A 144179-nucleotide genomic window follows, 5' to 3' on the forward strand; every position below is an offset into this window, starting at 1 on the left:
ACAGGCTACAGGGAACTATTAGTGAAAAACTCACAGGAAGCCAGAGTGCCTTTAAACTTCCTTCTACTTAGCACCGTCCTTTTATAAAAATGTCAATTTTTAAAAAAGATGTTTTAAACCAATATGGTTATTGTGTACGCTCCAATGGTGCTCCTGGAGTTTTTAAATTACATGTTCAAGTGTCCACTCATGGTTACATGGATAGCAATGTGTGTCATGACATCAAAAGTCTGAAGCATAGTAGGCAATTTTTCTACTATTGGGAGATCTGAAAACCACCAACAAGAAATGCATATGTATGTAGATTGAGGTGAAATTGCAGTTTATCTTAAACTGCTTAAACATGGAAGGTCGACAAGAACTTCCTCAGCATGAAAAGCTTCAATTTCCAATACTATTCGATTAATAAACTTCCTGGAGGCCATATGATGAAAATTATGAAAAACCCTGTAGATATCATAAACATAAAGTCAAATTCAAAGATGAATGACATTCCCCCATATTCATCCATTTTTTTTTTTCTGAAAACTGAAAACCTTGGATAGGTACATCTAAGAAGACTACCTTCTCGGAAGTTCCTGTGGTTTTGTGATAACCTGTTTAAATCAAGTTCAGCTCCAGGTATGGCACTGTGACATCATCTTAGCAATCCACAGGCTTGCACAGAAAAGATGCAGAAGGACTGTGTATGATAACCAGGTGCAGAAAAAGAATGCCTCTCTGATGGCTAGAAAATCTCATTAGACAAGGGCATCCGTCTTTACTTCTTCATGATAACAGCCACAAGCTGTAAAGACAGAGTTTCACTTAATAAAAGAAAGGGAGGGAAAATGCAAGAATGTTTTTAATATTTGGCTTATTAATTCATGAATCAAAGAAGAAGAAACTATAATTATCTCTGGTTCTGTCGGAACTGAGAGATTTCTTCCACACAATCTTTTGTATGGCAGGAACAAAGCTTTATTCCAAAGAAAATTCACTTTAAAATATCCCCAAAGAGATAAAATACCCGCAAGATTCTGCAGCTCTTTAATGCTTGCCATAGGCCAAATCGTGCAATTAGAATCAGTCACTTTAAGTGCTGAAGTCGTATAAGGCTAATAGATCACTTTATAATATGAGCAGTTTTTAAAAGTCGTATTTAATTTTCCATTATTACTGTACTGAATGCTAGTTGTGTCCATACAGTCAGTTAGAGATTCTCAAGTCCAGAGAGGACAGGGACAGACAGACTGCCATTGCCAGGGCATTGCTCTATCCTGGCTTTAATTCTGAGATCTGAATTAGAACTCTAAAACAGACCATATTTCAACTTTCTTCCTAACTGTGTTTATTTTTATTTCCAAACCAAATGATAAGGGCTCCTTTGGTTTTGTAATTATTTTATTTCAAAAAGTACAGATTGAGACAAAAATCCCCTATGATGTGTGTGTGTGTGTGCACGTGTGTGTGTGTACACGTGTGTGTGGTTTTCTTTAAGAAAATGAAATGAACCATAAAATAAGCCCTTAACAGTAACCTAAGAAATAAAACAAAATCATTTACAACACATGGGATTGTTGCAGGATATGTCAAGATTAGATGGTTTAAGGGAGCTCTCCTGAATGTGGAAGCAATTATCATGAAATTCATGACTCATTAGCAAACATTCCATATTGTGTTTCTCATTTCTGGGTCAATGTTATAAGGAAATATAGACTTAAGATTTAGCTGTTTCACTGACTTCAGCACTAGATTACAGATAGTTGGACCATACGATAGTATAAAGCAAAGGCTCCATGGTTTTGAAGTTCTTCATTTCTCAGTTGTAGGCAATTTGGGCCTTAAGTTAAGTATGAACAAAATAACCTCGAAAGCATATAGGTAAGAATGAAGTTGGTGATAGAAGCGCTGCCTGTAAATGTAAAGTTAAGAATTGCACACTGCACATACGTACTGGTGGATGTCAGCGGGGATTTCACAGACACACTGCTTGGTATGCAAAATGGCTGGTGAACTCAAGTACCCAATACTGTATGTAATGGGAACCAGATGTCTAACAGAGAGAGAAAAATATTTTATAGCAATAAATGTGACATTGACTCTTAAAGGGTTTGCTGCTTTTAAACAGCTTCCCAGTCTTCCTTTTCCTCATGTATTTTAAAGTAGATCATGGAAAGAAATTATTTTCACACTTTTAAAGGAAAAGTGTTTAACTTGCCACGAACTTCTAAAATGCATACATAAGGAGAAATGATCTGAAAAAGATAATTTTGGAATTTACGAAAGCCCTGTGCTCAGCAATCCAAAAAAAAAAAAATTATTAAGGCAAATAAAGCATAATTCCTCCTGCCCTTTAGCAACTTAAAATATACAAGATGTGATAAGATGCATACAGCTGTTACGGGGATGTGGCCAAAGCAGGTCCTGGGAAAGAGACACAGAGTGTTCCGAGAATTCAAAGGAGGGAGAGAAAACTCCTATGGCTGGCGGGTTCCATGAAGGAGGATCCCGCTGACTCATCCTCCTCTGGGCCTCCCGTAGCCTCCTCTGCACGCACCAGTGTTGCCCTGGTGAAGGCCTCCTGCTCTCTTGCTGGCCACTGCAGTGGTCTCCCAGCAGCTCTGCTCTCTCAGCCTCCCTCCACCCACTCCCAATACAACCCTGATTTTGCTGCTGGGGTAGTTGTTCTGAAGCACTTGTGTTATCAAGGAAGCTGGTTAAGTTGCAAGCTCTCTAGTTAGGCCTGGGTCCACATCTTGCCTTGCCATTTACTGGTTGTGACCTGGGGAATTCACTTAACCAACCTCCTTCTACCTGCATTTTTTCATCCGTAGGGTGAGGATAATCAAAGTCCAAGTCTCGTGGGCTTGGTGTCAGGATTTAATGAGGTCTGCACAGAATGTGCTTTGCTAGATGCCACCATGAAGTCAGGGCACTGTTGGTTGAGACTCTTTTAGCTAGCTGTTCTCCTATCAGTCATCAGATCCAGTTTTTAAAGGACAGAATCTAATGTCCTTCTTTTGGGGTGCCAGGCTGCTCAGGAGCTGGTGCTTGCCTGCTTCTCCAGTTCTTTCTCTCCATCCCTTCCCTCAAATACCCAACTCTCCTACCATCCTTGTCTGCTTGTCATCATCCAAGGAGGCCTTCTGGGCTCCAGCCCCTGTACCCTTGCACGTGCTATTCTGCCTGCCATGGATGCTTCACCTTCCACCTATCTACATGGCAAATCCTTGCTGACCCTGCAGGTCTCCTCTCTAGCAGATCTCTCTGTGTCTTCCCTGATAAGTGATAAGTGAAGGAGGACAAGGTAATGCAGTAGGGAGTGGTGGGGACTGTGGCAAAAAGGAGAACCCATGCCCTGGCTAAAGGGTCAGCCACTCCTCACTGTGGCCATGACAAAATGAGCATACAGTATTGCCAAAACTTCCATTTCTTCAAGGTAAGAAAAAAATCTGCATTTTTACCTGAAACCTCCAGTTGTTAATTGTTGACACCTAAAAAGATTTTTAATGCTATAACTTTGAGCCAAACAAAACCCTCTGGGGACCAAATGGCTAACTGTGTGCAGACCTTGGCTCTTGGGTCACCTGACTCAGAGATTTCCTTGCAGGTGCACCCCTCCATTCTTGGTCCAATAATTGTTAGCACACCTACTTCTCCAATAAGGATAAGGAGAATGTTGGGTTTTCTTTGTCTTCCCAGTGCCCAGCACAGTGGGTGGCTCAAAAAAAGCATCTCAGTGAATTTTACATTGATATTTCCTGAGCCTGAAAGCCAGGGTAGGGTCTGCAGGTGGGAGATCATTCCAGGCAGGTCAAAGAATCAAGGTGTCCCTATTCCAAATGCCCCTCCCTCTAAAGAGGAAAGATTTCATAGATATCATAAGCCTTGGTCAATACCTGACTTCTTTAGAAGTGTCTGGAACTCTTCCTACAAAGCTCCAAAGCCCACTCCACGGTTAGCAACACTGGAATCAGTCCTGAAAATATAAACCTAGTTTGTAAACATAGTCTATATATAAACTTAATCTGCACCTGGCATGTGAGTGAATAACTCAATGAATGAGTTAAATCTTCCTGACAGAACCCCAACTCAAGTGTCAAATATAACACTGTCTTAATTTTGTTGGAAGGTGACCAGAGAGCAAATGCTGGATCAGAAAGACATGTAGTCTCTGAAACTGTGAACAAGAAGAAGAAAATGGTAAAGGTTGGGATGTGGACAACATAGAAGATTCAGTGAAAGCAATGACAATAAATTTTTTTAATCTTTTTGAATGCCCACAGTCTTTGATCTGATGAGGCACTTATTTCAAGGAAAAATCATGCATAAATATTTGGCTATAAGTATGTTCATTGCAGCTTTGTTTATAATGTTGAAAAATATAGGGGCTATTACATGAGCAGTAATAGAGGACTTATGATGATGATTATTAATAACAATAGATGAAATCTACCGAACACTTACAAGGCAGACTGTGTACTGGGAATGTTGGATTCATTATATCACTTAACCATATTGTTCTATCCATCTTACAGATGAGGACTCTGAGACACAGAGTGCTTAAATAATCAGTCCAAATCACATAGCAAACAAGTGTCAGCATAGGCATTTGAACTCACTACTCATTTAATGCCAGACCTTCCACTTCTCTCATAAATATTTGACATCCACTGTGGTCATTGTGCAGTCACCAAAATTATAATCTGGGAGGATATAGGATGGTACAGAAAAAACTTATGAAGTGAAAAAAGCAGTTTCCAAAAAAAAAAGTGTCATCTTGCTCGGGCATCATTAGAGGAAAATATCAGAACCCTTCAGACACTGCTCCACCACTAAAGAATGGTTTGAACTGAGAAGAAATGTTATCCCACAAAAGTCACTGCAGGATTAGTGCCAGATACAAGGAGTATCTCTAGCATCCTGCCATCCATTCCTCTGCTTCTCACCCTGTGTCTCTTTTACCTGTCTCTTGCAAAACACCTTCTTCAGTAACCCCACTTCACTGTAACCCAGCTGAGGCCTGAGCTTCACCCTGGTCCACTTAGCTGGGGTCAGGGGCTAGAGTTCTGTAACAGCTGATTCTACAAAACAGCAAATGGCTTACAGGAAAGCACTGCCCATCTAAGTAGTAATTCTATTTTTTGTAACTAAAAACCATAAATATGGAGAAAAAAGATGGGAAAGACTCACAACAAGGTATTAGCAGTGTTTAAACGTACAACATTTGTCTTCTTATGTTTGTTTCTCTATGTGTTCTAAGTTTTCTACAGTGGATATAAATTATTTCTGTACTAAGGGGAGAAAAGAGGCCAAACCATATAGGTCTAAAGTGGGTGATATTTGGAGACTAGAAAGAGAAAAAAAGTGTCCTTAGTGATGCTAAGGTATGGGAAACTCTTACCAAAGAAAGGTTAGCAGCTGAACAGCAGACCCCACCTGAAAGTTGCCAGGTGTGGAGCAAGACCTCGCCTTGAGGCTGTCAAAGCTGTATTGATGGAGATGCTAGGCATTGAGTGCCCCGTGACACTGTGCTGGACGAATGGCTCCTAGGATAAGGCAAGTCAGAGCAGAGAAGAAAGGCATGAGCTACACGGAATATAAGATATGGTTATAGAAGGCAAGAGACAGTGACCATAAAAGAGGAAACCAAAATGAAAATACGTGTTTCAAGCACTCAAGTGAGGAATGGGACAAGGAAAAGCAGGGATATTGCCTTGGTCTGAAAAATGGCAGTGGAGTTGCAGATAGGTGACGAAGGGGAGTGGGAGGTAAGATTTTCCATGCACAGAAAGATAAAGTGATGCCAAGGGAGATGAAGGATTGGAGAGATTTTTTAGGTCCATAGAAGATATAGTACATAGAAGAGTAAAGGAGCTGAAAGAAGGATGGTGGTGGAACCAAGGTAGGGCAGAAGAAGAAAAGACAAGTAACAGGAAAATGAGATACTGAGGACAAACATTTGGGCTTGAATAAAGCTAGCAAGAACACCCAGTCCAGAGTTAGGGAATGTTACCCACTGCCATCTTATTTGCCTCTGATTCTCCCCAAATCATAAGCTGCCGTGGGCCTTCCTAACCACACACTGCCTGTGGCCTCTCTGGAGGCATGTGTTCATCTTATATATCACTTGGTACAAGTTCCCCTATCACCTTGCTTGACTGAAGAATAGATATTTCATTACTTTTCACTAATTACTTCATCAATTTTTTGTAACTCCAACTAGACAGGAAGTTCTTGGAGACAGGGAGGTTGGGAACAGCTGACATTGTGATTGGACATCAGCAGTTTTAAGATGTGTCCACAAGTTTTCTAACACTCCTCAAATCCAGAGGAGGAGGCTATGTGCTCTCCCCTTGTATCTGAGCTGACCTTAGTGACTGGTGGACCAATAATGTGTGTGCCTGGGCTAGGACAAAATGGATGCTTTAGCTTTTGCTTTGTTTTCTTGGGATGCTCATCTTTGGAACCCTGAGTGGCCAGGAAAGGAGTACAAGAAAGATGCTGTAAGGAAGCTCAGGCCACATGGAATGACCAGGTGTTCCAGCTCATAGCCCCAGCTGAGGATGCAGCAAGGAAGGACCAGCATCAAACATCACACGTGTGAGTGAGGAAGCCTCAGAGGTCACTCCAGCCTCTGCCACTATCAAACCTCGTTCTCATGAAAGGCTGCTTGAGAACCACCCAGCTGAGCCCAGCCAGCACTCAGAACCATGACGGATCATAATAAAATGTTGGTTGTGGTTTTATGTGAGTAAGTGTCAGGCTGAATCAGTCATACAGAAATAAATAACTGGAGCAGGCCTGGTTGGTTCTCAACAAACATCACATTTACTTCAACAGCAGATAAGGGAAGGCAACAATGTCTTTTGATCTTTTTCTCCCTTTTTGTCTTACTCTCCATCATTTTCTGTTCCTTAGTCAGGCTCTCCTTATATCCTCAATCTCTCTCTCTCTCTCTGCAAATCCAGAATTTTCCCTGTAGAAGAGAGAGAGAGAGCCAGGGCTCTCTTCATACCTATAAAAGGCCGCTTTTTTTTCTTCTCTCTCTTTTGGTGTAAAAGAGCTCAAATTCTTTATTAAAAACAAAACAAAACAAAACCTCTTCCCATTTTCCTGTTCTTTACTGACTTTATTCCTCCTTCCCCAATGACCTTTGAGTCTTGTGTGTTCTTTTTAGGTTGTAAAAATTAACAACAAGATACTCTACCAGTGATGATCTTGGCTATAACCTCACCCACATCTGGAAAGCACTGTTGTTTGGGCCACCTTCAGATCATCTTGCAGCTGCCCCACCCATCCGCTGCAGGAGTCCTGACTCACTTCCCCAGGCAGTACAGGGGGTCCGCAGGCAGCAGCTGCATCAGGAGCTTGAGTGGGAAGACAGCAAGCAGGGTGGTCAAAATGGCTGTGAGGATGCTGAGTGCAGCTTCAGAGGAGGTCTCATAGGAGGGATGCTCAGACCCTGTAACCTGGAGACCGGCCCGGCTCACCTTGCACGAAGAGGGAGTGAGGTCACTCAGCAGCTGATAAAGCATGGAGGCTGAGGGATAGGCAAAAACTAGACCAGAAAATCCCCCCACCCCCTATGTGGAAGGGCGTGCATTCCATCTGTGCTGCCCCTTGGGAGTAGCCTGCGCCCCTGCCTTGAGAGATCACCTGTGACAAGCCTAGGTGGGCGCACATGGACAGAGTGATGCCCCTGCACAAATTCATGGAATTCTGGAGGAGCACGGAGCTGTTCAGCAGAGGAATGAAGAAGCAACCCCCAGGAACGCCAAACACGCTGCTAAAAAGACCACGTGCAGGGTTGGCCCAGCACACTAGCAGCAGGCAAAGTAATATCATCTCAGGTCAAGGAGAAAACCCACAGCCCAAAATAGCCACCCTTCCCAGTTGCCGCTGGGTCTAAAATTATACCATTGAAGATTTATTCCTTTGCACACCTCACTTTCCCTGGGGGCCAGTCTGGGTGAGGGCAGGGACCCATGCACCCATATGTCTTCACATTAAGGTGTAAAACGCCTGACAGCTCCATGGAGTTACATGGAGGTGGGAAAGGAAGGGAGGTGTTGAAAGGAGAGGAACAAGGCAAAGGAAGTGTTGGTGAGGAATACCAAAAGGAAACTTCTCCTATTTCAGAGTTTTACCCAGAAGGAACCTGGCTGGCAGCTACATCATAAAACAAAGGCCTGAGCAATTTGCCAGTAAATCTGAACCATGCATGTAAACAATTCTAATCATTTATTCCTTGAAATGCCTTTATAATATATTATTATGCAGAGTTGCACATGCTTCTACTTCAAATTGCCTAAAGCAGGGGTGGGGGCGGGGTGGCGGAGGAGTAAATGAAAGAGCAATTAAAAAGTATAACAAGAGGGAACATGAGGAAATGGTATCTGCCTATCAGGCTAGAACACAAAAGGAAGCTACAGACAGGTAATCAGATCATCCTCAACCAAAGTCTCCACTTCTGGGGGAAGATGTCCTCAGAAATTCAGGCAAGGCCTCTGTTTCTATATAGAGAAGTTTGGTTAACCTTACCCTAGAAGAGTAAGCAGTAAACAAAATAAAAACAAATAATCACTATTGGAAATACACTTGCAGTCCACTGTTCCAACAACTACCACCTCCATCCTATTCTATCTTTAAAGTCCTTAAGAAATAGACCAAAATGTCAGAATGGTAACCCACCCCCCCTTTCTTAAGCCACCTCTTGAGCAGAAAGTTAAGTACATGGATGCCAGGGATGAGCTTTAGGCAGAGGCAAGGATACAAATAGGGAACAGAAGAAGGAAAAGAGTGAAAGGCAAGGAAAGAGAACAGAGTGCTAAGAAGGACAGGTTCCTGAAAGAATGAGCAACATGTTCACACTGTTTGGCTGTTTCTAAAGGGCTGCCACTTAACTTTACCTCCAGTCCTCCACATTCCATGAAGGAAGGAAGTTTTACTCCCATTTTTATGAATGAGAACACTTTGGATGAGAGAAATTCGCTGACTTGCCCAAGGTCATACAGCTGGGTATTTGGGGACTTGGGCAGGTCTTGAAAGCTGAGTCTAACTAAGTAAATCCCCTGTTCCTTCTACTCTAATAGTCTTTGGAGTTACCAAACCCAGGGATTCAAGAAATGTTTCTCCTGGGTCTGTGAGTAATGTACTGATGATTTCTGTAACTAAGATTTCCCTTCTTAACCTTTATTCATTCATTCACGCAGCAACGATTGAGTTTCAGCTAGCTCTGGGCATTGTTCTAGGAGCTGGAGTTCACCTTCATGGGTGAAGGGTTCTCCTTCCATCTATGTCACATAAACAACTCCTTGATTGTCAATCTCAACTGTCCCCTTTGCAGGGGGACAGTTGACCAGGCCACTCCAAATGGCCCCTGGCATCCTTTCCTAGTGACTCTTGTCTAATTTTCCCATAATACATAAGACACCTGAAACAATGTAAGTCCTATCTTTATCCACTATTTTACTGCTTGTCTTCTCTCTAGAAAACCAGGTCCTTCAGAGCAAGGACCTTCTCTTATTCAAAGCTGTCTCTCCAATGCTTTGAACAATTCCTGCCCATAATAGATGCTCAATAAATATGTCTCCAATAAATGACATTGAAAATCAAGGAGAGCTTTTTCCAGTGCCTACTATATGTCCAAAGCAGTATGAGACTGTTTGCATCAATCATCCCATTTTTTCAAGATTACACGTGCCAAAATAGAAACTATGTGAAGAAGATAGGGTTTTAATAATGGCAGAGAAAGTGCTTGGAAGAATTAAAGCTCAGTTTGAAATGCCTGTACCCTGTACCACTTAATGCAAGAACAAGGGCCATCTTGTGACATTAAAAGGTAACAAATTTAAAATGAATAAAAGGAAATACTTTTTAAAACATCATATAATCTACCTGTGGAATTCACTGCCGCAGGATATTATTGAGGCAAATAGTCTAGCAAGATTCAAGAAAGGATTAGACATTTATATGAATAGGAATAATATTGGCAGTTACACTAACTAGGTTAAAAAGTTACAAGGCATGTCCGTCCTGGGCTCCAGGGCATAACTGCTCACCAGCTGCAGTGAGGAAGGAATTTCCCCTTGTGATAGAACATTGCATAATTGGCCAGATGCACAATGGCTGGTATTTTTGCAGTCTTCTGTAACAGAGGTAGAGACCGCTGCCCAGGGGAAGTTTCTGGAGAAGTCGAACCAATGACCTCTTAACATGGTTATTTCTGTCTTCGTGTTGTATAATTCTAAATAGAAGGTAGAGAGGACACATAAATTTTGGGGGATTTGTACCTGAAAATTATTCAACTGCAGAAAGCAGAAAGGGTAAAAATAATTTTCTTCTTCCTGATGATGAAAATATTTCACAGAATAAAATCATACTCTAGCTGTAATCTTATTAGCAGCATAGCCAATAGTTCCAGGAGGCTACCTGTGCAATTCCAAACCTCAGCATGCTAGAGTCCTGGGAAAAGCTTATATAAGGGCATCATCCATCCATCTTTCATGTCCATCTAACACTATGCCTTCTGCATGTGCAGTTAACAAATATGTGTTTAATGAAAGTGCATTTTTGCAGGTGTGGTAAGCAAAGCTGTTCATAATGCAGTCCACTCACATTTTGAAGCTTTTCTCTTTGTTATAGAGTCAGGCACTTCCTTTGATTCTTAGTAATGCATATCCTCCTTTTTTTCTTCATCCTAACACGGAAAACCAAAAAGGCAGTTGTTAGCCGCACATCAGAATACAAGCATCCATAATAACATGTGAACATATTAAAGAAAACATCAAAACTAAATTATTCATTATACTAACTTACTTTACAAACCTTAGTTATCCAAGTGTAGATAAGACTCTAAGGAAACTGTATCAGTGTTTGAACGATTTAAGAAAGAATATCCCCCAAATTGTGGGACAAAGAACACTATGCAAGCCAAAACATAAAGGGGAATTTTAATTTAAATCCTCAAACCATCAGTGAACCCAAAAGATTTCAAAGTAGAATAAAAGTAGATAGATATGCAATAAAATGTTGTATAAATATTAATACGATGGGCTCTTGTTATCCACGGATTCCTCATCTGCATGTTCAACCAAGCAAAATTTGATCCACAGTTAGATGAATCTGTGGATGCGGAACCTGCCGCTAGGGAAGTCCAATTGTACTACATCATTTATACAAGGGACTTGAGCATCCGCGGATTTTGGTAACCTCGGAGGTCCAGGAACCAATCCCAGATGGATACTGAGAAACGACTGGAGAGAGAGAAACAGAGACAGACCATAGTTATCATTAGTATTTTCAAATATGTTCTCACACAAAATAAGTTAAGAACCACTGGTCTAGGACCCAGTCCACCAGAAAATTCTCAAGTCACGCTGGACAGAGTCTTTTCCATCTACATACAAGAATTGCTCTCATTAAGATTTGCTTCCTTAAGTTGGCAGAATAATATTACTTAGATTCTCTTAGTAAAAGATCAGACATGTTGAGGGGATATGGGGATATATGTATAGGAATAGCTGATTCACTTTGTTATACAGCAGAAACTAACACACCATTGTAAAGCAATCATACTCCAACAAAGATGTTAAAAAAAAAAAAAAATGTAAGATCTAATTCCCATCCAGAGGAAAGACCTTACACATTTAAGTGTTGTTTCAGATAGCTACCTGTCATTTTATTAACTGGTGGAAGATGAGTCTTTTCAAGTTTGGCTGTTTTCTCTTGGTTTAAGCTTTCCTGTTTACTTTTTCATGTGATTATCATAAGAATAGAGCTTGTCAGATTTTTGTTTATTGGTGTTGGGTTTCTTTTAGGTTGGGGTGCTTTTTTCTTTCTTTCTTTCTTTTGTGGTTGATGATTGTTTTTTACTCAAAATTAACCACATAGCATGAGGAATTACATGTTCTATAAGGTCTGTCATCAACCAGGATGGGGTTCAACTTTCACCCTAGCAGTGTTACTTTAGATAAACCAATTCCTGTGACCCTCTTTCCTCATCTGTAAAATGGAGATATAATAAATTTGGCTTAATCTGGGGAGCAGATTAAAGGAGACATGACTACAAAGCATTTGACACATTGCCTTTTATATATTAAGCAGACAATAAATTTTATCTATTATTATAATTCTGCATATCTTGCCTGTGTATTTGTAATCATTAAGAGTGCATATCCTATTTCAATATTATTACAGCAGCTGCATAACAATGAATATCAAGAAAATATTTTATACTTCCATTTCCTGTTCTAACTATTATAAGCAATAGTTTGATGAACATTTTCGAGCATAATCTTTTTGGTACTGAGAATGGATTCCTAGAAGTAAAAATTAATTGGTCCTGGGTTATAAAAAACCTCATGGCTCTTGATACACATGGTCAAATGATTTTCCAAAAGGGTTTTGCCAACGTACCCTCATCTCAGCTATATAGAGTATCAGTTTCACTGCTCTTTGGTGAATAATGGGAATTACTATTTACCAGTAATAAAAAGAAAAAAAATTAAAATAATGAAAAGACTCTGTACAAATAAGCCATTGTGTTTCCAGATCTAGGAAAAAAACATTCTCTGAATGATACAAATTTCCATTCCTTCAACATCAGCAAGTTTCCGTCCAAGTGTTTTCTCAAAGTGTTATATTCAACCTCTCAGGAACTTTTCATCCTACAGTCACACACCTTGTAGTTTTCTGGCTGAGTGAAGTCACAGAGGGGAAGGAGCAGTTTCCTGGTTTCCTGCCAGCTGTCCAGTTGTCCCATGAAGACCAGCGATTCACTGCCTGCCACTGACATGAAAACACTGCACGCAGGACCATTCCCAGAGGAAATGGGACCTAATGAGACTCATACCTAAATATTTTCTTGCAAAGTGTAATACTGTAGAATGACACAGCCCACATCTGACCACAAAACATGGAAGGTATAACCCAAGGAGGCATATGACCTGAGCCTTGAAAGGGATAATCTGAGGAGGAACAGTTGGTTTGTGCCGCTTTGCAAGAGACCTAAATAATAGCTGGTTTTGTGTCAAGAGAGAAAAAAAAAAAAGGAAAGAAAAGAAAAGAAAGAAAGAGAATACTTTGGCCTTTGGTAGTGAATTTACTACACGTGAGAGGTGAGGGATTGACAATGTTGACATGGAAATTTTCTAACTCGAGGTGACCAAGTAGAGGCTTTTTCTTCCCTTTCCACATCAATGTCCTGCTGACCCCCTCTTTCTCTTTAAACAAATCTTGAGGAGCCCCAGAATTTCATTTGAAATCTATGTGGGCATTGTTCTAATAAGAAAGCATCTGACCACCCTCCACACCAAACTCTCCGATGAGAAATCTCTTTTAAGATGCTGTCACTTAGAAGACTAGTTCAACGGCTTCTCCTGGCTCAGTTACAATGAAGTATTCACATAAAAGGCGCACATCACAGTTGGGCTCTTTCTACATTTATGGATGGTGTAGCGTTATTTATTAAATTCCAGAATCTGGTGTTGGTTAAATAGGCTAAAATGATTAGTGACTCCAAAGATGGAGACCATTGGCATGACATTTTATCCTGGCTCCATGGATGTCTGCACACCTGGGTATGAAGCACACCTAAAAGCAGGCAACAGGGTAGAAGGGATAAAGACTCAGCCTCCTATCGCTACTACCTGTGTGACCCTAATCAAGCAATGAACCTCTCTGGGCCTTTGCTGCTACTCTGTTAAATGGAGATAGTAACACCTGCCTTGCAGAGTTATGTGAGGAAAGCGCCAGCTCCCAGTACAGGGGAGATTTTTATGTCTACACACATGAGCGCACACACACGCATATGTGAATATGTGTGCGTGCACTTCAGTTTTTGAAAATCAATTACACCTCTCCCTTTTTATAGCTCACAAGGTGAGTTTTGAAAAGTCAATCAGGAAAGGAAGGAAAGAAACAGATTTTCCTTTCCAACAAGAAAAAGCAATTAAACGTCAAATATGAACTGTTCCTGGGAGTAAATTTTTTTAATGGGTTAAAGGCTTGGCCATTATAGACCTCCGATATGTAATTTCTAAGAAAGGACCAGGTAATATTTTTTTTTTAATTAAGTGGAAGATAAAACGCTAAAACCAGTGGATCCATTCAGAAACCACTTTTTTAGCCATTTTCCAGAGCTTCCCGATTGCATCATGCCTTTTAAGAGGCCCGATTTATTTAACAGCACTTTATTTTAAACCTTCATTTGTGAAAAGCATTGATTTATGATGGGCTGATTAAAGCAATGGTATCTTAAGCAATAATTATTTCAATTATTGGACTTTCACCAATGTGCATTATTCTGGCTTGCTCTCCATTCTTTCCCCATTTTGATTCACTATAAGACAATATGGTAGGTGACATAATTTTGAAAAATTCCTGTACAAATGTAACATGAGAAAGAAAGATATAGACAGATGGACCGCTGTACCCTTTTTGATGAAGTGAGGGTATTGTATTTTAATATGCTCTGACAAACTTGAACAAGTCCCTGATGGGCTCCTACCCAATATCATTTGGATTATTCAGAGCTCCAAGCCTGCTCTATTCTCCCTGGAGCACAGAGAAGTCATAGGAATGTACATACTAAAGATGACCCTTCGAAGCCTAGTACTTAGAATCTTGCCTTCTCTTTTCATGGACCTGGAGAAAACAGTTAAGCTCGCACTCAGATCTTTAACTCAATTCTAAATTAGCACTGATATAATGCAGACCAGATATTCTCTCCTGATCTGAGAGCCTGTCCTGTGGACCAGGCTGGTAAATAAAAAAGTGAAATTGGCCTGGAGTCATATACTAGGGAATAGTGGCAACTTGGAAGGAACCCTGTATAATGGGGGCAGCTGCTCCTGGGCCCCAGCTAATTGTCACCAGCTGTGGCCCAAACTGTCCCACATCTTTAGATTTTTCAAAAGAATCCAGAAATCCATATTGTTGTGTGAAGTTGAAGTTTCTCAGTTTCTAAAGGTTAGACAAGAACTGGCCAAATTTAGCCTGTAGGCCACCTCTGCTCTGCTTCCTAGTTGGTGCACAAGTGGTCAATCTATCTAGTTATTGGGGAGAAGATATGCCACACATTTTTTAAATTAACAAAGTATTTTTATTCCACGATTTCACAAACATTTAATGGAAATATATTATGTGCTAAGAACTACATGCTGGGCACTGGGAAAGCAAAAAGAAAGTAACACCTAGTAGCTGCCATCAAGGAACTGACAGTCTAGCTTTCATGTATATGAACTATGAAGGACTTGGGGTTTAAAATCTTAAGAGGAAAAGCAACCTAACATTGGGGCTCAATCTATCACATTCCTTTTTTGTACATAGCTCCTTTGTTATCCTTCAGGTAAGTTAGTTTGTCCCTATGTTCTGCTTTGAAGCTCTCTTTTAATTTCAGGACTACTCCCATGAATATTAAAGTCTACGTCATGCACATTCCCATTAAAACCCCCAACAGCAATTGGAAGGGAAAATTCCATTTGTACCTTGACAGTTTATCTCCATCAAATCAACTTTACAGATTTCTTAGTTTGGTGCTATTAACTAGACTCTTACATGATTTGAATCTAGCTATTCTATGCTGCTGTAGTTTTTATGAGAGCTGATCAGCAAATGCTTTATGTATTAATCCCTCTGGAAAATCACCTTAATAACTTTTTTAACTTTTTGGGGGGATTATAGAAGTCCCAAGACACAAACGAAAGCGTTTGGGTCCAGCCATTAGAATATTCAGTTTAGCACTTGAAAAATGATGCACCTAATTGTTTTACAGAAGAAAATCAGATCAAAGTTAAGATTTTTTCTTCTTAAACTCTGTAATTATTTCTCAGACTCCTACTTGAAATGCCTTAAAGTACTTCCATTGAAATGTATATGTGCTTTTTCCTCTCTTTCTTTTAAATATGTCTTGACTTTGCTGGGTCGCTTTTCATTGCCCTCTTTGATGGCACGACCTGAAAGGAAAGTCCTCAAACATCACCATCACTTGCATGGTATAGAAACAGACAAAACAGGTGGGGCGCGGGGCTAAGAGGAAGGCATTGCACCAATTTAAAAACAGCATTTGATACAGTCTGCAGCTCAAAAACAGGCAATTACGGGTGGTCTCATTTCCTTCTTTGCGTAGAATTCCCAGTCAACCCTCCGCATACAGATCCCCTTCCCATTCTCTTTTTCCCAGACCATCCCCATAGCAAGCTCATGTACGGCTTCTCAGGGAGCATTGAATCATGGGTAACATGCTCTGACTGCTGTGGGTACTGGACGTTGGGGCACATCTGACCCTTCTCATTTGCTTAACACAGCAGGCAATTCTTACAAGGTCACTGACTTTCTTAGTTGAAGCTACTTTGCTGATTCATCGCCAAACCCATTATTTGACAGATGAAGGATAAGAGACTGAGAGAAAGGAGGTGACTTGCCTGGGGTCACACAGCTGGCCACAGTGACTTCCATCTAGTGCTCTCCCTGCTGCCACTCATGGCCATGGTACTGTACAAACCTCGTCTCAAACAGAATTTTACTTAGGCTTCACAATAAAAACTAATGTATGATAAAAGCACAGATGGGCTCCTGCTTTGCGCCAAGAGCCTGCCCATCGCCAGAGACTCAACAATGAATGGGAAGCAGCCTAATCCTGATTCAATCACCTGCTGATGATTCGTCCCCCCTGAATTGATGCACAGAGCGATCATTGACTGAACACTGCCTAGACTGTAAAAGGAGGAACCTTAGAACTTTCTTCCCAACTTTTGTTTTACAGAGGAGGAAACTTGAGGCCCCTAAAAACCTTAAGAGCTAATTCACACCAGAGGCAGGGCTAGAAGCCGTGATGCTGATCACTGAGCCATGTTCTCTTCACTTCCATGCATCCATCTAATTCCGAATGCAACCTAACTTGGGGGCCCAACCTATCACATGGATCACAGATATCTCCTTTGTTATCCTTCAGGTAAGTTAGTTTGTCAAGTGCTCTGCTTTGAAGCTCCTTTTTTTTTTTTTTAATTATTTATTTATTTATTTATGGCTGTGTCGGGTCTTCGTTGCTGTGCGAGGGCTTTCTCTAGTTGCGGCAAGCAGGGGCCACTCTTCATCGCGGTGCGCGGGCTTCTCACTATCGCGGCCTCTCTTGTTGCAGAGCACAGGCTCCAGATGCGCAGGCTCAGTAATTGTGGCTCACGGGCCTAGTTGCTCCGCGGCATGTGGGATCCTCCCAGACCAGGGCTCGAACCCCTGTCACCTGCATTGGCCGGCAGATTCTCAACCACTGCACCACCAGGGAAGCCCCGAAGCTCCTTTTTAATTTGAGAACTAGTCCCATGAATACTAAAGTTCATGTAAGGTACATTCCATCAAAATCCCCAACAATTGGACAATGGTTCCTGGGACCCAGAGTTTAGCATGCAGTGACTGGCACAGTGCACATGGGTCCCAAGGGGCAGAGATTGGGGACATCTCAGTAAAGAGGGGCAGATCATGAATAGAGCCTCCATTCCCAGCTAGGGGCTCTTGGGTTCTGCCAAGCTCTGGGCTTAAACGTGAAAACTGGACAGTACACAAAACAGCATGTACCCATAGCTCTGACATATTCAAGACAAACCCAGAGAAGTGGAGTGATAAGCCAATGTCCACTGAGACCCTGGGGTTAGTGTTTGTACCTTTACCAGACTAATGGGCTTTTTAGGCTTCCCATAGATATATTTAAAATAGTAGCTGCAGTTTATATATATTTTCAATGACCTTGTAAATCAACAGTATTCAGTAATCTTAGCTGAAACTATAAGTGGCTGCTGGACCCATTAAAGAAGAAGTAAGTTAGATCTTCTATTTTTTTAAATATGGTCTTCCAGGAAGCTGCCTCTGGACATAAGTACAGAAAATTAACACAGTAAGTAAAGCATTATAGAACAGCTATTAACAGATTACACTAATAAAAACCAAATGGGGGCCTTAATGCTGCCCCTCTGGGAGAGAAGGACAGATAAAATAAACAACAGGAAAAGAATATGGAGTAAAGGAAATTGATTTTAAACAATAATAATACAGAAACCTCCCACCACGTTAAAAAAAATAAAAAAATCAGATCTCTAGCTTCACTTTGGGAAAGATAGAAAGACATTTTCACTCTGCCTTGGTAAGACTTAAGTTTGATACTAATAAGCGTGTTCTCCAGGCTAACAAATTGGAAAAATGAAGACGTGCTGACAAGGAAGTTCTTAAATGCCAGGCACATGGCCACAGGGACTATTTACTGTAATATCAAAAAGAGGAGCCCTTCCGGTCCCCTTCAGCAGAAGAGGAAATCTAAACATTTGGAGCTCATGGTCCGTCACGGTAGGACGAAAAGTCGGTTCCAATGATACTTGGCATTCACAGCAAAGGCCACGCCACACAGAGGAGAAGAAAGAGGAATAAGAGTTTCTATCTCCTTGGGAGGTGGTCAGGGGGATGTGTAGTTTAAGAACTGCACACACACACACACCCCCGCCCCAGGTACAGCACTGCCAGTTGGCTAAATCCTAAAATCCTTGAGTGTGCTCGGGGTTAACTCTATGTAGAAATTTATAGTAGAGAAGGATCTCTTCTTTCCATTTTGTTACCTATAACATGGCCCATATCCCTACCTTCAAACCTAGCCGGAAGCTAACAGTTCGTCTTTGTAAGTGCCTGCAAGTTGCCAAGTGTCCTCCAATATGCCTTACACATGTTGTCTCTCATTCCTGTATTACGCTTGCAAGGCAGGTAATGATCCACAATCAGAGTTGAAGAAATGAAGGGTCAGGGTGATCCAGAGACTAGTTCCATTTCCCATCTTGTAGACACTCACCCTTCTTCCTTCCCATAGGTAACCCCGGCAGGATCCCTAACTGTCGCTGTTACTCTTTTCCTCACTCTGTCTTCACATATTGTTCTCACCAGCTGAACCCATGGGGCCACTCCTTTTTTGCGTGGCATTTGCAAAATCCCAGGTTATTTTTACTTTTCACTGGCAAAAAGTCAGCAAATTCAAATGAAATGATAATTTCTATGTGAGAAAAATAGTTTAGCATTTTCTTAAAATGCAAACTTAAAAAAAAAATCTTACACAAGACTCTAACTTTTAATTTGGCAGAAAATAGCCTGGTGGTTTCGTGGGATACACTAAGGAAAACAATAGTGGTTTAAATGTGTTGGTCTGAGAATTGAAGGTGAGCTTTACCACAGTGAAATGTGGGTGTTTAGACTAGAAAAGAAGCATCGGTAGGTAAGTGATGGGGTTGTCTGTATGGAGATAGACCACTCGTGTATTAAAAGAGGAAGACTTGTCCAATACTGGACAGAGAGGGGCTGGGAGGTATACAAGGGAACCAGTGAACAGAAGGTTCAGGAAGGGAGGTTGAAATTTGAAGCCTTGAACACATTCTAAAAGCTGCAGCCCTTCAAAAATGCATTGTATTCAGGCCACCACACGTGGTAGTAAAATATTGGAGTCATTCCAAATAAAGAATATTTTAAATAATGTGGAAGTTTACTCTTTGGTAATAAGACAGGGAAAAAATGAATAAATTATATAATTTGAAGGAAAGGGACAAAATTATCATTATCTGCAGATGATAAGATTTAATTAGATGGCTCAAAAGAATCCACTGGCAAACTCTTTGAATAAGAAACCAGTAAAGTGGGAAAATAGAAAATAAAAAAGCAAAAATACAAAATAAAAATCACTTTCCTCAGAAAACAGTTATAAGATTTAATAGAGAAACTGTATTCACAATAGCAATGAATACATTTGACACCATGCACATTGAAAAATACATGAAGAAACTACAACTTTAATAGGAGCTCATGTGAAAAAATAAATGAGAAGGCATGCTTTACTTCTAAATGAGAAAACTCAGTATTAAAGACCTCAAATCCTCACACATTAATGTATCAATTGTCTTCTCTTACATTTTGAACTTGATGAGTTCTTATGGGATAACAAATAAGGAGGCATAACCCAGAAAACTAATTGTAATGAGAAAAAAAAAAAACTTGCATTACTGGATATAATATAAGCATATTCTTAAATTGTGATAATAAAAATGTAGGGTTTTGGCAAAAAAAGTGATGAAGACAGAAAGATAATGAATAAAATTTTAAAATAGAGAAATAGGCCCAATAACATACAACATTTAGATCAGTGAGGAAATAGATTCTTACCACACAGACCAAAGACGTGACAGATTTAAATCTTTTTAAAAGAGCCACAAAAGCACTAGTAGAAAATATAGGTTAATATTTCTCTGACCCTGGGACGTGCCTTTCTGAACATAAAAGTAGAGGAAGAAAAGTAGAGGCCTTTCTGAACATAAAAGTAGAGGAAGAAAGACTAAATGAAAATAGGCATGTATTTAAATTCATAAACATATACATTAAAAATCCATTAACAATTAAAAATCAAGTGACAAAATGAAGAAATGCTTGCAATGGGCAATAGTGAAAGGGTTAACAAATTTAATATGCAAAGAACTTTTACAACTATATATGCAAAGAACTAACACAATTGAAAAACTGAATAGAACTTCTACAATTTTAAATAAATAGGAATTAAAATAACAGACAAATAACATACACACAAAACAAGACAGCCAAGAAACATGAAGAAGTTAGCATCACAAATAACCAAGGAAATACGAATCACAGTAGGTTATAAGTTTCTTATTTTAGTTTGGAAAGAATTAATGATGGTTTGTGAATTCTGTATTCTCATTCACTGCAGGTGGGAATATAAACTGGCATAAATACTTTGGAGGGCAACTCTGCAAATTTTAGCCCCAAAAAGCCTTTGACCCAGGAATTTCGCTCACAGTAATTTCCAGAGGGAACAGAGATCCACGCAAACATTTTAAAAAGGCAAAAAGTTACAAAGTTACACGAATATCTAACTAGAGGTCAAATGAATTATGCTACCTTCAAATAAGGAAATATGATGCCAACATAAAAATCATGTTTTATAATAGTTTTAACAACATGTGCAAATATATATAAGGATTTGTCAGATGGGAAAACCAGATTCCAACATAGTGGATGACAGCAGGGCGTCAGTCTTACTTTTCCAGCATACAAATATATGCATGTAAAAAAGGAGAGGAAAAAGATGAGAAAATGTATATCAACACGTTGACAATGATTATACACAAGCGGTGGGACTAGAGGCAATTTGTATTGACTTTTTTGTGCTTTTCCATAATTTCCAAATGTTCTGCGATGAACGTGTATTATTTCTGCAATCAAGAAAAACATTGTTTCATGTTTGTTTTAAATCCTAGCTGGCTGGAAGCGTGGAAGTGTGAGGTAGGCTGCCTGGAGAGGATGCTGCAGGAGTATAAAGGGAACTTCTCAACCCCGTGTGTCTATGTCTTTACCTTATCCTGGCTTTTTTTTTTTTTTTTTTTTTTGCTCTTTTTTGTCAGTTCTCGGAAAGTTTGCAGCTTCCAACACCATTTTACATGCTCCTGCTGTGAGTGACAGAGCAGTGTCCCAACAATACTTAATGTATTTTGGGTCAGGGGCCCGTGGGTCAGCAAGGTTATTAATAAACATCGCCTCTTGTTCTAATTTGGGTCCCTTCTCTCCTTCTTGTCTCTCCTCCTGCCCTGCTTTTCCTTTCACATCTCTTTCTGTCTGACCCTTTTCCCCTTCTCCCTGATCTCAAAGATTCGGCCTTCATTTTAGCTCGACTTCTGGCACTTTTACCGTAACACTTTTCTGATGTATTTGTTGGTCCTGTTAAGTGTTCATAGGGAATTTCATTTTTGAGGAAAGATTTTGTGTCCTAAATCGATTTGACATGGGCTGATATGATTCTCTGATCTGACATGCCTGGGAGATTGGGGAATAAGTCAAATCGAGGCAAATGTGGATGAGCAGGGGAAGGACCCTGTTTTTGAAAAAGAATTTTTGTTAAACAATATTCACCAACCACAGAATTAGCCCGATTTAAGAGGCCACTACTACGATCAGCTCTACACAAAAGGAAGAGAGCTGGAAGGCAGAAGGCAGCTTAATTTTATTATTATTTATTTTCTATTATCTTTGATGAGACAAAAAGAATTTAAAGAATTTATCATGTATATTTGGATGTATGTACACCCATTTTATCTTCCGTTTTAGAGCTTGATTTATGACCTCAGCTTATATTTAGAGTAAATCTTGTTGTATTTTTGCTGATTTTATTACACAAATAGAAGTGGCTGCAGGGTCATCACCACTACCAAATTTTTACACACCAGTTCTTCAAAGCCCCTGAATTTGGTACAAATTCAATTTTTGTTTTTACTTTCAACATTTTCTAACTGCAACTTCAAACCAGACAAGATTCCTTTGTCAACTGAAAAAAGTCAATTCCTACACACACACAAATTTGCAGGTACTCTTTCCAAATTTATTAAACTTCAGTTGTTATTTTCTTCTAATAAACGTAGCATCGCATCTCCCATCAGAGAGTTCAGAGTTAAATGTGCCAATGGGAGTTACTTAACAATGATAGAGCAACATTTTTATACCGGAAAACATATAAAAAGAAATGTATGATTCTTTACTGAATTACTCATACTTTTCAAATTTACCTATTGCACTTTTTCCTGTTCAAGAATGCCTTCTTTTTAAAATGTGACCTAGACTACCCTTTTTAGAATGAATGGAAGTCTTTTAGAATGATATAATTTTTTAACACATTATTAACATGATTAATTCTACTCTAAACTAGGGTCCTCATATTGAAAAAACTGAAGGAAAAAAAAATGAAGAAATGGCAAGGAAGCTAAATTTATCCAGAAGGAAGATAGTTTTCTATACCTAAACTTATTATCATGAAACATACTAGTTTTGTTGCATTACCAGAATTGCACCTGAGTTTGGTCTTTCACAAACTAAGACAATCTATGTGAACTTTGAATGAATTATGCATTCCGCTTCTTAATATGGTCACCCTTCACCACTGTACATTAACAGTCAGACAGGCAGGGATCCTGAACTCAGTTCAAATCACCATTGGAAGTGGCCATTAATCAGACTTGAATAAATGTCTAATTTGGTTCCTTGCTTACTCTTCAGTTTTTGATTTTCCTTTTGAATAGATTATTCTTATCTGTTCTTTAACAACTATCAAAGGATGAGACTAGCTTTAAATGTGCTCTGTTACATGTGTGGCCATTTGTCACACACGGGATAATATTTATTTTCTTTAAACGCAGTATTTTTCTTAATAGACCTAGGTTTGCATGAGCAGTAACTTATTAGACTGTCTTGGGGAAGAAGAGAGGAAAAAGAAGAAGGAGGAGGAAGATTTTCTTGAGTGCCTACTATGTACCGTACAGTATGACATGTGCATCCATCCATTCGATGGAGCTTTTATGTTGTGCTAAGTGTTTCACACATCTTTTCTGGTATTGTCTGCACAGCATGACAGTGAAGAAGAAATTGTTAACCTCAGTATACAGATGAGAAAATTGGGGCCTAGAGATGTTAAGCAACATGTCTAAGACACACAATTAGTGTGACATGAAGCACGGATTGGCACCCAGGCCCTGCTCGCCAAACTATGGCACTTTCAGTGATTATGAATAGACTTCATTGTCTGCAGTGGCAAGGGCTCAGAGTACAGATTAAACCCTGGAGTTTATTGTAGGCTGGGCTTGAGGTCAATGACACCTGATCACTTATAAGGTATGACTTGGGGTTGTCTGAAAAGCCAAGAAAGACCTCCCGAAGAATTACATTAGTTAACATGGCAAAAACATTATGAAAGGACCAAAAAGAAATTCTCATATTAGTATGAAATATATATATTATAACACCCATGACACTCTCTGACTCAGACTAGTGGCTTTCAAGAGGTGGGCATCTATGTGCCCTTGTTGTATGTATTTTAAATATTCTCTACTTAAAGAGGGTCACTGGTTCCAAGATGTTCCTCGAAATTTTGATATAAATGTTCTGAGGATCATCTCTGTATGGGAAATTTTTCCCTCACATAATCAGGTTGGATGCAAAGCACAGTTTTATGCCCTGTAACAGGCCATTTTTTTCTTCATGATCTCTCTGTTTCGGCTGCTTCCAAGTCCCAGGCTGGGATCCTCAGGCTGTGGGATGAGGGTGGTGTGGCAGGTGTCAGGCTACAGTTCTTCATGCTCTAGGGATAAGATTTCTTATGAAAACGGGCAGCTTTTTCGTTCTTCCTCAGCCTTTTTTTTTTTTTTAAAGGATTTTCTTATTTATTTATTTTTTTATTTATTTATTTATTTATTTATTTTTGGCTGTGTTGGGTCTTCGGTTCGTGCGAGGGCTTTCTCCAGTTGCGGCAAGCGGGGGCCACTCTTCATCGCGGTGCGGGGACCGCTCTTCATCGCGGTGCGCGGGCCTTTCTCTATCGCGGCCCCTCCCGTCGCGGGGCACAGGCTCCAGACGCGCAGGCTCAGCAATTGTGGCTCACGGGCCCAGCTGCTCCGTGGCATGTGGGATCTTCCCAGACCAGGGCTCGAACCCGTGTCCCCTGCATTAGCAGGCAGATTCTCAACCACTGCGCCACCAGGGAAGCCCCCTCAGCCTTTTTAACACACAGCCACATCTCTGTTTGCTGCGCCTGCTGTGGTTGTGTCTGTACTGAGCTAAATTTATGCTGCTGACAACTCGCATTGAAGTGCATCGGTAGCACAGAGTCAGTGGGAGTTGTGTGTATATAAGCGCGGGCAGCCCTTGGCCCGCTGAGTGTAATAGCATCTCTGCCTTGGGAGATTATGGGTATGATATGGGTGATGCGTAATGGATGGGGCCGTCTGTGTACAAATTTCCAATGACTTGCTACACCCCTTTAGGATGGTGGCTGTCAAAAGTGTTAGCACTTTACACACACAACAACCACGGATCCTATTACCGGTGGCCCCTGCGCTCACAGACTGGCTCCTCCTCCACCTTCCAGTAGGTAATTGCTGCAGGGGTACCTACTGAACATATACAAAGGAGAAAACACGGGTGGATTTTCTTCTTTGAGCTCCACTGTATTAATAGAGAAGGAGGAAAATACGGAACGTGTTTGAATTAGCCTGGACGGAAGTTCAAAGGGAATTCCATGTAAAAGATATCTCTGAAAGATTTAAATTAGCAACCCGAGGAGAACTTGATTTCACATACAGAAACTGAACCAAGGGGGGCATTATGTTGCTATGCACTTAAATCAAGACCTACCCTGATGTCAGCGCTTCATTTGGGGTGTTAATGGAAAGGTACAGAGATGTGGAAACTTCCACGCTGTGGATGATGTTTAAAACATTTAAATTGTTTATCATGTCTTTTTGAATGAGTCTGCCGATGGCTGGGGAATCTACAAAAGTTTAAACATGAAGATCTGACTAAGGAACACTAGCATTCTTGGGTTAAGAGACTTTTCATGCTAAAAATAGACAGCGTCACCTCTCAGATTGGGGCAGGCAAACTAAGCTGTATCCTTGCTCTTTTTCTGAGCTGAGACTAAACTTCATTGTGTGATTTTCTGGTCTTCCAAGCTAAACTGAGACATAACAGATTAGCATCAATAAAGACACTGGTGACCATGATGATCATTCCTAGAAAAATTAGGGGCAAAATAACCACCCCGATGATGGCCTGAGATTGAATGTGGACAACCTCTTTTTTTATAATAGTATTGAAAATCTGTTAGCATTGAAAATCATAGCATTGATTATATTATCTGTCTGCATCTAGTGTCTAGAACACTATGGAAACTCACTCATCCATATACTCAATTTACTAGCCCTAAATATATTCCAGGCACAGTGCTAGTCTCTGGAGACACAGATACAAATGAGAGACTGTCCTTGTCCTTAGGGACCCTGTCTTGATTTATTTTCATTGTATAATAAATAGTGTATGCTATGTACCTGTCACTAGTCTAAGTGCTTTACATATATTAACTCATTTGATCATCAAAACAACCATAGGTATAGTTATATTATTATCCCCCATTTTACAGATGAGGAAACTGAGGTACTAAATCAGCAGGCCCAAGGCCACACACCTGGTATGTCAGCAGACACAGGATTTAAATCCAGGCAAATCTAGTTCCCAGAGACCTTACTGTTAATGGCTGCTTAGGAGCTAATTAAAGAAATAAAGCTTTAACTATTTTCAGCATAACTACTAGTGACATCAAAGAGCCTAGAAACCCCAGAAACCCTGGCTTCTGCAATATTCAGATCAATGATTGGGCAAAACTGTAAGAGATTGAGAAAAAAAAAAAAAACTAACTAACAAACAAAAAACAAACAAAAAAAGAAAACTGTAAGAGACATGCTAATGCAATTTGTAAAGGAACAAAAGATGAGAGAGATAGACTCTAAAAGCCACCAAAAGCCAAAACAAAATGCAGTTTAATGGGGATAAACATGAGACATTCTTAAATGCAATAAATCCCCCATACAAGCCCTAGATGACTGAAGTCTGACTCCACAGTATGGGGGCTCCTTCCTGACCAGGGCTCTTATTAAAGTCACATGACATGATAGATAGCACTGGTCATGAGACTTCTGAATATTTTATTTTTTTCTGGATGCTTCTTAAGAGACTCTGGCAAACTAAGGCCAACTCAGGAAGACAAAACTTCTGAGTCAGTGTCATATGGGGCACTGGGGAATTTAGCCAATAAAACAAAAGCAGTGGCTTGAAGGGATGGGGGAGAATGAAAGTTACCTTCAAGGGTTTGAAAGTCTGCCATATGGTGTAGGGATGCAGTGGTTCAACTGTATTGCTTCTGAGGACAGACTCCAACTCTGTAGAAAGATGCTCCAGGGACACGGTTTTGGTTCCCATAGAAGGAACAAAACTTTCTAAAAACAAAGCTCCCAATAGTGGTAGCCTGGGGGAAAGGGAACCCTATCCCTCCCATCTGTCTTAGGTGGTTGGCCAGGGCTAACTGGCAACCTTCACCCAGACCTTCACATATTTACATTACCTGTCTTGAATGTACAACTCTTGAAAATGCTGAATCGGTGTCTGCCTGACCATCTGCCCATTTCCAGACCTCTGGCTTCAGTGGGAAGTTGGACCAGTGTCCTCCAAGCTTCCTTCCAAGGGAACCGTTCATGACTTCTTGATTCCATTATGGAGCCTTGAATTCCACAATGTTTTAGAAACCGGTTATCCCTGTTGTATAGATGAAGAAATATCAGAGGGCTTAGTAACCAGCAGAATTAGAGGCAGATAACATCTCCCCCTCACACATAGATTCCTGCTCACACTTGAATAACTACTTCTACACAACCAACCTTAGCATTGTTACAGAGCAACTTAGCCCTAACCTTATTCTAGAAAATTGGTCTGGTCCCCAGTGGCCACTGTATCATTTAGCTGAGAGCTTACTATCATTTCTAAGTTAATTTGTGAGTTAATTGTAAATGTCAGGAAGCTCTGACACTGCCAAAAATGGTAAATTATTGAGATAGACCAGGGTCAGAAGAATCCAAAATTGAATAAATTTGGTTGTTGATCAGTTTTTATCAAAAAAGTATATTGACATCCAAGGGGACTGGAATGCCCTCAAATATGAGTTGCCTCAGAAGACAGCCCCTCCATGAAGTGGACCCTGGATTACGGGGTAAAAAATGTTTTCCAAAACAAAACAAAATATTTTCCGATCCTAAGATTCCCATAATACTCCACAATCACAATGCCAATCACGTTTTCATCTAAATGACTATCTAACCTATAGAACTTTAAAAAGAACTCCGTCCCTGCCTCTGGATACATCCAGTTTAATGGTCTAAATGTGGTACTGAAAGTGGTTAAATTCTAAACCTCTGAACATGTGCATTACGGCTATTGGTAAAATAATGACTCGTCTTTTCCACACCACTGGGTTTGGCAGGTCTGTGCTTCAGGAATAGATATGCCTCCCATTCTTCTTGCCTTCTGACCTCTGTGGTTCCTTTCTCCCCCAGCAAGGTCAAGCCCTTAACATCAGGATTATGTTGAAAGAAAGACGAATATTTTCCCCAAACTTCTGGAATTATCAGCGTTACATAAAGTGGGGCTGGCCTCCTTAGTAAAGGGAGAAAACGAAATCTCATTCCCAAATGATTCTGACCCATATTGGCCTCCAAGTTTCGGCCAAATGATGCCTCTTTTTTGCCCACATGGCTGTATTTACCATAATCTGTGTCTCTCCATTCTCAGCAGTACAGTCCTCAGGGTAATGATGCCACTAACTCCCATTTGTTACTGATTAATCCACAGCATATTGGAAAACGGAGTTAAAGTGGAATGCAATGGTAATTAAGCAAAAGATGTCAGAGAGCCTTTACTTTTAACTTCTTTTGCAAAAATCATTTTTGAGGAGTGGCAAACTGAAAAACCACATCCTGACACAGCATCCACAGCCCCTTCCCTGAGAGAGAAAATGCACGCTTTCCTTGCAGAGGATCTGTGTTAAACATCTTACCTGGAAGACAACATTCAGTTCCCCATTCACTGACATTTTAAGGCAAGTAACAACAGGGTTTTTCTAGCTGCTTTTCTCTACCCTCAGACACACAGGTCAAAAGAGAAGGCAATGTTAGGCTGAAATTTCCGTAATTTACAATCTCCAGTTTGTGGGCCAGAGCCAAAGGGCTCTTGGCTACAAAGTGTAAACAGAGCATTGTTGCCTCTTAATCTGGGTAATTGGTCCCAAATGCTGTTGCCACTTTTCAGATCAGATGCTTTACATACTTTTTAAAGAACCTGGAACTTTTCTCCTTTGGCAGGGAAAAGTTTGGAGCCTTAACTCAGTCTTTTCATCAGCACTAAGACTCCTATAAACAGCCGTGTGATTTCATTTGGGGGCCTGTAAACACAGGAGACTGGGGGCCCCGCTTGGAGAGTTCCAGTTCATGTTTGAATGTTCATCCATCTATCATTTGCTCCCCCATCCAAGCCAACTTCAGAGTGTTTACTTAACATACACAGCTTCTGCAAGAGCTGAGCAGACAGGCCACCTCCTAGAGGGTGCCCCCAGTTATCAGAAGCCAGGTTATGTCCCATTCCAGCAGAACGTGTTCTTATCAGTACATGCCTCAAGGGTGATGCACCGCAGTGAATTTGGCCTAAAACCAGTTGTTCTGTGACATCATCTTCTGGGAGAAGTCCTGGGGATGCCGTGGGAGAGAAGACAGTGTGTGGTGTTCTGGGAGGAGACGAGGCTTGGGACGATGCAAGGGGTCCACAGGCTGCATGACCCTGGGCAGGTAACAACAACCTCCCTGAGCCTCGGTTTTCATATCTGCAAAATGGAGCTAATAATATAAACTTCACAAACTCATCATGAGAATTAAATGAGAAAGTGAATATAAAGGTTATGGGGACATTCCACATACTATTATGATGTAAAGCAATTTTAAAGCCATATGGCTTAAAAAATACTTTACATCATAATAGTATATATATTAATAATAGTATAGTATATATATATTACTATCATATAGTAATATATGTAATAGTATATGTATTATATTATATATATATATATATATATATGCCTATCTTTCTGCTTCAACCTACACAAGGCAGGGAACATATTTTTGTTTTCCTGTGAAATCTCTGACTTAGGCTTCAGTATTCCAAGAAAATATAGCTTTCATTACCGGTCTTGCAAGAAAATGACAAAATCTAACTGAGTTCCCTTAATTTGTTTTTCTCTTAGACCTTCCTCTTTACCTATTTCCAATCTCCCTGGTGACATTTGTAGGCCTTCATTTTTCTTCTAAATATTTCTAGAGTGCTATTGAGTTCTATATTAACTATTGCTTCTCCAAGTTTTCCTTATTTAGTTCTTTTGATCTTTCCTCCCAAGTCAATCTCTCACCCTGTCATTTTTGTACTTTTTTTCTTTGAATTCCAGTCCATTTATCTCTATCTCTTTGGCATTAAGGTAGTCTACATATGTAGCATTCCAAGTAGACACTCAGCAAAGACTTCAGGGAGATTTGGGACTTCGACTCCCTTCCTACTTCTGGGTTAAGAAGATTAGACAAGAATGAGCTTTCTCGACCTTGGTTTCTGCCATTACATTTACTTCTGTTCTTAGCAGTTAAAAATGGGAAAATACTTCTCCTATGTATAGTCTGTAGCAGTTTGTTTTCCAAACAACACTGCAATTATATTTTCTCTAGGGAGGCAGTATAGCATTGTGCTTAAGTACAGAGATTCCAGAACCAGACATCCTGGGGTTCAAATCCCTTTTAGGAGCAGTGTAACCTTGGGCAAGTTATGTAATTTCCCTGTGCCTAGTCTTTCTTATCTGCAAAATGGAGATAATTGTGTTTGTTTGGTACTGTTATGGTCAACTAAGTTGAGTTAATACATGCAAAGTACTTAAAATTGTGCCTGGTTACAGTAAGCACTCAAGAAATGTTGGTTACCGACATTTCATTTAGATTCTCCTTTTTTAAAAAATCGTATGCATATTTGACTGTCAGTTTCCCCTCTGGTCTCTCATATGTGGTCACATTTCCACATATATCATTGAAAATGGGCTTCATATACTGTTCTTCCCTACTTCAGAATGTTACAGGAAATACGAAGTAAAACAGGACAAAACAGCAATTCCCAAATCATCTAGCTCTCTTCCCCAGCCCATCATCTCTTCATCATTAGCTAAAGTGGGATGAAAGTTTTATTATGAACCCAAAACACAACTGTAGTTTACCCCAAAGTGAGTGAATCTGGGTTAGCTTTAGGAAAACCTGGTTTGAATTTTAGGTGAACCTCCTTTTTACTCTCAAATGCCAAAAGAGGATTTACAGTTTCAGGTGGATACCAAATGAAATTTGGTAAGTTCATCTGAGTTTTACTTGGGGTTTGTCATTTGAATGAACTCAAATTTCATGCAGCCTTAATCCTTATATTTATGGTTTTCCTGCCATTTTCACCTCAGTTGATAAAAAACATTTTTAAATAAAAATTGAGACATGCTGTTCAATATTTCAGCAAATTGCAATATTTTAGAGCATATACATTTCTTTGTCTCAATATATAACTATGAGGAAAATACAGTTTTGGTAATATATGCTTTAATGAGTCATGCTATTTTTGCAAATATTCTCCTTTACTTCATACTGTGTTTATTAGCCACAAAATTCCAAGTTGACCAGACAATAATTAACAAGATTATCTATTTCTGTCAACATTTAAAGATCTGCAGCTGCATCAATTTTTAATCCCTGGCTCAGGTAAACCATGATTTTAAAATCAAATTTGTATTATATAAGCTTTCTCCATTTTTACATTTCTTCCCCCCAGAAGTCAGAAGCCCAGACTTTAGCTAATTTCCTCAAATTATATGCTAGAGGTTTGAGGAGATTTAAGGATAGATCTTTTATGTCAAAATGATAGGTTCACAGTTTGTGACTGATGATCTTGGACATATAAATGATATATGCCCATTAAATAAAGAGGCCTTTGGGATGAGAAGATTAGGCAAAAGTGAGTTTAGGGAAATTTCCAAATCCTACATTTGCAGAGATATGGGCAACATGCTTACAGTTTCTGTTTTATTATAAGGCAAAATAATCTTAAATAACTTATATATTGAGACTAATATATCAATGAGATTAAAAAGATTATTTGCCTAGAAGTGCATTTTTCACTCCAATAGTTAAGTAGAAGCTTTGCAGTTACATTACTTTGAATACCTACTTTTTTAATGGAACTAAACAAAGTTACTCTGGGATTTAAAAAAAAAAAAAATTCTCTTAAGAAATGTGCATTAGATAAAATTTCTCCCAAATACTACTGATACTTTTTCATAAGTTAACCACACTTTATATTATTTAAAAAATTAAAACCTGAAAACACACACACAAAAAGTCACACTTTTTTTCTTCTAATCTGTAGTTCCCAAATGACTGGTAATAAAAATAAACTTTACAACATCTTTGAGAATACCAAAGAACCCCAGTCAAGATTATTTTGGCTAGAAAAGAAAGCAATTTTGATATTCAAAAATTTGGCCTTCGGACATATACACACTACCAAATGTAAAATAGATAGGTAGTGGGAAGCAGCCACATAGCACAGGGAGATCAGCTTGGTGCTTTGTGACCACCTAGAGGGGTGGGATAGGGAGGGTGGAGGGAGGGAGACACAAGAGGGAAGAGATATGGGGATGTATGTATATGTATAACTGATTCACTTTGTTATAACACAAAAGCTAACACACCATTGTAGAGCAATTATACTCCAATAAAGATGTTTAAAAAAAAAACAAAAAACAAATGTGGCCTTCCTTAGTCAATTCCCAAAAGGGAAAAAACCAGCTAATCTTAGAAAGGTGGTAAATTTAAGTGATTCTGTAATCCAAGTTAGTCCTCAATCATGTTTTGAAATATAATGAAACGGTAAGGACTGGGAAAAGACATAGAAAGTTCCAAAAGTAACTCCAAATAGAAACACCAAGCATTTCTTTAAGAGGCTTTCGGTTTCTAAATTAGAGGATGAATAGCGTCTAACTGGAAAATAGCAGCAAGTTTGTGCTAGCGTGCCCGCTTCATGGTATTCATGGCAACCAAAAGAAAAAGAAAAAAAGAAAAATACTCTTAACGTATTCTATTACCGGATCATTTAAATCAGCATGAAACATATTTTTGTCGGTCACGTATTCCAGGTATCACCCTAGACAGCAAGTCAGCTAAATATGGACACATCCATACACAGGTTCTAAGACTCATACAACAAACAACTGGGCATGCACGCACTCTGGCATACGCATGCGCACACACAAACATATACATCCGAAACCTGCCCAGGCTTCCCTCTGGGTCCTTGAAAACTCTGGCATATTGTAAACCCAGGAAAGAATTTTAATCTACATGGTTTGAAAATAGGAGCCTTTTAAATATGCTGCATACAATTTGTGATGGTCATCTCTAAAATGCTGCTCCATTATCCTTTTCCATTTGGAATGAATGAGGCTAATTAATTTCAGGCCATACTTGATGAGGTCAGCACCATACGAGGGGTGCGTGCTAGACATTGCTAATCTCTTTCAGCTGAGAGTGATGAATTAAAGATGAAGCATGCCTTTGCAGGCCTAATTTAGAATGTATATCAAAAAACCTACAGCCAATAATACTATACCCTACAACAAAGGAAAACTGGTTCACTCAAACTCCCTGAGTTGTGTTGATTTTAAAGACATTTTCAGTCCTCTTTGGATTCCATCTGTGGATGGGTGAACCATATCAAGAAAATCAAGCCATCTCTCACACATAGCCATGTGGACAAAAAGTGGGATTAAAGGAAAGAAAGAAAGAAAACAGAAACAAAATACAACAATCAGGGTTTGATCCCTTGTGTATTAAAATTCCACCTACACATTAGACTTTATTTTTTTTTCCAGAGCTACCAGACTGACAAAGATCCCAAATTAGCAATACCTGTATTCAAGCAATGACCACCCAGCTTTGCTGGGACATTTCAAAGCAACATGCTAAATGAGGCAGCCTGTTGTTTTTAAAGCAGGTATCTTAATGAAGCTTATTAGGTTTTTCCATGTCTCTATTTTGAAAGCCAATAGAGATTGACCAGGTAGATAATGTGATACCTTTTATAAAGCCAAGAAAGAAATTGTAATACAGATGCCTCCAGGCCAAAATGTTCTTATGAAGTTAATGCTAAGCCAACTTCCGAGTTGTGAAAATGGAGGTACTCGCTGATCTAAACTCTAAAGAGAAGAAGGAATTAGTCTAAATTTCTCAAAGGTAACTACTCCAAGTCCCTAAGGGTGGCAAGAAAGGTGGTTCAGCCCAGAGACTAGAGAATACACCTTGCAAAAAGTATTTCAACATATCTAGCAAGAGAAATCCTGACATTCTAATGAGTGGGCATTTCCAACTGGTGGCCACAATAACTCCTGCCTCTGTATCTCGGTAGCCTTCACTAGCAAAAAGCTGCTTCGAATTAGGTCCAATCTACATGCTGAATCAATCTTTCATCCCTTTGATTGCTTCTGAAAATATTTATATTTCTTAATAATGCACATTTTGTCTTGCAACTTCTGATTAAACCCAGACGGGGTTTCCCAAAGCAGCCAACGTATGTGGAAGGGTGATTTGGGACAGGAAAAGGGAGATAAAAAACACAGGTTTTTCCCATTGGGGAACCATTAGAGAATATAAATCTAGCAATTTTGGTTATGTAAGCATAAGAGGAGGGTTGTAATAAATACAGATTGGAATATTACAGTGACCTAATGGAGATTACAGAATATTTTTATTATTGTGTGATTCTTCATTGCAGCTTAAACTCTTCGGCTGGTTAGCTTAACAGATTTTATGAAAAATTATTGTGGGAGAGATTTAGGAAGATTTCATATTACAACCAATAATAACCCACACAAATTATCATATCAAAATAATTAGAGCAGCAAAATAGTTATAATAGGGACACGACGAGATCATCTAAACTTTTTTTTTTTTATGAATAAGGAGCATAGTTTGGAAGATATTGTGGGAGGGAGGGTGGATTCCTGGTTTTGGGGCCAAGAGAAAAGGGGTCTAATTTCAACCCTGTCACCAATCAGCTGGGAGAACTTACAGAAGTCACCCAACCTCTCCAGACCTCAGGTTTTTCTTCTTGCTTTTATCTGGGAAATAAGGGAGGTAAAGTTCTCCTTGTACGTTTTAAATTCTATGGTTTTGTAAAGAACTATCCTTGTCCTTAAGCATTCCGTGCTCTCTGAAAGCAGAGAGGAAGAAAAGAGACTTCATCCAATGCTGAGTGTCCCCAGTGCCAGTCTCTGAGAGATGGCAGTCACAACTTCTCAAAGTACCTCATTTGTCACTTGTCCCTGCTCGCCTCCTCAGACATGGCTGTCATTTTTCTGTTCCTTACTTCTTCTCTCTTAGAGACCATGACAGCTGGAAGTACCCAAAAGCAATGCCCATAGTTTCATTTGACCCAACCACCCCATTTTAGAGATGAAGAAAATAAAGGCCAAAGAAGTGGAGGTCACATACTTAGTAACTGGTAAAGCTAGAATTTAAATCCAGGTCTATTTCCAAACCAGGATCTATTCTGCTATGACACACTGCCTCAGAGTCTGAGGGATTTTTATATTCCACGGATAAGTGGGTTTCTTGCGACCACTCAATGCAGTTGAAGACTCCTTGCAATTGGAAACGGGAACATAGGATAGGGAAGTGGCTTTGAATGTAGACTTCCTGGATTTGAATAACATGTCACCAACTTACTAGCAATGTGAGTTTCAGGCAAGTCCCTAACCTCCATAAGCCTTGGTTTGCTTTTTATTTTTCTCTTGGATAATGGAAAATAACACCAATATCTACCTCAGAGTTGTATAAGAGATTAAATAAAATACATGTGTATGTTTACCATAGTTCTGGTATATAGTCAATGTTGGCTGATGTTAATATCACCATCCTTTTCTTCTTCATTTACATAGTGAAAAACCCTGAAAGGATCCTAGGAGACCTAGGTATGAATTCTGACTGTGCTCCTATTAGTTCCATGGCCTCAGATAAGTCTCTGAGCCTCAGTTTACTCATCAGCAAAATGGGAATTTAAAATATCAACATTGCAGGATTTTGGTAAAAACCAAATGAGTTATGCATGTGATAATAACTTTCGTAAATAGGTAGAGTCCTATAAAAATACAAGGGTTGATGGTTTTATTAAACATTATTATTCCTAGGTCAGAAAGCCTCTGGATGCTTAGAGCTGGTTAACAGATGACAAAAGAGATAATGCCACTGATTTGTTTCTCAAATAAATCACCTTAGAAATGAGATACATGCAACACCATGTAATCATAAAAGAATAAATGCATTTCCTCAGTTATCACTGTTATCCATTTAATCCTATTCTACTGTTCTCTACCTAAACTTGCAATTCTCTCATAATTTTATCTTACCAGGGAATTAGAAGATGATTAGGTTGCAGGGACAGGGTTTAGAACAGGAAAACAGCACTCTCTTCTTTGCCTTCCAAGTAATTAGAGAAAGAAATATCTCAAAGTAAAGAAAACACACTTTATGAAATATTCAATGACAGCTTCCAAGAAGCCTTCATACCTTGTTAAAATACTGTCAGACTTTGCCATTGACCAGCTGTCCATTGCACGTGAACTTAAAAATATATACATTATTAAGATACAATTTTGTTTAAGCTAAAGAAGCATCATGGGACGGGAATTGTTTTCTGAGTAGGATTAGTAAAGAGTTGGGGCCTAAAGGTGTACGTCTATTTTAAAAAGAAATTTTCTGATTGCAGATAACTTCTCAATTTGATTTAGTGTCGAACGATAGTGATGGGGTTGATAAGTGAGCATTCATCGGTAATTCATCTTGTGCTGGTAGAAATTTACAGCAAAGCAGTGCTTTCCCAACAGTGACAAGCCCTATTAATCTTCTTCAGACACATTTCAATAGGTGTTCCCATCTGTGGCCAGCATCTAAACATTCTGGCATCACTGGCGACTTGAAGACACCTTCATTTCAAGTTACACTCGTGAAAATGTGATACTAGATTGTACTCTATTTTTTAACCTAATTCTCTCTCCTCATTCAATTAGCCTTTCTTGCCTAGATTTTCTGCTCATGTGTAACATCATTTCCCAGGGAGAGCTCTCAAAGATTTGGTTTCTCAGAGATGCACAATCTCCCCCAAGGTTAACAACTAACAACTTTTTTACAAATTAAAATTGCATAGATTCCAGTTCTGGCAGTCACTGGCCTCAGATTGCATACATCCTTAGAAAGCAGAACCTGCTCAAATACAGCATTGAGAAGCCTAAGGAAAAGAGGAAGGCTAGAAAATCCATTGTGTTCATATTCAGAATGCAATTTATTATCCTGAACTATGATGCTTAATTTCAGTGCAGGGGAATGCTGGGAAAAGGAGAAGCAATTAGGAAAACTGAACAAAAAATGAAATAGCAGCCAAGTGTTCAAAACAGCCACATGTACTCAACATAGTCAGTCTATAGGATAAAACCCCTCTCCTGTTCCTTTGCATCTGCTGGAGGACCTCCAGTTAAGAAAGAAACACAATAATCACTTTAGGGATAGCTTATTTCACTTAAATTGCCTTTATCTACAAGCAACATGCTCTATCTGGCTGCAAGGTTCTAGGTGAAAAATCTGGAGAGGGTGTTTGATTTTGGATTGCACCTATGTGCTTTTTTGTGCCATTTCATCCTCATAATGGATTTGGTCTTGCAAGGAAAGTGGATTTGAACAGCATTTTTCTTGTGCACTTTAGAAATCATTCAAAAGAGAAAACTGGCTTACATATTCTTAGTTTGGAAAGGTTAGACCTACCTGCATAATGAATGGATATTTTTAACTTTATTGAACTTTTTTGTTTGCATGTGATCTGACATGTATGTGTGTTACTAGTATGGGTGTATGTATGTATGTATATATGCATATGTATGTGTGTGTGTGTGTGTGTATATATATATATATATATATATATATATATATATATATATGTAATAAAGATATTCATTCTCAGAAAGATCTCCCGCCCTCACACAAATTATTTTTCACAATAATCATGAGTTTGTTATAGATCTCAAAAACCTTATTGTAGGTGGCAAGTTTAAATGTGCCATGTTAATAACTTGTTACCCAAGACAAATTAAGTCCTTATATGTCAAAAGCACTTGGCACTGTATTATCTACAAGACAAGTATTTATTGAATAAATGTTGAGTCCAATTTCATTTTAATGTGACTGACTGTATGTTTCAGCCTCTTAGACAGAGATAAAAACACTCAGACCCATAACTGTGTTGCAACATTACACCTAACTTGTCTATTTCTATTATTGTCTCCTAACTTAGAATATGGAAAGAAGGCTTTTTTTTTTGTTTTTTTGGGTTGTTGTTCTGAAGAGCAAGGGGAGAGATAGAAAAACGGCTGGCATTCAGCCTAAAGAGAAATCATTGAAACAAATTAATCCTATGCCGTTTAAATTGACGTGGTAATCCATCATCAGAGAAGGCAAACTCTGAAAGCAATCTAGAATCTGCCCTGCTCTCTCACTAGCCCTGGAGGCACAAAGATGGATAGTAAAGGAAAGGGAGGGGATCATAAAAGTTAGGGATGCCTTAGAAAATAATAAAATTGGTTATATCAGCTCTCACTGTCCCACCTCTGAAAACCTTCTTTGGAAAGGAGAGGTTAACTTTCAACAGTTGTCTTCCAAACTTTACCTCGAAGTGGTAGGTCATCTGCAGTTGAGCTCAGAGAATCTGCCTCCTTCTTGAGGCTGCCAGCCTACGGACTAGAGTCTAACCACTGCAGGACCCACAGTTACACAGAAACTTCCCTAAAGTGGCAAGGGTGGGGGTTAGGATTGGGGTTTCTTTGGGGTTTTGTTGTTGTTTTGTTTTTTGGTGGCCAAGAGTGGGAGGGAATCTTTTCTTCTCTTTTCTCCTATAATTATCTTGTTTTGCACCCAATGAAAAAGCATGTTATTGTAATTTTTAAAGTAAAACTTCTGTAACATCCCTAAAAACGGAGGCAAGCCATCATGCCCTGTCACTTATCTGTGTTTTTTTATTCTGGAGGCTTATTTTTCAAATTTTCTTCACTTCAAAAAGCCTGTGATATGTTGTTAAAACTTGCTCAAAATTCAAAAATTATACAAAACTCAAGTGTCCCATCTTGGTAGATAGTTAAGATGAAAAAAGCCTTGTAAAGGGCTCCATTGTAAAAACAATGATTCTGTATTTCCAACACACTGAAGCCTAAGGTTTTTGTTTTTGCTTTTGTTTTCCTCTTTAGCTTGTATATGTAATGATGTTTTCTTTTTTGTTATTGGGTTTTTTTGGGGGGGGTAGTGCAGAACCTCACCTCTTTACTATTGTCTGGACATAGAAATTTGAACACAGAAGTGAATATTATTTTCCAATTTAATAATGCATTAAGCTATAAAGGCAAGACAATTTGAAAATATTTTTTAATCTCAAAATCTGCTAACAATAGACAGTGTGTGAAGACAAAAACCCAGATACCTTAATGCCAAAGGCAAGAAGGCAGAAGGACACGAATGTAAACCATACCCAATATCTGCCCTATTTAAATTTATCTAGGATAGAGTTTCTTCTAGTTTATTAAGAAAACTTTACATGTTCCTGAAACTTCAGAGTAAACATCACACCTTTTCTCTATAATTAGAATTTTATTCACTTTTTTTTAAAAAGGATGAATAATTCTTGCATATGGACTAACGCTTTTTTAAAGTATTTAAGCATAAAAGACAAATTAGAGGCATTTCCCTGCTAAACAAGAAGAGAACAAAAGACTCTTATATAAAATATTCATCCACAGCCATGCCAGTTGCAATTTTACAAGTTGTTCGGAAAGAATAGATTCAGGTGTTTGTAAGTGTGTTTGTTTTTAATGGAACCTGGGAAATTTAAATAGTAGCTCTTCAATAACTGAACATTCAATTGCACTTTCTGAGAAAGATCTGATGCCTTTGAATTTGTTTTCAATGTATAAACAATGTAGACTTCAACACAATAGTATATGATTTTAAAAGCTATTAAATTAATCAAAATCATATGAAAAAAGTCAATGTGTAACTAAGCATAATTCTTGAAGACTATAAAGAAAAACATTGTTTAATATTTTTTAAACCCCATCCCCCCTCGCTTAAATTTCACTTCTTTCTATTTGGATGGCAATATGGCAACAAAGTATATGCAAAATAAAAATTTCCACCATAACTTTTGGAGTCAGTAAATACATTATTAACATGCATTCTGCAAGAAATAGGGTTGCCTAAATTTTTAACTTCTCCCTGACATGTGATGTAATGTGGTCCTGTCAATAAATACCCAATGTGACATTTATCACTGAAGTCAATATTTTCTTCCTTTTACATTTTCACTTTTGCTTTAAACTATTTTAAGTGATATCATCTCAGTCAATTTACCTCAGTCAAGCACATTGTAATCCCTTTGATAAGGTTGATTAATTTATTATAAATTGTAATGTAGGGATAAGAAAGGTAACTTTCTGTGTCCTGTATTCAAAAAAAAAAAAAAATCAGTGTAAATTTTATTTAAACATTATACTTCGTAAAGCCTCAAGCTGATACTTCCTATGGTCAAAAAAACTGAATATTATGTTAGCCTCCTCTCACTTTTGCACAGAAGTCCTTTATTTTTAATGTGTCCGTTCAACATTTCAAGAAACCATCCATTTAAGAAGAGAAGTGCAGTTGATAGTTAATTAATTAATTATGTTTTCTAAATTCATACATTATGTTTTTCTATTATGGCAGTATATCTGTCTTTGTCCATTTACTTACTTCTCTAATTATATGCTTTATATTGAAACTGGGGTTTTTCAGCCTTCTAAAAACCAATAGAATGGAAATTAGCCCTTATTTTCTCCTTCTGAAATTCACCTTGAGTTTGTGGCTAAAGAAAATTAAACAAGATAAATCCCCTTTGTTTTCTGTTTGTATTTTCTTTAAGTACACTGATGCAGCTAATTAACAATATAAATTTATCTGGATATTTGCCTTACTAACACCTTCACATTTAAATGACTGGCACTTGAAACCATTTGATTAATGCCTTTTTTGACAAACCAAAAATGAACTGTCATTTTAAAGATTTCATTACCAGTGTCCTAAGAGAAAAAAATACAGAATCAGACAACCTTTCCTCACTCTGTCCACTTCTAAATAAGAACTGATGTCCACATGGCTTTAGGTGTCTTTAAAACTTTCTCAGCTGGAGTTGCCTTGCAATATAATATTAAAAGCATATACAGACCACATCAGACTTAGTTAAATGGGCAACAAATCCCTTATGCTAGCATCTATAGCTAGAGCCTATTCTCTTTTAATTCTTCAATTCGTTGAAAAGTAAAATAAACAGAGTAGCATATTGTTGAATTTTAAAATAAATATATTAGGCAAAAGATGTTCACCTCTTGTTTAAATGCCCTGCCAAAGCTACCAAACTGAAAACTGACATTTTTACCTTGAAGTACCTTTCCATGATTTTGCAAGGCACAACAGCTTTACCATTACTAAGTTGCTTCAGCTTGTATTTCAACAATAGAGATTCCAAGGAACTCATTCAAAACTCTTTTTTGCACTGTTTTCTGCCAGACCCCCAGCATGTACACATGAGTGACAGCCTCTATCTAGTGCTTGAGTATATAAACCTTTAATCTATCATGGAACTTCTACCACCATAAGAATATATACACACCCATGTGCATATACCTTCATGCACATAACTATTATATAACTACTCATTAAAAATGCCACCAGGTGTGAAACCAGCAGAATGGATTTTCCTAATCTCATCTAGATTTTATGGCTATAATTTGGCTACTGACAAGATTCTAAATTAGCTTTTACTTAAATGAAAGAAGGTAAAACATGTATTAGGATTTGGTTTTTTTTTTTAAACCTCTCCCACAATAATTAATTGTTGCATACATGTTAGAATTGTTTTTAAAGTGAACTGGGTGGTCAGTTAAATAGAAGAAAATATTTCACTACATTGTGTTTTCTTATTCCCTGAAGTCCATCTCCGTGGAGTGAGCTGCCTTGATGGATGAGACTCTTGTCTCTTAGAATGGAAACCCGCTTTCGTAGGAAGGGTGGGGGTGGGGGAGGACCAGTGAAAGACAGAGCTCTAAAATCCTTGCAACTAGAGTGAATTTACCTTCTCTCCCTCCCCCTTCTTCCCTTTCACCCTTCCTTCCTTTTTTGCTACAGCCCCTTTGGTACATTAGTGTAGTTAACCTTCGCTCTGGCCGAGACCAAGAAGGGTTAATGGAGACCCGGCTTCTGACAGCCTCCAGGTCAGCGATGCTCTCGAGCTTCCATCGCAGGAATTAGAGGATTACCGAGGAATGAATTCGAGGCACCAATCGCCTCACACCTGAACACATCACTCCAAGCCATTGGGATTCATATTAAAAAAAAAAAAAAAATTCTCCCTTCTGCAAAACGGTTAATTAGATCTGCAGTTATATTTCCTGGTGCACCGAGGAGCCAAGTAGGGCAGCCTGAACTGAATTCCTCAATCTGCCAAGGAAATCGAGCAATTTGGAGAGAAGGAAAATAAATAAATAAATAAATAAATAAATAATAAAGCCAGCAAGCTATCGGTTTCTTCAGGAAGGGCAGATTTTTAGGAAAAGGTTAAGAGAGAGAAAGGGAAGAAGAAACGAAAAAAAATCTTCCCTTTCCTCACCTTCCGTCTCCCCTTTTCCCCCCGAAATTAGTGCCTTCTTGATTATTTGCAGCTGTTTCGAACCTCAAGGTTTGTTCACAGCAGCGACTGATGCCTTCCGCTTCCAGAAGTGAAAAGCCATTTTCGCGCCAGGACTTTGCTGCTTGAGTTTGGGGAGAAGGTTTTCTTCTCCTTCCCAGCAAACTCCACCCAAAGCCTTGCTAACTTCAGCGAGCCCCGCAAACCTTTGCGCCCTGGCACTTTAGGCTTCTGCACCCAGCCTTGGGGCCACAGAACCATTTCTCTCGCTGGACTGTCGCTTGAGACCCCCCCGAAAGCTGATTTCCCGCCTTGGAGAGGACGGGGACATCCTGGGGGCGTCGTTGGTGTGTGTCACCCTGCCTCTGCCTTCCTGCTCCACCTCAGACTTCCTCCCACCTGCCTAGGAGCCCCGAACCTGGAATCCACTGGCCCTGCGGTCCGCAGCGGGTTCCGCCACCCGGCGGCTGCCCTTGACACTGGGTGGGTGGGATGGAGAGGAAGCCCGCTGGGCTGGGCCGCTGCGTCCTCTCTGGAACACTAGGGGAGACGAGGGGGCAGAGGTGCATCCGGGAGAAAGTTCGGGGATGCTGCGTGGCGCGGCGGGGGAAAATGCAACCCGTTTGGGCCACGTCGTTACTCCGGGAAGCTGCCTGGAGAGCCCGCGCTGTGCGGGAACCTGCCAGCATCTCCACGCCGGGCCTGCGATCCCCTTCCGTGGCCACCTGACCACTGGCACTCGCGATGTGGAGCCCCGTGGCACCCAAGCCCTCTGTCCCGCGGCGGCCCGCGCAGCTCTCACCCAGCGCCAGCCCAGCCGCGCCGGGACGCGGCGGACTCCCTGCCGCTGGCTGCGCCCTCGCGTCTCCCGTCGAGGAGGGAGGGACACAGGCCTGCCCCCGGGAGCTCCCTGGCGGTGGTCGGGCCGCCCCCCTCGAGGCTCGCTCCCCCCTCTCAGCCTCGCCAAATCCCTGAAAGCCCCGGCCCCCTTCGTCACCCCGGGGGCTTCTAATCACTCCGTATCGATTTCCCTAACTCTTTTCATCCAGTTGAAGACACATCTTAAAACACTCCAGCCCGGAGTGTGCTCTGGGCTTTATCCACACTAATAAAATGATTTACCCTTCTCTCTGCGCTCTCCTCACAGAGGAAAATCGTTCGAGCCCCGGCTATTTGTGTGTGATCAGTAAATATTTAGTGCGGTGACATCCTCAGCTAGGCTTCTGATCGATTCGGGGCCCACCGGGAGGTGCGCACGGTCAGGGCGGGGCCGCGCCGAGCCCGCCGAGGGGGATCCTCCCGCCCTCGCCGCTGGCCGCTGATTTACTGCCTCTGCAACCAGCAAAGGGGGGGCGAAAGCGCGCCGGGAAAATTGGCTTTTCAACCTTTTTACTTTTGACATTCAGCTGCCTCCCCAGGCTCTAATTCTCGCCTTACTCCCCCCTCCCCACCCCAACCAAGGGCGCCCAGTGCGCCCCGCGCGCCCTTCCTGCGGCAGCGCGCTGCGCTCGCGCCCTCGCGGCCCGGGGACCACCTATCACAAGCCTACGCCTCGACGCGGGGAGGCCCAGGCCGCTGCCCTGGGAGTCGTCGCCTTCGGGGTGAAATGCACTCTGCCCGCCCACACCTCAGAGGGTCGAGGGGTTGTGGAGAAGCCGAGAGCTGCGGTGGCCCGGACGGGGAGCCACTGTCCTCGCTACCCTTTCTCAGACCCTCAGTCTTTTCCCCATTTCTGTGGCTGGTCCTCGACGCCCCTTGGGCCGGATGGCGTCGGGCGGGAACTTTACTTTCCTCGCAGAGACGCTCCCGTTTCCTTAGAAGCGGAAAAAGCGCTTAGCTTGGAGGAGTTGGAAGGGGGCCCCCTACCCTGATCTTGGCTGCCAGAGGGTTGCGGCCGCGGCAGTGACAGTGTCCTCGCCCCCCCCTGGCCTCCCCGAGGCGCACACTCTTTCCTTACTTCAGGGCCGCGCCCTGAATCTAGACACCAGGCAATGGGCACGACCTGGAGTAAGGCATGGCACGCTCTCGCCCCCTCCTACGGACCCACCACCTCGGGCCGCTGCCTTGTCAGAGTAGGAGGATGTGAGAGATACTAACCCCCTGGGCTCCACCGCTCTCCAGTCGGGGGCGCGGGCCTGAAAAACTCCAACACTGTCGCCCACCTGTTAGCGGCCCTGATCCCCTCTCACCTGAGGCCGGGGCTTCTGCAATTCCCCCAGGGTCCAGGGAGGGAGGTGAGCCACCTCGCTGGTTCACGCACCCCTCCCCAGCGCTAGCACCCTCTCCTTTGTCGCACACGTGATTTTCTAAACCGCTTTATCTGCAGACTATATCTTTATACTAATGCATACTTAATTGGTCCGTCTTGACTGTCCATATAAAACAATTTAATTAGGGTGCTTTCTTGCTTTGGAAAGCAAAGAAAAAAATCTGCCCAGTGCTTATTGTATTTAGCACCAATACAGGCAGAAAATGTAGCACAAGTTTTTGGTTGAAAGAGCACCTCTGTGCCCATTGAAGGGCGTTGATCCGAAAAGACAGAAAGGACAAGTAAAATCGATTTGAAGCGACCCTCTCTGTCCCTTTCACACCATTCAGAAACTCCATTCCTTCTAAGACAAAGACCAGCGCCTTGGGAATTCTCAGGGAAAAAGAGGACTCCAGTCCCACAAGCCTAGGGCACTTTTTAAAAACCTTCAATATTGCACTTAAAACCCGCTCTCGGTTCTGTGCCCCCCGCGTGCGGGTTTCACTGGCACCCCCTCCGAAGCGTCAGGCGGCGTGACTGACAACCCCCCACTCCCCTGCGGGCTCGGCCTTCTGGCCAGGCCAGACCAGGCTTTTAGGGTTAGTGCAGCCCTCACCTTTGACCCCCAAGATCGAAGTGGCTGCCACACTGCAGAGTGCAAAGCTACAACTCAGACCAGAGTTAAAACAAAACAGCAAAATATTTCTCTACTCCCAAACCCAGGGAAACCAGTTCTGGTTCGGCCGCCTGAGCCACCTTACCCAGTAATACCTCACTCAACCTTTTTTTTTCTTCTTCTTTTGCAATGAACTGCCCTAGCCACCTCTAAAGGAGGGAACTTGGGTTGTCAGGGCTGCATCGCTGGGTTGCGGTGAGTTGTCCTCCATTAGGAACCCAAACGCCAGGTTATCCGACAGGCGCCCTGGCTGGGGAAGGCAGTCATCGATCAGACCTGGCAGGAAAGGGAGGAGGGAGAGGAGGAGAGAGGAGGACAAGGGGAGGGGAGGAAAGAGGCTGAGCTGTGATCACCTTCACCTGCCCTGAGCCCGGCCCCCCTGTTCAACTATCCCTCGACCTTCTGCTGGGGTTAAAGGGGGCGGGGGTGAAAGGGAGGGGGGCACCCCCAGTTACACAAGTGGCCTCCTTCTATAAGAGAATGAGTTCATCACCTCCCCAGAGAAGCCTCACCATCCATCCACTCGTATAACTAATGAGACAAACCACAAGGAAAAACTTCTGTAGCCCGTATTTATGGTATTAATGAATAGTTAAAAAAAGATTTACACTTCTTATGATCAATATTCTGAGTTATTTCCCTCAAAGTATATAATTATAGTGTCTTCAGAGTTTTCATCATTGTTTGAGGTGGCAAAACCATTTGTAATTTTCATTAGCCAGTAAACATGTAATTAACATTCAGCACTGTGTTTAACTTAATTCCTGTCTAAGATAAGGACAAGAAGCAGCCGAAGAGGGTTAGTTCCATTTGTCAAGTCTGACATACATCTTACCATAACAGTTTCCTAAAATAAAAGATCCGTGTTTCCCCATTATTCTTCTCTTAAAACAAAACAAAAAAATTCCATTAGTTAAAACTGTATTAAACTGCGAGGGGAAGCATAGTTTATTCTCAATTTTTGCTAGTTACTGTATTCCTGCTTCCTTTATTCATTTTGGGAGGTGGATGAAGGGAGGGGGTGAATTAAGCATACATTATCTGAAGACAGAAAGTGGGGAACCCCTCCCCCAAAAGAAATAGGTTTCCTCTTCAGGAAAGTTCTAGAAGGGGAACTGGGAAGAGGGGGACATGAATCTGCAGGGGAGAGGGAAAAATCACTTGGGGGGGGGTTGAGTTAAAAGTAGAAAATAAGGATTTCAACGGATTCCTAGGGAAAATGTTGCCCTCCTGTTTCAAGTTCTATCTTTGATCTAGGGTGAGGGGAGCCTGTCTGCCAGTCTGCGAGGCTGCTGCTTTTTTCCCCTCCTCTCCCACCTCTGTTTTTTTCCAACTTGCTTTAGGATTAGCCTCCATCCCTCTCGACCCCAAACAGTGGAATTTGGCTGTGCCTTGGGTCGTCTTTGCTCTGCAATATCGCCTATAGTTGTTGGCGGTTTTCTGCTGAGGCTGAGCCGTTAGCTCCAGCCTCCGACTAAACTCATTAAGTTGGGAGATTTTTTTCAATTGGACGGGTGTTTTTAAAGTCTCGTCTTTCCAGCCCCAAACAAGGTGTAACAACGCACTCTTCCTTCTAAGGAATGAGATGAGAGACAAGGATCACTCCAGACATCTCCTACCTACGGTTTGGGGTTTTTTTTCTTAAAGGCGAGGCTTGCATTCCTTAGCAGCTATGTACAAAGCTCCCTGAAACCTCGTCTCTCTAAAGTTACTGTGCAGGGCTTTCCAAGGCTGAGAGCGCCTAATACATGGGGAAGCACTTCCCTGAGGTGGAAGATCTCTCCCTTCACCTTTCCTCTTTTTCCCTGCAGGCTAGTGCCTACTTTTTATCAGTTTGCACAATCGCTTAGATAAACACCGAGGAGGAGATTCTCTTTAATTATCAAAGACACATCTTTTCAGGGGGCCAACAAAGCATTTATTTCACCCGCCAAACTAAAGGAGAGTTATTCCAGTTTAGAAGGAAGATGCAAGCGGTTTGGGACCTTGAACAAGGCAAATATGGTTTTGGTATGTTTACTTACAGTATTTTCTCTCTCTCTCTCTCTCTCTCTCTCTCTCCTTTCTCACTTTCCTCCTTGTGCTGTGTGGGGTTGGGGATGACTTGGGGTTTTCAAAAAATCGGATTGCTAACGTGTATGAAATGCCTAGGACTGTGGTTTAAGGTGTTCGGGGAAGGGGGGACAGTCAATTCAATGCCTTGCCATATTTTATTACATGTGTGCGGTAGGAGAGGTGGTGGGGGGCGGGGAGAAGGGGAAAATACAATTGCGAAGCTGCCAAAATATGATTAAACCGAAGCGTAAAGACTGCGGTGCCTCCCATCTCCTCAAACTCATTTCCTTCGCTAGAGCAAACTAAAAACCAGTCCTATAAACGTGTTTTTCCAAGCAATAGACGACTCGGTTTTCTAGCAAAGGAGCTGCTAGGCTCTCACTAAGCGTCAGAATTTACTGTTCGATCTGCCTCTGCGCTGTATTTTGCAACCTTGTGCAACTGACATCCAGCCAGGCAGGGAGGGAGGAAAGCTCTGCCCGGCGCCCTCGGCCGCGGCTCCGGGAGGAGAGCGCTCGGTTAAGCTAGGAGAATCGCAACGAGAAGGGTACTCACCATCGGGCGGGGTGGTGGAGCTGGCGTGCGGATTTCAGGCAAACATTTACCTTTTTGCTGTCTATTACAACCGTGTCGGGCTGACTTAAGCAATTCTGTTCTCTGTCCAGAACGTTCAAGGAACGGTTCCTCATTTTTAAAAAGCCAGCGAGAGAGACGACAGAGACAGAGAAAGAAAAAAGAGAGGAGGGGGTGAGGGGGACGCACATAAACCCAGTTCAGAAAAAAAAAAAAAAAAAAATCATCACCTCTCCGCCAGTGACTCAGGAAACGCAGAGGTGGCGAGATCGGAGTTCGGTCCAACCAAGCCAGAGCCAATTAATTTTAAACCCTGAAGAATTATTCAGATTAAAATGTACAGAAGTTTCATTCTGCTATGCCTACGTGAGCTCAAAGTCGTTTCCCTTTAAGAGCTCTTTTCTTTTAAAGTTGCGTTTTAGGCAGCGAGGACTCTTACACTAGGGGGCAGACAGATACTGTACTTGCTCCAATCTTAAGCAATTTTTTCCCTCCCAGCATATGCTCTGATTTAGCACTGTAAATTTTTCAGAGGACCCAACTCTGACAGCCCCTGGTGATTTTCAAAGTACCACAAGCCAGTGGTTAAAAATTGCATTGACTTGGAAGTTCAGAGAGACACAATGGAAGCCCCTTTCTCTATTCATGGAGCTCCAGTGTGGTGGAAGAGAAAAACACACACGGACTAGATTGAGGGGAAGGAGGAATTCAATGAATCCTGGTGGACAGAACTGGTTTCTACTGAGTTCAGAGTTAATCTCGACATTTGCTGGGGTCTGTATTCATATTATGATTTAATTTGTGGAGAATTACAGCCACTTTCTGGAAGAAAATCATATTCCTGGGTGGCTTTTTTTCCCCCTACAGTAAAACAAATGTTTTTTCAACTTTCTCCGGCCAAATTAAAGCTTGCCATTCTTCTCATTAAAATAAATTTACATCTGCAATAAAAGACTGGGCTGGATTGTCTAAAAAAAAAAAAAAAACAGCAACAACATATTGATATTTATCTTTTAGCCTTAGAGCTGTTTTAATCAAGGAATATAAGCATCTCAGAAGAAGACATTTTAAAATATTTTCTCCTTGTTTTTCTTCTCAGTCTGCAGTCTTCTCCCTTCTTCTATACAATAAATTAACTACAATTGAAATGGTCATTTTTTTTTGTTTTTGTTTTTTGGCTTTTTAATAGCACCCCCATAACTGAATGAGTCCTAAAATACAGAGTAAAACACCTCTGACTTATTGGCAGCCCTGTGGTTGTATGCCTAGCAGGATCCAGAGCTGTAGGAGATGGTTGGGAAACCCTTCATTTTAAATCTGAAGCCATCAGAGCGTACTTAAAATACCAAAAATCTCAAAGTGTCCTGGAGAAGCTCTTCTTCCTCAAAAATTTCCGACTGCATGTTTGTAAAAGGTGATCTTGCCATGGAAGTGTCTGCACCCAAGAGGCGAGTTTATGATTTCCTTATAATCAATTATTTTTATCTTCTATTAAATTGAGATGGGGATGCCCATTAGATTTTCTGTCTCAACCCCAGCCCTACCACATCTCTGCTGAGTTTGCCCCTAATCTACTGACATTTGTAGCATTAGGAAATTCCTCAAATCATAGAGGTTGAAAAGAAAAAGAGTAAAAAAAAAAAAAAAAAACACACAGCCTTCTCCGAAATGATTTCTTTTCCATCCTTCTTGTCCTCTTTAGGAGAAAGTTATATTGTGTCTCTAATCAACCTGAAATTTTCTGCCTGGCTTTGCTCTATGGCAATCTCATTACACGCCAGGTTTATGATAGCTCAGTGTCCACTATAGTTCTTTTTTTTTTTTTTTTAAACAACTTCCAAATAATCCCAGCACCTGCAGCTTTAGTGAAATATGTGATTTCAGCGGAGGAAGGGTGAGGGCTAAGGAGGTTTCAAGAATGAAGCATAAGGAGAATCTTTCCTTCCCTATAAACTATCGCCTATCTGCCTACATCTTCATTTAGTTCCTACCTCGTATTCTCCCCATGTGTGTAAAGGGTATTGAATGCAAAGTACAATCTACACATGTCAGTTATATGTATGGTTTATTTTTTTTAATCCTTCATCACTCCGATTTTTTAAACTATCAAGGATGCTTTCCTATGGTCATTAATTTACTCTTTATGTGTGTTCATGTTTCTGGAAGCTTAACATGTTTTGTGTAAAATATCTTAATTGTTCATAAACCTGGTTGGATTACCAGTCTACAGTTTTTTCTTGGTGCAAAGAGTGTATGATGGAGTCACAATTTTGTTCTATAAATTTTGAATAATCATAATCCACTAACTGGTCAAAATCCAACAGACAGGTTACTGATTTGGAATACAGTGTGTTCTGGGGGGCAATTCTAGATGTTTGATGTTTAAAACCAAAAGCCCTGGAATTCAGAGACATACTGGCTTGATGATTTTAGCACATTGAGCAGAATGGCACAGGAGATGAAGTTGTTCTCATTGCAGTGAATCTCTTGAGGAAGAATATGGCTTGTGCGTGATTCCTGTGAGTTGTACTTGTTATTATTCCCAATTTGGGGCAGAATCTCTGGGTGTGTTTTAATGACTGTATGAATGCTTAAAAGGAACTTGAGGAACAATGAAGTCGTACTCAACTGTTCTATTACCTAGAAGCATAGTCGCTGAAGCCTTTGTCTGTGTACATTGACAAATGCGCATCTGATATATGTACGCTTACATGTGTGTACAGAGGGTATGCACAGAGGACGCTGGGAGGCTGCCTCCGCTTGTCCATCAGCGGGCAGAAAGGTCTTTTCACCTCTCACCAAGACTGGGTGTGTGGCAGGACGTGGGATTGGGAGTTAGCTGAAACTAACGAGAGAGGATAAAGTTGAAGAAAATTGATTTTAATTGCATCATGACAATGAGATGAAGTCTATTTCTGCTTCTCAGCATCCGAGATGCTTTATTTGAGCAATTAAAATGTCAGGCCACATTCCTGTGAAATGTTAACCCTACAAGGAAAACACAGCCACTGAAAGGTTCCTTTTCTCTAAAAAAAACGAAAGAGAGAGAAAGAGAAAGAAAGAAAGAAAGAGAAAGAAAGGAAGGAAGAAAGAAAGGAAGGAAGAAAGAAAGGAAGGAAGAAGGGAAGGAAGGAAGGAAGAAAAAAATAGCTACCAAACCAAGCAAGTGATCAGAGTAGACTAAGGGAAGGGTCTACCATCACCCGGATTTGACCAAATGTTTCGTTTGGAAAATGCCTGCAAGCTCGGCTCGAGGCACCTTCCCATCCTCACCCACTACCCCTCTGCAAAGAAACCAGGGAACTTTTCTCTTTCTCTGGCACTGTGGGCATAAAGATGCGCTGGGAGTCCCGGGTGGTGCGCGAGCGACGGATTTGGTGGCATTGCCAAGTTGCGAGAGTCGAAGTCCTCGATGCCATCCAAAGCCTCTCGCGGAGCCTTTAAGAGGCGTTGTGTGTGCGCGCCGCGGTCCTCTCCCCTCTGGGGCGGAAACCTCGGGTGCGGGGTGCGGAGAGAGCCGTGGCCGCGCGCCCGGGTCCGGTGTGGGCCCATCCCCCGCTTGGCAGTGGCGGCGGCACAGTCGCCCCCTCCCCGCCCCCCTTCGCCCCCCGCGCCCGGGCCGCGACACCGCTCGCGCTAGGACCGGGCTGAGCCCGCGGCCGCCATGGCGGGGCCGCCGCGCTCCGGCCAATGACGGCGAGGGGGCGGTGCGCGCGCGCCTGGCCAGGCCAACCCCGGCTGCTGCCTTATAAGGCGCGCCGTCGCCATGGCAACGTGCGCTAAGTTGCAGCAGTCGTGTCAAAGTTCACTATATAGAGAGCTCAGTGAGCTGATCGCGGAGAAGCCACTTCTGCCAGCCCCGGCGCCTATAAATCGCATTCCCTCCCGCGCCCCCCTTTTTAGCATATTTGATCACTTTGATTCTCTGTTCTTTTCTCTCCGCGGTGTGTGTGTGCGTGCGCGCGTGTGTGTTTTCTTCTCCTCCTCCTCCTCTCCCCGAGTTGTCTTCTTTCTCCGGGTGCCGTGCTGCCTTTTTTCCCCTCTTTCATTCTTTCTCTCCGTCTTTTCCTCCCCCCTCTGCGCACGAAGGATGTGCTTCTAGGTGGTGATCTGCCCTCCTCTCTCTCTTTTATCATTTCTCCCCCGCCGCCGGCGAGTTGACTCTTTCCCTATGTGTGTGAGGCGGCGGCGGCGGCAGCAGCAGCAGCAGCGGCTCCGGCGGCGGCAGCAGCGGCTTCAGCGGCGGCGGCGGCGCTAGACGCGGCGGCTCCGGGCCTGACCCGGCGGCTTCGGCGGCGGCGGCGGCGGCTCCAGCGGCGGCGGCGGCCCAGGCGGCCCGCAGGGAGCGGCGAGCGGCCTCTATCCGGCGAAAGCGGGCGGCGGCGGCCGGAGCAAGCGAGGCGCGCGCCGGGCGCCTGTGGCAGGCGGCGGCGGCGGCCCAGCGCCAGGACGACGCCGCGCAGCGCCCGACGCGGACCACTTTCATGCTGATTCCCCCGGACCCGGGCAGCGCTCCGGCCACTCCGCGGGCCGCCGGCCTCCGCCCCGGCCTGCCTGGCTCTCTGGGCGCGCCTGAGACCGGCGCCTCTGCTCTCCTAGTCCTCCTGATTTCGATGGCTTTCCTGAATGGCTGACTGTGGGCTGCCCTGGACTTGGCCCCCGGACAGTCGCCTCTCCTCCTCCTCCTCCTCCTCCTCCTCCTCTTCCTCCTCCTCCTCCAACTCCTCGGCTGCACACCAGCTCTGAGAGCGAGAGAGTGAACGAGAGAGGGAGGGAGAGAGTGAGAGCGAGGGAGATCTTTGGAGAGATTTTTTTTTTTTTTTTTTTTTTTTGCCTCCTACTTCTGTCTTGAAGCCAGACAATCGACTTGCAGCTCTCCCTCCCCTCCCTCTCTCTCCACGTTCTGCGCCCACTTGCTCTCCCCCGGCCCCATCCCCTCCCCTCCCGGCGGAAAGCCCCCCGAAAGCAACAAAGCTGAGCCGAAAGAAACAAACAAAACAAACACACCGGGCCAGACAAGCAATCGACAAAACTTTGCAAAGCAGAAACAAAAAAGGAAAAACTAACCAACCTCAACCAACCAGACCCCGAGCCACCCGGGGCGCCCTCTCGCACCCTTGCACACACAAAAGGCGGCGCGCCGGAGCCCGAGACCCGGGAGCCGCCGCCGCCCGCAGCCAGGGGAGCAGGAAGTCCGGACGCGGCCCCCATAGATATGGCAATGGTAGTCAGCACGTGGCGCGACCCCCAGGACGAGGTGCCCGGCTCTCAGGGCAGCCAGGCCTCGCAAGCGCCGCCCGTGCCCGGCCCGCCGCCCGGCGCCCCGCACACGCCACAGACGCCCGGCCAAGGGGGCCCGGCCAGCACGCCGGCCCAGACGGCGGCCGGCGGCCAGGGCGGCCCTGGCGGTCCGGGCGGCGACAAGCAGCAGCAGCAGCAGCACATCGAGTGCGTGGTGTGCGGGGACAAGTCGAGCGGCAAGCACTACGGCCAGTTCACGTGCGAGGGCTGCAAGAGCTTCTTCAAGCGCAGCGTGCGGAGGAACCTGAGCTACACGTGCCGCGCCAACCGGAACTGTCCCATCGACCAGCACCACCGCAACCAGTGCCAGTACTGCCGCCTCAAAAAGTGCCTCAAAGTGGGCATGAGACGGGAAGGTATCGGCCTCTCATTTCTACCCCCCTCGCCTGGGGTCCCGGGGCCCTGGGTGCGTTTGGCTAGCCTGCTCTGGGTAAGGACACGGAAGCCCCAAGCTCTTCTCTTCGTATTGCAGCTGAAAGGGGTTTTATACTAGAAGCAAGTTCTGCATTGGAACCCAGATCCCCAAATCCGCATGCTTTGGCCGACTGATTTCCTCTACTACTCTCTCTTCGGGCTCTTTTCATTTTCTTTGCATTGACTGCCAGTTCATTCGAGTTCGCCTTTCTGCAAGTGATGGGGTGTTGTTTGTTGTTGTTGTTTTAAAGCCTGGTTTACTTCTCTCTCTTTCCTCTCAGTTTTTTTCTCTCTCCTTGTTTTTCCTGCATGCTCAACACATGTCCTTCCTCCCCACCCCTCTCCCCAACACCCACCCGCTCAAAAAAAAAAAACCAAAAAAAAAAAAAAAACCCCAACAACCTGAGATTGTACTTTTGTACAGGAGGTTCAAATTACAAATGGCAATTTTACGCACTTCGCCGTATTAACGCTGCCGCCCGGGCAGCACTCATGTGACCCTCCGTGGATTAACATTCGGCTGGAAAAAAAAAAAATCCTCTGTTTTCTTTTTTCCTTTCACTTTTGAAAGGAGGAGAGCGCGATAGGGAGTAGGGGAAGGGTGGGCGAGGGGCTCTGGGCGGCTGCTTTCGCTCTGCGCGAGTTGGGTCTTTGTGATATGAAATTCGCCGAGCGCCGCAAGCCGTGCTCGGCCAATGGCGCGCTCGGCGCCGGGCGCGGGCTCCGGGTTGGGGCGAGCGAACGCCGCGGTTTCTTTGTGTTTCTGCGAGAGCGACTCTCCCCGTCCGGCGTCAGATAACAGCTCGTGCCCGAGCCTGGCCGGCTTTCCCCGGCCCTCCCGGGCCCTCCCCGGGCTGCGCCGGCCGCCCGCTCCCCGTTTCTCCCCGGCTTCCTCTCGCCTCGGCCGGCCTGTCTCTCCGCCCTCTCCCTCCGTCTCTCTTCCTCCGAGCACACCGATTAGGCTGCCGCCAGACCTCGGCTCTCAGCTTGTCTCTCACCGGGGGTGGCCTGCGGGGCTGGGGTTGCGGGGTTGGGGGGAAAGCGGTTCCGGGGTGGCCACAGGCCGTCCGGGGTGAAGCCTGGTGTCTTTTGCAAAAGCGTCTCACCCTTCCCCCAGCCTCGCCCCTCCCGCTCCCTCTCCTCCAATCAATAAAAAATATCAGCCGTTTAGCAGTAAGGAAGAAAGATGCCCCCAGAATGCTTCATCTCTCCCATCGTGCCGGGGACCGCGAGGCAAAGCGGCCAATTCTGGGTCCTCGGCCGCCCAGCCCGGAGTGGGCCTCCGAGGCCAGTGTGCCGCCCTGGCCGCCAGAGCTTGCCTGGGTGGTGATTTGAGAGGAGTGCAGCCGGGCTCCCGGCGACTCCCAGGTCTGTGGCCCTAGCGCGCTGGTGAGAGGGGCAGGCCTGCCTGTTCCTGCGCCCCGCAGGGTCTGGGTCAGGTGGGGGTCGGGCTGGGGCAGACCCTGCCGGGGGAGCAGCGGAACGAAGCTGGTCATTAACTGCGGAGTGTCTCCTTTCCTCCCTGCAGCGGTGCAGAGGGGCAGGATGCCGCCCACCCAGCCGACCCACGGGCAGTTTGCGCTGACCAACGGGGACCCCCTCAACTGCCACTCGTACCTGTCCGGATATATTTCTCTGCTGCTGCGCGCCGAACCCTATCCCACGTCGCGCTTCGGCAGCCAGTGCATGCAGCCCAACAACATCATGGGCATCGAGAACATTTGCGAACTGGCCGCGCGGATGCTCTTCAGCGCCGTCGAGTGGGCCCGGAACATCCCCTTCTTCCCTGACCTGCAGATCACCGACCAGGTGGCCCTGCTTCGCCTCACCTGGAGCGAGCTGTTCGTGCTGAACGCGGCACAGTGCTCCATGCCCCTCCATGTCGCCCCGCTACTGGCCGCCGCCGGCCTACACGCCTCGCCCATGTCCGCCGACCGGGTGGTCGCCTTTATGGACCACATACGGATCTTCCAAGAGCAAGTGGAGAAGCTCAAAGCGCTGCACGTCGACTCCGCCGAGTACAGCTGCCTCAAGGCCATAGTCCTGTTCACCTCAGGTAGGAAGGATCCCTGCCCTCTCATGCCCAAGCGCTCCTAGCTCAGAGTTAGGGCCTAAACTCTTAGGAGCCCCCAGAACTAGCCCAGCCTCCCCCTTAAAAAGCCAAACTGTCTGTGGAACTTGGAATGGGAACTTTGCATAGCTGTTGGGGCCCCACCAGGCCTGTCCTGGGGAGAGGGGAGAGGATAGGAAGGCTGGGTTGCAAGAAGGATGCTTCAGACACAGACTCAAAATAGGCCATGGGGAAGCCTCTCAGGCCTGTTCCCCTCCCACCAGACTAGGATGCATGCTTCTGCTCCCTCCCTTAGCTCAGGCCCTCTGGGCCAGCTGAGCCTGTGGAATCTCCTCTACCCCATGGCTTTCTCTGTCACCCTGGCTGAGCCTCCAGAAGATGCCCCTAGGCACTGGAGCAGTCCTGGTATCATCCCTGCAGGGGAAAGTTTGCCTGCTAATTCAGTAGGAGTTGGAGCTCCAGGCACATCCAACCTGAGGGCAGCAATTTTCAAAATCATATTTTTATTAAAACAGTGCAGACTGCCAGGAGAGGGGAAAGAGCTGTCAGAAAGGGGCAAGAGGAAGAAAGGGGCCATCATAACTCTTCAGAATGCCTGTAGGGGGTTGAAGACTCTGGCCTCTCGCTTCCTCTGTCCAGGCAAACAGTTAAGGCAATTTTCAAACAACCCAAAGTGTATGCCAACTTGGGCTGGGTATGAGTATTGCTGGAGCTATAAAACCATCATTGACTGCATTATGAAATCTAATTAGTTTGCAGGTAGTTTAACCTGTGTGAGTAATAGACCTAATATTAATTAACTCTTGAGGCCGAACGATTGTTGGATGTGTCTGGCTTACCACTTTGGGCCACACCTGAGCCTTTTGGCTGCCTCCAGGCTGAGTTCAGCAGAGCCCAGGTGGGTGGAAATCACCCCTTCCACATTCCTGTTCTAAGTTGTCAGCTGATCCCTTTGTCACGGCTGAGAGGGGAAGGGGTTCCCAGTTCAGGATAACAAACATCTGGACCTGGGTAGGGCTTGGAACCTAGTCACCCACTGCAGGTTTTGCAGCTTGTAATCAGGACACGAGGAGAGCTGTGGAATTCCTGTGGCAGACAAAAAGATCCACAGTCTCTTCCTTACTGTTCCAAGGAATTCTGGGGGCCCAAGTCATTAGCTGAATCTATTGCAGGTTCTGAGTCCTTAACCCACTGTCTTTTACATATTGCTGCTCTTCACATAAAATCCACCGCCTCCACTGCCACCCCAAATTCTGCCTTTGAAAGTCCTTAGGTAGTCAATTAAAGGACAGTGTCTGGGCAAGGAAGAGCTGTATGCAGAGGCTTGGATCTGGATTATTTTTCTCGGGGGACCTGTCATAACTAGAACATTTGCCTGATGCAGAGGTACAGGCAGGATCTTCCCCTAGCCTATAGCCACCTTCACCCCTTCCCAAAACCCTAACCCAGCCCAAGTTCACAGACCATCTGGGTGGTGGTTCATTTCTTGATATGCTTGTTAGCTCTTAGACTTACCCTTGGTCTTCCAAGGAAAGAAATGCCTGATACTGTCTTAACAGTTTAATGTATTACTATTTGCAAAATGTAGAGGCCTGTGTGGAGAATGCAAATCACCTCACAAAGAGATAAAGGTTCCTGTTATCTGATTCTGAGACAGTCCGCTGTAAGAAGGAGTCCTATGCAAACAGATCTGTTAATTCCTGATCACAGACACCAATGCATTCTGTATACATGCAAAGTCCCAGATCCACACATGAGGAGATTGTATGTGTGTTCTGTTTCTTGGGGTGGACGTGGTGGCAGCTCTTTTTGAATATCTGCTTTAAGAACTCACAGTATGCATGTGTTAGCCCTCGTCTTGCCTGGGGAGCTCCCAAAGGTCAGGTCACAACCTGCACCGCCTTCACTGAGAAGCCTCTCATTTCAAAGGCACTTATTGTATTTTCACATATCCGAAAAAGAAAAGTGTTTTCCTGAAGATAACGGGGAGGGGTCTCTTCTTGGAGGGACCTGGGTTTAAAAAAAAAAATAAGTGGGGGGGTGGTGGTAGGAGAAAAAGGGAGAGAGAAGAAAAGGAGGGAAAAGAAACAGCTCAAATGAACAGAGAGATCACAGTTTGCATGGCTGCCCTTCAATAGGCTAAACTGACAAGATCAGTTTTAAAGGGCCACTTAAATCAGTTTCAAAGACTGGAGAAAAATGAGTCGCCCTCTTTGGGGAGAATCTGAGGCTGGGTCGTGGGCGCCATTACCCGGGGTTGGGCCAGGTTGTTGCCCCCCCCCACTATATAATTATAAACCAAACTATTATTTACAGAGGAGGAGGGGGAGGAGCACTGGCAGTTTTGGTTTCATCTGTTTGTCTGTCTGTTTACTGACCTGGGCCAGATTTACCCAATGCACTTTGCTTAGGCCTCCCAGTGACCAAGCCTGAGGACTCGGACAGGGAAAGCCTGCAACGCATTGAGCTGTGTTTTATTTTAAAGCAAATACCCCAGGACCATCTCTTGCGGTCCCCGCCTCCCCAACACCCCCCCCCCACCCCAGTTTTCAGTATGTAGGCATTTGCTCCAACTCCGGTTGGGGCAGTTTGACAGAGCACTGTACACACACCTCATGTGACCCATTTCAGACCTCTTAATCTGATGACTGAATTCTTCGTCTTCTTCTTTTTTTTTTTTTAAACTTTCTTCCAGATGCCTGTGGTCTCTCTGATGTAGCCCATGTGGAAAGCTTGCAGGAAAAGTCCCAGTGTGCTTTGGAAGAATACGTTAGGAGCCAGTACCCCAACCAACCAACGCGATTCGGAAAGCTTTTGCTTCGCCTCCCTTCCCTCCGCACGGTCTCCTCCTCAGTCATAGAGCAATTGTTTTTCGTCCGTTTGGTAGGTAAAACCCCCATCGAAACCCTCATCCGGGATATGTTACTGTCCGGCAGCAGTTTTAACTGGCCGTATATGGCAATTCAATAAATAAATAAATCAAGATAAGAAGGGGGAGTGAAACAGAGAGAAAGAAAAGGCAAAAGACTGGTTTGTTTGCTTAAATTCTTTCTATTAAGAAAGGATATAAAAGGATGTTACAAGTTTGCTAAAAGAAGAGAGGGGAAGAATTTAATGGACTGTGAATTTCCAAAAAAAAAAAGACTGTCAAATGAACTTTTACAGAATGCATTAAAAAAAAAACAAAAAAAACAAAAACTCCTGTGTCGGTCAGAACAACTTGCTACTTATCATTTTTGTATAAAAAGGAAATTAGTCTTTTTCTTTTTTTGGTAAATTTTGGAAAAATATTGCTAAAAGTGCATTTAAGGAGATTGGGAGAAAATTAGCAGAATGGAGAAAGTAAGTCTTTTTTTTTTCCAAATTATTAATTGTCCTGTGTCTATGTACCTCTAGCTGTTCTTTTTTGTACTTTTCTGGTTCCAAACCAGTTTATTCTGTGGTTCTATAATAAGTTTTGATATAATCTTGGCTTCTTAAAAACTGTGTATCCTTAAAATATATGTTCTGCAAGAATTAAAACTCAGTCCATGAAAATATCATAGGAAGACATAAAACTTTAAAAGGCAACTCAAAGATGATGGAAACGCACTTACAAGTGGTGACCAAAAATTTTAGGTGAAGTTGAGCACTCTAATTTGAGAACTGGAGGAACCACATACAACACTTAACTTCCCCTTCCCTGCCCCCCCCCAAAAAAGATACCATGATAAACCTAGCTTTTTAAAAATATTTTAAGAAAGAGAATGAACTGTGGAATTTATTGGCAGCCAAGGAATGTGTCCAAGACACATGCTGAGGTTTTGAATAAAAAGTGAACTTTTGTAATTTGAATTGGGTCCCGCTTAGTTCTTGAATTGTTATGAAAATCCTATATCTGTTTGTATATTTGCAAACCCTTTGTATTATAATTGTTGATATTTTCCCTTTTTAAAAAATACCATTGAAATCAGCATGACAAAATAACACTGTTGGCACTTATAGGTAACGTGATTGATTCAGTATCTTAGAGTTTACAGTTTGTGTTTTAAAAAAACTGAAGGTTTTTTTTTAAGTGCAACATTTCTGTATACTGTAAAAGTTATAATAACTGAACTGTTTGGTCGAGTCTTTGTGTGTTATATTCCAAGGAAAATTGAAAGTATTCAGAAATTAAAATATTATTTGATATCTGAAACCTGTTTGGCTGTCCCCACTCACTGTCTTTCCTTCGAGAAGCCCCTGTGAGCTCTCACTGAGCTGGGCCGGGGGCTCTATTTGTTTACTCCCCTCAGCCAGTTTGTTCAAAGGTAGACTAGTGTATTTGCCTGTTTAATTTGAGTGTGTGTGTGGGGGGAGCTGAAGTTAATGGTTTATCTATGGTTTAGGAAGTGCCATACTGATATAGTAAACCACCCCCATTCACCTAATCCTTCTTTTAATTAAAAATGGATTTTCCAAGAAAAAAAAAAAGGCCCTTATATTTGTCACACTTAAGTGCCTGCTTAGGGAAGGTATTGTGAAAAGTATTAGAAATCTTGAGATCAGTATCTATTTTATGATCAGGAAAAAATACTGTTTTGTACATTTCTGACAGTTATGCAGAAGACCGTTCAAGCAAGCTATCACAGCCTTGTAAATAGAAGGCAGTTGTTTGCCATGAGTTTTTCCTTAAGTAGGTGTGATTTTTTAAAATATTCTGTGGTTCTCATCTAGTGTGGTTGTTGAGAGGATTTCAAATTCAGTGATATAGCTTAGAGCGGCTGAAGGGTTTATTTTTAATGTATATATGATAACTTGCAGTTGGCCTTCCTCCCCCCTCCCCCCGTACGTTCATTCTGTGAGAGCATGACCACAGGTCAAGGGAATCTTTTCCATTGGAGTTCTGTACATAAAAACACATCGACATTTTGACATTTCAGATTGTGTAGATGCAGTCTGTACTGCTCTTGGGATCCTTTGTCCTTAAAAGCCAAATTAAGAAAAGGAAGAGAAAGAAAGAAAAAGAGAAAGAAAGAAGGAAACTTTACAGGGTGTGTGGATTTGGAAGTATCTTGTTTTGGAGTCTTTTCCTCTTTCTCTTTTCCTGGTTCGGAGGAAGCTCGGTGTGTGGGAGCTTTTGCAATTTTTGTTCCTATTGAGGCTTTGCAGCAGCCCCACCACTATCCCGTGCCGTGGTTTGATTTTAAAAGGGGGTGGTGGGTAAGGGGATGTGAAAAAAAAGGGATCATTTTGTAAAGTGTATTAAACTTTGATACTCAGTTCCAGTCAATACATGTAGACCAGAAAAATCTGTCTGATTTGTGCATTTGAGCGGAGTTCTCCATCTGACCCTCAGCTTCTTTCTGTAGATATATACATACATAAATATAACTATGTTCTTATGGCAGAACATCGCTGACCTCTAGATCGAGGTTTTGTAGGTTGTTTTTTATCTCTTGCAAGTGCTATCCATGTGAGTGTGTGAAGTTTCTCTAATAAGTAAAACACAGGCCCTTTTCCTTGTTTGTTTTGTGTTAGTTTATTGTAAACAGCCATTTGTTGTAAATTATTATTGGCATTAAATTATAATTTATGATTTTCAAAGCAAAAGACAGTCCCTGTTTTATTATGCTTTAAGCATGTGTTCTAGACGTTGGAAATCTCTCTCTCACTCTCTCTAAGTTTCAGCAGTGAGCTTGGGGTCTGCGAAGCAGAAAAACAGGACCAAAATTTTTTCAAACGGTTAAAACAAAACCCCTTGTATATGTTTAGAGTGGCCGGAGGAGGATCTGTTTAGAGTCTTGAGTTTGGTTTAAGTTTATTGCATTTAAAGAAAGTTTTTCTTTTCACGCTGAGTTAGAACAAAAGATCTTTGCTGCGACTGAATTGGACAAAAGACGAGGGCTGGGACCCAGCGAGTGCGTTCTGTGTGAAATTGACGAGATCTTTAAAAAAGCTGCTAAACATGGCGACTCTTTCCCTTTAAGTGTCTCTTTTTCCTTGCTTTTTTTTTTTTTTTTTTTTCTCCATCTGATCTGAGCTCGCTTTATTTCTTTTCCCAACCCCGCTCCCCCTCCTCCTGTTGGTGCTCGGGGGAGTGAGAGAACCCAGTTAGAGGCAAGATGCAACAATAGTCTGAGGAGGGAGAGAGAGGGAGAGAGGGAGAGAGGGAGAGAGAGAGAGAGAGAGGGAGAGGGTCGGTCGCTGCTTCTCGACACTTTGAAACAAACCTGGGGGAAGCCTAAGCTGGGGTGGGGGGTACGGGACGGTGAATTCTAGCCTGTTCGCTCGGCTCGCGGTCGCCCTGCCTCGGCCTTTTACCAAGAGTTCTCTCTGGGCCGCCAGGGGCTGGGGCTCAAAGTTAGCGGGCGACGTCCGGGGCTGGTTCCGCGGAGACCGCTGGGTTAGCATCCGGCAGGCTGCGGGGACGGGAGCCTGGAGTTGGCAGCAGCTGCGGAGAAGTGCCTGCCCCCCCCAGCCCCCGCCCCCCACTTACGTGCGGCGGAATTCCGCCCGCGCCCCCGGAAAGTCCGGGGTGCCGGGCGCGCGGAGCTGCACTCCTGGGATGTGCATTAAGCGGCGACGGGCGGGGGGCGGGTGCGGGGGGCGGTCAGGGGGAGCTCGAGCGTGTGAAACTCTGCCTCGAAGCTCGCTTTTGACTTGGTCCTATGAGCTGAGCCAACATGGCGTCTCCCATTGCACCGCGAGCGCCGGGCTGCCAGGCACGGCAGGGCCGGGTAATAGAAAACACATTGGTTACCAAAAAGAAAAAAAAGGGGGGGGGCGGCTAAAGGCCATTCCATCTGCAGGCAGAAAACCCTCTTTTAAACTCTCTGGCGAGTGAGTGCGGTCCTCGATTATTCTGTAATTAAAGCAGCAGAATTACTGGGGAACATATTGGTGACACAGTGTCCCCTTCTCTGTTCGCCCCCTCCCCCTTATAATCCGGAGAGTTTATTTCAGGCCTCCCCTCCCAACAAGGACCAAATGAGAAAAAGTCTGTATCCTCAACCGTGATCTTAAATGTTTGAATGGTATAGGGGGAGGGGGAGAGGCCAGTATTAACAGACCTCGGTCAGTTCTCGCGCTCATTAATGCAGGGGCTGCGCCGGGGGGTTGTGCCGGGGCCTCCTCCGAGCTGGGGGGTGGGGACCGGGCTGCGATCCCCGCCGGACGTGGGCACAACTTGCTGCTTGCATGGCAAACTTAGAGGAAAGCTGGCTTTCTGGGCGGAGGGCTTACTGGGGGTGCGCAGGGGCCGAGGGCTGGTTCCGGGCGGGCGGTCGCAGGCGCTAGAAATGTGTGAGCCGGCGTGGACGGCGCCCCTGAGAGGAGCACTTCACAGCGGGGTATCCCCTTTATCTAATAGGTTTGAGAGGAGGCGAGGTCGGCCGTGGGACAGACCTGGCCGCCCAGAGAGGGTCTTCTGAGAGCCTCTGGAGAGCCAGTGGCTTGGCCCGGGCTGAGCCTTCAGCCGACGGGGGAATCGCCCCTTACGTCCAACTGCAACTCCAGCCCAGGCCTGGAGACCCTTACCCTCAGCCGCCTGGGAGGGGAGTGAGGTACTCTGAATTCTGGGCCGCGTCAAGATTTATTGAAGTTAGGTTTAAAAAACGTGCTTCAGATGATTTTTCCCATTTTCTCAGATTTCAAAGGCTCCCTGCAGTGCGGCTGCCTAATTAATGGTGAAATTCAACTAAATCTAATTATGCAGTAATTTTAAAGCAGTTAGTGCTGGGCGTTGGTTTGTAATAGGACCCCAGTTTTTTAAAGTTTGCTTACTCTGTTGGTTTAGGGGAAAGCTATCTTTTGTAAGGCAAAGAAAGACGTGGAAATAGTTTTACTGCGTGAACTGGAGGGCTGAGAACGGCCCCCACCCCCTCCATTTCCATCCCCACTTCTATCTCCCTTCCCTTCTCTCTCTCTCTTTTTTTTCCCCCTCTCTCAAACTCACGCTCAAAAACTGAGCGAGGTGCTAACCCAGACAGGGGACCCGGTTTCATAGCCAAAGGGGAAAGAGAATTTTTCATAAGGAGACACAAAGGGACTTGGTATCTGCCCTCTTGGACGCATCTGTAAATGCCCGAAAACAGGGAAGGGACTCTCATCTCTTCTAATAGAGAACAGATTTCCTCTCCTTAACATCCATTGTCATTAAGGCGAAAAAGCTGACTCTTGGAGTTATAAATCTTATCGTCCTTCTGATAACACACTTGTAATAAGTTAGCGTCTTATTCAAAGTGAATTGTAAAACTGCCTCATTTAATATAGCATCTGTGTCATTAAAACTTTTCATCCCCCCACCCCCTTGCGTCTTGCAGGCTTGGCATTCGAGCAAGCGCCTAGGTGCCTAGTGGGCCTCTGGGGTAGGACCAAGGGAGAGAGAGGTGTAAGAGATGGGCTACCCGGATTTAACCTGTGGATCTTAGTCTGGGGTGAGAGACCCCTGAGGCAGAGAGGGCCTGGCGAGGGGGGTGGGTGCTGTGTCCCCCTTTCCCATCCCCCGGAGCAGCCCCTTCTAAATGACGTTCCTTGAAAGAAACATGCTTGTGATTAGCTAAGCAAACACATCTGCTTTCGGAGTTGGGCCTTCGTTAATTAGCTGAACAAAGGGCCGTTTTGCTTTTTACCTTTTGCTGGGGGAGAGGGTGTTATTTCAGGAGTGTCGCGGGCCCTCCTCTTTTCAATTGCAGCCACGACGTTAATTTTATTGGGATTACTGATGGGAAATGAGGTGGCGCAGGCTTCCGAGAGGAAAAGCTTGATCATTACCCCCTTTGGAACTATATTTTTCCACCCAACCTCCTGCTCGCGAGGAGGGGGTGGGGGGGCGAACTACGCAGCAAGTTCGGAGCAATTGGAATCAGGCTCGCCGTCCGCTGATATCGGGTGACAGAGCGTGTGTTGAAGCTGAACTCTATAATTTGCGCCTCTGTTTCTTTATTAGGCCTGGACAACGAACTAATGAGCTTTGGCCCAGCACAGTGTCACTTGTATTTATTTTCTTATGGCAACTTTGAGATAGCGGAAGTGTTCCTTACCAGGAGCCAGAGAGGGGCCGGAGTCCTGACTCAGGCTGTCCCCGGCCGGGGTTGGTGACTGCGTCCCCGGGGAGCGAGGGCGCGGCGAGGACCTGCGACGAACTGACGGAGCCCGGGGACTGGGCCTTTAGGTGAGGCCCTGGGGCGCTCAGGAAGGGGTTAGGCCCTTTGTAGGCCCAGGCATTCCCACAGGCCCAGCTCCCTGAGGTTGAGGTCGTCGAGGGGCGCGGGGCTAGCCTAGGGCAGGTCCCCAGGCAGGATGATCGTCGGAGGTGCAAAGGTGGCTTGCTCCCTCCTGGCGCCGGGCGGAGGAGGGATCCACAAGCAGAGCGTGTCGGGCCAAAGAACCCTTGGAACGAGCGGGACTATCCCACCCCGAGGCCAAAGCGTCTGTCTGCTTTGTGTTGAGGGAGGCCTGGCTCAGCTCTCTGGTTAACTGGTTTGGGGGTGGGTGGGGGAGAGGATGCTTTAAAGGAGCTCGCGGGGTCCTGAAGTGCGGGGGCTTCCCTTCCCTCTCTCCCTAGTTTGCTCCAAAGAGTCTCAGTTGGAGAGGGCTGAAATAAAGTCAAAGAGGAGTTGGGGGGTGGGGACCGAAAAGGGTCAGCGGAGGCAGCACGAATATCCCTTGTGCTGTGGCAGAGAATACGAGCCCCCCACGCGGAAGTGGGGGTGGGGTGCAGGGAAAGGGGAAGCCCAGTGAACTGCGAGGCGAGCCAGGACTTCTCCTCTCCGCAGCAGTCGGAGACTTCCCGCGGCTCCCGCCTTGCTCCCCGCCAGGCAGCCCTGGCTAATAACGCCCAGGCTCTGTGCCCCCGCCCGCCCCATCTCTCCTAGCTCCATCCCTCTGCCTTACTAGCCCCCTCCCCACCTCTTCCTTCCTTCCTGCAAATGGGTGTTAACGTAGGTCTTTATGTTCTGTCTATAACTAGGATGTAATCACGCGCCCCATGCCTCTCTCTAAAAGCATTTAATAAATGTCTATTAAAGCGCTACAAATGTAAGATGAATTTAGTGGCGCGGCTGCCTCCCTGAATCCGAACGGTAATGATGGATTTATCAACGGGGATTCGCCTTCAGCACAGCAAGGGAGGTTTACTCAGCAAATATGTCGTTGAGCACCCACCCAAATACAATCATTTGACCCCCTGCGGGCGTTAGCCACCTCACCCCTTCCGCCACCCGCCTGGTGGGCCAGGGTTGCCCGGGGCCAGCGACGGCCCGAGGACCAGAGGGGCACCGCCCCTCTCCTGGCCTCTCGCCCCCTCCTCTGCCTCCTCTCGGCCTGCGGGTCTCCTCTTCTGGCGAGTGGGGGACCTGGCTTGCAGGTTTGGACGTGGGGAGTGGGTGATAGCAATATTAGAGCACACGACGAAGCGTGGGCTGTCTTGGTGTTGCCGACTCACATCAGTGGGCGCCTTCGCGCTCCTCTTGGTTTTTAAGGGGTAGCAATTGTTCCTGAGAGTGGGCTCTTGAGCACTCAGGCTTTGACCAAATCTTAGGTCGCGGGATCCTCGCTGGGCCCCCAGCCCATCCCTGGGCAGCATTCTAGGTGAGACGGCTCGAGGACAGAGGCCTCGGCCCCCAGGCCCTCCGAGGGCCCCAAGTGTGTCCAGAGTGGGTGCCTCTAGTGCCCACATTCTCCAGGCTCCCCGGACCCGGCCAAACCAAACCAGAGGCTGCTATTTGCCAAGGTTAGGGTGTAGCCCCCAAGGCAGAGGGCAAAACTTCCAAGTCTCTTCCCCTAAACAGATCTGGCCTCTCTCCCACCTGCCCTGGCAGGGCCCACCGGCCATTTTAAAGTTTCAGTGGCTGTGGATTTTATAGAATTTGGTGCGGACTGTGATTATTAACGCGCACAAACCCCAGTGACCACCACCTCTTTCTTTTTGTCTTTTATCTTTCTTTGCGAGGGGGAGGAAAGTGCTGGCCTGTTCCATCAAGCCCAGTTCGCATTTGCTTTGGCCTCTGATTTCTTTCTTCTTTGGAAATTTCATTGAGATGTCTCTGTACTTCGCTTGTCAGTTATCTTTGTTCCTTTTAAATAAAGGGCTTTTAAATGGACTTATTGCTCCCAGCGTGGGTTCCTCTCTCTAAATGTTAGAAAATTGTGCCATCTACCCGCTATGCTGAGTACTGTCACACTCGGAGACCTCGGGGACCTCCGGGCCGGCTTCAATGCAGTGGTGTCAGGGGCCGCGGGCGGCAGGAGGAGGGGGTGGCTCACGTGGATTTTTTACAGATCTCCGCCTGCAGTCGGCCCGCGTGGCCACGGCAGGGCACGGCCAGCAACGCGCGCAGCCGCCGGCTTGATGGCGGCCGCGAACTTGGCGGCTGCGGCTGATCCCGGACCACATCACAGGCGTGGCTGGGACTCTTCCCTTCTCAGAGATGCCCCGGGCCGGGAAGGGGAGCGCCGGGGCTGCTTTTAGACCCGAACAGCCGCTGAGGGTCGGGGATAACGGTGGACAATGCGGGGGTGAGGCTACCAGGGAGGGGCCGGGGGGGGGACTTGGCCACGTCGCTTTGGAGCGCTCCTACCCGCCTCCAGCCCCGCTGTCTCCCTCGGGGAAGCCGGGCCGAGGCCTGCGGAGAGTCACAGCCGCCAACTGGCTTCCCAGCCTGGGTGAGCGAGAGGAGAGCTCGGGCCAGGCAGTTCGGTTGCAACTTTCAGCTCCGTCTTCTGGAAGGCCACAACTTGCTTTGCTTTAGGGGAGTGTAGTTTAGTTGGACCAAGTTTGAACAAATCAGAGGTCTGACGTGGGGTCTCCTCACCCCAACCCCTTCTCTGCAAAACATCCTACCTGCAACCGCAGGTTCTGTTTGAATGAGTTAGAATGGATTAACAGTTTAGATTTTATTATGTGGCTACCCCTCTCAGATGCCTTTTTTTTTTTTCAAACCCATTAAAAGTATTAGCTAAGATCTCCAAGTGTCATTTGGGTATTTATGCTTGTGTGTGTGTGTGTGTGTGTGTGTCAGGGGCGGGGGGGAAATCTCCGATACGGTTTATGACTTTTATTACATGTTTCACACTGTTCGAGAAATGGAGTTTTAAACAACATACAATTAAATCTATATTGCTCTTTGGAGAAGGGCCAAGGAACTCTACAGTCAATTAGTTTAGATCTTTTGATACTTGTTGCTAAAATCAAAGTGTGAAACTACAACCCCAACGTAGAGCTGCTTCCCCATTTTTCCTAAGGTCGTGGAGCTACCACATAAGAAATGGCAGTGGCTTTTTTCCACACCGGGTTGTTTTTCCTGATAATTCTGCACAGATTAGTCTTTTAAAAAATCATACTATTTTCTGTTTTTCCCCCATTTCTCTCTCTTACTGCAATTTCTCATCTCCTGCCTTTATCAGCCCGATTTAGTTTTTAAAAATACATTTACTTTTAATTTGTATTATTTGAAAATGAATTTTCCATTCACCCTCTCTCTCATCCCTCCTCTCCTTGCCTGACAGTAAGAAGGGAAGCCAGGTTGTTTAATAACCACAGTAATACAGTGGTTTCCAGACAAAGGCAAAATTAAATTCTTTATAACCACAACAGGACGAGAATCGGGGATTCATTCTCCATCCCCCCCCCCTTTCTCTCATCTCTGTCTCTTTCAATAAGCAGTTTAGGAAATAATCTGCATTGAACAGAAACTGCTTCCTCCTTGAAAATGTCACCGTTCCCACCTCCCTGACTCTCTCTGGGCCAATCCCCTTGACTGCCTAGTGGCAGTCTGCCTGTCCTTGGCCTGAGCAGGGGCTGGCAGGGGGGCGCCTATGGAGACACAGAGCATCACGAGAAAGCGGTGGGGTCCAGCTCGCCTGTACTGGGCCGCTGAGGCAGGGTTGCTAGCAAGTTCCAAAGAGGGGCTTGCTAATTTATTGCATAATTCATACTTCCCCTCAGCATCTTCTCCCTATAGACACCCAGGTTTTCAAAATGAGGGGGAGGGGTCTGAGGTCTCATATCTGTCTCCCCACTTCCTTCTCCATTTTCCAGGCTGGGTTGCCCTTTCACCAGCTTCATCACTGATTTTAATACCCTGTGGCTTTGGGACTGAGCAGGCCAGTCATTGAACTGTCATCTCCACCACGTTAGAACATCCAGAACCTCTTCTCTTCTCCAAAAGAAAGGTTCTGAACCGAGTGAAGTGATTGGGCGGAATGTCATTAGCCTCTCTCCAGAAGCCTTCCTTTTCCTCCCAGGGGATGAGGACTCCCGGGTGGGAAGGAACTTTGCCTCCACCAGTGCTGTGGCCTTGCAGGTTCTGGTCCTCGAGTTTCCACCCCGTCTTGTGCCCATCCATCCCTATGCTGTGGCCCTAATTGTAAGGAAGTTCTGGGAAACATTTTCTCTGCTAATTTTATATTTCCCCTTTCCCCCTTGCAACATTAAACATAATTTTGCGCTGTCACTGTCACTAAGATTGCGGTTTGTTGATGTCTCTACTTGGAAACACGACCCCTTCGCCTCCAACAGGGAGTCCTCCCTGTGCAGCTTCTGGGAGGCCCCTTCTCCATCCGGGACTTCAGGGTTTCTGGAAAACCCTGAGAGAGACAGAGAGAGAGAGAACTGCAACAAAGGCCAGAAGGGTCCCTACCAGAACCCCACAATCATTTCAAATCCCCTTTCCCTATGACAGCAGGGGCCAATGTGTTTTTGATGTGCGTTTGGTTGTTGGCTTGTTTGTTTAATAAAATCCCTGTGTGTGTGTGTGTGTGTGTTTTAATGTCTCAGTGTCTGTGATGTGTAACCATAGCCACTCCACTTTAAAAATTTCCCTTCAAATTTCTTTTCTGCTTGTTTGTTTTTGTGACTGTCCTCTTCAATCCCTCTCTGTTCTTTATTCCCCCCCCCCCTATATATTTTCTTTGCCTAAGCAATAATCCCCTGGCCCAGTGACCACGTTCCTGGAGATAAAATCCATTTATCCCTTGTGTTGCCTCACCAACGCCCAGTTATCCGGGGCATTTGGTGACAGACTGGAGCAAGAGAGATGAAAATATTTTTTATTTTGCAGGCCCTGATCCTGTCTTTAACGTGCCAGCCTGGAGGGGCTTGGGAGTTAAGCAAATGCGCCCAGGGTCTATGGGTTTGCTTTGTGTGCCTGGTTGTGCTTCTGGTTGCTTCTCATCTGTTTTCCTTTTCTTTGGAAGAGCTGCTAGCTACTCTGTACTCTCCACAGCAGTGTTTCGGAGCCTGTGTGCACCAAGGCTGGTGAGTTTCAGGGCGATTATCTCATTTCGCTGGTGCAGAGTGAAGCGGCTTGCAGCCCCTGGGTCAGGCATTCAGCGGAGGGCCCATGTCACAGACCCAACCCGAAGGTTAATTTTCCCTCATTAGCATGTCCATAGTTTGCTTCTAGCCCAGGATCTCAGGTCCTCGCTGTGTCACCTCCCTGCTCCCCTCTCAAAGTCTCTGGTATATTCTCTCTCTCTCCTGGACCCTTCTTCACAACCTTACATTCTGCCAGGTTCCTACTGGGTTCATAGACTCTAATCACTGAAAACCCGTTTCATCCATTTTCAAACAGTTTGTCTATTTTTATTCTAGAGCCACTTTCCTCCATCCACCTCTCTCTCTCTCCTCCATGCACTTCATTTACAAAGTATTCTGCTTTATTTGAATTAGTTCACTTCTCCTCTTTTACTTTCTCTCCCCCCCTCCCCTTATCCTTTCATTCACTGCTAGTAAAAGCAAAAGATACAAAATGGCAAAGTTCAGCTGCATGTGCGTGGTGGGAGCCAACCATCCCAGCCACCTAGAGTGAAGCTGGAGGTTTGTAATGACAGAAGAAACAACAAAGAAAAGAGAATTGCATTTGCAGCTTAAGTGGGCGAGTGTGTTTGTGTGTCTATATCTGTGTGTGTTTTTAAGATTTTTTAAAACTGCTTTTGTGCTGACTTGACAGAGGCGTTTGCCGAAGCTAGTCACAGTATAGGAACTTTGAGTTAACCTCTTATATCAAATGAATCTTTTCATTTAGAGACCAATAAATCTCAATCTCTAGCTACCTTGTGTAGACCCAGCCTGAGCTCAAGGAGACAAGACTGGGGCTTATAATAAAGACCAGATAAAGTTTGCCAAAGTTATTTTTTCCCCTCCATCCTTTTTTAACTAATCTAAAAAATTCCCCCATCTAACAAATAAAAGTTCGAGGAAGTAGCAGCTTTTCCTCAGTGAACAGAAGGCTGGGGATTTCTTTACCTTTTCACAGCAAGCCTGTTGACTGAAGTGGTTTTCCAAGCTCAGACGCTGAAATGATTTATAGTTTTTCAACGTCATTATTTTGGTGTGCTGTTTAGGTGGGGCTGAGACAATCTAATAATCAATGTAAGTCTGGGGGGAGGGGATTGTCTGTGACCAAGAGGAGAGTTAACACCAGAAACATGAAAGCCAGTCCGGTCTCCAGGGATGGAATTTGGGAAAGAGCCTGCACACTCTGCTCCTGGGCTATAAAGAAATACATTGTTAACAACAACAAAACAGACAATGCCCTGAGCTCTGCCTTGATTCAGAGCTGAGCTACTTTCAAGATTTTTTAGCAGCACTGTTCATTTTGATGGGGTTTCTGGGCCATTTGAAATTCAACCTTTAGCCAGCCTGCTCATGGGGTATGGTTACAGAATTCATTTTCTGATTTACTACCCCTCCTCCTATATTTTCTTTATTTCCTGATGGCCTCCCATGAGGCTAATTTTTTTTCCTTTCTTTTATATTTTCCAGTTTTGTTCTCCCCACAAACGACTCAGTGTTTTTCCTGTTTCTACTGATCACTCATTTGCTTCCTTTCTTTCCTTCCTCAAGAGACAGAGGAAAATAAAAAGCATGGGAGGGGGATTTCCAAATCGTTCCTCTCTAAGTGTTATTAATTACTGTTACAAGGCAGGCGATTCTTAACTAATAACAAAGTTGTAAATTACCCCTGACTTTCAAATATTTCTCATTTGTTAGCTCTGATTGATTTGATTAATATTCTGTTCTTTGAAATAATTTTAGCCGCACTTACAATCAGCTCTACTCATGAAGCACTGAGCAGACCATCACCCCTGCACAGGACCCTGTCCCTCTGGTTTTACTTTTCAAGTGAAGTGTTGGTTTTCATCCTGAGGTCCATGATTCTGACTGCAAAGCAGTGCTGGAAAGGCTCACGGGTAGTTAAATTGCAGAAATTGAGTGGATGGGGTACCTGCATATGTTCAGTGATTTATATGTAATTTTGAAAACATTGTTGAGGAAATTAATTGTACTGAAAGAGCCAAAAAACTTCATTTCCTAGGTCTCCTAAACATTTTTTTCCCTCCAGATTCAAGGCTGAAGGAATGGGTTTTTAAAGGATTCCTAAACCCGGGACATTCACCCAAGCCAAGACCTATTTCTCCTTATTCTCCTCCATACCATTTCTAAGAAAGAGCTGGTCTACTCCTAGCTCACCTAATCAGAGATGGGAATTACTGATGGGGCAAAAAGGTGTATGTTGGGAGTGGGGGGCAGAAAAGGTCAAAAGGGCTCCCGAGACAGGAGCACCCTGAAAGCCCCACCTTTTGGGAAGGGGGTTTATATATTCCAAAGGTCTTTTCCCCTTCCACCATCATATACAGAACGCAATTTTTGAAGCTATCAATACCTGCTGTCTCCAATACCTCTGGAGTTTTAATCTTAATTATATTATTAAGTAAAGTACTGTTCTGTCAAGGAATTGAACATGATTTATGACGTCTGCCTATTAAAGGATCGATTATGAATATCGCTACTATCATCTGTCAATATTCTTTGGCCGGGGGTATTTCTCGCTCCACGGTTATTTGTAATACCGAAATGATAGACTGCAGGATAAGGCTATTTCTTCTTCGCAGGACTAGCTTTCCAGGTGCGGCGGGGAGTCAGCGTGGGGAGACAGGAAACTCCGCGCGGCCCACCACTTCTCTCACCCAGGGAGAGTTTTAAGATTTTTTTTTTTTTTCTTAATGTGAAAACCAGTGAATTCTCCTTTGGGCGCGTAGTAGAAGAAGGAAAGCCAGAGTTGTTTTTAGGGAAAGAAATAACCTCTGCAGGTCGATATCAGGAGCGAGCATTTCCGAGCTGCCAGGTGATTTGCAATGAGACCAGAAGCAAAAAAACAGCGACGAGGGAGCCCCTTTATAGGAGGATGGCTGGATGGGGGCTGGCGGGGTGGGCTAGGGCAGATACCCGGGTCGTGCCTATGCCCTTGGACTCGGAGGTGTTCAATTCCTGGGATCAATCAAGGCCCTCTACTACGAGCCACCCCTACCACGACACTTCCCACCTGCTCCCGGATGCTCTGCATAGGTGGAGGCGGGTGCGAAACGCGCAGCGGCTGAGCCCGGAGGAGCCTGAGCGCGGAGGCCTTTTGTCTCCAGACACAGAGCAGCGCCTGCTTTTTTCCACCCTCGCGGGGCACGGCACAGGGTCATCGGCGAGTCTCAGCCCCTGTTTTAGGGGGATGGGAGGGAGAGGCCATGCATGGCGCCAAAGTCCGGTTCCCGGAGAGGCCTCGGAGCGGAGGCTGGAGCACCCCTGCGGGGTGGGGCGTGGAGAGCAGCCCGAGCGCGGCCAGGGGGCGGCACGGCCTGCGCCCCGCTCCTGCCCTGGAGCCCGCACCGGGCCGCGAGGACTGCGGAGGCCCCGGAGCCGGTGCAGTGTCCCCGGCCCCGCGAGGGAGGCGCACCTCGCCTGGAGCAGCGCCGCCGCGCCCTGGGCCTGGGAGGGCGGAGGAGGCGCGGAACACGGGGCCTCGGGCTTGGCTGTGGGCCTGGTCTCGGCGCGCCCAGCACTCGCCCTGACCCTCGCCTGGCCTTCGCCGTCCTCACGGCCCAGTCGACTTGCCTCCAGAGTTCCAGCGGGAAGAAATGAGCACATCACTGAAACTTGGTCTTCCTTTTCCCCGGCCAGGGATTTGGGGCCCACACCGTGCGTGGCCACGCGGGGCAGGCCGGATGTGGGAAAAGGACCACAGACAGGGAGGAAGGATGCCATGACCCGGCTCCTGGCTGCCCGCAGCGCCCCCTCCTCACCGGGCAGAAAACGCATTGCGGGGCAGAAACTTCTATCCTCAGCCATGGGATCCCACCTACCTGGCTACCTGCCTGCTCCCTCCCGGCTTCCCTGCTCTGAGGCCTACCCTTGGCCACCATGGTGTATCCTCGGCCAAGGGTAGGCCTCCCTGGGGGGATGGACACGATGTCTGGTACATAGTAAGCACTCAATAAATGTTAGCTGTGGTTCTTATTATTATGAGGCACGTCCGGTTTCCTCCGTGAGCATCTCCTCTCTCCTACACGTTGATCCGGGATCAACCACAGCATAGCTGCGGTCCCCAAGCCCCCAACTCGTGCCTAGGTGTCCACCAGCTGCTTCTGCCCCCTCTAAGCCCCAAAGGCACAGCCCTCCACCCCCAACATACTGGGAGAAAACCCGAGGCCCCTGCCCTTCCTCCTCCAGCGTGTTTGTTCAGGCCTGGACCACCGTGAACGGAAGACACTGAGGCCTGAAGCAAGTGTTAGCAGGTTTCTAATACGCCCTGCCCCGGTCAGCACCAAGGGAAGGGAATTTCTGTTAAATAAGAACTTCCTGGGAAAGGGGGTGGTGGTTTGTTTTTTAAAGCAAACAAGAAAAAAGAAAAGACCCTTCAGTGTGGGGTTTGCGAGGAGCAGGGGCAGGCCGAGACAGGGGGAGCAATAGTAGCTGGGTCAGAAGCATCGGAATAACACCTTTTTCTTCCAGAAACAAGTTCTTGGGTAAGCCTTTAATCGGCCTAGGCCGAGGGGAATAAGTTGTCAGAGACAGGCCACTAAATATACATACGACGCCTTGAGGCCGGATTTTATCTTACGACCTCAAATAAATATCACCCCGCCTTCCAGATTCTTCTTATTATCAGTAATACTCCTAATATCGTTGTTATTGTTTTGCAAACGACGTTTCGGTCGCGGACAGCCCCTGGAGCCTCAGCAGGAGCCACGCCCAGGACGGCGATCACCTGCAGCGCTGGGGCTGGGACTTTGCCCCCATCATCGTCCCTTCCCTCCTCCCCACTCCCCTTAGGCTGATAGATATTCTTGGATGTGGACCCCTTTTAAAAGGACAAATGTCTTGTCAATACAGACCATCCATCCCCTCTTGCTTTCTAATCGTGTTTCGGAGCGAGGAGGGACCCAAGCGCAGGCCCAGCGGCGCGTGTTACGCGGCCTGCGTTGTACTGTAATCACCAAAACCTTGGCCTAATTTACAGCTAATAGATCTCGAGCGAGGGAGTCGGGAAGAAATCAGTGGCCCAAGGAGCTGATTTAAGCTTTGGAAGGATCAGAAATTAAGGGACTGGAAGGAGGATGTGATTCATATTATTCTCTCCCCCCTCCCCCTCCCACACGGGACCAGGCGTCTCCCGGCTCGGCTTTTGGGGATGCAGCCCTTAGCTCTCCGCGGCCTGTGTCCCTGTCGCTCGCTTCCCTCGGTCGGGACCGCTGTGCGTCTGGGGCACCCTTCGGTGCGCTCAGACCCCGCGCCCTCCGCCTGGCTTCTCCCAGCCCCCGAGAGGAGGCGCTGGCGCCCGGGTCGGCCTCTGATCCCTCCCAGCCGGCGTCCCGGAGCCCCCATTCACAAAGCCCCGCTTGGAGGAGGCGACACACACAAGCACACAGCGAAGAGGGGAGCTTGATCTTGTCTCATTGGTGTCTCGGGCCTGAAAGGAAAATCGTTTGGGTAAACAGCCAAGCTTCCAGGCTTAACGCCCGGCTCCCGCCCCCGCCCCCGCCCCCCTCCGCCTCCCCCACTCCCCTTCCACCCCACCCGCCACCCACACTCCGCTCCACAGCCGGGCCCCGAGCGAGCTACGCGCGGCGGGCCGGGAGCCCAGGGCTCCCGGGTTCAAAGGGCCCCGGCCCTGAGGGGATGCCCTTCTCGCTGTGTCCCGGGGGGCAGAAGCGGACTGCAGGGCGGTGTGACCGGCCCCGGGCCACGGTAGGAACCGCGAAACCTCCCGCTTCCCTAAATAGAGCTGGTCCCGCGGGAGGGCGCCGGGGAGTTCGGAGCCCAGAGGGACCTTTTCGCCAAGACCGAGCGGAGGCCGAGCCCCGGGCCCAGGCTGGGCCTGGGCTGCCCCGGCGCGTACCCTGAGCCCCAGCAGGCGTTCCCAGGCAGGTGTGCAAGTGTGTGCACGACCGCGGGCGGGGGCGGTGACCCTCTGCAGGCCGCGTGGCGCTCCGCACACCCCGGGGTGATTACCGGGTCCCCACCTCCCTCAAAGCGGGGCGGCTCCTGGAAATGCCTTTAATCTGATATTAAGCGTTTTCCGAAGTTAGATTCTTTCCAAAAGGAGAGTTCTTCACTTAACTGACTGTAAACATAATTAATAGTTATTAACATGCAAAAAAAAAAAAAAAAAGGCAACCTCTGTGGTGTTTAAAAGGATATTGCTCTCTCTCTAGCTCATACTCTCAAGCGTGGAAAGAACCTTGAAATCTGAAAATATTCTGATTAGATTATTAGACTTGATTATACGGTGACCCCCCCCTTCTTCTAATGAAATTCCTCTCTCTTCTCCTTTCCTCTCTCTCTCTCTTGTTCTCTCTCTCTCTCTCCTTCTCCCAGTCTCAATCTCGCTCTAATCCAGGAGTCATTAGCAACACCCTCTGGCTACATGTTTTGCATCAGTGAAACATTGTGACATAGTTGTAATACAAACTCTGTCGCCTTGCACTGCATCTTGTGGTAGGAAGTGTAATAGCAATAAAAATCATTTTTCATCTCCAGGCATTATTCGGTGGAGAAAACAAACCCCAGAAAATCTTAATGTGAGAAGCGGAGGGGGTGGAGGAGAGAGAAATGAAGGGAGGGAAGAGAAGGAGAGAGGGAGAAAGAGAGAGAGAGAAGAAAAACCTTTCCAATTTAGACTGCTCAAAACTAGAGGCACATCGATTCAAGCATATTATTTTCTCTGCTTTCCTCTTCTCTGGTTTTGTCCCTGGTCCCCATGGCTGTCCCTCAGTGGACCCCTGGACCCTCTCAGGAATTGCCTCTTAGTTCCCAGGATGTCTCAGCAACTCCCTTCTCCCCCAGCATAGCATCCCTTTGGGCGAGAAAGCCCCAGGACTCCCAGGGGCTGGGCCACTCCTTCTCAACTGTCTGGGGTGAGGAATCCTTATTCAAATCCTGCTAAGAAATTGGGGCCTCTTTCCTGTACGGTATCTCAGGAATGTTTCCTAGCCTGATGGAGAAGGGACAAACCACCCAGCAAGCCAACCTGGCTATTTTCCTGGTGCAGCCCTATAATTTCTGAGCAAGGGCTCTCTGAGAGCCTCCTAATCTTCAGTGAGGAGTACTCCCTCCTTTGCCTGCTGGCCCTTTGGGAACTCACCCTGCCAACTCAGGGAGGGCAGAGTTTCAGAGAAAGGGTCTCTATGTTGGGTTTGCTCAGGCAGGGAAATGCAGGGGCTTACACACCACCACGTGCACACTCTCCCCCCACCCCATAGTTCCCAGTTCAGCCATCATTCCATGTGGGATCCACCGAGTTTCTTTAAACAAAAACAAACTTGCAGTCAAAACTAAATTAGAAAAAGTTTCTGTACCTGCCTGAAAACAAAGAAAACACACAAATCTTATCAACATAAGGTATACACTCTATTTTTAACAGGAGAAATTTTTTTTGTGTGTGAAAATATTTTACTTATAACCCTATCTCTGGGGCAGTGCACTTTGAAAACAAATTGAACAAATTCACATATGAGTTAAATTTTCTGTATATTTTTAGTCTTGTGGGCTTAAGAGTAGGGCAAAACTCTTAAGTTACCAACTGGATAAAATAGGGTCAAACTTGCACCTTAGAGAGAAATGCTGTGTGATTTGTAACTCTTGCCGTTCCTGTTTTCACTGGCCCACAGGTGTACAAGTTAGGGGCTGCATTTTGTGGTTATTTTGTCAGCAGAGCCAAGGGCTGCAGGGAACAAGTCCCAGTAGGCTGGCGACTGGCATGGCGCAGCCCCTCTGATGTCCGTCTGATCAGAATGAGTGGATTTCGGTGGAACTCGTAATTGGGAAGGGATGACTTCATAAGCACCCGCCTCATGGGAGATATCTGCATTGGCCACAGCTGAGTGGCCCGAAACACACGGCGGCCCGAACCCGTGGCAACCCGTGGCCTCCGAGAGGACATCGCTCATTTATTTTATCTTTTCTATGAAAGCAGTATCACAATTTAGACTTGGAGATATTGTACCTATATATTTGTTCCTCTTTCTCCTGTTATTTGCCCTTTATCCCAGTGCAGACATCACGGGATATGTCGGTCACAGATCACGGGTTTTAATTGGTGGGAAGAAGGCCTGCGCGTTTCGGCTTCTCTTAAGGTTTAGATGAAGGAAAAACTCTGGTGACGGTCAAGTTAGGCAGGAGGCTGGGCGGCATGGCCGCGTAATTCCAGTTTCCGCAGCGAGGTGGCGCTCCAGGGTACGGCAGCGCGCCGGGCTGTCCGGCGCCGAGCGCCGCGGCCGCGTTCCCGCAGTGAGGCGGCGGCCACCAAGCATCGTTCACGCCGGCTTCCTTTCGCCTCGGCGTCAAAAGTCGGGGAGCCCTCAGACCCGCTAGGCCGACCAGTTCTCGTGGTGGGCGAAGGCCCGAGGCCACGACGGGGAAGCTGGCGGCGGCAGGGAACGCGGCGGGACCCAGGCCGGGGCACATTTCAGGCACCTTGGCTCCGGGGAATCTGTGAAGTCCGTATTCGCGATGGGACCCGGGCGGGGCCGGTGCGAGGGTGCGGGGCCCGCAAGGCCCGGGGACCACACGCGGGGTCAGCCTCGGTCCAGTCGTGGAAGGCCGAACCCAAACACACCGAGGGAGTCGCCCAGCTCCTTCTCCCCGGGCTCGGGAGACTTCGCTTCTTTTTTCTTTTTCTCCTTTTTTTAGGATAAAATAAAGGAAAGAAAATCTAATGCATTCGTTATTGGTTTGTCCCCAAACTAGGTAGTTTCCAGTTTGATAGGTTTTTCTTTTTCCTTTCCTTTCCTTCTCGTTCTTTACATTTTTCCCTTTCGTCCCCGCCCCCCCCCCCCCCCCCCCCGTTTTTCTTTCTTTTCTTTCTTTCTTCAACCTACTTCTGAGAGCTGGTTCCTTGTGGGTGGGTGGGTGAGAGAGAGGAAGAGAGAGAGAGAGAGAGATTAACACCAGCCCTGGAAGACCCAGCATTGGGCAAATAGCGAAATTGAAGAAGAAACTATTTCCATTTATTGAACTACTTCCATACATGCTATTTCGTTTTCACAATTGCCTTCCGTGGGTATCTCACAAGCTCTAAGTCAAAGACGACCGGGAGGAAATGCCTTTCACCCTGCCACTCTCAACTTGCGGTTGTTAGGCCCATCAGGACCAGTTTGGAAACAATGCTAGAAATAATAATACTAATAAATAGTAACGATGAACAGCATTTCCATCCTGCATGAACTTCCTCCTACGTAGCTCTGCGCCCGGATCTCTGGGACCCGGGCGACACGCGCAGCCGTTTAGGCTGGGCCCTCTTTTCAACAGTTCGATCCACTGGAGCGCCCTGCCCCGAGAGCTGCCCCCTTACGCAGAGGCTTTGGGTGCCCGGCCTGGGCCCTGGCCGCCACCGGGAAGCTTTCCTGAGGCTGCACCCGGTCGCTGACTTGTCACCAGCTGCACTTCTTCTTTTAGTCCATACTTTTGGCCACCTCACCTTCCTTGAAGTTTTCTGGTATAAACGCAGGAAATTTCAGCATTAGGAGTCTGCAGAAACTCAGAGGGTCAGGTCATGAGGAATGTTAACGTGGCGACCAAGGATTACAAACATGATCTAAAAGTCTCTTCCAATTCATTTCTTCAAGTATTTATTTGAGTTAAGCGATGAAAAGTGACAGTTGTGAAATAGACAGCTTTTAAAAGTAATGAAGTCAGATGAGGCTTTAACCTGTCGATTGCTATAAATCAACTTTGAAAAAGACGAATGAAGACTATTACTTGGGCGCCTAACCGCCAGCATTTGCTGTGCGGGCTGCAGACCCTGAAGTCTGCTTGCGATTGCCCTGGGAGCGGCGGCCCCGCAAGGCTCTGAGATTGGAGCTTGGTCCTTGGGTGACTGAGCAGTCCTGGGACTTGTGCTGCCTGAAGGTGACATTTTGGCAGGGGTGGGTCTCCATTTCCGCTTGGACTTGGGCAGATTTGGGCCACTGCAGTGTGTCTTGGGCAGGCGACCCTAGCCCTCAGAACAGCTGGAAATTCAGAGGGGCCGCCACCCACGGTAAATGCCATGATATATGCCTCACCCAGCTGAGGGTGCCAACTTCCTCCAGCCGAGCGGAGAAAGACCGGGGCCTGCCTGACCCCCGACCCCCGGCCTGCCTTAACTAACCCTTTGAAAATGGCGGCAGAGGCAGGGAGGAAGGTGGGGAAGAAGAGCAGGAAACTAAATTTCCCAGGGGCCCAGGGATCCTGGGGGTGGGGTGGGGAGGGGAGGGGAGGGAGGTGCTTCGGGTTCTCAGGGACATCAAATGGCCTTATCTACAAGGGAACCCGGAAAAGAAAGGGACCGGGACAGGCATCCGGAGGTCTTGTGATGGGGAGAACGGTCTTAGTTCTCCACCTGCCCCAGGCAAGGGGTTCAGATATGGCTTCTAAGGAAGGTGAACTGGTGGGGTGTTTTAAAATAAACTTGACACATTTTCTTGGAGATCTTAAGTTCCCCACAACTGCAACTTTAGTCAAAGCCAGGCTTGGGGGGACAGTCCCCTTCCCAGTGACTTCACCCCCAGGTCCCTATCCCACCCCAAGTCTGAAGGAGCATGCCCGGAGCTTCTTGCCCTCTGGGTCGGCTAGGGTCTCTTTCCTCCAACACTTCTCCCAGGTGAGAAGGGCACAGAGGATTCCCCCCTTTTCCTTTGCCCCTCTCCGACGTTGTTTCTTGGAGAAGTCGGCATTCGATATCCTCCCGGGAGAGGCGCCGCTCTGCTGGAGCACCAGCAACAGGTCCTATGCACTTTATCCCCTGAGCCCTCCACCCCTTTCCCTCTCCATCCTCACTTCTTGGGTCAACTGAGAAGAGAGGGAGTAACTCTCTTTTCCTCTGTCCTGGGACCACCGAGCGCAACCCAGGGAAAGTGAGGAGACAGCGCCCGAGTTTGGGGGCAAGTGCCAGGTCGGTTGGCTCTTAGAGACGTTCTGTTGCCCCTGCCTTAGCCCTGCTCGAAATTCTGACTCTAGGCTGGAGGCTGTGACTCAGAGGACTCTGAGGATGAGACCCAGGAGAAAGTGATGGGGAGAGAGAGTGAAGAGGACCACACCCTCCCCGGGAACAGTCACTAGCGACGTGGGGTCAAGTTGGGCTGGTGGCTCCACTCGGCCCACCGTGGCCTGCGACGCCACCTCGCGGCCTGGGGGCCTGCTGCCGACCTCGTGCAGCGTCCTCTCCCCCTTCAGGTCGATTTCCCTTCTCTACAGACCGCGACGCGGGGAAGGAGGCGCCCCACCCGGGCGCACAGGGCTCCCGCACTTCCCGCTCCCAGCCCGCCCTCCGGGTCAGCCGGGCTGGAACCCGGCGGCTGGGACTCCGCCGTCGGCTGCGCGGCCACCACCCCCCACCCGCCCCGCTGGCGCCAGGGTTCCCAGTGTCCCAGGCTGGGGCATGAGGGGCGCAGGGCGCGTCCGGACCCGCCGGGGTGGAGGGTGGAGAGCGGGGACGGCAACTTCCAGTTTCCGGCCGGGCGGAGGGAAACTCGTCGGAGGGGGCAGGTGGAGACTCCTCCTCCACTCCGCCCCGAGGCAGCCGGACGCGGCGAGCAGCGCGTCTCCGCCCGCCCGAGCGTTTCCATAAATCAGGCTGCTGGCAGGCTGCTAATTAGCTCAGGCCGAAAAGAATAGGAAGAGGGAGAGTCCAGTAGCGCTCGGTGGGGTGGGGTGGGAGCTCAGTAGGTGGGAGATCAGAATTTCCCGGGGACCAACAGGAGAGTCCTTGGGGCACGCCAGCAGCCCCCGCGGAGGCCACGGCAGGTCACTCTCTCCGCCCCGCCCCCCCCAGCCAAGGCCTCCAAGCTGGGCCTCCAGATCACCAGCCCCCAGCACTGAGCGCACCCTGATGTTCGACCCGGCCCGCCCACCCACGCCGATTCCCCCTCTCCCACTCGCTGAGCCAGCCCCGCGTTAATTAACTCTCCCCTCACCCCCTGCAATATCACAGGACTTTCACAACTCATCCCCGAATGTTTCCTCCTTAAGCCTGAAGCCTCCGGCTTGGAACGGCCGCCAGGAAAGAGGGAGCTGGGTCTGGAAGGAGGGTCAGTCACCTCAAGGCTTTTGGAATAACGGGGTTCTCCCAGGAATGGAGGATGGTGTGGGATAGGACGTTGTAAAGCTGTTCCTCCTCCCCCAATGAAAAGGCAAGACGGGTCATTCAAGATTAGAAATAACAGTAAAGTTGGATTATTGATTTCCATGTAAATCCAGAGCAGAGGACGCGGCGAGTGAGAGCAATTACTGTTTATTTTCTCTCTTTTCCTCCCCTACCCTTCTCCCAGTCCGCCTGGCTCCGGTCCCCCCCTCTCCCCCCAGTCCTCTCCGCCCTCCGCCGGGAAGGGACTCTGCGATGACATCACCGCGGAGACCCGTGGCCTCCCCTCCCCCGGCCCCGGGACCCCAGAGCGGAGATTGACAGGTGTCGCTCGCAAGGACAATGCCTTCCAGGTGTCACCATCACAGTCTCAGCCCTCTCAACCTGCCCTCTCTGCCCCCTTCACTTCCAACTCTCCTGCCCCTCTATTTCTCCTCAGAGGGAAGCCCTCTCATCCCCCTCCCCTAGCTCCTCGCATCTGGGTAACGGGGCCCGGGTCTGGAGATGCGGGCGGGGGTGGCGGGGTCTCTGCCTGCTGCCTGCCGCGGGGCGGTTGGGAGATGCCAAGACCGTCAGTAAGGGGCCAGGCGGCGATAGCCCGAGTGGGCAAAGAGGGAACGTGCGTGTATTTTAAAGGAACCAGAGCAGTCTCTGGACTTCCCTGCCTTCGCTCTCCATCCTCTCCCCCACCCCGACACACACACACATAATATAACAGACGCGAAGATAATCCTGCCATCTGGCAAATCCCAAATTTGGCGACCAAGCTCCGAAAGCCACGGCGAAGTGTCATCCCGGGAGTAGGTGCCTAGTCCTGCCCGGCTCTCCGGAGCTGGCATGAGGGCGCTGAGGTCTGCGCCTGCACCTGCCCGTACCTCAGCTGGATCCCCCATCCCTGCCCTGACCCCACAGGTTTTGTGAAGTTTTCCTTCCACAGTGGACAGAGGCTCTGGGGGTCGGGAATGGGGACGCAGGAATTTGGGGGTCCCCGCCCCAGTTCCCACCAATACTGCTTCAATGAGCTAAAACCCAAATTCGGCTTCATTATGTAACACCAAATGTAATTTATAGCTGGGCGGCCAGTCGGCGGCGATTTAGATCATTTGGTGATAAGGATCACACTTATTAGATTTCTTCAAAGTCGATGGAGGTTTTCTATCTTTTTTTTTTTTTTTTTAAAGGAGGGCATTTGTGCTAAATTGCCCAGTGCTGGTGTGATAACTGTCAAAAGTTTGACATCAAAAGAGCTAATATTATTCAGTTACTAGAGAAGCTGTCAGTCTAAATAAGAATATCTTAATTACTGCATGACAAAGGTAGGAAAGGGTCGGTTCTGAAAAGGGGAGAGGCATTCAGCCACTCCTTTTTATGTGCTATCTATATTAGACCGATGCGCCGCTCTTAATCAGGCCTAGTCCGATTTCCTCTCCTCTCCCCGTCGGTCCTCTGAACTTTATAACTATATGTAAACACGTTGTCAGTGGGGACATAATCTCAGGTTCTTATTAGAAGAAATTTCCATCCTTTCCCGTTCTAGATTAGCAGTGGAGTCCCTCCATCAATGAAGGGACTAAGGTTTCGTGGACAATAATGTGGCAATTGTTGATGGTTTGTGACCCATAAAATGTGGAGGTGACTGTTCTGGCTTTGGTATGTAATTATGCAAAACACTTTCCATAAAGACTTGCCATTCGATCTAATGGCAGTCCCTGCGGTCTATTTCAAAAAGGGAGGGTCTATGTACAGAGAGAGAAAAGTAACATTTGTTTTAACACAGGTTTTATGGGGGGGATGGATAAAAACAAACACATCGCAACGCCGCCCAAAGTATTTTTTCGAGTCAAATTAAAATAATTACGAGGGGGTTTAATAAGTTAATCATAGCAACACGGCCCATCCAAACACAGAGGGAGGGTCGTTCAGGCTTCAGCCCACCACCTCCCCGACCTGGGACTGGGCTTGTGGGTGGCGATTCACCTCCCGCTCATGCAGGGTGGTGTGCGTCTCTGTCCCAGCTCAGTCCACCTGGGCGACTGGCTGGGATCTAAAGCTCAGTCTGGGGCTGAGACTGGGGGAGGGGTGGGCAAAGTCCCCACCCCCAAATCTTTTCCGCGGAATTATTTGACAGAGGGCATTTTAATAAAGCACTCCTCTCCCAAGAAGCCCTCCCCCACATTCCCTTTGCCTCTAGCGCCCTCAAGTCCCCAGGATTTAGGGGCCCACGGAAAGGCTGGTGGGAGGGGATGCCGGGGCAGGCAGGGGTGCCCGGCTGATTTGGGTAAGATGTCTAAACGCGGTGTCCAAGCTCAGAGACGTCAGCTCGGGGGCCGACTTCCAGCAGCTAAAGCGGCACCTTTCCAAGCCACCTGAGGGTTTTTTTTTTTTTTTAAATAATAGAAGGAATTAAAAAGGGCTTGAAGGAGGAGAGGTGGAATGAGATGGGAGGGTAGTCACCGGTCCCGACCCAGCCCTGGCCGCCGGCTAAAAAGCAAGCGTTTCTCTGTAACTCCACGGGCCCCCACCCTGCCTGGAGAGGAACCCCCGCGCTCGGATCGGCTCTGCGTCCAGCTCGGCGGCCTTGCTGCCCGCCGCGCAGTGACGTTGCAGTGTGAGCCCTGCAGAGGCAGGCAACAGGGGATTTTTTCAAGGGGGAAATGATGATTAAAAGAGAGAATCATCTAAATATCAAAGTGACATATGGGGAGACCTGGAAAAAATATTTAAGCTATTGAAAAGCAAATAAAGAAGCAGGCACTTAGGCTGGGAAATTAAATATTATGTTTAAGATGGTGCTTTTGTGCGGGCTTGAAGATTTCCGATTCATGTACACATAATAAACACTCAGGTTTGTCATCTGGAGGTGCAAATCTGAAAGATATTCCAACAAATGAAGTGCTGGCAGAGAGAGGAATAAAGAGATCGGCGCCTGTCAGGGGTCAGGCAGCCTGAGATTGCTTCTAGAGATCTTTTGAAAATTTCACACGATTGAAGGCTTAGGGGCTTCACTGTGCTTGCATTTCAAACTCAGATCAGTGGGATCACAATCAAAAATAGAGGTCTGGAAAATTTTGATGCAAAGATGGCCACGGGCTGCAGCGTTTCGCTCACTAGCTCACTCTCTCTCTCCTTTTTTTTTTTTTTTTTTTCTTTCCAAGACAGACACCCTGACATGGCTGTGATCCTTTGGATGACAGAGTTGTCAGAAAAGAAAGAGAAAATTGCATCTTGTCTCGTAACTTCCCTTCAGTCAAAGGAATTTAGGATCTTATTTCCAATAAAAGAGAAAAATGATTATTTTCTGGCAAGCGTAGGACTCTAGCTCAGAAGAGTTTTGGATTTCATGATTAGTGATTTACTCCTAGACGTTTAGGTCTGGGGTCTCCTCTTCATTTATCCAGAGTATTAAGATGATTTCTCATTCAGCTTGTGTTCCTACGTTACATTAAAATTTCTTACCACTGTCAATCTTCGGCAAGTTCGGGTGGATAAACAAAAGTATATACTTACACATACATATGTATATGCACACACAACTTTAATCGTTAAACCTGGAGATTGGCCTGGCTACTTCATATTTTGTGGGATTTCGTGCTCACTCATATTTCGTCCACCCCTCAAGATGTCAGCACTTTCTGGTTCAAACAGGACACAGGAAAATCAATTGTCTCTGTAATTGATCCATGGCGGGCAGGGGGAGAAAAATAAAAGAACTGGGGAGGGTGGGTTCTATGAGAACAGTTCTAAGGAACTCTGAAATGGGACCAGGCTGAGTAGATGCAAAGAAGCTGGTTTGACAGGGCTGTAGAAGACTTTGCGAACAAGCATAAATAATGCCAATTATGCTAAAATTGGAGTCATCTAAAATCAATTTCTATTAGTTTGGCAGACTTTAGGAAGAGAAGAAAAAAACAAGGACTAATTAATCATCAACTTGCCAATTTTAATTTTTACCTAGCTATGTTAGACAAACGACAATGTACTTTTGGGAAATAATCTAAATTATAGTTGGGTTTCATTAAGTCTGAGACCAGGATGAGCAGAAATTAGATTCCTGAGAACTTCTCTGAAGTGCTTGTATTAAGAGCAGTGATCTCACAGTGGAGGAAGAGACCGGAATAAAGAATGTCTCCTCATCCCTGAATTATGGAGTCAAACCACTTAAGAATGTGTGTTCTTTAACAGGTGGGCAGACAGGGAAAACTGTAAGAGTTGCTCTAACTGGTTTTACAAGTTCAAATCCTTGATTCCTCTAGTTTCTGTCAATTGGAGCAGCCGCTGCCAGCGCCTTGGAGTTGGGGAGCGGCGGCAGGACCCGGGTGGCCGCTGGGCCGGTGGGACAGGCCTCAGCTGCGGAAGCTTTCTCTCCTATGCCAGGCCGAGGGGGAGAACTTGGCTTCTGGCGCCCTGGATTTAGTGATTACAGAAGGAAGGTGGGGAAAAGTAGACTGCCCCTCAAATCTCACATTTAGAGCCTTCACAGACACCCAAGTTGCCAGGGCAGAACGTCCCGCCCTGGAGGTTTAAGGAGGGAGCGGCCGCATGTCTACAGGGCGGCCGCTACCCTCAGATCAGCTTCTCCAATATATATATTTTCCAGACCCACAGTAAAGGAATAGACAGCAGGTCCTAAGCATAACTTTTAAAAACTTGAGCAGAGATGCAAACGAAGGGGAGCCTTCTCTTTGCAAGAGGGCCACCCACTGGGCTCTCAATCTCGCTCTTTCTCTGTCTTCTACGAAGGACCAAGGCCCCCAGCTGGGCTTTAAAAGCGGGGTTTTGCGCAGTGAATACAGTGGGGCCTGTCCTGGCTTCCAGGAAAATCGCTTAGAGTGAAAAAGGGCCGGCGGGATAACGGGCAGAAAGCAGGGGAGGCAGGAGGGGATCCTTGGCCGAATGGAAACTGTGCCGCCTCCGAGCCGGAGCCGCGCGCAGGCCCCAGCGGGGAGGAGGCACAGCGGAGCGAGGGTTCGGCGGAGATCAACGCCACCGTGGGCACGCCGAGTGCCCGCGATAACCCCTGCACCAGACTGGAGAGGGTTCGAGGCTCCTCCGGTGGGACGTGGGAGTTGTTGGGGTAACCTTCCCTGCAGAATGCAGAGCTGGCAGGAAGCTCCATAAAAAGCACCATGAAGATGCGGTCTTGAGGGCCGCCTGCTTTGCCCACAACAGAGGGGTTTTCTCGGGACTGAAGGGGAGGTGAACCTCATGCAACTCGGATCCCGCCTGGGACCCGCGAGGAATGCCCCTTCTGCAACCTATTAACCAGGAACTCCAGCGGGGGGGAAGAGGGCGACAACTCCAAGTGACAGGCTGCGGGTGACCTCCCGGTCCTCATGTTCTACCGTCTCCAGTCCTGGGAGCTGAGGACACGAGTAACCTTCCTCTCGCCATCTTATTCTCGCCTTGGAAAAAAAAAAAAAAAAAGTGAGGGCACAGGGGAGAATGGCAAAGTAGAGGTCAGAGGCTTCAGGGAGCTTGAAAGGAACCCGCGCCTCTAGGTTTTAAAGCAAACTAAGCCAAAAACAGCCGAAGCGCCTCTGGCAGCCCATGGGCCAGAGCTCGGTATGTCTAGGGCTGGGCTGGGCCCCGCGCGCCTCTGCCTGTCCGGCCTCGAGTCAGGAGACCCTGAGTGCACCCCTCTTCGCAGCTGCTGTATCCCTCCAGACAGGGTGGCTGTGGGGGGCGCTGCCCAGGGCAGGGAGGGCGCGGGGCTCAGGTGGAGAGCTCCGCGGCGCTGGAGGCTGGGCGCCCACGGCCGGGGCCCCATTCCAACCCCTAAGCCGCGCGCTCTGCCCTCTCCAGGAGTGAGACATGCAAACATTCCCGGGCCTAGCCGAGTGCTGGAGAGGGGAAAAGTGGAGCGACCAGAGACATGTTCCGGCTGTGTTACCACTGGCGCAGAAAACTGAGCGTTTCCAACGTTGGGAACCTCCCGTGGCTGCTGGGAGAGGCCGGCCTCTCGGGGCGGCGAGAAAGCACTCGAATTCCCTCATTGCCATCTTGGCCTTTTCTAAAATGATGTTTTTTTTAAAAATTATGAAACTAAAAACTCCAGGCGAGGCAACTCCTTTCTTCCCGTTTTGATACGACATCCACTAAATAAAATCCGCTTTTAAGCCGTTTATACTCTAACTTCAAAGGAGCACATGTTAATTTTACCTTTATTTAAACGATTGCCAGGCTGACTTGTGAGGGGTTCTCCCCCTCCTCCAGCCCTCCCTCTAGATTTTAACATATGGAGTATTGTAATGATTCAGCACCACTCTGCAAAGCAGGCAGCTTTTTTGTTGATATCATTAATTAATATCACTTTTGTTGATATTGTTAATTTCATGGAACGCTCTTTAAAGTTTAGCCTGAAATGCACGTGCCAGGACACACATGGCGAGTGTGTCGGTTATCTCCAATGACCTCTAAGTGGCGACACACTAGGAACAGACCCGACGTCTCCTTGGGTCTCCATGGTCTGCTGCAGACCATGCCATGTGGGATTTCGTGGGCACGATCTCCTGGTGCCCATGGTTCCTTGATCTAAGCCCAGGCATGAATATTTTTACGCCAAGCACGTCCAGGTGACTACACTCCCAGGTGGTTTGCCACTTGGGACTCAACCTCTGCTCCTTGAAGGCAAGGTCTGTAGACGTGGAGGGGAACGCGGGGGACTTCAGGCGATCTTTTTGACACCACGTCCAGTTTTTAGGATCTCGTGCCAATTTCTCAGTGTGTTTCTGTCCAGATAGACTAAGCTCTTGGGAGTTAATTAACCTGTGGTCCAGCTACGATTAATATAGAGCGAAGAAAAGACGGAAAGAGGGGGAATTAGAAAGAGGAGAGGGAAATAAGTAGCGTGCCTTTAGCAGCATTCCTTCATACCGGTCGGCCACAGTTAGTTACCGACTTTCCAGCCGCGAGGACGCTGTGCGCCATTTACTGTAATTGAATTGCTGTTATAACACCTTTCAGAGGGACAGCAATGCGTTTCAATAAAGTTGCGCGCGCGGCCTGCGGCTGCCTGTCCTGCTCCTGCCGTCGCCGCCCGCCCGCCGGGCAGAGCTGCCCCTCGGGGACTGGGGACACAGGGCTCGATGTGCCCCCGGGCGGAGCTGGAGGAACCCGGCCCCTGGGGAATCCAGCCCAGGGCGTCCCTAGTCCGGCGGATACTCTGGGACTCTGGGGATGCCGGGGACCCCGAGAGGGCCGGAACCCAAAGCCTAAACTGAATAAGGGATGAGAATAGGACCTGGAATTGCAGAAACTGGGGAAATCAGTATGCGTCGGGGGTAATCTCCGAGCCACCAAGGCCTCTGCCCTCACTCTTCTATTGGATTTGGATTCTCCGGCGCTGACCCGGGTGCTTAGACGGCACTACCTTCCCCTCCCCCATCCCCCAGACTTGGCCTGGCCTCTCTGGGGACCTGCTTGCCCTGAGGAAAGAGGAAAGTTTCCTGCCCGGGGCTAGGAACCAGAGGTTGGGGCCGGGTGCTGAGATGCCCTGTCGTGTGTTCCCCCCACCCCCACTCCGACTCTGATAGACCTCCCCAGCCTCGGATTTTGGCCATGCAGGCCCGGGCAAAGCCTCGAAGGCAGCAGGATTCATCACCTCGGTCTCTCGGCAACAGCCTCTGGCTTCCTTCCCCGTCTCCCCTACCCCTCAGCAGTGTCCTCGCTGAGACCTCAGGGCCAGCCAACTCTTTTCTCTGGTACCCCTCACGCCCCGCTGGCTCCCCTCTTGGGCTCCACACAGCTTTCTAGGCACAGAGAGCAAACTTTATTCATATGCGTATCCCTCCTGCCACACCCCAGCCCCAGGACAGTCAAGGTCTCCCAGCCTTCAGCGCAGCCTTTGGCTTGGTCTCCAGGAGAGTAGCAGGTTGAGAGAAGTGTATGTGAGTGTGTGTGTGTAAGGGGAGTGCAAGGGGATCTCCCCACCCTACGGCCCCGAGTAAGATCTCTATGGCTAGTTTAGAGAGGCTAGGAAAAGAGAAAGGCGACAACTAGAGGCTAGACCGTGCTTCACAGGCCCTGGGAGGTGAGCAGAGAACTTCTGGGACCAGAGCGCTCGGCGGCGAGAATAACCCGCGGATCTGAGCATCCTCAGTCTCATCTACGCAGGTCGGCCAGAGAAGCTGAGGCACCGGTGGCCACGCTGGGCTCCCCCAGTCGCCCAGTGCCGTGCGCAGGGCGAGGGTCAGTGAGGCTAGAAAGAACTGTCCAAGGGGGATTGGGACGGAAACCAGAGGGCAGAACAGGGTAGAAGGAGCAACGGCTCGAGGGGAGAAGGAACGTCCTGGGGTTTGGCCCTCAGCGACAGAGTGGGGAAGCCTTATGAACTTAGTTTGAGATACACCTAACCGGTGTGTGTGTGTATGTGTGTGTGTGTGTGTGTGTGACTGCATACGCGAGGTGGTGGTGGTGAGAGGGACACATTGGGGGGGGGAGGGGGAAGGGGTGGCTTGGCATGCACGCACATCAATGTGACTCCAGTTGACCTTCTCTTTTCCTGGGGAATATTCAGCTTCCTCCGGGGCTTGCTAGACATAAAGTTTTCTTCAGAACCAAAAAGTCTATTGCTCTCGGAGGCATCCAGCAATGAGAGCAAGCATGTGCTCTGCGGTCCTGAGAGCTGGGGTGCATTCACCCCTTCCCCCACCCACGCACAACACCTCGCCGCCTACGTCTGCTTTTCTGCAAAACCAAGTTCTTTGCCTTTCCGGTGTGGCCAGGAGACGGGATGGGGAGGATACCTTGCCCCTGGTCTCCCGTGGCCTCCTGAACAATTAGGGGTGGAGTTCGGGAGGGCGATAAAATCTGCAAGAACTCGGGAAAGTGACTTTAATGGGGAGGCCTCGGGAATGTTGGGGGTAAATTGCCTCAAGGCTCAGTTGAGAACAGGAGAAAAAAAGCAGGTCCCATCCTCCGGTATCTGGACCCAGTTTTCTTTGACGGGAACCGCGGGCTCTTCGGTTTGCGCCTCGGAGGCTTGGAGACAGAACAGGTTCGCGCCTGCGTCGCTCCGCTTCTTGGCGAGGGTGAGGAAGTCGCCCCAGGGAGACAGGACTACAGAGCGCGTTAAGGAGTCAAGGGCAAAAGCTCATTCCGCTCACCCAGTGTTAGTAGCGAGGCTTGGGGTGTGGTGGTCTGGCTGGTATGAGACTCCCCTTCACTTGGGACTGCAGCCAAGGCTGGGCTTGTGAGCGGCTCGTCTCCCGCTCCGTTGCCGGGCTCCAGGTACTCCCGCAGCCCTGACAAAATCCGTATCCTTGCAGTTTTGACGTTCCCATCACTAGACCTTGCTCAGTAGTGATTTTCGCCGGGTATTAACCTTTGCGCAACAAAGTTGATTGCCAACAGCTAGAAAGATTCTCTAGGAAAAGACATGGACAAAAATAGAAATAAGAAGACTGAAGTGAGCCATGAGCCCTGCTTGAGGCTAAGAACCTTACAGCGTTATCTCTTTACATCCTCGCAACGCTGCCCACCCCCCCCCCCCACCGCCAGACATAGGTGCTACCCTTGTCTCCTTTTTGCTGCTGAAGTAACTGAGCTTCAGGGAAGTTAAGAACCCTTACTAAGTTTAGCCAGCTAGCAACAGGCCAGGCCTGGATGGAACCAGGCCAACTTTTCTGGAAGCCAGCTTCCATCCCAGACTGGACTCAGGAGAGAAACCTGCTCACTTGCAGGTCTAAATGGAACAAAGGGACAAAGTGGTCCTTTTCCCTGGAGATCTGTCTCAGCCCGTAGGGAGCCAGGAAAGGGTTTTCTAGCAGGCGCCAGCCAGTGTACCACTCAGCTGAGAAGCAGCAAGCAAATGGGCCAGCGATTCCCCTCCACGGCTCAGCCTGCTGCTTCCAGGGCTGGGAGTCAGTATGACCCTGCACTTTCTGTATTTCAGAAATGAACCAGAGGTGAGGGCTTCCCTGGTGGCGCAGTGGTTGGGAGTCTGCCTGCCAATGCAGGGGACAGGGGTTCAAGCCCTGGTCTGGGAAGATCACACATGCCGCAGAGCAACTAAGCCCGTGCTCCACAACTACTGAGCCTGTGCTCTAGAGTCTGCGAGCCACAACTACTGAGCCCACGTGCCGCATCTACTGAAGCCCACACGCTCTAGAGCATGTGCTCCTCAACAGGAGATGCCACCGCAGTGAGAAGCCCATGCACTGCAACGAGAGAAGCCCCCGCTCTCTGCATCTAGAGAAAGCCCGTGCACAGCAACAAAGACCCAACAGCCAAAAATAATAAATAAATTTATCAAAAAAAAAAAAGAAATGAACCAGAGATGCTTGCTGTGTCATGTGTCCCCCACAAAAGAAGCATGGGATAATTATTCCTTTTAAAGAGCCCATTAAAAGAGCACTTTGATTTGTAAGGGGGGTGGGGGAGAGGGAGAAAGGAAAGAAAGCACCTGTGACACTGGGGCATATTTATCCTGGGAGATGAGCACAGACTGGCAGCGGCAAACAATGAGATTTGCCACAACAGAATAAACAGTTCCATTTCAAACATTCTGACATGCTCCCTGTTCTGATGGGGAGAGACTCTGATGCAAACCAGTCAAGAGAACTTCCCTTTTACTAAGAAGTCCCATTCCCCACAGGACCCTAGGAAAATGTTCTCAGGGTAGAGCAGAGAGTCATCCATTTACATCACCAGAAGTACCTGTTTGCAGGTGCTAAGGGACACAAGGAGGGCATCTCCCCGCTTTTTCCTTTTAATCTATTTCCATGGTCTTTTCATGGAGTTCATGAGGAATCAAACTTTAGCACTGCTTTTTTTTTCAACTAGGAAAGCAGATTATGCCTTAAGCATAACCGCAGCAGACTTATGTCATAGTGATTATAGAGAATCATTAATTTTCCTACCAAATTGGTGTGGGTAGTATCTGACCTAACCTTTTTTCTTTTCTTTTTTAGTTTTTCTTTTTTTCAATTTTCTCATGAGGGTGAAGTGAATTTAAGAAAATACTCTCCTTAGAATCTCGCTCTCTCTCTCTCTCTCTTTCAATATACAGACACAAGTTACATCTCCACGAGTCTAAGCATCTAATAGTTTTAAGGCTGATGTGGAAAAAAAATCAGTGTACCTAGTTAGCCATTTTTAAAAAATTCAAAACAGCGACATGGCAGATAGTATTCAAGTCTTCAACTCATAGGAAGGAACCACCTGTGTGTGTTACTCATTTGGAAGGAGGTGGTCAGTTTGGGTCAGCCAGTCCTCGGAGAATATTATAAGTCAAGATCAGCTGAGCCTACCTGGTGACACCCCAAGCCTATTCTGCATTTAGAGCTTCCTAGCTTGAGAGGTGGGTCATGCATGTTGGGAAGAGGTGGAAGCGTGGGTGAGGCTGTGGGTACAGCGTGGAGAATACAGGAATCTAGTAGGAGGGGGAAGAGTGATTATTTTCCTGCTCTCCATGGAAACTTTCTCACTTATGCATTTATTTAACACCCACTTATTGAGTAGGTAGGATGTTCCCAGCATGGTACAAGGCACTTGTGGACACAAAGATTAGTAAGTCATGGGCCCTGGCCTCTAAGAGTTTTTAAGTTTGTGGGAGAAAGGCAAGCAAACATGACATAATACTCTCTGATAACGGGTACAAGGAGCTTTGGAAGCTTGAAAGAGGGTGGTTCTTTCTGCCTCGGAGAATTGCTTGGGAAAGATGTCAGAGTGAAGGTGATTTGATCTGGGACTCAGAAGGTGTGGGAGGTGGGGCAGAATAAGGATGGAGAGGAGAGAGAAATGGGAACTCCAGCTGGAGGGAGGCACAGAGTAAAGGTAGGGAAGGTCAGACCAGGTTCTTATTCCTCTGGGGGGACAATCATGTTCATTGTTCCCTGGATTATTGGGGCTGTGTAAAGAAGCCAGAGGTTACTCACATAGTTCTTAATTAGAGTGTGTCTTCTGCCTCCCTGTCGTTTTCATGGGGCGGGGGGAGGAGTAGATTTGAAATGATTTCCAAGAGGATGGAGCTTCTTTTTAGTCTAACTGATGAGCCACATTTGGATTTCCTTTTAGAGTGAATAAATTGAGCTCCTTGTGTCTTGGGCATTTACCTGAAGGTTTAAGACAGAGAGAAGAACACATAAAAGTGGACAAGGTCGTGGAAATATCAGAGGAGATTAGTATAAGGAGCACTGTGGCCAAAAAAAAAAAAAAAAAAATCCTGCCAGAATGTATTCTTAACTTTGCACGAGTGCCAGAAGTATGGGTACCATCGGCTTCCTCTTCAGTGCTTATGCTTCTCTCAGAACAGATGAAACATGCTGTTTTGGTTAGTGCTATGTGTCTCTCTCTCCCTTGGGGCTGGAAGCCCCTCAGAGGCTGGGAGTAGAACTGTATCATTTATGGTCCCAGTTCCTGGCACAGTGCCAGGCACATAATAAGAGCTCAGTCCATTCTCAGTGAATGAATGCTGCAAGTGTAAGAATGTTGGTTTTTAGTTTGTGTTCATGATAGTTAGAGAATATCTTTTTATGTTTATCATTTTGGGTTTTTAATTGTGATTGCATAGAGTAATCACAGTTACAACTAGTTCTGATAAAAACTAGTCCTTATTCACTGTGCGACTAGCCTGTTTAAGTGAAAGGCATGAGCACAATAGTTTTTAAACTGTATCCCTTGCCTTGACCTTGGGCAGTCACCTCCAAGGCACTCAAGAGCCACAAGTTTGAAAACCATTGTACTAGAGGCTTCAAATCAATGTTGTCCAATTCGTTGCTCTAGTTATTCTCAGCATGATTGTTAGGCTTAGCTGTGCTCTCTGTCGTAGTCTTCCTACCATTCAGAACCATAGTAAAATTTCATACAACCAAAACTCACTTTTTGCATACGTTCTGCTGTTGTTGTTGTCATTTTATGTATAATTTAGACATTGGCCAAGATACTTTCTTAGTTGGGCTAAAGAGAGGTTAAGAAGATACCTTCTTCTTCCTAAGACTTCTATATAACTTTTGGATGACCTAAGGAATAGCAACAATCTGGGTTCTTAAAAGTTAATATCTTATGGCCACTTACCCAGGGAGAGGACAAGATCTATGTCAGAAGAGGGATTAATCTAAGATGTTTTGATGCCCTTCTTTTGCACCGCTGCTCGGTGTTAACATTTTCCAACATAGGCACCAATTAGATCTTGGAAACAAGCATGAAGAAAAGCATAAAATGAGATCAAAACATGATCAGCTCCCTCTGAATTCTACCTTATGTTTTAGCAAGTCTATTGGCTCCTTGGCTTGGAGTAATTTCAAATTCCCACTGGCTTAGTGGCAAGACAACTTCTCATTCTTTTCTAAAAACACTCTTCCTTAAAAAAATTCCTGCCCACCACCTTCTCTCTCTTGTGAATTCTCTTTTTAGAATTCAAATTGCAAAGAAATTCACAAGTGAAATAGAATACATTTTGGAGCCCTGTGTTCATTGTTCCTAGCTTTAGGGAGCAGCAGAATTTTTCAGTAAAGAAGTTTATAGTTTTTGTTTGCTTTGAGTTGAGGAGGCCATGTTAGCCTTGATAATCATCTCAGAGATACTGTGTCTTGGTATCCAGACAGCTGAGGTATTGTACAAGTATCATCTAGCCATGAATACATGACTCAAAAAAAGGCAAAACTTTGAGGGCTGTGGGCCTCTCGGGGCAAGGACAGAGTCAAACTCTTCTATAGCAATATCAAAATATGATTCCAGAGAGCCCATGATGAGAGATTCAAATGGGATTGGATGATACAAATGCAAAAGATGGGAAATCCAGCTTTAGGTCAATTGCCAGCCCTACTGCGTTCCAGTGGCTCTGTGAAGACTATGAAAAGTAGAGACTTCACTTTTAGGATTCTGATAGGAAACCAATATAGTAACCTCTCCCATCTTGGAGAATTGTACTCATGCCCACGTTCCTACACGTAGTGATCTTGAAGCAGGGTTTCAGTTCCCAGCCAGTGATTGAGGTCGGGTCCCAGCGGTGAGAGCACCAAATCCTAGCTACTAGACCAGTGGTCAGTGACAAAGCTCTGGCCCTACGGCTTTGCAGAAAAAGAATTCCCCAAAAGACAGAAAGTAGTGAAACAAGTAACGTATTTATTAAGAGAAAAAAAGAGTACAGTACGTGTGTATAGACACATGGGCGGGCTCAGAGAGAGAGTCGCGCCCTCGTGGCAGTTTAAATCACTTATATGGTGCGTTTCTTCTGGGTTTCCTTTAGCCAATCATTTTAATTTGCCTGTTTCAAAGTCCATACTTGGTATATCTTGGGAACTTCCCATGTGTGCATGCGCATCTCTACACCAAGATGGATTCTACTGAAGAGGCCTATGGGTAGACTTAGCCACTTAGCATCACTCCCCTTTTGACTTCCAAGGAGCCTTTCTGTGCATGTGTAGTTGGGGGTGTCTGCTGACTTTGAGAATGAGGGATATGTGGTCTTTTATCTTCTATCTGGGCAGGGCCCAACCTGTTATTCTGGTCTTGGAGTATTGGTCCATAGTGAATGAACTCCAACTGTTTGCCCCAGGGGCCCATCTATCTCCTGCTTCACTAGGAATCTAAATATTATTACAACTAATGTATCAATTTATTATTCTCAATGCATATATTTCTGAGAAATATTAAGAAAGGAAATTATACATTTATAGACTAAAAAGGTAAAAATTATTTGAATTTAAAACTTGGGATGCTAGTACATTTCCTTTTGTTTAAAGTACGGCTGCCTCAAATGAACCTATCTATGAACCAGACACAGGCTCACAGACATAGAGAGCAGACTTGTGGTTGCCAAGGGGAGAGTCAGGGGAGGAGGCACTGGGGGTTTGGGATTAGTAGATGAAAACTATTACATATAGAATGGTCCTACTTTGTAGCACAGGAAACTATATTCAATATCCTGGGATAAACCATAATGGAAAAGAATATAAAAAAGAAAGTATATATGTGTATAACTGAGTTACTTTGCTGTACAGCAGAAATTAATGCAACATTGTAAATCAATTATACTTCAATAAAATAAATTTAAAAAATAATAAAGCATGGCTGCCTGTGCCATCTTTACTCACTCGAGATGGCCTGTAATAATCTTCCATGGTAGCCAATGAAAAAATTCTTCCTATGTTGCCAATTTAGTGAGCATAAATTACTGGGAACTTTATATGGAATAAATTATGTTCTTAAGCCTTCTCAGATGTGCAGCCAATAGAGATTTTAAAGCAGAAAACAAAATGCAAAATTTAACTTGAAGGGGTATTTATTGTGTTTGGAACCCTCTCTGAAGTTGTTTCCTCTCTACCTCTGTGAGGGGATTAGAGGGGGTGCCTTCCAACCTGAGGCGTTCCTAGCCACACGAGGCTCTTCGGAAACCTGCACGTGGTTTGCTTCTTAGATTTAAATAAAGTGACAAGGAATATTGCAATGTTGATGTGGCAGCGGGCCCGAGGAAAAAAATGAAGAACTACGTTTGAGTCACAGACAGGACAAACAGGAAAGGTGTCACTGACCCCAAATGTGCCATTACCCGACTTGCATGCTTTTGTTGAGAACCTTGTGCTACCATCTTTTTTTGTACGACCATTGTAAGTGCAATTCATGGGTACTCATAAATGCAAGGTAAGTTTAATTGATTTGCGGCTTTCCACATTGCTGATGATGAAGTGGTGCTTTGGCTGTTGAAAGGTGAGGGGAACTTGATTTCAACGTGGAGATGAGATGCTGCATTCTCTAAACTGACAGATGGAAATTCTGCTTCAGAATTCATTATTCGATGTGAAGGACAATGGTGAAAATTTGAATCTTCAAAAGAGTGCAATAGGTCAAAGTACAGTCAGACCATTAAAAGTTAAATGAATTGCAACGTGGAAAATCATTGGGAAATGCATTTAGGTGGCAGCTTCTGGGTTCCCTGATAATGTTTTTTGATAGTCTTTTCCATGTCATCTTAAGTTTTCCTCATTCTCTTTAAGCTACTAAGGTACCTAACTAGAACTTTGGGTCGACATAATACCTGACACATGAATGGAAAATGACATTCCTCATCTAAAGATACAAAATATCGTGATAAGGGGTAGATGCTTTCTGGGTCTCCTATGGGGAGGTCAAAACTACATGGTTATATCTAGCTTATTAACAGAAAATTAAGTTACAAAATAGCACACGTTAATTGTAATAAGCCAAACAATTAAAGTGTATGAAAAAATTATTTAACAGTTTCCTTTCTAATCAACTCTCCTCCATGGTTTTCAGATTGTATACATGGATTCTGTGATGCCTCTCTCTTTAAGGGGTGGAGTCTAATTCCCAGAAATGACATAGAATTACTTTGGAGACTAGGTAATAAAAAGCAATTGTGGCTTCTGATTTAGGTGCAGGCTCTCTTTTTCTCTCTCTTGGACCTCTGGCTCTGGGAAGCCTTACAGAAAGGTCCACATGGCAAGGAACTGAAGTCTCTGCCAAGAACCAGTGAGGAATGGAGGTCTGCCAACAAGTAGGAGAGTGAACTTGGAACCAGATTCTGCAGCCCAGTCAGTCTTAAGATGACCTCAGCTCCAGCCAATAGCTTGACTGCAACCTCACTAGAGATCCAGAAGCAAAAGCATTTACTAAGCTGTTCTCAGATTCCTGAGCCTCAGAAACTGTGAGATCACAAGTGTTTGTTGTTTTAACTTGCCAAGTTTAGGGTTAATTTTATACAACAATAGATAACTTGTACATCACTAAGAAGTAACTTGCACAATGTCTGGCATTGGGTAGACGCCTAATAAATAATTGTTGAGTGAATGAATTAAAATGAATAAATGAAAAGTTTTTTTTTTTAAAGGTTTTACTTTTTTTTTTTTTAATTTATTTATAGTTGTGTTGGGTCTTCGTTTCTGTGCGAGGGCTTTCTCCAGTTGCGGCGAGCGGGGGCCACTCTTCATCGTGGTGTGCGGGCCTTCTCACTATCGCGGCCTCTCTTGTTGCGGAGCGCAGGCTCCAGACGCGCAGACTCAGTAGTTGTGGCTCACGGGCCTAGTTGCTCTGCGGCATGTGGGATCTTCCCAGACCAGGGCTCGAACCCGTGTCCCCTGCATTGGCAGGCAGACTCTCAACCACTGCGCCACCAGGGAAGCCCCGAAAAGTTTAATTTATGTCCTTCCATATCATTCCATATTTTTTTATAACCTTTTAAAAACTAGCTTCACAGAAGAGTGTTTCTGGGAGAGGATCTCTTTAATTATTAAAAGTTCTGTCATGCAACAAATATTTATTGCTGTTATTATTTGTCAATGAACCACTCTTCCACTGTGAAATACTTGTGAGCCCATTTGAGCATCTGCCAAGCTTTCATAAGGAAGTAGTTATGGAAGCTCTCTCTGTTTAAAGAAGTTAAAAATCATATTTGGGGTTAGGTAGACACAACTGACCAACAAAAGTGAAGGATTAGTGGAAGGACAGAAGTTATCTCTACACTGACATACTCAAGGTATTCATAGGTGAGAATGAGACCAAACACTGAACTGAGGGATATGAATAGTGCAAGACATTCAACAATGAATGTGAACAGTGTGGGGGAATGTGGCTCTCTCGTTCTCTCTGTGGTGTGACGTGTGACTGGAGCTAGCTTTTGGGTCAGATAATCTGGTTCAGAATCTCCCCTCTTTCACTTACGAACTGTGAGAACTTAAGGAACTCATTTAATCCTTTGAAGCCTCTTTTTCTTCATCTACACATTAAGCAAGCAAATAGTATGATATAGGATTTTTAAACAGATAAGGTGTGTAAAAGGTTTAGGCTACTCCCTGGCTAAATTTTTGAAGTAAAACACTTCAAAAATTGTTAGCTCCTTTTCTTAAGATGAGTTGTCATGTTTTCTACATGATTAGACCACTTTCCTGCTCACATGAACTTCTCTGTCAGTACCCATGTGCAATATGTTGAGATTGTCTGAAAATCTGGAGTCAAGGAGAATAATTAGAACATGGTTGGACTTCTCTGCTACCCTAGGAGGAGCCTGGTAAGAAGAAATAAAGGTAGCATGGACACATTTACAGTCTTTAAGGCTGGACTCTGGAGAAGATGCTGAACACTCATGCTACTGTTCTTTCTATTCCATGTGGCTTTCTGTAGGTGTGGCTCTAACTTTTTTTTAAAATTTATTTATTTTTATTTATGGCTGTGTTGGGTCTTCATTTCTGTGCGAGGGCTTTCTCTAGTTGCGGCAAGCGGGGGCCACTCTTCATCGCAGTGCGTGGGCCTCTCACTATCGCGCCCTCTCTCGGTGCGGAGCACAGGCTCCAGACGCGCAGGCTCAGCAACTGTGGCTCACGGGCCCAGCTGCTCTGCGGCATGTGGGATCTTCCCAGACCAGGGCTCAAACCCATGTCCCCTGCATTGGCAGGCAGACTCTCAACCACTGCGCCACCAGGGAAGCCCGGTTCTAACTTTTGACTGGTCTTTCAAAGAGACCAAATGCATTTAGAGGCTCCTCTTGCACCATTAAGGTAGCCTTGATGGTTGGTCCTGCCTGCATACCTCTAAGCTGCAATTCTGAGGTTTGAGCTACCTGGGCCATTGCAGAAGTAGTTCAGCCAGAAGATTTCAAGGCTGTTTAGTGGCAGACAAGTCAAGAAGTGGTTCTCTCACTCATCACTTAGCTGCTTCACCTTGACTTGGCCATACTTGAAATTGTATATCCCTTCATATTCTCTTCTCTTTTCTTTTTATCTTGTTCACCCTTCTCACTTGGCCAGTTTCTTCTTCTACTCTCACCCATCCCCATAATCTCCCTCATTTTTCCCCTCTCTCTTTCCCTTCTATCCACCTCCCACTCACAGTGAGGTAGGAGAGAAGAAAACCAGGAGTGAGGCTGGAGTCATTCTGGTTCCTTCCTTTCCTCTCTTCTCCTTACTCATGCTGTGTGCTTCTGCTGCAGAGGCACTTTGGAATTTGTCAAGCAAGTGAGTTTCTAGGTAGATCCCAGTTATATTTTAGATATAAATCTAGGGCTATGTGAGGGTCAATTAAACATATTTAAGACTTTTAGGACAGTGGACAAAATGATCTTTCTCATTTGGCTTACTCCTTGGCTAGAAACACACCATTATTCCTATTCTCAACTTTTTAGTATTTTCCTTGAATGGGTCTTCTGACCTTCTGGCCAAGAAAACAAAACAAAACAAAACAAAACATGAATACGTAAAATTTACCATTCATCAACCAGTTTGAACATATTCCTTTATTACGAGAGTAAAAATATAATGAGCAGAGCCAGGAATATGAAATTATTTATTAGATTTATTAAAATATCTCATTATTCAAGTCCTTTAGGACACATCTGCAAATAAATATGACCAACAATTAAATGTAACATTAATTATATTAAACCTACATTTCTATTCTGTTCACTTTTACATTAACATGTGTCTTTCATGTTTGACTTCCATTTGTTTTTGATATTTAGTAAGATAAAACACATCTTTTAATTTTTTTTAAAAAGTCCTGGTGGGAGGAATTGGAAGATATAGTCAAGACAATTCTGTAGCATGCCCCCTCTTGGGGGTAGAGAAACTCCATTAAGCCTCTCCTTATCTCTATCTCTCCTTGCAACTTATAAAGAAAAATATCCTAGAAGATCTGGGGGGTTCATAGCTTCTTTGTGCTCTAAATCCATTATTTCGGCATAGAAAACAAACATAAATGCATGGCAATTGTAGCAGTGAGAGTTGAGAGAAAATGTGGAAATTATTTTATTAGTCAGGATAAGCTAGGTTTTGCAGCTGTAACAAATTAGCACTAAAGTATTAGTGGTTTAACTGAACAAAGGCTTATTTCAGTTGCAGGTTGGCAAGGGGATTCTATGCCATGTACCTACTCATAGGCCCAAGATGATGGAGGCTCTACCATCTATAATCTTGAATTAATGGCATCCTCTGTGGCCATAGCAGGCGAAGAGAGTACTGGAAGGTCTCATGACCAGAAGTAATGTGTAATCTTTCTTCTCATATCCTGTTGACCAGAGCTAGTCACCTGGCCAAGCATAACTACAAGGAATGTGGGAAATATAGTCTTCTATGTGTTTGGAAAGGAGAGGAAAGCCAAATATTGGTGAGTGCCAGTGATGTCTACCACATTACATAATTCAATCCCTTCAAGAAAACCAAGGACTAGAAGGGGCTTTGTCCTAGGTCACAAAATAAGTTAGTGGCAGAGTCAATACTAGAACTCAGCTCTTTTGATACCAAGTATTATTTCTGCTGTTATTTTGACAGTAGTTAACTCTTTCCTCTGTGGGAATTAATGACACAAGAATATTGCAAAGCTACAGAATATGTAGAATAAATCGTCAAGTGTGAATGAAGAATGATGACCTTGCTGTGATTTTAAATTATCTTTTTCTATCCTACCTCAGGAAAAGTTTATTTTCTGGTTGTGGCTTAGAGGATTTCCAGGCCATATCTTCTAGTACCATGATGAAGGGAGTTTTCCCTCTCTTACTCAAGCAAATGGGAATTTTTTACACTAGAAGTAGTAACGATATCCTGCATGTATTGATACTTAGACACAAACTTCACAAATCATTTTCAAGTATCTTTTCTCATGTGCTTTACACATAATGTACCAGAAATAAGGAGGTTGGGTGTCACTGACTTAATTTTACATATACCCAGGGCAATGACATGATATGTCCAAGCTCATATAACCCGTTAATGGTGACCTTGGGACTAAAATTCAAAGCTTTGATTTTCAAAACCAGTACTAGAGCACAAGCTAGTTTGCTTCCATCTTTTTCCTGGCATTGTGGATTTCCTGGTGTGACAGAAATAATTAGGTTACTTTCTCCAAGCTTCAACAGCTTTTCAGTGGCAGAATGAGGAACCTAATTTGACTCTTAATCTAGGATGCTTTTGCTAGATTCTTATGTTGAGAAAAATACAACACACATTGACATCTGGAAGGTGTTACATTGACCCTCAACTTAAATCTCCAGTGCTCTTTTGAAATACAAAAAAAATTTTTGGTCCTTTTGGTTTCCTTAGTTAGGAATAATAATTACAACTAAGACATGGGTTTAAAAGAGTGCCTCTTATATTGCATGTGCTATATGCATGTTTGCTCTTACTATTACTCAATATTCTGGAATAATCAAGAACAGAGGAGGAAAATGAAACAAAAGGAGTAAATCCAGCTCTACAAATTCTCTTTCTATTCCTGAGAAGCCATCAGAGTACTGATAGACAATATATGTAATACACAGAAACTTTGCACAACTGATACATCTCCTTGGGTTAGTGAGGTTGCTTTCAGTTGCCACTAACAGAACCTGAGTAGAAGCTGGCTTGATCAAAAAAAGAATGTATTGCTTCAGGCAGTGGAAAAGAACAGGGAAGAGCTAAATGTGTAAAGACGCCCCTAGGAAATTATTTTTTTATCTTTTGGCTCTGCTTTTCTTTGTGTTGGCTTCATTCTCAAGTAGATTCTCTTCAAGTGACAGCAAAGATGGCTACTAGTACCTCAAAGATTATAGCTTCATAGTTTAGGTTTTTTTCTCAGTAGTTGCATCAAACATTTCAGGGTTAACATCCATAGGTCTTGATTGGGTCACATGCCCAGCCTTGGAAACATCACCATCATTTTGATTGGTCAGGCCTCAGTTACCTGCCAACTGCTGGACCCAATGGGTGGAGTCAGCTCTATTTAAACCTTAAGGACTGAGAATACAGAAAGGGGGTGGTATCTTAGCAGAAAATCAAGCTTCTATTACATAAAGAGGGAATGGATGCTGGGCAGAGAAAAATTACAGATATCTATTTTAGTACTCAACTCTATCCTCGAGTACTCAACAAATGCAGGAGAGAAAATAGATTATTATAGGCAAGGGTGTTATTTTATGTTGAAAACAAAGAGAGTTATGATGTTAAGGACAGGTGGAAAAATCTGATAGATGAAATTGGATCTCAAGTTACCTTCCTCTCTTTAACACTACTTTTTCCCAGAGCTTTGCACACGTAATAGAGGTAAATAACATCTTTTATATTTTCATTTCTTATAGAAAAATGTACTGGGGGGAAGGTGTATAGGCCATAAAACAAGATTTTAAAACCTTGTAAGTGATCAGTTTTCTCCAAGTAAATAAACATGGAGATGTTGGTCTATTCTTTAGATAAGATCACTTTTCAATCCCCAGTAAATCCCTGTTATTCAAATGGATTTACCTTTGCTTAATTTGTAAGCAGTGCTGGTCCCAAGCACAACTGCATTCAGAAGAGGAACCTTGTTTCTGATATTCTAATTTTCTATAGATGCCAATTACTGTTTCCTCAAGCCTGGAGTGCAGTTAGGGGACAGCCACGTCCTTCTTCAAATCACATCCGTTTATCTGTGTGGGCGAAGTCCATCATTTTCATCCATTTATCATATCTGGTCCATCATTTTCATCCATTCATCATATCCATTTACCATATCAACCATCATATATAAAATATTCCCTAAATACCAATTAAATTCACGCAGATCCATCAACAGATTATGATTGTAAATAAACCCTGCCAACTGATATTTGTATAGCACATTCCTGCTTCCTAAGTTCTTGCATGTAAACCATCTCACCTGATCGTCATGGGAACTTTGGAAGTCAGGCGAGGCAGATAAGAATATTATTATTCTCCTATCAAAAATGATGAAGCAGAGATGGAGCGATCTACTCAAACTGATAACTAATGTGAGTTTTTGGAGTCCAGACCTCAGGTTTTTCCAACTACATCCTGTTATCTGAGTTTGGGTGAGGGCTGTAGTGTAGGCTAGAATGTAAGAGGAAAAACTCAGGAATGAATGAACAAGCGTTTGAATATTGACTGCTGATTGTTAGTTGTATGACCTTGGGCAAATTTCTTAATCATTTAACCTCAAATTACTCAACTGTATTGTTTTAATCATTCCGTACCTCATAGGAATCTTGTGATGATTAAATGAAATAATTCATGGACAATGCTTAGCAAAAGCTCTGTATGTAGACCGTGCTTCAGTAGTCTAGATATTGTTGTTATCATATATCTCTAAGTGTATATTTAACCTGCATTCACAAAGAGAAATAAAGAACTGAATCATTCATCTGGATTGTTCCATGCTTCTGCCTCTATTAACTGCATTTTTCAGGTATGAGTAAAATGTGAGAGTGAATTGCCTGAATCAGTCTTCTACCTCACTATGCTTGCGTCTAATTGCTTTATCTATTTTTTTAATTTAATTTTATTTTTTGAATACAGCAGGTTCTTATTAGTTATCTGTTTTACACATATTAGTGTATATATGTCAATCCCAATGATCTATTTTTTTTTCCTTTCTGATCATCCACCATAAAGCCAAGTATATATTATTTGTACTCAAAAGATTATAAGGTTAATACTATTTTGCATATTCTAGGAGATAAGTGTAAACTCTGCAATATGATTAAACAATTAAGTTTAGACTTATATAAATATCACCATCACCTATTGGAGTCTTTTTTTTTTTTTAGACTAAATAAGTCTCAAAGAAAGTATTTCTTCCATTTTACTTTGTTTTGAACTTTTGCCAATTCAGCCTGCATTATAGATTTTCTTAGTGTTTGTTTTATAAAAAGTAAACCAATTATTTCCACACAGCCCCAACATGGTTCTTCTATAACACTGACTTCGCATATAATAGCCAAAACATCCATTTCTTTTGAACAGACCCTCATCAGCAGGTGATTTTGTAGAGTAAAGGCAAATGGAAATAGAAAGCATGTTCCTGAGAAAGGGCAGGCTTTCCTGTTGGTCTTGAGGGTTTCTTTCATCTCAGTGTGTCAGAATTGATGCTCAGCGATAGGGAGCAGTGGCCCATGGGCAGATCCAAATCCCTGCCAAGAGGAGCTTGCGGTCTAATGGTAGAGACAGAGAGCCGGAAATGAAAGACGGTAACTGAAGGATGGAGGCTGTGAGCACGTGTACGGGGAGCACCTAGTACAGATTTGGTGCGGGGGTTTCTCAGAAATGATGACATCCAGGGAGAGGGCTGATGGATGATTGTGAATTAGCCACGCAGGGTTTGGTGTGGGGAGAGAGGAGGCAACTATTCCAGGCCAAGGGAAGAGCAGATGCAAGGACGGTGAGGAGTGAGCAAACTTAGCTGGATTGTGGAGCACAGAATTTAAGGAGAAACCTGGCAGGAGAGAAGGCAGAAGAAAGGGTAGGGACGAGAATGGGTAGAGAGTGTAACAATGGAAACTTCTTCCATCCCTACACCCAACTCCACGAAATGGGAAATGACCTCCGCTGTCCCATTCTGTCCTAGAGGAAAGATGATTGCCTTTAAAACCCAGACTTTCTGGGTATTGAAGGAAAATAACAATGCCTGAGCACTACTATATACCTGGCACAGTTTTAGTTACTTTATATTGATTTAAACAATCCTGTGGTATAAGCACTATTGTTCTACCCATTTTATAGATGAGGATATTGAGGCAAGGAGAGTGAAATGATCTGCCCAATGAACTCAGCTGATGTCATCTCTGGACTGAAACCCAGGGAGCTTGGCTCCAGGGAATATCCCTTCCACAAGGAGTGCTTGTAGCAGTGAGGTGTCCCATCAGCTGATTCAGGAATGCCTGTAGAGCTTCCACAGTGCCATAGCAACTATAGAAAACTCTCCTGAAATTAATATATTAATATAAGACATTTACTCTTTTGTTTTTAAAATTTTGGGGCAAGACAATGTTTTAGTAAAATGTGCTTATGAAAATAAAGATGTCCTTAAGCTCAACTTATAACTACTATTGCAAGTTATGGAGGTTTACCATGAAAGAACTTCCAGACACCTTTTATCTTTACTTTTGCTTTTTCTTTAACATGCGTAATGAAACTAGACAGGTCACTGTCCGTTAAAGTCAGTAACACTTCCTGGTTTCCAGGAGGTGACAATGATGACTTTTCTTTGCCTTTTCAGTGCTGCTACACTTTGTTGAACTTCAAGGACTAGGTTTTATTATGACTTATTCAGGATTTTATTTTACTTTGTAATTTTTTAAAGCAAAATTTCTCTTTTTTGTAGGTGGTGTGACATTCTTTTGTCCCCAAATGAAAATGCAGGCTCCAACCATCCCTGAAATGCCTTTTTGAGTGTCTCTTTCAGAAGCTCATACACTAGGATGTTGAAGGTGCAATATGGCTTTTGATGCACGTGTAGTAGCATAAAGTGAAATTCTAGAGAATACACTACATTTTCAAGAAAAAAAGTTAAAGAGGTGAGGCAGATTAAATAAAAAGAAGCTTATTTTAAACTGTGATGCCTTTATCCAGGGAGTTTGTTACTGACCTTCTACACGACAACCTCCGAATTAACATTGCCTTGCTAACATTTCCAGTGCATGCATAACTTCTGACTAAACTCTACTCTCCATTGGGAAAAAGTCATTCTTGTTAACTGTTTCCAAGTTTGGCAGATTTACTCTACGAATACTGGCCAAAATCAGGTTCAAAAACAAAAACATCATGTAATATTTATATTATCAGAAAAAATGTTTTTATGAAAAATATTTTAGGAACATCTATAGTTCCTGGAATAGTTTTTTTTTTTTTTTGTATTGTTTAATTTTTTGTCCCTGTCAACTAATGTTTGCCATATTAGATCAGGTCATTTGAGCTTTACATCCTATTTCCACTTTCCTTCCAGGACATATGAGCGTGGGCAAACACTTTTTAATTATCCTGATCAAGGGTGGGGGACATATTTTTGCTGATCCCACTTGTAATCAACTGTGATCTTCTAGAAGCAGGTGAATTGATTGCTTTTATCTTCCCCAACTAGTCAGAAGAGTGGGTCATACATTATTCTGCCCTTTTGAAAAATGCAACTCAGTGATTGATTTTATGACTGTCTGTAGCAGCAAATTCCTCAGAATGAATTCTACCAGGTGAAGAAGTATTTCCTATAACTTGTTTTAAATTTCCTTAACATTAACTTCTCCGAGTGGCTCAGTCTCTTATGGGACAATGTAATAAGGATCTATCAGTTTCACTGCCCAGTACCTATCTTTAATGCCTAAGTAAATCTCTTTTTTTCCAGCCCTGACTTAGTAATTTTAACTTTTGAAATCTCTCGTCATGAGTGAATCTACACTACTCGATTGCTTGCCCTGCTCTGGAGCTCTGCAATCTCTGAACTACATTCTTTAAGGCGAGAAAGTGAAAAATGGAGACAATAATGCAGATGAACATGGATTAATCTTCTCTATAATGCTATGGTACTATGCTTGCTCTTATTTTTTTATCTTCTCGATTTCTCTGAACAAAAAAAAAGGAAAATTCATGGAAGACAATGGAAAGTTGCTTTGAAAAATTTTTATCTAGTTCATATTCACATACAGTGCAATGTTCCCTTTTACAGCATTATACAGTTGGGGATTTTTTATCCTTTAGAAAATGACCTAAAGGGGCTTTGACATTAATTGTTCTAATTTTGACATCCCCTGGGGGTGGGGTGAAGCCTTCTTTTTATTTAATAGAATAGACATCTATTTCATTAAATAAATGGAGATCTCAAGCATTAGTTACTAATGAAATCAAATTATATATAAAATGTCCAACTATACAAACACCACATTTTTCTCTAGATTTTTGCCAAGATATACCTCATCTCCATCTGCACCCCCAAAGAATATTATTTCTAGTGTCTTTCTTAGTTATGGAATGTCACTGTCAATTTGGACTTATTTGGTGACAAAACTTGTGTAAGATTTTCAAACCTTAAGTGAAAAAATTATATTTTAACAAAACATGTTTTGTGATTTATTTATTGAGATGTATGTGAGAGAGATATGATGCTTTGTGCTTGTTGAGTAAATTGGCTTTGGAATTGTATATTTAAATTGTGGAGGCAGGACTCAGAAGGACCAAAAAAAGAAAAAAAAGACACATCAAATTGGGGTACACACTGAGGCAAGGATGATTTTAATTTTGTTTAATTATGGTGTTTCCATGAAGAGGAGATGATAGAGGAGGGAGAGAAAAAGAGGAGGGGAGAGACCACGTGGTGGGGGGTATGACAAATTAGGAATGCCTCCGCAGTGATGTTTTTTTTGCCCTTTTTCTCATGTTCTTCCCTCCCTCCCTCCCTCCTTCCCTTCCTTCCTCTCTCTCTTTCTCCATATCTTCTCTCTCTTTTACTTCCATCAAAGATTATCGAGCACCTACCATGTTTAAAGATTGTGCTTCCATCAAAGATTATCGAGCACCTACCATGTGTAAAGACAGAAATAGTCTCTGAACTCAGAGCAAGAAACATGCAATCAAAAAGCAATTGCATGAAGTGCCTTAGAAGTCATTGTACAGGAACCAGCGGAGCGTGGGTAAAGAGCCCACGTCTTTGTTGAGGGGGCTGTGAAGATTTCCTGTGGGAAGCCGTGTTCAAACTGATGCATCAGGGATGGGTGGAAGTCAGCCAGGAGAAGAAGGAGTTAGGAAGAGAAAAAGTCATCCATAAAGCAAACAGAGTTTGTGGCAGACAAGCTGAAGGAAGTCCTGGAGGGCAGGAGGGGTGGAGGGCTGGAGGGCAGGGGAGGGGTGGAAGGTTGAAGGGCAGGGTTCTAGGGAAGAGTTCACTAGTGAGGACATCAGGGCTTGGAGTGCCAGTTATTGCTTTGAAAACACAACTAAGGACAGTATTTGATGTTCTTTTCCCTAAATCTAGTGAAGATTAGATAGAGTTGAAATCATTACAATAAAATACTTTGAAGTAACTTTAGAACTTCAGAAAAGAGGACCATTAGAAATTCAAGAATACACCAAACCTCCACATCCCTGGATATGGGGACCAGAATATGGGATATGGGCAGCACTGGGGAACTAGCTGGGTATAATGGCGGTTACTGTATCTGTAAACTGGCAGAGGCTCACCTGGTGTGGAGAGATATTTTTCTTTAAGGGTACTCCTTTTAGCATCAGGCACGTACAACTTAGAGATACCATAGAAAACTCCTTTCCTGATATGTAGAACTATTTTTTTTTAAGGATTTTTTTTGATGTGGATCATTATTAAAGTCTTTATTGAATTTGTTACAATACTGCTTCTGTTTTATGTTTTGGGGTTTTTTTGGCCACAAGCCATGTGGGATCTTAGCTCCCTGATCAGAGATTGAACCTACCCACCCTGCAATGGAAGGCGAAGTCTTAACCACTGGACTGCCAGGGAAGTCCCAGATATGTAGTACTTTTAATACTAGCTCTCAAAACTTTTTTTTTTTTTTAGTCAAAACCATGAAAATCATAAAAATTAAACAACGTTTTAGCTTTCCCATTGCAGGGGGAGGATCACTGTTGACAATGAGTGGAAATTAAAGGTCAGAGTCAAGATCCCCCTGGCCATCCTCCCACTGGTACAGAAAAATAATTGCAGGGCTCTGACTGCACCTGAAGACAAAAGCCCCAGGGCCCCTCCATTCATCTCTCCATGTCTCCATGACTGACAGGAGACCAAGGGACATTCAGCTTCAAGTTGAGAAGAAAATTTGCTAGAATAGGGCTCCTTGGAGCCCAGTATATTTCTGCCTCATGGAGTCATGATTTACTGGACATCAAGAAGGCAATTTGAGCCCACATCCTTCTTCCAAATATTCTTGATGAATGAGTTTAACATCTCAGTTTACTAGTCTATCTGCTTATATATCTTATTTGATCCCCTAATTTTATTTTTGTTTGGCCTAACGAAGGCAAGTGGTCAGAAGAGATATCTAAGATATAGGTGCTCTTTTGCAAATGTAAGAATGTATTTTGAAGCTTGGTTGGGGAGTCAGTGTAGGGTCCTAGACCATCATTCAGTTTCTGGCCTTAATATTCTTTTATACCAGAAAAAATTAAAGTTGAAGCAGAAGTTATATGCCAAATGATTACAGAGCCATGACTCACCCACGTTCTCACAGAGGCAGGGAAATGCTTTGGGTGCAGAGACAAACAGCATGGGACCAGTGTCTTCATGCTTTAGGTTGATATGTTGCTTAAACATTTGAAACCGTGTTTTCCTCAAGGGATATATAGGACAAAACTCTTTTGCTTAGACATATTTTAAGACAGTTTGTATTAATAATTAAATTTTTAACTTAAAAGAGATTCTAAACTGAAATTGTTTTATTAAAATACTATCTATTTACCTATCTGTCTATCTATCATCTATATTTGGGGGAGAAGGAGAATAGGGGTCAGGATAATGTGTGTGCTAATTCAGATTCAAAGAGGCCAATCTGATATTTTGAGAGACTATCTCCAACTTCACGTGACACCACTAACTGAATAGCCACATTTGTGGAATCTCCTTGTGCAGGCAAAGTGCTTGTCAGGCAGGGATATCACCATGTCCCCTGGATCCTGGAACACTCCCCTGAACCCTTTCCTGAGTTTTCTACAAAGAAGGGACTCAAAACACACTTGTTGAACTGAATTAAATAACGGAGCAGCACAGCTGGTAGCATCTAAGGATGCTGAAACACTCAACTCCAGTGTCCATGCCTGAACCCTGATACTACTAATTTCTTTCCTGCCTATTTCCTGTTCCAGATGGAAGAATATCCATAACTGGGGTAGTCAACTCAAAATAGCAATGATGACGACAATAGTGCAGTAACGACCTAGACTGAGCACTTACTGTGCATCAGAGACTGTGCCAAGCACTGATTTTCTGTGATCCTTACAGCAGCTGGAGGAGGTATGTTGCTATTATTATTTCTGTTTTACAACCAAGGGAGCTCAGGCTTAAAGAGGAACTGCTCAATTTCATAGGACTAGGAAAGGGTGGAGCCAGAAGTCCAAGTTGGTTACTATTGTCTGATTCTTGATACTGTGCTGTTAATCATTATGCAAACTCAGCAGGCTGGACCTTAAAGCCCAGAAGGTTCTAGAAAATCTAGATAGATTTTCCTGGGCCCTAGCACATCCAAAGCAAATTTAGAGTGGGAGACCTCCCCTTGGGGCCGATTCTTTCCTTCTTTCCTTTGTCCTTCCTTCCTTTTTCTCACAACTCTATTAAGCTGTGCCAGGAACTGCAAGACACTTGTGTCGGTACGGGAGAGCGGAGCGAGAAAGACCCTGCTCATTCTGACCCTCTGCCCTCTTCCTGTTCTTCCCACAGGACTGATGGGCTAAACAGTCTTAATACCTGGCTGTCACCATCCCTTTGGAAGACTCCAGCAGACCCACATGTCCTACAGTTCAACTTTTCAAACCTACCTCTTTGTAATTACTAAGTAGAATTCTGAGCTCTGTTGTCATATTTCAGTTTTACAGTTACTCCAAAATATTTTGATCCAAATGTGCCCTTAATGTCGTGCTTTATTAATGAGATATGACTCATATTAGTGACTGCTTGCTTTTGAGCCATATGCCCTGAATAACTTATCGGGTTTCATTGTTTACCCTTAGCTTAAAAAAAATTCCATATGCTCTGACCTCATGACACCTAAACCCCAGCTCATGCAGTTAAAACAGGAAAACTATAGTTATCTGATATCATGAAGGTAAATCAGCTGGTAGAAACACTCAAATGTTTCCTTTTCCACTGGTGTGAGGGCACTGTGGGAGTCATAGATTATTAATCAGGAAAGCATAGGAGAGAATTTTTGTTTATTTGTTGGTTAATTTCCAGAATAAACCCAATACAAACATACAGCTACAGCGCACTTATTTTTCATTGTTAACACATATAAGTATGTCATCCTAGAAGAATTGCCCGAAGAAATAGAAAAAAAATTACCATATGGATTGCTTAATGGCCCTCTCCTGCCTGCCTGTGGAACTGTCTGAGAAAGGAAAATACAGGCGCTTTAGTCAGGCCCTCGGGGTGAGGAGGCTTCTCGCTGATGAGCAGTGCCGGGTTAGCCTGGGTGTCTGTGGAGCAGGCTTTGGCAGGCTACCAGAGGGAGGGCATTTCACAATCCAGGACTTACCCCAGAGGATTCTGAGCCAAAAAGACACTGTTGAGGGTCAAGGGCTAGAGCAGAGTGAGAGAATTTATCCTGTGGACCAAAACCTCCGCACTTAAAGACATTTCCTTTCTAGTTTAGGTTCTTTTTATTTTAGCTGCTGCACATTTTTTTCTCACCAGATTTCACAACGTACGAAATCATTCTGTACCTGAGTGAATTGTTACACAAATTCATCCCTAAAGAATATACTGGCTATACGTGTGTGTGGGGGGGGGATGTGGTGGTGGAAGAGATGCTGGTTTTTGTTATAAGATATAATAATAATGAACTTTTACTGAGCACTTTTACCAAGTGATGTGCTAAGACATGCATGGGATATCTCAGGTAATGCTCAGAACCCTAGAGTCTGGGTACTATTACCAAGTTAATTTCAGTTGAGGAAATAGAAGCATGGGAAGGTTAAGTAAGTTGCCTGAGGTCACAGAGCAAGTAAGTCACGAAGGCAAGGCGTGAACCTCTGTAGCTTGATCAAGTTCAGGTTCTTAAGAGCGACTCTTTGTTCCTCCAAATGGCCCCAGCTCTTGCCTTGGTGTCCCCCAGGATTTGTTCTGGTTCTCCATATTTGCTAGGGACCTATTGTGTTAACTAATATGTACTTTAAAACTCCAAGAAACACATTGGATTAGAAGACAGTTAGGCAATTTCTTACAAAACTAAACACACTCTTCCCATATGATCTAGCAATCACACATTCCTTGATATGTATTCATATGACATGAAGATTTATGTACACACAAAACTTTGTACCTGGCTGTATATAGCAGCCTTATTCATAATTGGCAAAACTTAGTACTTGTCAAGATGTCCTTCAGTAGGTGAATGGATAAACAAACCTTGGTACAACCAGACAGTGGAATATTACGTGAAAATAAAAAGAAGTGAGCCATGAACAGACATGGAGGAAACTTACATACACTGCATATAATTCCAACTATATGACATTATGGAAAAGGCAAAACTATAGAGACAGTAAAAAGATCAGCTGTTGCCAGAGGTTTCATAGGGAGAGAGGGATGAATAGGTAGAACACAGGGGATTTTTAGGACAGTGAAACTATTTCATATGATACCCTAATGGTGGATACATGTCATTGTATATTTGCGAAAACCCACAGAACATACAACACCAAATGAACCCTAATGTAAACTGTGAACTTTAGCTAATAATAATGTATCAGTATTGGATCATCAATTGTAACAAATGTACCACACCAATGCAAGATGGTATTAGGTGGGCAAGGTGGGGAGGGGTGTGAGGGGATATACAGAAACTCAAATTTCCTATAAATTTAAAACTCCTCCAAAAAAAAGTCTATTGATTTAAAGAAAGGATGTTGGTGAGTTTGGATGGGAGGGGCTGGGAGATAGGACTGGAGGAAGAGTTTTTACCCTTTCCTACCTTTTACATGTCGATTTAAAATAAATTAAAATTTAAAAACCAGTAAAGGAAAGAATTCTCAGCTTTGGGCATGATCCTGAGGCTATGGCTTCAAGTTTTGTTCTTTTTTTTTTTTTTTTTTTTAGTGTAAACCAATTCTTTTTTTTTTTCTTAAACACTGTTTTATTTTTTAATTTATTTTTTTGGCTGTGCTTTGTGGCTTGCGGAATCTCAATTCCCCAACGAGGAATTGAACTTGGGCCACTGCAGTGAAAGCCTGGAATCCTAACCAGTAGGCCACCAGGGAATTCCCAAGTTTGGTCCATTTTAAATGATGGAGTCTTGATCTCCTGTGTTCTTGATGCAATAGAGGAGCCATGCTCAGGAACAACCTATTTGGTCAGAAGGTGGCTGGAGTAGAGCCAAAGGGTGTTAGGTTGGGAATTGCTATAGGTCTTCGTGCTGCCTGCTCTGACCCTGCTCAAATCTGCACATTCATCTCTTCCTCAGAGATTCTTCGGAGAGCCCATTCTGGTGGACCAGTTTGCACCCTGAGCTTGCTGAGATGAGACAATGCTTGGGAGAAAGAAGAGAAAAGAAGAAGGCAAGGGGGGAAAAAGAACAAAGAAAGAGACAAAGGAAGGAAGGAAGAGAAGGAGGGACGGAGGGAGGGAGGGAGGGAAGGAGAATAATTTCGGTGGACCAATCCGAAGGCTGATATAGCTTCCCACTAAAGGTTTGGTCTTGGCAAGTGATGCTGGAGAAAGAAGGAAGGGTGTCTTCAGATTTTCTAGCAAAGAAGGTTGGAATTTTTCCTAATCCCTCTCAACTTCAAACCTTGGAAAGAGCATTAAACCAAAAAGGGGACTAGCTCATGTCTGTCGCCATTTCCTGCATATTCACCACCAGGCCTGGTTGATGCCATTAATCATACAATGTGTCCATCTGTGTGCCTGTCACCTGAGCTGCTCCCTGTGGTCAGAAAAGCAGATGACAGGCAAATGCCAAACTCTTGGTTGTGTGGTCTTCAGTGGTGACTCTGGGTAGAGAAGTTACTTCTCCCTGCTTACATTTTAATTTTCATTATTCATTAAATTTTCTAATTTACTCTGCAGAATGAGGCAGTTATGTTTAGAGAGAATGGAATGAACCCAACTCCATTTGGCTTCCTTGCTGAACTGAGGACATGAGAGGTTTCACATATCTCTGGGCAGTTGATATAGTAGAAACACACACATACCAAACCTAATACAATGAAACAAGAATAGGGGTTATCTGAACAAACTAGTTTTCTATATAGTCATTCAAGGAATGTTTGGTTTTATATACAGAATCATCTAGGACAAGCATTTTATTTAGTTGTGTTACACATAAATGACTTAAGACTGGAAATTTCCAGTTCTTACCGACTCCCCATCTTCCAGGGAGGTTATACCCATGAACTCTAATATGTAAGGGAATCTCCCAAGTTATGGAATATTATTTTCAACATGAAATTTTATTTCAATATATGGACCCCCAAAAGCTCCAATAAAGTTGAATTATTGACTCGATGTGATGTTCCCAGAAAACCAGGACTTAACAGCTCCTTCCCAGGCAGTTTTCTGAGAACTGCTTGACTCTTTCTGCTGCTGCTTGAGGCTGGCTTCAGGGTTCCTTTGGGTTCTTTCGGGATGAATCTTTAAATGGCACCTCAGTCTATGCTTAAAAGCAAACTCCAGAAAGGTTTGATTCTATTTCTAGAAGTGAATTAATAATATCAGGAAGGAAACCATACATTCCAACTCTCTACAGTCTCCTTCAGATTTCGAGACTCATTTTGGATAGTGAAGCACCTTCCCTGAGTTTTATTTCATCCATTTTCTTCATCAGAAGAGGTGGACTTGGGCTGTCTACCCCTACCCACTCTTGTTGGGGTTTCTCACCTCCACCCAGTGGGATGAAATCGTGAGAGCAATGGGCATGAGTTATGGTCACAAGACAAAGGAAACTAACTGGGCATCGTTCTCAGAGTTGGCTTTGTTCATGCCATCCTCTACTAATGTAGCCTCTAGATCCAGACATGAAGTACTACCAAGGAACTCTTGAACAACGGATTTCTTTCCAAAAGTGAATATTTCACACATTTCCAAAGCTCTCAAGCAACAATAAACCACCATCCATTTACTGAAGGCCTGCTCTGATTCAGCCACCATGCCAAATGCTCTACAAACTTTGTCTACAATCTTACTGGTACTATTATTTCTGTTCCACAGATGAAGATTCTAACACTTAGAGGTGTTATATCATCATCATCATCATCATCATCATCATCATAAATACCAATAACGGTGATTTACACTGATGAACTCTTTTTCAGAAACATGGAGAGCCATGTTATTTCCTGAATCCTCAAACAAGTTTGTAAATTAAGGACTGTTAATACCCCCATATCACAGATGAAGAAACTGAGGCTCAGGAAATTAACTGATGTGCCCAAGGTCATAGAATGCATCACATAGAAGTATAACAGTTAGCTTCACTCCAAAGCTTTTCACTTTCATTGCTACAATTTCTGGCTATGCAGTGGAGTAAAAATGAACTAAAAATTAATTACAGAAATATTTCATTAAGAAGAAAAGGGAAGTTAGGACAAAAGAGAAGAATTAAAAAATCTTGCAACTGGAAACTTAAATTTTAAAGTTTGGAACAATTAAACATTCTTACTAATAAGCGTTATACCACATTAAATGCAAATCTCTTCAGTGTCAACAACAGTGACTGCTTTAGTCTTATATAGTCAGAGGCCTTTTATCTTTTTTTTCTTTAAAAAAAAAAAATCTTTTTCCAAAACTTAAAACAACTTTAATATTTGTGAAAGAAAATATTAAACAATAAAAGGACATCAGAGTTCTGGAGTATTACAGTGACTTTTTTTTCTTAAGAATATGACTCATGTACTGCTTTATAATAACACTCAGGAAGTAAAAATCATTTGCATGAACAATAACTTGGGGTTGTAGGGATTGTGTGTAAAGTGAAAGGAGAGATAAATACTTTTAGAGGTGTGATGGTCTTCTCTTAGGTATAATACAATAAAATATAATATTATCCACTAAGGAGATGAGCAATACTTCCTACTTTGGACCAGGTATTACCAGGTATGATTCTTGGAGTTTCTATTACCTCACATTCAGAACTAAACACATGCAATTCATCTGACCTATAGAGGAGGGGATGAAAAACAAAAAAAGATCCATTTTATTAAGAAAAGAAAGATATATGAAAATAATGCTTACTTAACAAAGTGTAAAAAAACTCTTGGTTCATTTTATTTGTTGAGACTGATAAGTTTAAGAGTCTTTCATGGATTTTTATTTGTGCATTTAGAGCACAATGCACTAAAGCGCAAGAAAAAGCTGCAGGAGAGATGCAGTTGCACAGCGCGCCACTCAGAACCAAAGGACTTCAGCCTGCTTACATTTCATGGACTTGAATCAATCTTTCTTCCTCCAGCATCTCCATTTTGCCCCCTCCCTACGCACACGTGTGCACAGGCATTGCAGGAGGGAGGGAAGTTTATTCTCCACAAACAATTCGCTCTTTGGCCACTCTTTGAGCGTGTCAACCAGGTTGCCAATTCTGATGTAGACACCTGTCCATTTGGAACAGGAATGAAAACAGCCACTCATTTCCTAGAAACCATCAAACACCCTGTCAGGGAACAACAGCTCTCCATTAACTGCAATCTGGGCAAGACATGAACGGGTCACATCGATAGCCAATTACCAATCCTCTGAGCCATTCGGCTTCCTTCAGATTGATGAAAGTTCCTGATTCTTTCATTACAATATAGTTTGAGGAGGGTTATCTTTTAATCATGGTGATCATAACCTGCCAAAACTTTAATTTTTGTTGAGCAATTGGGTTTTTAAAACAATGCTAAGCAGAACTTGCAAATAAGGGTATAAGGCCAAGCCATATTTTAAGGTGACTCCCTGAATGACATCTTCATTGTTTAAACAACAACAAACATGATTTTAACCACATGGCTATTGGATTCTGGAAATTTTGCATAATTTCAAATAGAAGCATGTACATTTTCCTGTGTGTGTGTGTGTGTGTGTGTGTGTGTATGTGTGTGTGTGTGTGTGTGTTGGAGGGCTCTTAGCTCTTTATCTTGTTCATTGTCCTTTGTCTTGCAAGACACTGGCTTGGTGTTTCTAAGTATGACATCCTCATGAATCCTGGGTGCAAAATATTTTAGGTTAGTGCTGCCTACGACTTTCAGATGAAATGTCACCATTGAAGTGAAATTTTTGAGAAGGCTGGGTCCCAAGTTTAAGAGCTCCTCCCTGGCAGAGGCTGGAGACTAATGTGGGTTTAATGTTGTTATGAGCCAGGCGGCTGAGCGGGGTAACAATATGAGTCTGTTGGACATGTCTTCCAGGTTGTCACGTTCAATTTGCACATGACCTCTTGGCCAAAAAATGGGAAAGAAGTGGTAGAATGTGGAACTGAAAGCTCATATTATTGCTTTGACAGCTTCACTCATCTAGAAGTAATGCAAAATGCAATTTATATTTATACACTCTGACCTCCTGCGCAGAGAGGGAAAGTATCTAATGATGGGTCGAGGTAGTGGAGGAAGAAACAGATCTGAATACAGCTGGAATTTGTCTACATTTTTGCTTTTCAACCATTCAATTACAGTCAAAAGATAAATGAAACACGAACACTGCACTGGTGAGGTAGTGACACAATTATTTTATAGTGACTGGGTTCTGGCTTTGAGTCTTGGCAAAGGTGGCCTCGCAACATGCCTTATTTCACTGGAGACAGATAATCTGTCTGCTCTCACTGGACAAAGGCCCTCTGCTTGTAGGTGCGTCATTATGCCCATCAGAGAGGAAAAAAGACACCAGCGAGTCAGTGACACTCCGGATTGCATTTGGAAATTCTTGAGAGGGGCTGACACGTTAATCCTATTAACCAAGATAAATCAAGTCAGGCCTGGTGGTAACTGGGGCATTATTCACTTTCGAGTGGAAATAGGCAGTGGGCAGAAAGCACCATTTTCTTTTGTGCATCAGGAAATTTACTGGCTTTTACACGCCCCCAAATAGCTTCCTTCTGAATAGAGTCTATGAGCTAACTGGGGAGAATGGGGCTATAATTGTCAGGATCCTCAAATATGTCCTGAGGATTTCAGAACAGGGGTTTAAACGAATACCGTTTCTAGGATCTACAGCCTCATAGTCTCTATAAAAGTAGGACACCCGGGGAAAAGGATTCTGGCTTTGTCCAGAGATTAAAAGGGACAATAATCTTCACCTTCATAAAGGCAGCAGCTCCTGAACGGCTGATGGCAAACTATCACTTGAAGATGCCCACATCAAAGGTTATACTAGAGACCCACAGATCAACCTTGAGAAATAAACAAAGAGAAATGGGAGATTGCAATAAACAATGCAGTAGAGTATTCCTAAAATGATTGCTCAAACAAGCACTTTTGTCTATATTCTTGCTAAGTTTTTCTTAATTTTTATTCTTTGGGGGATAAAGAGTCTCCACTGCTTAAGTTTTCCTAGATGTATTAAACTTCTCCCCACTATGTCCCACCAGTGCTTTCTGATGCAGAAGACGGAAATACATTTTCTTCCTTAACTGAACAGAATGGACTTTTATGTGGAGGAATATCAGATAACCCAGACTCTCAAATCAAATCTTTCTACTTTCCCTCTCTTATCACAGTTTATGACACCAACTCTCTACCGCTGCCCCCCTCCCCCCAAAAAAAGGAAATCACTTGCAGATTTCTGCAGGTTTCTTTTAAGGAACAAAATGTACTTTGAGTTTTAAAAACATTGTTTCTAAGGTTTTACTAACTTCCCAGTGTAGAAAGAAATTAGCAGAGAGTGTGTGAGTTGGAGAGGGAAGGGTGCAGGAAGTCTGGAACCTCAGTCACACAGGCCAGAGTCAGGGCACCTGTCTCTTGGGGTTGCTCTGAGGAGCTAGGGTAGCATGCCTAGGGGTAAGTTAAGAATAGGATGTTTCTGCCTTACAGCTGGATGAGAACAATCTCACAGCCACTCTTCCTTTGTGGGTCTTTGAAGAGGAGTTCTGGGATTGGACATGGGGCCCTAGAGGTCAGGGAGGAGACCATCTCCATGAGGACACGGGACACCATCTTCATGAGGGAACTCCCTACTTCCTTGTTTAAACAAATAAACCCAGGACAAAATAATGCACCAGGGAGACAGCTGCTGAGTTTTTGGTTCCCCTTTCCCAGTTACATTTTCCCCCTTACCTTCTTTCCTAACCCCTCTTTCCAACTGGGTGACATCGCAGACATTGATCCTCCTCTGTCACAAATGGAGGAAGACAAATTGAAAAATAGCTGGAGACACCCTGGCTCCCCTCAGCCACCTTGGGGTATTCCAAGGTGACTTCTCTGGGTGGGGGTAGTCAGGTAAGAAGAAATGGAGCAGCTCTTTCTAAATACATAATGGTGGCAAAGAGGGGTGTTCCAGAGATCTGGGGATCAGGGATCCCTCAGAAGGATGTGAAGCCGGAGGTCATGTTCAGGGGCACTCACTCTTGCTAGGAAGACCTCGTACCTGGCCACCTGGGTGGCCTTCCGGACACGGGACATGCCAACTCCCTGCTTTTTGCGGGGGTGGGATGCTGAACCCGGTCCTGTTGCTCTCCCTCATTCCTGGTGAGATGAAGTGGCAGTTCGTGTGAACCCTTAACGTTCACATGCAGGGTAGGAAATCTCGAATAAATCTTCCTATTTTGATTTCAGGCTTATGAAAACAATTATATGATGGTACTGACTAATTAAAGATTGTTTGAACCAGTTAAATAACCAGCCTAGTGAAGAGCTCATGGGATGCTGGCGGGAGTGACCTGGGTACCCTTCTTCTATCTGTCCCCATCCTGTTCTGTTCCTCTTGGCCAAGCCCCCCACCCATTAAAAAAATAACCAAAAAGTGCAAAGAGGCTCTTCTCATTTTGAGGAACACACCTTAGTAGCACGTATGCGCTCAGCCTCCAGACCCAGAACCTTCTCCCAGAGCCGCGGGGCCGAGCCCGGGAGCTGGGGAGGCGGATCCCCCGACCGGAGACCTCGGAGCCCGAGGCCAGAGGAGGCCGCGCGTGTCCCTGGCCGGCCCCGCAGGAGTTAAACCCGGAGGCAGGCAAAAGGGAGGCGGCCGCGTCTCCTTTTCTCGGCTATCAGTTGGAAATAGAACGGCTGCCCTCTGTACTTTAACTCCCGCCAGAAAGGGCATTTTATTACAGGTTATGACAAGTTGCCGAGAGACACGGAGAACTCAATAAGAAAGAGCTGCGAGCGGAATAAAAAATGCTCGAGATGTTTGGGAGACAGAGCGAAGACGGCTTCAAATGATAGGTGTTAGCCGGACTCGGGATGGAATGTGCGGGCTCGGCCGGGTGGGAGCAGCCGCGTGGGGATGGGGATGCCCAGGCCCCCGCCCCCCGCCCCCCGCGCCGCCCGCGCCCACTTCCGACCTTCCCTCCATCTCCTCCAAGAGTCAAGCCACTGCTGCGACCGATCGTCCCAGACGTTTCGCGCCAGCCCCCTCCGCCCAAATTTGCTACTTTGCGTTTTTTGATTATCTGCAGGAAATCTGCACCTTCCTCTCCTCTCCGGACCTCTGTGAGAATAGGGATGTTCCTCCTATAATCTGTGTTGTGCCCCATACACACTCCCACTTTCAGTTTTTCTGAGTTTACATCTTCTCACCTAGTTAAAGCCGAAAAGGAAAAGGAAATCAAGCAGAGAGTTCTATTTTCCACCAGGTGGGAGGTGCGCCTTTTGGGGTTTCTGCTAAGTCAGCCCCGCAGTCTTAACAGCTGCTCAGGGTCCCGCTGACGAGCTGATTTTGCAGAGTGGGGAACACATCCCCCTTCTCCCTGGCAGCCTTTCAGATGTTTTTCATCACCCATCGCCAGTGGAAAATAGTTCTGTCTCCGTGAGTGCTCAGACCTGCAGAGCCTTGCCCTGCTCTGAACTCGCAGTGAGATGGAGGACCCCCAAGAGACACAAAACCAGCGCCCCAAATGGAAGTGGAGCTTGGTCTGAGGATGCCGGTTGAGTTCCAGGGGGGGCAGTTATCTGGAGAAATGCAGGAGGAAAAGAGAGGGGGGCAATGGATTCCCAAAAGGGAGAGATGTTTATCCAAATTCCATTCCTATCGCTCAGATCTAGAGAAGACATCGTTAGTAGTTTCAGAAGCAAGCCTCCCTACAAAGTTCATTAATTTGCAGGTTTTGAGCTCAATCAAAGCCAGAAATAAGAAACTTTCTAACAGTAATACCTTGCACACTATGGCGAATACTTAAAACAATCAAACAAACAAACCTACAGGTCTTTCTCTTCCCTCTTCCCCCTCCTGGTTAAAAAAAAAAATCTATGGAAATAAAAAGCAAACAACTCTCTGGACCTCTATTACTGAGGAGGTAGACAGAGCAGATAAACTGCAGATATATAGCTGGTGTTCGTCACTCACTATTTCCATCCTTTGGAGGAGGGCTGGGTCCTTCCAGGTGTATGAAAAGTTGCTCAAGTGCTTGCCTGATGGTTGAATCCAATGAATGTAACAACTCCCCAAACTCATAGAGAGGCAGTTTCTTGGAGTGATGGTCTTGAACATATATGACCCCTTCCCCTCCACCGCCACCCCGTGCCACAGACTAGTGCAAACCCATTTTGTTTTCCCAACCTCAATCCAATCTCTTACTAGAAGTTTCTTGCAGAACTATGTATCCCCTCATGGCAAAGTGTGCCTGATTTTTATAAACTTTAATTGCTCTCCCTCTGGAACTCTCAGTTAACCCTCCCCTCCCCCCCAACAACTTGTTTCAGATGTATAAACAGACCTTTACTGCAAATTTGTGACAGAAGTTGGAGAAAGTTCATAGAAAAACAACTGAGCCTGAAAAGCAAGTCCTGAGTGCTCACTGTGTGCAGAGCAACTCCTGCAAAACTTACATCAAATGTAAAGAGCTGTGAAAATGAGTGGGATAGGCCCCTGGAAAATAGAAAATTTGTGTGGCATGAAGTCACAAGATGAATAGAATGAGAGATGTTATTTATTTTTCTGTCATGATGGGCCATTTGTGATAATAGTACCTTGAAGATAAAACCATATGTCCCCAGAGATCCATTTATTTGTGTTATTTTTGTTTTAAACTGCTTCAGAACTTTAAAAAAGCAAAATTATTGTTCTTCAAATGCCTGTCCATTGGCAAGGCATCAGCTAGAAATTTTGTGGAATTATAGGACTCTTTTCATAAAATATTAACATATAAAAAACTTTTAGCCTTCAGGATGGAAAACCTTCCTCTAATGTTCTGTTTTTGAAAAAAATTGGGAGAGAGAAATTGTAAACGAAATCACCCCCCTGGCTTGGTCTGTGTAAATTGGGAATCCTTACACATCTGCTGGGGTGATAGGAAAACGCAAACTGAACTGAGCTCAGTGCCCATTCTTGCCTTTGGCAAAGTCTTAACAGGTAAGAATCAATCTTTCTTTTTTTCTTCTCTCTTCCTTTGTAGAATTGGGTTATATATCAATTTGTCTTCCAGAATCAAGCTCAAATATGCTTAAAACTTCATGGATTTTACATGTTCTTGTCCTTTCTATCTGTGGTGAAAATAGCAAATTGTTGAGAGTAAAGAAAAACCGCACATCTCAAACTTTCCTGTACATCCTTCTGAAAAGAAAGAGAATAGAGAGATTTAAGGAGAAGGTATGTGAAGCTGTCACCAGCAATACCCCAGAAAAAAAAAAATTGTAAAAATAAGAAAGGTCATCTCTAAGAAAGTTAAAACCAGAGCCGTCACCTGTAAGTGAAATTGCCCTGCAGAGGTGTTCTGTATTGTGACGGGGGACGCGGGGGGGTGGGGGGGGGGAGGAGAAAAGAAAAAAGAAAAAAAAAAAAGAGAAAGGAATCACCACTTGGCAGTGAATAAGAAGGAAGGTACTGATGAGGGGGGAAAGGGGACAAATTTGTAAGGAGAGTTTAAGTAAAACTCGGCAAAGTCCCTAGAAATATTTTTTGCGCCTCTATCTTTACAAATCTTCCAGGCAGCTTGGAGAAGAACTAGAAAGTGAGGCGAGGAAGAGGAAATGAGGAACTCTGAGGAAGGCTGGGGCTGCTTCAGCCCCTTTGTGAGAAGCGCAGGGGCATCTCTTTTTACGGTTTTCCTCACTTCTGATGTTTGGAATAATAAACTCAAGTGGCTGCCCGTCAGTTCCTGTCCATCTTCTTTAGCAAACTTGACATCGTGGAAGAAATATGACAAGTGACTTATTAAAGAGGAGCTAGTTGACTTTTAACCCTGACTGCCTTTCTCAGACCCCATTACCTGCAAATTTATCTAGCAATATATTACCAGAATTACAGGGCGTGCCAGTGAGGAGGAAGGGAGGAGAAAGCAAAGCTGGGATTTTGTGAAAATATCAGGGAAAAGCAGAATGTTTTACCTTCCTATTTGTGCCACTTAAGGGGATGAGTAATATGTTGCAGAAAACAAACCACTCCTAGTCTAAGAAGGGGGTCAGTTTTTCTGTACCAGAAAGCAGACAGAATTTCAGGGACCTTCAGCATCGCTCCTCCTTATATCCCTCTGATTCCCAGTTCCTTCCGGCAGAGCTTCTCAGGATTTTAATTCTTGTCATCTTCAATCCGATTTGAATGGATTTTTAACTTTATGAACAATAATCATATAAAGGGCTCTTCTCTGCCTCCTCTTCCTCCTCCACTTCCCCCCCTTTTTTTTTTTGATACAACTCCTGTTTTCACTCTGTTGCAAACACTTCTCAAAAGGGAAGAAACGTTTTCCATGTACTTTTAAAGATAGCTCAAAGACCCTCTCTAAGTTGAACTCTTTCAAAACTTTGAAAACATCCAGGGACTATTTAATTTAGGTAACTGATAACATTATAAAAATCAGCAATAATCATTCAGGCATTCAAACAAAGTTTCTTTGTGCTAATTGGGCAGCCATTATCCTGGGGGGCTTGAGTAACTCGGCAGCTGTTGTTAGGCTAAAATAGGAAGGGATTTTTGAACACTTAGGGGTTTCTTCTTCTTTTAAAATGAAAAAGAGGAAAGTTGCTGTCAAAATAATAATAATAATAGTAATGATAATAATAATGCTTATTATTATTTAGTGTTTGGGCATACATTTGTATATCCTGTTGCCAGGGTGAAGGCAATAATTGAATCTATCCCAAATCTGAGTGATGGAGTAGTCATAAATGACTCCATGTGACAGAAGAGCCAGGAGGCAAGTGATGGATACTATTGTCCAAACGTGACCCTCCATTAACACCACCTATCAGCATCTGGATCCTGTCACTGTGTCCCATCCCAGAGCCAAGAGGGCTGCCTGGCATATTCCAAGCGCTTCAAGGGCTTCCAGGCTGCGCTCAACCCTGCATCAACTAAATGGATGGGGAGGCTGACCCAAACCTTGCTCCCTCTATCTCCACTCGCCTTATTACCCCTCTCCAGGCCCATTGTTGGGCAGGTGCTGGCAATTTGCTCCTTATCGCGCCTCTGTTTATGAGGGCTTTTTATTAATAACAAAGGGAGAAATGGTATTAATATTAATTAACACAATAAAATGAAACAGTTTGGAAAATCCACCAAATAAATCTTCTCATTGTCTAATTGGAGCTGGAGAGAAAGGGGAGGAGGAGGGGAGGGGAAGGCAAGGGGAGGGGGAGGGGAAGAGGAGGGGGAGGGGAAGATACAGATGACCTACTGGGTGACAGACACAGGTTGGAAGGGTGACATTTTATTGTAAGCCTCCCAATGAAAGGAAGAAAAGGAAGGGACCAGTCAATTTAATGCAGGGACCAAGAGTGCAAGGGTGTTGCTAAGAGACAGGGATGCTGCTAAAGTTCTATCAGAAGCACTACTCTGACCTTATGCAAATAAAGGCGGCCAACGCTTTGTGGAACGGCTGAAAATTCCACCCCCTGTGTCACCAATACCTGGCATTGAGCCTTTTATTCAAATGTTCTCTAAAAACACACACAGAGGATGTGACAAAGCATGACACATTTAGAGGCTGTAAAAACACACACACACACATGCAGACAAAATGGGGGAACAATAATAATAGTCATAATTTTTAAAAACCAGGGAGAAAAATCAACACCAGATCTTTCTGTGGAAATGTCACCCATCTTTACCTTCTGACACTGTCATTTTCCTTTAGCTGAAAAGTGACCTAAAGATTCAGAAATTGTCTTCTCGTTGCAGAAATGAAGCTTATTAAGACACCACCGTGGCTCTCAAAATAGTGTCTTAATTTACACCCCAGGGGTGTGGGGAGGGGATGGTGTGACGGGGGTGGGCAGGGGGTGTGAAAGCCTGGTGCAGACCGGACAAATTACATCACATGCCCCCTCCCCAACTAATAAAGTAAGTATGCCTTTCCTTTCATTTTAACTATCCACCCTAGGACAAGGTTAAGTGCATAAGGTGAGAGGCTTGGAGACCAGTTGGTTCTCCCAGGAAGTTGACTGTCCTTACAGTTATATGAAGGCGGAAGGCCCGACACACCTCCGCGGGCGTCACTTGGGTACCTGTGGTGGAAGGGCCACGGGTGGGTCCTGGACTGGACAGGCAGGTAGGTGGGCATGTATCCCACGCCACGCCCCGCCCCACGCGCCCCCGACGAGGCGTGACTGTGAGCTGCTTCAGAGGAAGATGCTCTCCCTCCGTGTCGGTGTCGGAAGGCGCGCCTCCAGCCAAAGCCGGCTTTTGTCACACGCCTGACCCCGCCGCTCCGCTCCACTGCGCGGCCCTTGAGAGGCCGGTGAGAGAAACCCGGCCCCACGAATCAGTGTGGGTCGCCCTGGAGCCTCTGGGTTTGCTATTCTCTGGACCACTTTAGGCGGCTGGACTTTGGGGTCAGGTTTGTGCACCAGCACTTCCAACTGTCCAGGCCAAACTCTCTCTCTCTCCATCTTCCTTTCCCTCCTCCCTTTTTCACTCCAAATTAGCATTTCTCCCCCTCGGCTGGGTCACACCTAACAGGGAAAAGGAACCTCGTTTCCCAGGACAATCTGTCTCCCAGGAAAACCACCTGACCTTAGGGATGGCAATCCTGAAAAGTTTCAAACAGGCGATTCTCACAGCTCTTCGCCGGACTTTGTTCCCCTGGGGCCATCCTCCCTCCCCGCCCCGCCCTCCCCCCCCCCCCCAGACTGCAGCTTTGGGAACTCCGGGGACTTCGGGCTGGGGGTTGGGAAAGCTGGGAGGAGAGGCCCCCTAGACACACCCCTGCCAGCCCTGCAGCCCTGGCAGCCTCCACCTAGGACTGGCTGCAGCCAGAACCCAGTACCACCTGCAAAGTTCTGCTGGTTCCTGCCTCCCTTCTCCCGAGGCCGCCAGCTGCGGAAGAGGAGAAGCATCTCTAAGTGAGGACAGAGCACCAACACACACAACTTTGCAAACTCAATTTAACCAGCGAGCTTTTTTACCCACTCCATTCCCTCCCTCACTTTTGATTTCAATATTGATAAAATGCCCACCAGTTCACATCTTTATGGTAATAGTTGCAAATGAATACATTTAACTACTCGGGGGGCGTTTCCAGCATTCAGTGGCAGATAACTTCCCAGGGCAACTTCTCCCTAGGACCCTCCCACCTCCCTTCTTAATGGTGGGACTTTTCATCATGGGCACAATACTATTAAAATTTCATATTAGCTGTGCGTATGGTGAACTTTGTAATAGGAAATTCAATAGCTGCTGTAAATATTAATGGAATATGAAATGAAGCCACAGCCTCGACCAGCCCTGACAGTAAAACCGAGTGGGCAAGTGGCGGCCCCGGGGCGAGAGAGGCCTTTCCTCTTGTCTCTCTCGCTTTATTACATTAGCGCGGGCCTCCCCGTGCCGGCGTGGGCTCAGAAGCCGAGGTTCCGGGTCACCCATGACAAATGTCTCCGTGTCTCGCCAACAGGCCCCGCCTGGCCCTGCCACTCCGTCTGCCCAGCAGGCCCCGGGAGACTGCTTGCGGGTGTCAGTTTCAGGTAAAGAGCTCTTGAAAGCGCGAAGTCTCCTAAAAGGTTACAAGGATTCCAGCGCCTCCTCAAGTCCCCGCAGCCGCGGTGCAGCCACCGCAGGAGGGGGTCTTCGCCCGGGGATAGAGGGAACCCCAAGCAAGTTTTGGGGATTGAAATCACTGTCAAGGGCGGCCGGATCCGTACCTTCCGTCCTCACCTCCATCCCTCCCCGCCCCCTGCCCAAAAGACCGGCCTCAGCATTGGACCTGGGGCTGGGTAGGGCGTCTGGGAGGGGACTCGGGAGGCCGGCCCAGGCGGGTTGGCCGCGTCCCAGCGCGTTTCGGGTCTGGATTTGTACCCTCGTGCACTCAAGTGGCAAAGGCCGCCCGGGCGATCCAGCGACGAGGTGGGGCTGGGGGCGTAGGGGGCAGTTTGCAGTGATCTAAGGTCGCTCGGACTCCAGGCCCTGGATCGCCAGTGCAGCCCCTGCCCGGGCGTGGGTCTTGGGAAAACCGGAGGGGAGGGAGCGCGTGGACGCGGGAGGAGTGGCGCGACCCGGGCCGCCGCCGCCAAGGTTGGATCACTTCCGAGCTGCGGTCGCCGCCGAGGAGGGTCCGGGGAGGCGCGACGCGCTGACAAACGTGGCAGTCAACACCTCCAGCTGCCCGGGCGAGTTATTTCAACAGGCTGGGAAAGATCGGTATTTTGAGTGGCAGGCGACGCCTTTCCTCACTTTCAGTATTTATGTTGTACCGACAGCACTTAGGAGAGCTTAGTTTTAGATGGGACATTAATCTTCACTTGTTAAGAGATAGCTTGTCAGCGTGGGCCCGGGGTTTTCCCACTCTCTGACGACGCCATCCCCATGCCCAGCACCCCGCCACTCCCCGCCTGGCCCGACACGGGCGCGCAGTGTCTCAGGTCCACTCGCGACAAGGGGACGAGCCGGGGTTAAACTGGGGCAGGGCGAGACGCCCGAGGAAGGTTAAAGTCAAAATCGACTGAAATGACAGCCCAGCCTGGGTCCTGGCACCACCCCCTGTCATTTTTGCCTGTTTGCAAGTGGAGAGAGGGGAGTACTTGATCAGAGTGGGGAGCTTGTTAAGCCACAAAGCACGCAGGCGAACCCCCCTGGCTGCGAACTCCGGGCAACTGTCTATTTCCCTTTGACTGACCCCCCAAGTGTCACCGCTGTGGAGTCACCCACCACCTCCCCATTATCACCAGCTCTACGGGATCACTTTTCTCTTCCGTTCACTGGGGGCTCCCCACTTTTAAATGATTTCCTCCCCAGTTATTTTTTTCCCCAATTAATCCAGAATAGTTCCTCATGTGCCCCAGATGCAGCAAACTGCAGAGCTGAAATGAGCTGAAATAAGAACGGAATTGCCATAACGTGGGTTTGCTTTGCATCAGGGGTTTCACTGCGGGAATAGTTTCCACAAGGCATCCACCTTTTCGAAATCCGTGGAAAAGCTTCAAGTGAGGTTTGCATTCTCACCGACCCTCTGGCCAGTTCTCCCACCCCCAACCGCTGTTACTTGTAGCCCCCATCCCCCCCCAGTTAATAGCTGTGCCTCACTGTTTCTTTGGTGCCATTAAGTCTTCTTCCTTCCTCTGGGATCGTGCATCTTCTTCCCCCTTGCCCTTTAAGAGTTGCACTTTCAAAGAAGATTAAAAAAAAAAAAAAAAAGGACAAGAAATGGATATAGGTTTTGTAAGTGTTAAATAACTTTCTCAGCGTGTATTAAAGGAAGATTGTATTTTATCAACAGCTGATTGATGCAGCCGTGTGATCCTGTCGGTTTGTCTATAGTATCATATTTATTTAACCTGCTGGGGGACTGTGTTCAGGGGCAGCCTGTTCATGCTGACAAGAGCATGCACATTACACACTACCCCAGGTATTTTGATTGATTGTTCCCACCCCAAAGCCTTTGGTTCATAATTTAGCACAGCAGGTTTTGCATCACAGACTAGGTTTCAAAAAAAAAAAAAATTCTGTAAGAGATTTCAATGAACAACTACTGCCAAGAAACCTGCAACTCCCAAATATTTTAAATACCTCCTGAGATGGTTCAGTTTGTATAATTACAGGGCACACGACCTTTATTTGCCCTGATTCCCTAAGTGTGATTAGATTATTCATTTTAATTTGTGGCTGGACCAACATTTCCTTAACTGAGGATGGCACGGGGGGTGGGATGGCAGTGGTGAAAATGTCAAATAGTGTGGGCTTTTCTTTTCTTCTCTTTTGCTCTCTCTCCTTCAATAACAGGTTTGAAATGTGGAAGCAGTAGAAAGGCAGACAAAGTGGCTCTTTTGCACTCTCCTGAGGTTGCTTTGGGAATTAGTTCATAATGTCCTTTGGCAGTAGACTAGACTTTTACTACCTCTCTATCCCGCCCCCCTCACCGTACCCCTGTGGGTGAGGAAAGATTTTTTTTTAATAAGTGATACGCTGTTCAGTGTGTGGAATAAACTTCTTAATATTTGTGTCTTTTCAAGTAAATAATCTCAATGATCTGGGAACATCCTTGTGGTTCTGAAATTTGTGATCTGAAATTAGAATTACCTACTGAAAGACCAATGAATAATTACTTCCTATGAGATTTCTTTAAAAAAGGAGACTTCCCCTTGACTTTTTTTTAAACTAACAGCAAGAGAGTACACATATATATGTACTAACTAAACTATGCTTGAAAAATAATATATATTTTTTGCTATAATAAAAATGGGATATATTTTTTGTTCATCTTCTTGGATTATTATTATTCTGGTTAGCAATGATTTTTCTGTATGTATGTGTGTGTAAAAGTGAAGTTTCACAGGTGTGCTATTTTCCAGTAATAGAGATGCTGTTTACTGTGCTTGCTATTTTTACATTTGTCCTTTAGAAACTCTTGGAATGACTCCTGAAGCCTGGAAAGGCAATCTTAGCACTATTATGTATTTCTTTGTCCATCAGAGTTTCATTTTGTCATTCTAGATTAGACGGGAAGATCCTTACCAAAGTGGTTAATTACATATATATATAAAATGCTACACTAAGGGGGTGGTGGTGGGGATTAATAGCATTTAAAAAAAGAGCTGTTAAGTGAATAGTTGCCCCCCAATAACTGAACACATTTAAAGTGTTTTTTTCCCCTTCAGCTCAGGTTAATATTGGGGGAAAATTATATATCCGATGATGGCAGGGATTCCAACATTTATAATTAAGACTTTCTTCTCCATCCATCCATCCATCCAACCATCATTCATTTTTCCTCATTCTTGCATATTTTTATTCACAAAAGTGTACCTTTTGGCTTGATTGTGCACTTTATAATGATGGTAAAGAAATTAACCAGTGTGATCAACACCTCCCATTCCAGTTAATATTTCCTTTTATCAAATGCCCCTTATATTTGGAGCAGCTTTGGAGACCCTGATGGTAAACCTTCATTGCTAATAATATCATATTCAGCAACTTATTTTTATCCCTAGATGTTGCTATTTACCCTTAGATGGTGTTTGATGACAAAAAACCAAAATATTTGCAAAACTCTAGGAGATGCATCTTTCTACTGAGAAAAACAGCCGTTATCAAAAGTCAGTACAGACACAATACCCAGAGAGAAAGAGAAAGGGCAGGCCGACAAAGGAAATATTTATCTGTGACTCAATGGTCAGCACGGTGTAGTAAGGCAGATCAAGCAAGGCGAAGAAAAGGCCAATTTGTTTGTGATGAAACAAATCTACACATTTTAATCGCTTGAGCTAAGGAGTTTTGAGATACCTTGTGAATCAACTTGCAACCATTTTTCCAAAATGTTTTAGTTTTGCACTGGTTTGCATTGAAAATAAACCTTTTAAAGCCATCCACCACCAGGTTTCTTTAATAAAATGTACATTACCCCTAATAAGGAAGAAAATACTTTCACATGTTGCCTGTCTTCTGAGGAGACAAATAAATTAGATCCTATTTCCTTTCCAGGGGACCCTTTTTTACCATAATTAATACATGCTCACACACAGACGCATATACAAATGAACTTCTTTGAAGTTTAGTCACTTCTTAACTGTGCAGCCCTGGACAAGTTACTTCATTTCTCCTTCCCTCAGTTTCCTCATCTAGTGAAATTATAATAGTACCTGCCTCAGGGGTTGCCATAAGGAGTATGTTAACACATGCAAAGCTCTTAAAGCAGTACCCACCACGTACTTATATCTAGATTTGCATCTGCTATTATTATAGCCCATAGTATGCATTAGTGTCTTACTAATATCACTATTGACAACAATAGTTTTAATTCTGGTCACCTGGAATATTATGACTAGACCTCAAAACTTAAACTGTAAATTTGAAGTGATTCTTTTAAGGCATTGTGCTCAAATCTGCATTGTACTGAAGTGCAAAATTGTCCCTAAACGGGCAAAGCGATTACTATCTTTCTCCCTGTCTCCCTAGGCCCCAGACACACTAAGTAGCCTTCTATGTAAATGCCAAGCTAAAATACCACTCCAGGGAATGGTGGGTATGCTACTGAAGTGTTTGTACATCAAATCACAGGAAGACTCCACCAAAAGTCTGTAAAAAGGCAAACAGCTCCTAAGGATGCCAGCACGCCCTTCCTCATTTTTGTCTTACGTATCTAAGTCCCTCATAGCATATGTTAACATACTATGGGTTTTATGATATGCTTTTTTTTATATGCTAGGCACTGTCCTCTGTTAGACTGTTGAAGCCGAAGAGAAAGCCATGTTTCCTGATAATAGGTTAGAATATCAATTAAAAATTAGAAACTTGATGTGAAAATGAATGGAATTAAATAATAATGTTTGGGGGGGGTTGGATTTGTCCACATGTTGACTTTTGAAATTTAGACAAAACCAATTTCAATTGGGAATAGGATCAGCCTTACCTTGACTTTGGAATATCTTTTTGTTTTTGAGCTGATCTGTTGCCACTTCAGAGAGTAACTTGAGATCAGAGCTAAAGTGAAACCAGAGCGCTTGAAAGGCTGCTAACAGCACTTCCCCCTTCCCTTTAGGTTATCCGACATGGATACAGAATACGACTTGCTTTTGTTACAATTAGATCACAGAACCTCAGGTATGAATAGTTTTCATTTTATGTCACTCCCCAAACTAAATCATGCAAACAAGGCCGGACAGGAGCTGGTGTTTTCTTACACGTGTTAACATTGACCTTGCCACTTAGAACCACACCCCTCATTTCTTTAAATCAGAATTCCATATCCCTTTCACATCTTTTCTTTTCAACCTGCCCCGTGGTGTAAGACAGTCTGTTTCCACTCTGTACATACACCAAAAATCCATGAACTTCTGGCAGCTGAACTTTTTGTAAGGTTAAGATTCCCCAAAACAGGCATGTTTTTGCTCATCCACTAAAATATTTCCTCTTTTTTTTTTTTAACATTTTTATTGGAGTATAATTGCTTTACAATGGTGTGTTAGTTTCTGCTTTATAACAAAGTGAATCAGTTATACATATACATATATCCCCATATCTCTTCCCTCTTGCATCTCCCTCCCTCACACCCTCCCTATCCCACCCTTCTAGCTGGTCACAAAGCACTGAGCTGATCTCCCTGTGCTATGCAACTGCTTCCCACTAGCTATCTATTTTACGTTTGGTAGTGTATATATGTCCATGCCACTCTCTCACTTCGTCCCAGCTTACCCTTCCCCCTCCCCATGTCCTCAAGTCCATTCTCTAGTAGGTCTGCATCTTTATTCCCATCTTGCCCCTACGTTCTTCATGACTGTTTTTTTTTTCTTAGATTCCATATATATGTGTTAGCATACAGTATTTGATTTTCTCCTTCTGACTTACTTCACTCTGTGTGACAGACTCTAGGTCCATCCACCTCACTACAAATAACTCAATTTCCTTCCCTTTTATGGCTGAGTAATATTCCATTGTATATATGTGCCACATCTTCTTTATCCATTCATCTGTCGATGGACACTTAGGTTGCTTCCATGTCCTGACTATTGTAAATAGAGCTGCAATGAACATTGTGGTACATGACTCTTTTTGAATTATGGTTTTCTCAGGGTATATGCCCAGTGGTGGGATTGCTGGGTCATATGGTGGTTCTATTTTTAGTTTTTTAAGGAACCTCCATACTGTTCTCCATAGTGGCTGTATCAATTTACATTCCCACCAACAGTGTATGAGGGTTCCCTTTTCTCCACACCCTCTCCAGCATTTATTGTTTGTAGATTTTTTGATGATGGCCATTCTGACTGGTGTGAGATGATATCACATTGTAGTTTTGATTTGCATAAAATATTTCCTCTTAAATATCATGTGTCATTGATCTATTTGATTAAAAAAAAGTGAATCTCAGTTGTTTAAACTCAGCTTCAGTGTTAAATATCTTTTCACATTTTAATTAATTTACTCTCAGATCAGAGAAAGATAACTTTAGTGAAATAAACACAGCTTCCTATATGTTTTTTCATGATTGTTCCATAGATCTAGAAGGATCCTGTGACTTTCTCATATTTGGACTAATAATAGCTTCAAAGTTGCCTAAAAGGTCAAACAAAGATATTAGAATGTCCCCAGAAAGGAAAACACAACGTGGTGATCTGTTGTTTCCTGTATGTGAATGCTGACATCTAAGGGAATATCATGGTTCTCCTTTAACTCATATATACATTCTTTTTTAAACATTGCTCCCTTTGAGATTTGCAAATAGTTAAACTAGTTTACACAGTTCTCTTTTTTAATGTTCCTTTCAAGTGCAGCTCTTAAGTAAGCAGACACTTTAACTTGCCTTCCTATTAGACAGCTTTTTCTTTACTGCCTTTTCATAGCACAGCTATCAAAAATAAGATAATGCCCAAGATCTGGGACCTAATCAGCTTTCTAGCTGAGTTTAAAGAGTCTGGAGGCTGTTTAAAGGTAGCTCTGGTTATGTGTGCGGGCCTACTGCAGTGTTTGCACTGCCACATTTTGATGGAGAGGGTAATGTGTTTGCTAGATAAGGTGAAAGGGACCAGCCAAAAAAGCAAGGCTCTGTTTGATAAACCCTGACATATTTAGCTATTTTTCACACACATGAAAGGAAGCTTTAAAACCCCAAGGAAAATAGAGGTGTCCATTCAAGCACACTCATGTTTATCAAGACAAAAAAGGTAAATAAAGAAAATTGGCATCTTGTAGTCTATTAATTAGGTCTAGAGCTTATCATTAAATTGAAAAGCTGGATAAAATACAAGTCTATTTCTTGCTGTTATTTGATGTGAAAGTTCAGTTCTTTAAGTCAGTGTACTTTGGAAGGACAGTTATTTTGTTTGGCTTGTCTTGCCCTGGTAGAAGTTTTGAGCCCTGTATAAAGGAGCTGATGAATTGAAGTTAAACTTTTAGAAGGCTGATTTGCATAGACTTGAGATGAGAACTCAGTTTGAAATTAGTGTTAACATACATGATGACATTCTTTGTGAAGTGACCTATAGCCTGAAAGCAGATTGATAAAGCCAGAATAAAAATATGCCGCCTGACATCCAGTACTTATAATTAGGCTCAGTTCTAAAAGCCCAATTAAAATAAGTTCATACATAAAGATGTTTTAAAATAAAATAGCTTTACAATCTAGAATGATTAAAGAATGCTGGAGGTGAACTATTGACTGCCTTATAATAATTTCCCTTTTCTAGAAAAGTAAAGGAAAAAAATATCAAGAAGTTTCACAAAATAGAGCTGTCTCTCAAAATAAGAATTTTAATGATGTGAATATAAAGATAATTTGGGGCTCAATTTTTATGCTGTGATTACTGTAAGTTAATTTAGGAGGAAATATAAGCTCTAAATCATATCCTAGTAAAATTTTTCTAATTTTTTTCTCTAGGAAAGATATGTTTCTGATTTCTTACATTTCTAAATTGAAAGTATTTGAAAAACTGAAAAAATGGCCTCAAAAGGTTAGTTCATCTGTAGAACATTTTAAAATATAATCACTTGAATCTTTAGAAATGTGTTTCTTCTATATATTAATCATTTAAAACATTTTTATGCCTTAGTGTTAATAATCTATATAAGTGTAGATTTTTAGATGAATTTAATGTCAACTGGGGATTAATGTGAATTAATTAAATTGACAGTGTCTTCTTTAATGAGAAAAAAGGATTTAGTTTTAATACAGATGATCTTAATAAAGCTTCTCTCTACTTGTCTGTATTTTCTCAACATTAGGAATTATTTTTATTAGAAGGTGAATTAATTTAATAATGGCAGAGTGGCAAAACATGAATTAAATCAAGTGATTGCGAACTGACTTTGTTATTGTTATGGAAGTTGCATAATCAAGCCAAATAACTTTCAATTAAAAAGGAATCAATTTGTGTAAGCCATTTAAAAATAAAAACATAAATTGGAGTTCATATTTAATTTTCTTTTGAAACAGTCATTGGACAGAATTTGAAATAATATCTACGATGGAAGGTAAATGTTCAACAGGCTTGACTCTTTTCTCTAAACAGTGAAAATTCACATCTCAGAAATGCATTTCCAATAAAATTACTGTCCCCAAAGATGCAGTACCATAAAGTAAAATTCTAGCAGAAATCTGTGAGGTCTCTGGGATTAACTCGTCACTACATTAACAAAGAGACATAAAACTCCAAGCACATACCTGGAGTGTATAAGGTCTCATGATACCTCCCGTATAAGGTAAGATGTCAAAAGATGATGAAGGTTAGTTGACCATGCCAGACCACCTTGTAGTTCTTATTCTTTATTTTGAGGGGTACTCATTGGAATTATAGGCTATGTTCTTTTTTAAATTAAAATTGCATTTAGTTATAGCTATTTCTAAAATGAAGATGGAGGAGGAATGCAGGGAGTACAGGGACTGGCAAAAACAAAACAAAATCAAAGCCCAAACCAAAAAACAAACAAAACAATCCAGGCTCTTTTCCCTTCCCCCACTTTTTTTTTTTTTGTTTGTTTGTTTTTTTTTTTACATTCCCAAATACAGCCCACATTTTAATGGTCAAAGGTCATGTATAGTGTCTGCTACCCAGCCCCTCATGAAGGCTTCTCACCAATGAATACTTAGCTGTCCTTCCCCCTATTCTGTCAGGACTCTTGTCTTGTGTTTAAGTATCTAACAAGCTAATCTCCCAACCCCCGCATTTTCAGGTGGATGCGTGCGATGGATTATGCATTTAGCAAGCTGCTCCTGACATCTCCCAAGGTTCATCTTCCAATCAGTCAGATATGAGACTGAGTCTAAACCAAATTATGCAATGCTTTGTTTATTAACTTTAAACCTGAAAATACAGTGTTCTAGACCAGGAATCTCCCAATTTAAAAAATATTGTGCCCAGATCTGGCCACCAAATTGTTCCAGGCCAGTAAAGTTTTTACTAGTGGGACTGCCTCAATCCCAGTTCTGGCTTTGCCAGTTGAAAAATGGGTGATAGAATCCACTTTTCTGTCTTGTTGAGAATGTGAGAGAAGGGATCCAAAGTTCCTAGTCCTATACCTGACACAGAATAAGGTTTTCATAAATGACAAATCTCATTATGACTCCTAAGGATGATGGCCAAAATAGATCTCAGTTCAGAAACAAAATGATTTAAAGATCAGTTCAGGTACTATTGGGTGGGATGTGCAAAATGTCCCCAAAGAGCTTTCAAAGGGAAATGGGTAGAAAACAGGCATTGCAGGTAGTGGATTTCGGCTTCATAAGGAAGGACTATCCAATAATTACATCAGTTTAAAAACATTAAAAAAATGACCATGTCGTCCATCAGGGGTGGCAGAGGGAGGATAATTGGATTATGTTGGGGCCGCACAAATCAGTGCTTCCTAAAACTGGTTGCGTAAAATGGAATCACCTGGGACACTTTAAATATCCACATTAGAAATATATTAGAAATGTCTCGTCTTTTTGCACAGACATAAGCACAGCATTTACACGTGTAATTTCATGGTATTTGTCAGAAATGAGACACTTTGTCTAATACCAAGATGAAATGCAGTCAGTGTGAGAGCAAAATTGTTGGCCTTTTTGATTGTTCCCTGTGAAACTCAGCAAATCACATTGTGTATACTTTTCCAAATAGCACTCTGATATGGGAGGAATCTGATAGAAGTGAATATCAAGGAAAGTCACAGAAGAAAAATATGCAGAACCATAATACAGATACCATCTCAAAACTAGCATCCTGGACCAAATTATTTTTTTCTTTTAACGAGTGATATTGTAATAATGGCTACCATTTATATAATACAGTATTCTGTTCCTAAATTGCAAACTGAATTTGCTTAAACTCTCTGACACTTACTTTTCTGAACAGGGGGTGGAGGAGTTGGACTAGACCAGGATTGGTCAAACCAAATGCCCATAGGGACCTGATGGGGACTATAGATGGATAATATGGACCAGGTGCGATAATTGGGAGTGGTGGGGACCATGGTAAAATGGAGAGAGAGGTTCTAAAGCGTGGCACCGCTATTTGACGCTTGTTAAATGTGGCCTTGTGGAAATGCAGGATTCAGTTTTACCACAGTTTTTGATTTTTCAAGATGATGTGGAAATTCAAAATTTCAAAATGCGAAAGCAACCATTTAAAAACTTATTTTGCAGTTCCAAACAAATAATCCTGGAGGCTAGATCTGGCCTGTGGGTCACTGGCTTGTTCCATTTGGACTGGCTGATAGCTACAGGTACCTTCTATCATTATATTCTCCAGCAGCACTTCTCAAGCTTTACCATGTTTAAGAATCACCTGGAGAGCACGTTACATCACAGACTTCTGGCCTCCACAGTAAGAGATTCTGATCGGCACTTCTTACAAGTTCCCAGCTGATACTGAGACTGACTTTGGCCAGTGAACGTGCAAGTGGGGAGCCGGTCATAGTGCTGCCCCCACTGGCTTAGTAATTGTTGGGTATTCACTTGTGGATTAATTCAGGGAGTGTCCCTGACTCCTCTTCCTCTGTTTCTTTTATTTCCCTCCCTCCCTGTATCAACATGAGATCTTAGGGATGGACGTAGCTGACACTTCTGCAGTGGGACAGAGGAAGCAGGGCAGTATTGATATTGTTGGATTCAACCTTGCTATCTTGGTAGGAAATGCTCAATCCTATTAATCAATCATCAATTATTTTAAGATTGATATATAATTGACACATAACATTGTATAAGGTTAAGGTGTACAACACTTATATGTTGCAATATGGTTACAGCCATAGCATTAGCTAACACCTCTATCACGGCACATAGTTATCATTTCTTTATTGTGGAGAGAACATTTAAGATCTAGTCTCTTAGCGGCTTTGAAGTATAGAATACAGTATTGTTAACTATAATCAGATTAACTCTCCAGAATTTGTTCATATGTTAACTGCAAGTTTGTACCCTTTTGCCAACATCTCCTCAATTCTCTCACACCCCCCCACTCCTCACCATCCCCAGACCCTGGTGACCACTATTCTTCTCTCTGTCTCTACAAGTTAGGCTTTTTTAGATTTCACATATAAGTGAAATCAAACAGTATTTGTCCTTTGCTGTCTGATTTATCTCAGCGCAATGTCCTCAAGGCCCATCCATGTTGTCACAAATGGCAGGATTTCCTTCTTTCTCATGGCTGAATAATATTCATAAATATATATATATATATATATGTGTGTGTCTATATGTACATGCACACAATGGAATTTTATACACACACACAAACACACACAGATACACATACATATATCATGTCTTATCTATTCATCTGTTGGCAGACACTTAGGTTGTTTCCATACCCTGGTCAATGACCACAGTAAACATGGGAGTGTGGACATCTCTTTGAGATCACGATTTCATTTCCTTTTTATATACACCTAGAAGTGAGATTGCTAGGTCACATGGTAGTTCTGTTTTTAACTTTTTAAAAAATTATAATTGACATAACATGTTAGTTTCAGGCATACAACATAGTAATTCAGTACTTTTATTCATTATAAAATAATCACCATAATAAGTCTAGTTACCATCTGTCACCATACAAAGTTATTACAAGATTATTGACTATATTCTATACACTGTACATTATATTCTTGTGACATTTATTTCAGAACTGAAAGTTTGCACCTCTTAATCTCCTTTACCTATATTGCCCATCCCCCCCACTCCCCTCCCCTCTGGCAACCACCAGTTTGTTCTCAGTAGCTATGCGTCTGATTCTGTTTGTTTTGTTGTTTGTTCTAGTTTTCACAAAAAGTGAAATCATACAGTTATTTGCCTTTCTCTGTCTGACATTTCACATAGCATAATACCCTTTAGGTCCATCCGCATTGTCACAAATGGCAAAATTTCACTTTTTCTAATGGTTGAGTAATATTCCATTGTATATACATATACTATATCTTTATCCATTCATCTATCGGTAGACACTTAGGTTGTTTCTATATCTTGGCTATTGTACATAAGGCTGCAACGAACATAGGAGTACATCTATCTTTTTGAATTAGTGTTTTCATTTTCTTTGGATAAATATCCAAAAGTGGGATTGCTGGATTGAATGGTAGTTGTATTTTTAATTTTTTGAGGGACTTCCATACTGATTTCCATAGTGGCTGAACAAATTTATATTCCTACCAACAGTATACAAGATTTCACTTTCTCCACATCCTCACAAATACTTGTTATCTCTTGTCTTCTTGATGATAGCTATTCTAACAGGTGTGCATTTCCCTGATGATTAGTGATATTGAGCATCTTTTCATCTACCTGTTAGCCGTTTAGTTATCTTATTTGGAAAAATGTCAACTCAGTTCCTCTGCCCATTTTTAAATAGGATTATTTGTGGGACTTTTTTTTTGGTTATTGAGTTGTATGAATTCTTTATATATTTTGGATATTAACCCTTTATCAGATATGTAGTGTGCAAATATTTTCTCCCATTCCATAGGTTGTCTTTTCATTTTGCTGTTTCTTTTGCTGTGCAGAAGCTTTTTAGTTTGATGTAGTCCCACTTGTTTTTTGCTTTTCTTGCTTGTACTCAGTCCTGTTTGGAAGATAGATTCATCTCTAAATACTTTTTAGATAACTTGTTTCATAAATAAGTTTATCTAATGATACATGGGTGAATACTGGGTGCCAGGCAATGTGCAAGGCATTTTACCTATGCTACCTTCAGTCCTGACAACCTTTTCTGAGGTAGATATTCTCAGTCCTAATTCACAAGTAAAGAAATTGAATCTCAAAGAGGTTAAATAACTCATCCTAGGTCACACAGGCACTAAGTGGCAGAAGAGAAATTTAAAGCAGAAAGGTATGATTCCAAAGCCTCTTTTGGTGATACTCCCAAATTAATATGCACACACATTATAATATAATATAATATAATATAATATAATATAATATAATATAATATAAATCATACCTTGCTCCATAAAGGATTCAAAGGGATTAGCAAAAATACACATTATATTGCTAAGTAAAACAAATTAGAAGCAAATACAATAAAGCAAGAAGGAAAGGCAGATGGAGTACAAAATAGCATTCCATAAAGTCCTATTCCCTTACTAGTATTGGGTTATGAACTTGACTCTGAGCTCATAAAGGAAAGGTAGTCTCTTAGGCTCTAAGGGTACCATGTTACAGGGTGACATGGGCCATGTGAAGGCAGAAAGGAAGCAAAGTGGATGAAACGGTCTCATTTCCGAAATGAGGCTCTGACCTTGTCTCTATCCTTACTACAGGATGTCCTTTTGGGTTTGTGACTCCTGAATGCTGAGGTGTTAACAGATCTATCTGCACCTGAGACATGGAGAAGTGATGGGTGATACCTAAGAAGAACATTTGTTGCTAGTAACCTAAAGCAACCTGCATGGGATTATAATCTGAAGCCTGGGATCTTGTCTATTTGATTCCATTTATAATTTATCTGGCACAGCACTATAGACAGATTTTTAGTTAAAACAATGTCATCAAATTGATGATAGTGCTTCAGGTGAATTGCCTTAAATCAAATGTACGATCATGTCCATCACACACTGAAAGTCCTTCTTTGATTTTTCGTTTGTTTTAAGGTTCATTAAATTTGGTTGGTTGAAACATAGGGAAGGCTTTAGGGTGGATGATTTCGGAAGAGGAAGAAATAAAAAGAACCATGGGAAAGAAACAAAATAAACACAAAACAAGAAGTTTTTTTTTGTTCAAGGGCAAGGAAGTTATCTCACACTTTAAAAAATTCCCAGAGGGTTTATTTGCAAGTTTCCTTATCTGAAAGTGAGGGGTTTGGTGTACTACTGGTGTTTGAAGGAATAGAGATGGGCAAAGGAGAAAGAGGAGGGCATGATCCTCAGAATGCTATAGCCAAGCATACACCCGAGGTCGCCAAGCATCTTCCGCAGCAGCCTTGCATTTCATAGGTTGGCGACATCTCTCATTCTCATCCTGTAGATGTACACTGCGAAGCCCAGCCAGCTAGCTTCTAGCAAGGAGTTCAACCCAGGCTGGAAGGCATTTCCAAGGAATTTAGATCTTCTGCCAACTGGATTACGTGAGTCATCTCTCAACAGCACATTCCAGTTATAATGTTCATGCAGTGTTGTCAGGCATTAATAAGGAGACTGGCCTCGGTTTTGCTCTGGGCTTTGTACATCTGCCACATCCATGTTTCCTAACTTCTTCTGGGTTTTAGAAAATATTTGGCAGAGGCCATCCCATCAGCACTTGCTTTTTAAATTAAGATTGCAATAGTAACTTCCCAATCTGAAAATATGTCCCTTCAGATTTTTGTTGAAACTTGTTTGGCTAGTGCAAATCAAGTAAAAACAGGCAAAGAAACAAACAAACGAAGTACCTTTTGAGGCTTCCTCATTTGGTGGGTGCCGTAGTTCTCACAAGATTGACTTCTGGCTTCTCCGATAGGCTAGCTCAGCAGCTTGCCAATTCTTCAGCAGAACGTGCTTTGGGATCTCTGGGAACACTATGCAGTTAGGGCTCTTCCACATACTTTGTTCTGGGTGCTATTGTTTGTATTTCAGAATGTATAAGCAACTCAATAGCTAGAAGCACATTTTAACCAAATGAGTTTTTTCAAAAACAAACAAAATGAGTCTTTTCAAAAAGAGATGGTATCAAACACAAAACCAATCAAGGCATATATGTATCCTCCAGCCTGTTTAGTCTGGGGGCTGTGTTGGTGGGTGGTAGATATACCCTGTGGTACCCACCCCTTAATCTTCCAGCCACTTTTAATTCTAGCTTACACCCTGATTTCCCTGGAGATCCATCTCTTCTCCACAATCGGTTCTTGGGGCTCTGGTGGAGCTGCCTCCATCATAATTCCTGTCCATGGCAGTTGGTCCAGGGCTTGGCAAGTGGTCCATCAGAGCCAACAAATGCTTTTATCAGTTAGATTGTTTGTTTTTCAGTGAAAGACATCCAAAATGAGAGTGGCTTCAGCAAGATACAGTTTATTTCTCCCTCATGGAAAAGTCCTGAGGTAGACTGTTTAGGGCTGATATGCAAGCTCTGCTCCAGATTGTTTTAAAAAAGAAATTGGCATACTGATTCTAAAATTTATATGACAATGCAAAAAGCCTAGAATAGCCAAGAACATTTTGTGGAAGAAGAATAAAGATGGAGGGCTTATGCTACCGATTTTTACTGACTTCAAGACTTACTATAAAATCACAATAATTAAGTAGTGTTGTGTGGGATAAACTAATGGGACCAATAGACCAATGAGACAAAGTAGAGTCCAGAAAGAGTCCCACACTTATGAAGTCAGTAAATTTTACACAAGGACACAAAACAATTCAGTAGAAAAAAAAAAGGAAAGTGTTTTCCATGAATAGTTCTGGAACAATTGGATATCCAAGTAAAAATATGGTAATACATCATATACAAACAATAAT

General features: G+C 44.1%; 1 protein-coding gene and 2 long non-coding RNA genes across 5 annotated transcripts; 2 read left to right on the forward strand and 1 right to left on the reverse strand.

The window, feature by feature from the left end:
- Positions 1-6767: 6767 nt before the first annotated feature.
- Positions 6768-48112, reverse strand: LOC114236878 (uncharacterized). The gene is made up of 5 exons (XR_003622721.2): positions 47787-48112; positions 26957-27147; positions 10603-10684; positions 10047-10231; positions 6768-7352 (listed from the first exon to the last, which is right to left on the reverse strand). It is a non-coding gene; the product is annotated as an uncharacterized LOC114236878 (long non-coding RNA).
- A 3806-nt stretch (positions 48113-51918) lies between these two features.
- NR2F2 (nuclear receptor subfamily 2 group F member 2) lies at positions 51919-59424 on the forward strand. 3 transcript variants are annotated; one of them, XM_057543453.1, is made up of 3 exons: positions 51919-53461; positions 55048-55575; positions 58286-59424. In XM_057543453.1, exons 1-3 carry the CDS (start codon positions 53020-53022, stop codon positions 58558-58560), a joined length of 1245 nt encoding a protein of 414 aa, XP_057399436.1. In that variant the 5' UTR covers positions 51919-53019; the 3' UTR covers positions 58561-59424. The 3 variants fall into 3 exon arrangements, with proteins under 3 accessions (XP_057399436.1, XP_007165062.1, XP_007165063.1); XM_007165000.2 differs by lacking the exon at positions 51919-53461 and adding an exon at positions 53462-53535; XM_007165001.2 differs by lacking the exon at positions 51919-53461 and adding an exon at positions 54614-54887.
- Positions 59425-75418: 15994 nt separating this feature from the next.
- Positions 75419-117158, forward strand: LOC114236883 (uncharacterized). The gene is made up of 3 exons (XR_003622725.2): positions 75419-75571; positions 111458-111605; positions 114769-117158. It is a non-coding gene; the product is annotated as an uncharacterized LOC114236883 (long non-coding RNA).
- The last annotated feature ends 27021 nt before the right edge of the window (positions 117159-144179 follow it).

The sequence above is a fragment of the Balaenoptera acutorostrata genome, chromosome 3 (genome assembly GCF_949987535.1).
Source record: "Balaenoptera acutorostrata chromosome 3, mBalAcu1.1, whole genome shotgun sequence".
In the NCBI taxonomy this organism is placed as follows: Eukaryota; Metazoa; Chordata; class Mammalia; order Artiodactyla; family Balaenopteridae; genus Balaenoptera; species Balaenoptera acutorostrata.

Excerpts from the sequence above, each read along its gene's own strand:
- NR2F2 (XM_057543453.1), top strand. The coding sequence starts at position 53,020 with ATGGCAATGGTAGTCAGCACGTGGCGCGACCCCCAGGACGAGGTGCCC. Across the intron at positions 53,462-55,047 it reads AGTGGGCATGAGACGGGAAG|CGGTGCAGAGGGGCAGGATG; the intron begins GTATCGGCCTCT and ends TCCTCCCTGCAG. Across the intron at positions 55,576-58,285 it reads CATAGTCCTGTTCACCTCAG|ATGCCTGTGGTCTCTCTGAT; the intron begins GTAGGAAGGATC and ends ACTTTCTTCCAG.